Source organism: Perissodus microlepis, chromosome 20 (genome assembly GCF_051167445.1).
Source record: "Perissodus microlepis isolate ML-2025 ecotype Zambia chromosome 20, ASM5116744v1, whole genome shotgun sequence".
Taxonomy (NCBI): Eukaryota; Metazoa; Chordata; class Actinopteri; order Cichliformes; family Cichlidae; genus Perissodus; species Perissodus microlepis.
Window position 1 is genome coordinate 5,862,718 of NC_140480.1, and position 103,088 is coordinate 5,965,805.

The following is a 103,088-nucleotide window of genomic DNA, read 5'->3' on the forward strand; positions in this document are numbered from 1 at the left end:
CAAGCCTAGCTAGTCTCCATACACATTTGCAACTGTGTGGCAATACAAGATTAAACCTCCCTGTACTTATTCCACTCTCAGCACACCATATCTTATACACTTACAAGGCAGCATCTTTGTATTGCATTGTTGTCTACTTTTTAATGTTTCTGGGTATATTTTTGCAAAACACTATATAGACCCTACATAGATAAACATTTTAATCCCTGTTTCAACACCGAAAACTGTATAAAACTTTAATAGAAAACGAATACAGTAAATCAGAAGATGGGCATACATGTACATTCGTACTGCTTTGGAGGGTGATGGGTCTTTATATAGGCTATAATGGAGTGATCGCAGCATATATATATATATATATATATATATATATATATATATATATATATATATATATAAAGTTGCTCAAGGAGCTTTACAATGTCTAAAGCAGATGAAAAATGAAAATACATAAAAAATATGATCGAACTACAGAAAGACTGTGCAATCTCCTCCCATCCGCCTTGGCACAATAACCCAAATGGAAGCCTTTATGAAGCTCTGATGGAACCAGAGTGCGCTTTATAATGCACGTTCGTGCACACTACTACATTTCCAGCTAATCAGAAGCGCGCAGTTGCAGAAAGGAGAGCGGTTGCCAAGGCAGCCACCAATCTCCCCTCCCCCTTCTCCCTCCGTTCCTCTTTCCCGTTTATTATCGGCAGAGGTCGCATGGCAGAGGGAAGTCCAACCACTTCTGTACTGGAACCAATGCAAGAATATGCACCTCCATAACAAAGCCTGTATGGAGTCCTGAGAGCGGCGGGACAGGACAGGCTGCAGGTTTGCGGGCTGCTGTTCAGCTTTTAGAAATACCCAGTAAGACAGGATCTAAGTTGGATGTTTGCATTGTTTTGCCAGCACGTGTGTTATCAGTGAATTTGTACTCTCGCTTTTGAGTGAGTGACTGAGTGAGTGAGTGAGTGTTTCGCATCCCGGCGCGGGGCTCTGAGGAGGACTGCGCATCACTTAGAGTTGGTGCCGAAGTTCGGCCGCGAACGGATAGGAGGGAAGAGTGCGCCGAGTAAAACTCCCTCACTTCTTTTCGTCTCTCCCGCTTTGGCGCTGTGTTTGCCAGGACAATAGTACGTCAAAGACGCTGAAAGTGATTTCATGCCTTCAGTCTCGCACAGTCTGAGATGGACGTGAGATTTTATCCTGCGCCCCCGGCAAATGTGGGTTCATGCTCCCTACCGACTGATCCAAGTTGCCTGAGCTCGTTGGACTATTATCACACGAACAAGGTAAATAACTATTTGTGTAGTCTCGTGCACTGAAACGATGTCTCACCTGTCTGTCTGCACGTTCACGCAATAAAAATGCGTGTTTTGGAGGCGTTTTATACAGAGGCACCCACTTGCTCCGAACGCACCTGGGTCAGGGTGCACTGGTTTTAATCTAGTGCGGAGCAAGACTGTCACAATTTATATTACTTACTTTAGAGTTAAACCTGTAATCTTTTCTGTATTCCTGTTTGTTTGTTTTTTTAAATGTGCAGCACAACTTTTCTTTTTTCTTTTGCAAGCATGTTTATTATGTTGTTTTCTCGGTGAAACTGCAGTTGAATTTTGCGCAAAGCTAACATTAAGTGTCCCACCCGATGTGGAATACCAGGGACTGTATAGAATCCATACTGCCCCGCTCTGCTCTCTGAATCCAACATTATCTTCCCTCTCAATGATTTCTTATGGTTTACATGGTTTTTCCGCTGGGAGTTCAGCGATTAAATGGATCCGTGCCAGTAATGTACCGTTAATTACTTTGCAACGAGAAACCACAGTTTGGCTTGTACAAGTATCCCTCTTCTCTCCTTCAGTTTTGACACCCGCGCCTTTAGCCTTGTGAACTGCACTGACCCGAGTGAGGGAGCAGGTGGCATTTAAAACAACATTTTGAATATTTTGCTGTTTGACATTTTCCAAAACTACGAAGCAGATAAATAAATCAGCCCATGAAAGAAAGACCGAGCAGTGTAAAAACAACAACAAAAAAAAGACTAAACAAAAAAAACAAACAAATCCAGAAGCTGGAAAAACACTAGAACTCCAAATGTATTCAACTGAAAAGCTGCCATGAGAGATAAAAACACCACAAAGGAAGAAGAGATTACAGGTGACGTACTAATAAGTACCGCAAAGTGAACGTATGGCCCGTGGAAATACTAGCAAAACAATTTTTAAACTGCTTAATTTACAGCTTCCGCTAGTGTTAACAGCATCTCAGCCATCTGCAATCACTGAATAAGAGTTTGTTGTTTTCACTCACCGTGCTTGGAATATTACAAATCACCAGGCTCAGGATGCTGACCTGCTGCTGTATACTTCTTATAAGGCAACGGTGCTTTGGAGCTCTTTGGCTTTCTCAAATAAAACACAGCTTTCAGGTATGACAATGAGGGAAATCATGCAAAAGACAGTTGGGGATGTTTTACTTTCACTGTGTGGGCAATGGAAAATCTTTGTAACTGACAGGGACATTCCAGTAATCAAGTGTAGATACATAGATACAAAAAATAAACAAAAAAAGCACCACAGTTATCTTTGTTAAGGTTTGATCACACAACGCCCAAGTGTCAAAGATAGATAAAGCAAACTGGACTTGGTTTTCATAAGCGCCTCCCATTTGATCACAAATAAGGTCCATATAAAGCTTTTATCGATACACCTGTGACACAAAAACGGGCCCATATAACTGTCTCCTCTGCACAGGCTATCTTTTTTTGTAGGTCAAATGAATTGGGATCATCCACCATGCGGATAATCCTAAGAATATGCTGATATCCAGGCACTGCATGAATCTCGGAAACAAAGCCAGTAGATATTAAACGATATAAAGAGCTTTCGCAGAGGAGAAACCAACTATTGTCACTTAGACATAAAGTGTGGTGGCCCTCGAAAATACAAGTGTTCATTTGAATTATTGAAATCCCCCTCACTGCCTTTACTTGGGTTTCTTTCCACCAGGGGAGGAATAATTTGTTATCATCACATGTGTAACACTAACTACCTTCACTAGCAATGCAAATGAGGCAGGCCCCAGCAGGGATCATTTGGTGTCCTGTTGACACAGTGCACAAGGTCAAGTTCCTCAGTCAAAGCGACTGCGGCATAAAACAGACTTCAGATTTGTTGTGTAGGTACTTTATCTACAGATCACATCTGCCTGCTGCTAACCATCTCTGACAAAAATTGGTTGGCCAGTTTCAAATCCCATCCCGTGTCTCTTTCTTAAGCTACGCACAGAGCCAAAAAAAAGGCTAATCATAGCATTGAGGTCAATTGTTTTGAAGGGCTTACTTTGCATATTCACGCGGGTATTTTGGTTTGTAGTTGAATTTGTTGGTGGATTTGTTGGCTTTCAGTTTAGCTCAAATATATTCAGTTGGGATTATTATTATTGGAAAAGATTCAAAATAATTTGAATAAAAAGAAACATCAGATGCGATTTAGCATTATTTTTCTACGGCTGCTTTTTTTCCCTTTTTTTTTTAAAGCAATTTACAGTCTGAGAAAACATTTCTCCTTTTATCGCTGTGAAATTAATGGTGTTAATCTGAGTCACGCACGAGTTTAATTGGATAAAATGAGCATGTGTTTGTATTTTAGCTGTTTATTTGCAAACCTCTTTTTTTGTGTGCTGCTGTTGCTGCTGACTCAATTTGGATACTGTGTGCGGACACAAGCTGAGTTTGAGTAATTAGCAACTTTCTGTGACTTCCAGGGCACACGTGCTCCTGTCATGCTTTCGACCTTTGTGATGTTGCTCATTTGGAGCCGTCGTTGGTTTCATTCATGTTTCGGTGCATGTTCTAGGTCAGGTGTTTCTTAGTCTTTCTGTAACATCTTCCAGTATGACAGTGCATAAATCACCTCTGTTAAATTGGCAGTGTTATCCATAACCAACTAAAGCATTTTGCAGGTAGGAAAAGTTTTCCAAGGTTTTGGAGCAGTGGTTTGTCTTTAGTTATCCATTAAAAACCATGAATCATCTGCTAACCAAATCAGTTTGTGGTAAGGCTGTGTTTACTGATCCATTGTTCAGTGGAAAAAAAAGAGGGTATAAAAGCAAGAAAAATGAGAAGAAGGTACTTTAAGTGCAGATTGAGGTGATTCACAAAGGTCTATAAATAACCTTGGAGATATCTAGCTCAGTACTTTCAATACTCCCTTTATTTCACTGTGAGAGTCTGTGTTATTACTGGGGTGAACTCCCACAGCCAGGGAGAAATCACACAAAATAATACCATTACAAAAGCTTTGTGCTCTGATGGTGATATGAAACTGTACTGTGTTTTTAATGCTGTCAGCTTCCTGACAGACTGCATGGCACAGACATTACTCATATATGCTGTGCACAAATTTGCAGTGTAGTAAGCACCGAAAGTAAACAGATACATCTTGTCGTATACAACATGTCCAACTGTAATTGTACTGCGGCTATTCGTTTGTCCAGCACTTTTGGTTTGCTCTGTGAAATGGGAACACAGTGTCTGCTCCTTTATTTGAATACCTTAATCAAACATTGCTGACTGCTGCTGCTTCTGCTGCCGCTGCTGCTGCTGTAGCTGGAGTGAGATGCTGCCTACAATATAGCAATAGAGTGCAGAGATAGTAAGGCCTGTGTTTATACACTCAGGCCCCACCCAGCTCATATATCCTCCCAACAACTGATATCTGGTTAGATAGAGCAGAACTGAAGAGCAGGCTTTGTTAGTTGGTGGTCTCCCCTGCCTCAGATAAGCTGGGGAATGATGCGCTCCATTTGAATGCCTTATCTCAGTTTTATTTTTTATTATAGAACTACCTTGTCTCCTTGTCTGTGCTGTGCAAAGGTTTGATTACTTTGCATTAACATAGTCAGCGAGCTTCCATCAACTGATCATCCTCAACTGAAACAAGCTCTTGAATAAACACTGTTCATGAATTTACGGTTCATTTTGCCTCAATCTACTGGGGGCTATTTTTAATAACTTAAGTACTTAAAGATGGCTGACAAATTAGCCAGTGCCTGTAATGCTGGCTGTAGTGCCTGCTCATGTTGAGCAGTGTTTTCACTGTTGTAATAAACTCTGTGGTATGTGACAGAGAGGCAGAAAGGGAGAATCAAAGGATGAGCGTGAGTCAAATGGGTTGAAGTAATCAGTGGCCCAGTGTGGGGACACTGTGAGTGTGTGTGTGTGTGTGTGTGCCCGTGCATGCTAACTCGGGGCCATTCAAGCGTTTTGCTGACTACAGAATCACAATCACAATTGCTTTCATAGCCCTGTGCAGAGGAAGGCCATGCATACCACAGTAAGGGCCGGTGACACACAGCGAACAGGGGCAGAGCAAAAACAGCTACTAAATCATATTCTCCCTGCCCCGACACACAGAGGAGGTTTTAATAGGGATTCCAACCATCTGAAATCATTTCAATAAAACTGGAATTGGCTCTGACAATGGCTGAGTCACAGGACCCAGTGTATGGCACAGATATTTCTTGCCATATGATCTTTTTGTTTCATAAGCAACTTTTCTGGACAAGTCTTCTTCCCAAATAAACGCAAGATGCCTGCATTGGTTGTTTTCTGCTTTTTTTGCCAGCTGTGTTTTGGATGGATTTTGACAGATTAAGGAAATGAGACACACGATGATACACGGCTTTAAAATGCCGCGTATTTCTTGGTTTGGCCCTTAAAATGTAGTCGTTGTGTTTGATCTAGGTTATGAGTGTCACAGTATGATTGTGTGAGTGGTGAGGGTGGGGGTGGGGGGGTTCCCTGTGCTAATTATTGGCAATGGCAGCACTAAGCTACTTTCTCGTTGGTGGGCACCAGTGAATCCCCCTCAGCGTCTGTTACAATAATTAAGACCAGCCGCCCCGCTGCAGTGTGCTTACATTTGTCTGCCCGGGCCTTCCCACGGGGCAATGCGATGGCATTCTTATTCTTATTCTTATGGCAGAAGAAGGAGAAAGAAAAAGAAACAGAGCCAGCACCTGCTGCAGAGTAGGCCCCTGGGTGTTTAGTTAAATGTTGATTATGTTTGTTAATGGCTGAAAACACATTTAGAAGATGCGTACAGTGGGGGAGTGCTCTATTTGTCTATCTGTATTGGTAACAGAGTTCATTGTGGGTTTATATTTAATAAACTTGCAGCTGTTTCAGCTGGAAAAGCTACACTGAAAAAAATGTAAAGGAGTGCAAAAATGTGCCTTGAAATGATTAAAGAGTTACGTATTTAATCAGTTAAGTCGTGCATCCAGAAAACAATCCCTCTGTTCTCTGGTTGTGTGAAAAAGGACTTGTCTTCCTGCTTTTACATCACTGTAAATGTGACGTTGTGTAAATGTGGCTTTTTGACTTTGGCTGACTGTGGCGTGGGTCTCTCACTAATCACAGGGTTGGCAGTTCAATTTCCCGCTCCTCCTGTCTTTATATCTTTGTGTTTTGGGGCAAGACAGTTAAATCTTTGTTGTTCCCCGTGTTCTCGCCAATACGTAATTGGCTGAAATAATGAATTAATAGCTTGATTAACCACAATTTAAAGCTTGTGTGTATTTACTTAATCATTGCATGTAAGTGCACATGTAAATACTCTACATATTTACTGTGTGTATCTAATGTACAGATCTACAGTCTTGGATACATTTACTGTTAATATGTACGGTCATATAAACAAAATGTACATTATGTGATTTATGTATGTACTGTGCTGTATGTGCTGCATGTATGTGCTCTGCCTATGTATGCATGGAGGAGGCTGAAAGCTGGACAAACACTCTCAGTTGTCTCAGCTTCCTGAGGTATGTCCTGTGCAAACACCATAGGCCATGATATAAGTGCCTTGCCAGGGGTTTAAGGCTCTTTCCCTCCCTTGTTTTGACTCAGTATTCTTTACAAATATTACCAGCCTGGCATCAGTACCGTGATCTTATTGTGGTCTGAAGGGAGAGTGTCCAAAGTCAGATTACCTCAGATTATTATACATGCAGACTGAAATGATCAGAAACTCTCTAAAGTAAAGCTTGAATTTTGAGATATTTCGACCTCAATGCGGGGCTCATCTGCGTGGATTTATCTCACTCATGGGAGGAAAAATAATCTGTAAGAATGTTTGTTCTTCCAGGGTTGCCATTCACTAGCAGATCTTTGGCTTGCATAATTTGAGCGACTGTTGTCTTTCCTGAATTCACTGGCATGCAGTCATTTGGACTGTTAGAGGTTTCCACTTGAGGAAGACCGGGTTGATACACCCATGTGATCATGTCTTTACTTTCTTTCCTCTTTTCCCCCGACTGTGACTACTTCTTCTTGTCCCTTGTCTGTCAGAAGCATGTGTTTATTATGTGTGACATATTTAGCAGGCAGATATAATTGCCTGTGCAAGGCTGTAATCGTCTGCGTCCAATTCAGTAAGCAGACTGCGGGAGCCCATAGAGCCACCGAGGTAATCAAACTGTGGCTCATTCTTCCTCTTCGAGAGCTAATGATGAGCTCCACGATCGTTTACAATGGACAGAAAACGAAGCACAACAGAAAGTACAGAGGTAATAGTTTTTTAGTGGCTTTTTTTCAGCGCTTTTCGTTTAGGTAATGGGATGGGATTTTCCTAAAATAGAGAAAAAGGGAAAAGTTGCTATAGAGTGATGGAAAAAGAAATGGCTAGAGATAGACATTTAAGAAATAAGAGGGTAGGCAGATCAGAGGAAGCTTGTGGATTGTGAAAAGGGAGGGAAGGCTAAAGAAAGAGGCCCTGTCTTTGTGTTGTCGACCTATTTAGTCTCATGCTGGCCGTGAGCCATGCTGATGAGTGATGTCGCTAAGAAAAACAAACAGAGGATAGAAAAGTAGGATTTTGGAAATTATGACATATGGTCAGTGGTGTTGCTGCTATTGGGGACTGTCTGCATGTTCGCTAGGCTTCAGCAACCTCATAGCAGCTCAGCAAACTTGTTAACACACAGGAAAGGGAAACTTGAGCGGATCTTTTTATAGAATTGTTAATAACACAGTAGACAGTAGTGAAAAACCATAGCCTAAAGCAGCACTTACTGGCACAACCCACGTGAACCAAGTAAGAATATGTGTATGCATATGCCTGCATGCTTTTATGTACATTGCTGGTGGAACATGTAGTCAGGGTTTTTCACATGCAAGTAAAGAATTCAACATTTTGCCCAAAAGTAGCAGGGGTAGTGTACCTTGTACTTAAACTACATAAACTTAAGCTCATTTTGCACTGAATGCTAGCCAGTCAATGTTATCTTATCTTATTATCAGATCATTACTAGTGAAATACAAGCAGGGTCAGCACAGTGGTGCAGTGGTAAGCACTGTGGCCTCACAGCATGAAGGTGCTGGGTTTGAATACACTGTCCTGCTGCGGTCTTTCTGTTTCAAGTTTGCATATGCTCTCTGTACGTGCACGAGTTCTCTCCAGGTGTGTCGGCTTCCTCTCGCAGTCCAGAGAAATGCATGTTGGTGTAAATGTGAGTGTGCTAGCCGTGTGATAGACTGGTGACCCATACAGGGTGAACCCCACCTCTCTGTCTATGGCAGCTGGGAAAGGGATTTAAGTGTTGTTGGCTCAGAGGGTGTGCTAATTTTAACCACTTTATATATTCTTGGGTAGTTTGATGCCTAAGAGTATATAATTTTTTTTAACTCATAAAGCTACTTCCTTTAAAGTTAAAACGAAAAAGCCAGTTCACGTATTGAAAACCAAGTTTAAAGGCCTACAAGGGATGGTGTAATAGTTTTACACTAATGATGGGGAATTTGATGATTTAAATTGTGGGTCAACCTAAATGTTAATAAAAACCTCTTTGCCCTATGCTTTCCTTAATGAAATGCCTTTCCTCATTATTTTGTTTTGAAATTTTGTGAGTATTGTATTTTAGTGTCTTGCATCTAACACAATAAATAAGTGTTTTTCTTTGGGTCAAGGACCTTTTAGCTCTAATTGATTTCTTTTTTTAAACCCTGAGATATCACGTGCCTTGGTTGGGCTTTTGCACTTAAATATATTTATTGCTGCACTTAAAAAGCAACAAGTGCAGTGTGGTTACGAAATTTGCAAAGCGAGTGTCACAACAAGAAACAAGTGTTTGTGGCAGCGGGGCAGGAAAAGCAAGTGAAACTGAGAGATGGTCATGTTTTATTAAGCCTGATAATGCAGCCTAATCTGTGGCTTGGGTTACACATTGCTTTGTGGGTAATTAGAGATCATGTCGTATGCCTGGCCTGCTGAATAATTGCACTCCGCCCTAATCCCCTCCTATCCGCCTTTCACCCGGCACCTCGCTGCTTCTCTCCCTTCATTCTCTCCCTCACGCTCCTAAAATCCTGCATGCTTCCATAAGAGCTGCCGTCGTGTCAAGGAAATGCACAAATAAGCAAACATAGCAGCCATATTTCAGGTAGCTAGTCATCCGAAAGTTACCTTGCTGTAAGAGACTTGAAAATGTGCTTATGTGCTTAGAATTCAATAGGAGGAAGTCAACAGTAGAGCACTTTGTGGTTTGCTTTGTGGAACTTGTTAGATGAATGACTAATGCCTCCTGGCAAGTGCCCCAGGTTTACTATTACCAAAACAATGGCACTTGATACAGAGCACCGTAGCCCTGGTTTTCATGCAGACAGGAGCTGCTGTTTTCTTTTGAATCCTAAATGCAGAATGCCCATTCATGCAACATCCCTTGAACACAGAGACGCACACCAAGGAAATTCTCAACGGACACGGTGGCTTGTTGGAAAAAAATCCCACAAATTTCTTTTCACGTGTTGTCCCCAGTTTTCTCATTGTTAAAAACTCAGAAGTGTTTTCCCCCCACTATCTAGATCTATTGCCATTTGTAGAACTGAAACAGTGTTTTGATATGCGCACAGTTAAATAATTGCTGGTCTTACACAGAGCTTGACAGAGCCGTCATTAAACACTGTACATATTTCAGGTAGAAAGTCGCGGATTCTGTTATTGGTATAGATCAAAAGCATCTACTGCCCCCACCGTAGACTCAAGAAACCGTACAGGGGTAAAGACAGGAAGAACAGCAGCTTTAAACTATAAACTCTGAGATGAATTCATACAGTGTTTCCCCTGCAATTTTTTTACACGCCTTGTGGTTTGAGCTCAAAATCCCCATTACATTTAAGAATACATGAAAGTAACAAAATAAAACCCACTGTATAGAAACTAAATGCATTTATCGCCTCTGTATCTCAGACACTTCGCAAAACCTCATCCTACAGTATGCGCTCAATGAGTGACTAAAGAAAGTGTGCTAAAAACTTGTCAAATCTTTTCGCTGTGAGTAGAAATGACAGTATAATCACCCCCAAATAAGTCACAGTACTTTAGTAATGTGTGGTTACCCACATGTGTTGCATTCGAGTTATTAATATGCACAGCCACAATAGGAGGGCTCACTAATAATCATTTATCCAGGTCAGGCCAGTCCATTCACACACACACAGACGCTGGGGTGTCAAATACTGCTGTTTTGTCACAGCTTTCTGCATCTCACAGATATACACAAGGTGTTAGTGTTCTGATGCACCGGGTTACTTCCAGCTTTTCAAGACCCTTGGCATCACATTCAAGACACTGTTTAGGCTTAAGCTTAAATTTTCAAACACCAGGGTTAACGTTGCATATTTTAACTGAAACCACAGTCTCTTTGCAAAGCCCAAACAAGTACTTTTAATGCCTAAACCCTACCCGCGAGTGAAAGCAAAAGAAAAAAAATCTAGTAAAAACAAAGCGAAAGAACGCGTAAACGCAATTCGGAGAAACTGAGAAACCAACACTTTACAACAGGACTGCAATCTCCCTGCAGTCCAGTGTGTCAAGACACGTTAAAGGACACGTTATTCAATTCAATTTATATTGTGCCACAGCACGATAAAACCGTACCAATTAGATGACCCCCTTTGAGCGAGCATTTGGTGACACTGGGAATGAAAACCTCCCTTTTAACAGGAAGAAACCTCTGGCATTCGAGGGGAAGGAGACGGGACAAAAGACAAAGTCTGGAAGAGAGAAAGAGATTTACGATAACTAATGATTAAATGCAAAGTGATTTATAAACACAAAGTGAGTGAAAAGAGGTGAATGAAGAAGAAATGCTATTTAACTGTGAAACTAAGTAAACATGAGATACATTGAATCTAGACTTTTGAAGCCAGGGGTCAAACCAAAGCACGTTTGTGTCTGAAAGAACTTTGACCTCGACTTTAGACTCAGTTACAGGATCATTTAGATATTCCCTGACTATACAAACATCCATTTTAAATCGTTGTAATTTTCTAACCTGTGCTATGGGCGAAGTTAGAGATTGTATTGGTTTTCAGTCTTGCTGGAGTTTTAACGTCAATATACCCCGTGCTAGTGATAATTCTTTAATATTTTTAGTATCCTCCCACGAGCCTCAAAGCATCAGATTATTCTTCTGTTTGTCAGTATTATTTATTTAAAGGCTAACATGGTGTTTGATGCCTAAAGTGTGGGATTGTGATGCCAGTCTCACAGAATCATTTGATACATTTTGGATGAAACTGTTCACAAAGACTGCCAATATGGGCAATGATTAGGAATGGATAAGTTCCAAAATTAAGACACTTAAGGCCAAGTTGATACCAGGACCACACACAGATACATGCACGGGGTCAGATAGACTCGTACTTACTCACTTTTCTTCTGAAGCCCCACCATGTGCATGCTCGTGGACACACACACGCACGTTTCCCACATAGCTTCAAGGCATTTCATTTCCTCTCCTCCTGAGACAACATCACAATATAATGGGACATGGTGTCACATGACAAGAGCAAGTACATGTAGCGATCAAATCGCTCTTTCAGTCTCACTATAGCTTGAAGGGCAGAACGGTCAGTCGTTACATAAACTAGGGTTGGTTCAATTACAGAAAAATGTGCTTTGTGTCCTTGTCTTAAGGAGAGTGATGAAGCACATAAAAAAAATCCCAATTTATTGTTGATGTTCCTTCATGGCTTTGGAAAAATACCTCACTTTCTATATTCACATCCACAGAAACATACAGTATGGAGACACACGTACTTCATTTAGGTTTGCCTGCACTACTGAAGTGTCTGCATGGAAACACACCTGCACTGCTACCTTAAAGAGTGACCAGCTGATATTCAGTGTATAAGGAATATGTGCACAAATGGTAATTCCCGTCAGTGAGTAAAGCTTTCCATCCAGAGGAAAGGACAAACTAATACTCAAGAGTGAAATACCAAATGTCCTATATAAGGAAATGAGTGCCTAGAGAAATATAAACTCACCGACATTTGACCTTTTCCCTCCCTTATGAGGCATCCCAAGAAATAATCAAAGACTATCGGGGTTGTGCATTTTCTATGTAGTTTGTAATTTTTCAGTGCTTAACTCACATCATGTTAAACTAAAGTAAGTCTCAAATTGTAGCAAAACAAAAAAGTGTCTTTATTCCGTTAAGCTCACAATCATCTCTTCTGTCTCTGGATGATTGTCCTTTCTTTTTTCTCTCAGGTGTATAACAGAAGTTAATTCTTCACATATTCAACCTTGTTGTGGCTGACAGTTGCTCCAGGTATTCACTGTGTGCTGCCATCTCACAATTTTCAGACACACCGGTAATTAAGTCATCTTGAAGCCTTGAGAGTGCGACTATGGTGTACTGAGCTGAGACCAATCTGCCACTAATTGTCCCGAGTTTTAATTTCTAATGGAATAAAGGCCAGAGGGAATGACGCTTAACGAGACGCAGTTAATGTGTGCGCACGTGTGTGTGTGTGACTGTGCGCTGTTTACTGTAACTGCTATTGCTCTAGTAAATAGAGGAACAAGAGTGAGAAAAGCAAGATGTTTCCTTTTGATTTTGTTGTTTATTCTACATAGCCCTCAGGATATCACTGTCAGTTCTGTGCTTTTACGTTTGCATGTGAGGAATGCTAAATGTGACATTATTGAGTGTGCTTTCACAGCAGAGGCTAAGATAGCCGCACAAGTTGAGGAGCGCCCTTCTTAGTAGCTGTAACAGTGGAGACCCCTTTAAAAGTGAGAAATGCTTTCTTGCCTTGGCATTCAAGTTATTGCTCAGAAAGCATGGGTGTGCATTGGAACTGGAAAGGTTGTTTACATAGCCTTGGGAGTGTTTGTGTCATGATTTAGATTCCAGGCATTTCAACATCCAAATAAATCAGTTTAGCCTTCTGAGGACGAATAAACCTCCAAAAGAAGAAATGGGCCAGCTGTGTTTAAAACCTGTTAGGTGGGTTTATCTCTAAAGCAATCTTCTTTTCAGTTACAGGTGGAGGAAGTACCAGAACACTTGGTGATAAAGATATTCTATCTTTTATTTACAACTTAAGATTGCATTTACCACATTTCTATGTTTGTTCTATTTTAAATATGTTTCATATGGACGTTTATCCATTATATCCATGATTCTGATGACAGCACATGCCTCCAAATACAAAAACAGCCATCATGTCCTGTCAGATTTTACACAAGTGAAAAGTCTGTCACCAACAACATCCAAAAATATACATCAGATCTGGCCCGAGGATGCATGCCTACATGATTATTTCATTTTCAAACACTTTGGTGACTTCACAGTAATTTTTCTACCTTATCGCTTTTTAGTGGGGTTTGCTTTTGCAACTGACTCAAGGCCCTTCCTCTTATTGTTTCAATATGTCTGAGCATTGTTTGAATGAGGTCAAGCATTACCGATCTGGCCTGGGGCCAGCTTGACTTCAGCTGATTTAATTGAATCTACGACATGAGTCAAACTCAAACAAGCAGAGACTGCTTTGCCATGACAGCCTCATTACTCCACATTAAGAAGTCATTTCACAATCCATTGTGACTTTGGGCTTTGACAAATGGTGAAAAGGGATGAAATCAAATAAGTGAGTACATTTTGGAGGACTACTCTTGAAATGCTCTGGCTGGAAATACGCCAGTACTGTACATATATTAGGAGAGAGCGCCCCAAAAAAGAGTCTCTCTGCTGTTTTGTATAAGTTAATGTGAATGCCTTCTGGGTTAAAGTGTTCCCATGTTTGCCATCTGCAGTAATGGAATGACATTCAATGCCATTTTCCCTCTTAAATGGAATTTTTGTCAAAGCGTTATGAATTCAACCTGCCTTGTCACTCAAGCCGCAGACATTGCTGAGAGGGGAGAAAATATGCGAATGAAACCTTTCACTGCAGATTTTACTGTTAGCTGTGAGCAGACCAAATAATGACGCCTTTATCACGTCTACGGCACAACAAACAAAGAAAGCTTTCTTGTGACATACCAGAAGATATAATATCAGGCAGTATAATGACATACATTATGTATATAACGCATACACAACATTCATAGCATCTCTGCAGTGTACTACTTACATTTCTGCATTTCATCAGCTCGAGCCTCGACTAAATTTCTCAATTAAGCATGCATTCTTTGAGAGCAATTGGCAGCTTGGCTAAAGCTTGTAGGGGGGGGGAAAGAAAAAAAAAGAAAAACGTAGAGCAAGCTCAACATGCCAGGGCCTCCCTTCACAATAGGGAAGGAAATGTTGAGACTGCAAGGGCTGTGGAGTGGAGATATGGCAGTGTTTGCTTAGGGCTAGGTATCGGGCACAAAAACAAACATGGCTGCCCTTAATGAGTCTGTTTGCCTGCCAAAGGTAAAGACAGCTGTTGTCTCTTGCCACAATGGAACAGACCACAGTCCCACGGAGCACAGAGGAACACGCCACGTCCCCATAGTAACACTCACCTTATGTTTACTCAAAAGTCAACTTATGAAGTCTTCTTTACAGATAAATAGTGAGTAAAATGTAAATGATGAGCCCATATGGCACTTTCATGAGGTCTGGCTGTGAAATGGAATGGTCTATTAAGTCATTAGGGCGGCAAAAGCGAATTTGCTTGTGGGAGTGTGAAACGGCTGTGCAGAGAGTTTAGGCTCGTTATAGCTCACAGTAGTAACGAGTGAGAGTTGGGAAAGTGTGACTTTCATTGTTTAATAAAGCAGAGCACATGTTATTGGACTGTTGAAAAGAGCCATGCTTTTTTTTTTGCATCTGTCTTTCAGGACTAGAGAAAATCTCTCAAAAATCTCTTCTGGTGTCAAGTGGCTTCTCAAAAAGACGCTAATGCAGGGATATAGGCAAAGTGGGGCATACTGAAACCTCAAAAAGCACTTTTCTCCCCTGTGAAAAAAATTAATACATTCTCGCTGTACCTGTCTAACTAAATCAGCACCGACAGCTTGCTGTACTCCAGGGCTAATTTTAGAATTAAGAACATGAGTGAGATGACTGCACAAGCATTTTGTTAAGAAAAGAGAAGCCACTGTGAACATTAAAGTTCCAACCGTCAATTGCATCACAGCTTCTGTTGAACCAAAGCCCTTCCAGCCCCCCACCACCACCACTTTCCTGGCATTGTTTGCTGTGAATTTTTTAGTCGCTGATTGGACGGCAGCTTTTTCCATTGTTACGCTGGCCCCCTGACAAAACCAATGACAATATCATAGATAAATAAAAGTGTTCAATACTATATGGGTAAGTATGATAAATTGACTTTTTTTTAAGCTCAGCTAAGCTTGTTAGTCAACCTCAGGTACACATAACATTACAAGAACACAGGAAATAACTGAGAGGTAGCATGCCTAAAAATAGTCACGCAAAAGGGTAATAACATAATAAAAAATAATGAGAAATTATGTTGTAGCATTAATATTTATGTCTGTATGTGTCAATATTACACCTGAGTTCTAAAATATGACAAATGCATATGTCTTTCCGAAATTTCAAGCTTTAAAAAAACATTATGAATAGACTTTTGTCATTTAAGCAGGTTTAGATGAATTTCCATCTTAAGCAAGAGTTAACCTTGATGACTGGAAATCATATCCATGGTTTACATGTTCGCCATTTCCCAGAATGGTAGATTGCAGTTAATTACTCTACAATTATATTGTGGCCGCCAGATAACTGTCAATGACAGCTGAAAAGCACATTTCCCGTTTGACTGTTTCAAAGAAATGCAGCATAACTTAACCAAGGAAGTATTGTGACTAGGCTGAAAATGTACCTGACCACAAGTGGGTTGCTTCAAGTCCTGAGTAGTAACTATAAGTGACTGGCACTTTCTGTCCTACATATTTGCATGAATGCCCCACATTATTTGTGGCCTTTGGTGTTCTTTGCTTTGCAAGGCAATGCTATTGTATAGAACATGTAGTTTCAGAAGACCGTGGTGCTAGACATGTTATAGAACAGCTATAGTACCGTTTCCGGCATTTGGTCATGAGGGCAAAATGAATTCACAGACAGATGAGAAAATTTGAGAGCTTTTCTTCTACCAGCAACAAGTGCCAGAAATTACACTTAATTTTTATTTGGTTCTCCTTTTAAGGGGACTAAGGAAGCACTCAGAACTAAATGAATAATGAATGAAGTTCAAGAGTAAAAGAAATCCCACTGCTCTGCCTTACAGCTGCTATCAGTCTGTCAGCGGTGAATCGTTAAGACATATATTTTGCCGTTGCTTATTTTTCTGGAGCTCGTTTCAAGGTTTAGATCTGGGATATTTGGCTTTCTGGTTCTCTCCGTGGCTAAAGTCTCCCCCTGTTTGTTTGCAGTGGTGTTGTTCAATTAAACTGCAGGTTTTTTTTAAGAGATTTGGTTTTCAAGTGACTCCCCAGAGAGACAGCAAAGGAAATGGCTGAACACATCAGACACATTTGTCTTCTCTGCTTAGTTACTTTCTAGGGGGAAGATGGTGATACCTATTTCCTCTGTCTAATGTGTTTGCTTTACACCATATGCCAAGTGTCAACATCTAGCTTCTTGACAGTCATTTTTCATTTACAGCAACTAGCCAGGTTGAATAACCTAAGGCATTGCGCTGTTTTTGTGTTTCGCTTTTATCAGCCGCATGTTTTTAAGGTAGCAAACTTCTAACATGGTTAAGGTTAAATGTGGTCTAGTCAGAGATTATTGCTTAATAGCCTTGGCTGGTTGTTGATTGCGAATAAAAAGCCAATTATCATAATAGGATATGGGACATAATGACAGAATTAAATGAGTGTGACAGACACACAATAGGCCTGCTCTGTCATCGCCTTAGCCCAGCACGCTTATTAGAATTAATCTGGCCTGATTAAAAATGCAAATGGCTCAAAGTCATTGATGGAGTTTACATGTTGTTTATAACATTTAAATGATTTAATTACATGGAAAATGAAATGGTGGGATGTGCGGTTGATTTTTGTTCTTTCCTTCTTTTTTTTTTTTTTTTTGGTTGAATATTCTCTCATGCCAGGAAGAGAAGGTAATGATATTAGTGCTCTCTGTTTCTCTGTTTCTGTCTCCATCTCTGCCTTTCAGAAACTGCTGGTTTGGCTCATCGAACCAAGAAAAGCTGCTTTATTGTTATCACCGAAAACATTTTATCTTTGTCTTAGAAGCACCTACTGTGTTGTGTGGGCAGAGACCTTCAAAAATTTAAAGTGTTTCCTCCTACAATGCATCATTTTAAAAGACCACTATATGATTTATAGCCAAGAAGTGACACGCATTCTTTTGTTTCCTGATGCTATTTTTTTTTAATAAACAGCAGTGTAGATTAGCCACCTGAGATCTTCAAAGACAGATTTTAATAGTCTAAAGGTGCAATAACATGCTGTACAGCCTGTGGCGACTTGTTAATATACGTGGCATGCTTTGACATTTAAGTTTTGATTCCAGGAAGGTGTTTCCCCCAAATAATTATTTGTAACATAACATGTAAAGACAGGAAACATACTAATTTATCCCAAAACCTTAGGATAAACACCTCTGTTTCTGTACAGTAATATGGTATGTATTGATTGTGCAGTTATTTAAATTAATAGATTATTTATCTCATGAACAATTTTGAGTGTGATAGAAAATTGAATGAACATGATCGGGCAATATTGAAAATTTGACAATAAAACACAAAGAAAAGGCAAATCGATGCCTGAGCATCATAACCTTTCCCTGCAAGTTTTCTTGACTAGTCTGGATGAGTAACACTAATAAAAAAAAACAGATTTATACAGCAAAATCCAAACGTTAGGCACAGCAGAAGGTCAACAGCTTGTCCCTTGAAGTGGATCATCAGCTGCTGTTTGGAAATACTTTAGATTTGTTGCAAGTGATGTCAACCGAGAGCAAATGACATGCAGAGTCCATAGGTCTTTGTATGAACTGCAAAGCAACACATCTAACTCATTCAACTACCTGAAGTTACACCACAAACTGTATAATGAATGCGTGCAAGGCCAAGAAAAACAATGCGGTGGTTGCTAAGGTGAATCATCAAACGTGAGCTGAGATGTTCATAAAAGCCTGTACAGCACGTCAGGGTATCAATCCATTTCAGAAATACCAAATGACCACTAACCAATCGCATGTGGCCAGAAATAAATTCTCAGAGAGCAACAAAGGCTTTGAGAAAATGGTCAACTGAATGGATGAAAGATATGTTATCCACTCATGCAGTTATTTTCTTAAAGTGGCTTTAGAAGTTTTGCTCAGGTTCATCATGCAGATACACATGAAGGTGAATAAACAGGTTAACTTAGGCCTGACAAACACCTTATTTGTCTTTAAAGATTTATTTCTTAATTTAGCACAAGTAAAGGTGAAGGCGGTTCCCTGTTGATTTCTTGTTACGTTTTGGTGCAATTTTTTTTCTTCCAAGATGCATCGGATTTTGTTGCATAAGGATTTAAAAAGCAACGTGGCGTTTACATGACACAATAAAAACAGTTTTGTCAGTAGAAATCAGTGAATAACAAATAACCGTGATCTCAATATTGATAATCTTGCAGTCCGGCTGTCAGGGTGTACATGTTGGAGTGTAAGCAGCAAGCCTGACATCTACCTTCTTGCCAGTAAAGGTTTCAGAAGACAGTATTTTCAGACTGTGTGCAGTTTGCACACTACCAGTACAGGTTAATAGTTTAGCTTACTTGAAATATGCTTGGTGTTTTTGCACCTTTCACTTGTGGTTAAAAAAACAACAGAAAAACCCTGCTAGCATGGGTTGGACGTCTTGTAGGGGAAGGAAATTGACTTTTTCTTTGCTGGTTTGGTTTTTGTTTTCTTTTTCAGACAGGTTACCTGAAACCAGGGTTTTTGTTGTTAATGTTGTGTTTTTTGTGTGTTTTTTAAAAAATATATATATATATATTTATGCACTTGTCAGCCACAACATTAAAACCACCAACAGATGAAGTGAATACATTTTTTTTGTTGTGAAACACTGTGCCCTGGCATTCATGTGGATACTACTTTTGATCCGTACCACCCACCTAAAGTCAGGTTTTAACAGCACTGTTTAATCCTGACTTTAGACTTGGTTTAATCCCAGCCAAGGTGTCAGATCTCTCTTCCAATGGATCAAGCCTCCACAGAATGCATCAGAAAAAAGAGTTGCATCCAACCTCCAACCACCATGTCCATATGGGTTAGAGTTGCTCTGTGAGGGGGGATCCTCTGAAAGCAACTTTTTTTTCTGTTTGGATGCAAATCACCTAAACCACTAAAAAGGCACATGGTTTTAACGTTGTGGCTGATTTGTGTACACGCCTTTACTGAGGGTTTTATTAGGGTATTTATAGTCATATCAATTCACAGCTGTTATGGAAAAGTTTTACTTGATTCAGTGTGTTTTTCTTCCAATAATAAAATTTCTGTGAGTGGGAGAGAAGTTTTTTTTTTTTTTTAAATGTTATTCATATGAGGGGGCCACATGTTCAGTTTTGATGTTGATGGGTAGAGTTGTTTCCACAGCTCTGTTTCCCCACCGACCTTGCCAAATGTCATCAGCAATGCCATTATTGAATGCCTAATGTAGATGTCAACATTAAGCTGTAAGCAGATGTGAAATTGTGAATTGTAGCTTCTTTTTTTTTTTTTTCATTTAAAGACTTTCCATAAGAAGACATACAGATCTAAAACTTCGTGTTGACAGAACAGGATCAATTCCAACTGTATGTCCGAACATCAGCTCAGCGTGTTGAAATGGAAAGTATGCTATCGATCTGTGTGCATTAGAGCTCTACTGTAACACGAGCAGTGAGTGGCAGAACAAAAGAGGCACTGTGTGTGTCACACAAGAGGAGACGTGAAGTACAAAGAAGGCCGCTAACTTCAGGCTGTCTGTTGGCATTTCATTGTTTACCATCTTGAGTCTGACCGGTATATAACGTATATTTGTGTTTCGTGGAGGAAATTTAGTCGCTCACGTGCATCTGGATCTGATTTCCAATGGTTTGAAATTTAATTGCCTTGGAGAGAGAAAAGTTATTCAGGTGGGTGGTATCAAAATGCTTCAAAAAGCATGACATGATATGGGCTGACTTAAGAAAATACAGAAGAAAGCCAAAAAACGACTGCTGTGATAAAGGTCAGGCAGCGCAGTTTACATCCTGAAAATCACATTAACAAACACCTCCTACACGTTCACAGTTCGAAAAAGCTGCTCACTTAAATTCATTGCAACTTAAACGTTATTCACAGCATCAGTTATATTCTTTCAAAATGTTATCCCAAGGCACATTTGTTGTTGGTGTCAAAGTCATTGCAGCCTGCTTGTCTAACAGCATACTGAAACCACGTGCCCATATGGATAAGATCTACAGAAAACACAGATAACCTATATTAAATGAATGGGCCTTTCATTTCAGAATGCCCATCGTGATGCACTGTAAATTTTCCAGCTTAGTCTCGCTGTAACTGATGCTCCTGTGATCTGAGCTGTCACAAAGTTTACGTTTGACTTTTTGGTGATCTCCTTTAACATAATGCAGACACAAAACAGCTTCATTGACCTGGTTTCAATTAGTTAAAAATCAATTTAAAAAACAAACACCCAGTTTCTCATAGTCACTTGCCTCCAAAAACAATGGATCAACCCTGAAAGGCTGTTGCTGTAGCACTTTTCTCCTTGTGAGAGTAACACTGACCGTTGACCAACCACTGCTTATTCTGATGAGACCATATCAACCAAATAACTGATGGGTCGACTCTTGAGACTGAAATTTCCAACAGTTTAGACACTTTGTACACTGTAAATGTCTACAAATCACTGGATATTGTGTATTTTGGGACATGGCTGTAATCTCCATGAGCTGGTCTCACTCATAACTGGATTGTCTCATAAGGCTGGGAGCCATACATCCTGTGTTGATATTTCTCCTCTTGCAACTCTCCTAGGACCAGAACACAATTATTCCTTTGTGCCACGCAGTACAGTATATCACATGCTGCACATTTCTGCTAGAGGAAACACACAGTGTTGTGTTGTTGCATATGGCAATATGATAAATAGGCCCATGCTTTAGACTATGAGGATAGAAGGTCCTCATAGTCTGAGCACAAGTGATTGGATTATATTGTAAACAAAGTGGGCTATACATTGTGTGATATAAATATTTTAATCCTAATCCTGAGACCGAAGGATTTAAGTTCTCTAGTACTTCCAAGTCTGAGATCACGATCTTTAGCTGGAAAAGGGGAGTGCTCAATCCGGGTCAGGGAGGGAGGAGTTGCTTCTGCAAGTGGGGGAGTTTAAGTGTCTTTGAGTGAGAGGAGTGGACAAATGGATTGGTGGTCTGTTGTGGTAAATAGAGAGCTGAGTGTGAAGGCAAAGTTATTTATTTACTAGTCAATCTACAGGCGTAACATCGCCTATGTCCACGAGCTCTGGGTACAGACTAAAAAATGAGATTTCGGATACAAGCGTTAAAAATTAGGTTCCTCCAAAGGATAGCTGGGCACTCCCTTAGAGGCATTCGGGTGGGTCTCAACGCAGAAACACTACACCTTCACACTAAAAGTAGCCAGCTGAGGTAGTTCATTTTTCTGGCTAGGCTGCCTGCTTGATGCCTCCTAGGTGAGGGGTTTTAAAGGCTTTCCTACTGGGAGTAGGCCTAGGGCAGACCCAGGACACACTGGAGAGATTATATCTCTCGGCTGATTTGGCCTCGGTGTCCCCCCAGATGATGGAGGAGGACGAGGTAGGTCTGAACATCTTTGCCTAAACTGCTGCCTCCATGACCCAAACTCAGGTAAACGATAGAAAAATGAATGTATGGCAAACAAATTGAGGATAAAGACCAATATTCCTGGTTTAACTGAACAGTCTAGCACAGCACAGAGGCGATTTTTCAAAATGAATGAACTATAGGGTGTGAAAGAAAAAAGGCAGCAGTGCATTGGATGTGAAGACAAAGATCTGTGACCACATCTGAGAAGACAGAGAAACAGTCAGTGTCAGGGCCTTTTCAGTAACTGCACTGTTCAACTGTACCTACACACGATGACAGGAAACGTGGCGGTGACAAGGAAAACCCTGAGATGCCACATGGAGGGGTAAAAATAGGCCACTTGGCACGAGAGACGGTAAAAGAGGGGGAGGAGAAGAATCAGAAAGAGAGGAAAATTGGTGCACATTCTTCTTGTAGGGACTTTCTTCTGCAAGCCTGAGATAAGAAACTTAACTGTTGGCAAGTTGTTAGATCAATCTCATTTTTCGCTTGTTCCTTTTCAGAGAGAGAGAGGCAGAAAGAAAAAAAAGATTTTGTTTCCTCTAGTTAAACAACAAAGGAACATTGAGCAGTGCTCTGTTCTGACTTTACAGTCTACACCTCCTACACCTTCACTGTTCGAAAAGCTGCCCACTTAAACACATTACAGCCTCAAATATGTCATACATCTCACTTCTTAACAGTGTCAGTAATAGTCCTGCTAAATATTGACACAGGGAAAACCCACATTTCATGTTGGGTTCAACACTGCTTTTCGCACTCAGGTCGATGACAGGGTTAGTCTGCAGTGATTCAATTGACGCAAACATAGTTGCACACTGTTGTAGAGCTTGACACTGGAAGAAAATAGCGTTGCTTCGTGAATTTAAAGATCCTTTAAGGGTAAAGTGACTATAAAGTGTACGATTTTACAAGAGTTTTTAATAAGGTCACCCAACAGCCACTTTCATTGTCTTGAATCGGCCCATTCAGAACTCTATTATACGGTGCCGGCGACTTACAGATACACACAAGGTTGTCCTTTGGCTTCGGAGCAACGAACCCCTCAGGTTATGCTGGTACTGAGATCAGGCCACGCTTGTAAACGAGCCCTTGGCATAACATTTACATAGTCACTTTCAATGCAGAGGGTTGAAATTGCAAAAGTAAAAGTAAAACCCTGTCCTCCTAAACCTAAACTGCCCAAACCTAGCTGAGTAGTTTTTAGTGTTTAGTTAGAAATAGATGCAAAGTGGGAAAATAAAGCAAATCACTGAGTAAAAATAAAGTGAGCCTTTTGGGTGACTCTAACATCCTAGTGCAGATTTTATCACTCTTTAAAAGAGGACCCTTATCTCCCAGTGTCTAATATTTCCACTCCAAGGACACCTTGTGTTTATCTGTTCAGCATCTGACAGAGCAGCAGTATTTGACGGCATGGGATAAGAACCAATGATTTTATAAAATCAACTTAGCAAGCACAGCAGTCCTTTAAAATGTGTTACATTAAATAGTAGATTGGAGATGACACTTGCTTCAGATAAACAACAGCTAAACTACTCGTAGGGGTAAATTTCCATAGGTATACGGGCAGACTGAGGGACAGACACGAAAACTGGAAAAAATGTGTTCAAATTGAGTCATCTGTGCACAGTTCATCTGCAACCTTTGACCAGCAGACGTTGCCAAGTGCAGGTGTGTCTACATTTCTACGAGTGGTCGCAGTGTGTACATGTGTCAGCCGAGCCTGTTCTCACTAGGCCGCTGTCTCTGATCGAAGTCGTAAGACCCGGTCATTCAGAGTCCGCTCTTGGCCTAGAGGAATGAAAAAGGATATCTCCTCGTGGCTGCTCCTCCTCTGCATATCTGCTCATTCATCTGGACTGTTCATTAAAGGGTAATTACCTGTAATTAGTGAATTATGTCGCTTTAATGAAGATGTTGAAAGCTGCTGGAGCCAGAAGGGTTGGCCTTAATTCTGAGTGATGTTCAAGATTAGCAGCAGACAGGAATTCAATAGCGGCACGGAGATTAATGAAATGCTAGCATGTTCTTGGCTATGCCATAGGTAGCTTGTATTATGTTTATATTTCACATTAATTTTCAATTCCAGTGGCATCCACACCTGGCTCTAGAGGGCAAGTACATGTTGCAGACTAATAGGAACAATGATGATGAAGCTGTGTATCTTAGTACGTCTGTGTGTGGTGTCTATGAGAGCAACTGTAATGCTTTGCTCTAATGTGTGCTGTGCTGAGTGTGTGTGTGTGTGTGTGTCTGTGTGTGTGTGTGTGTTCCCTGGCGGCGTGGTGAGTGTTTAATCTGGCCCGGTGGCGTGCCGTTGGCCCGGCTAATCACAGTGTGTCTGTAGGAGTGCGCTGAGCCAGGGGAGCACGCCGTCGCTAACAGCGCCTGACAGACTCATTAGAGAGACCTGGCACTGAGCTCGCAAGGCGCACGCACTCACACACACACACACACACACACATTGAAACACTTTGAAACACACACAGTGGGAAAGGCACTCAGGCTCAACTGCACACACATCAGGCTAAATTCACACACTTACACACTTCTTTTTCTTTCTTTCTTTTTTTTGATGTTCTTACGCTCTCATTCATATAATTATCCATAGACAAGTGTGTGCTGTCTTTCTTTCACACACACACACACACACACACACACACACACACACACACACACACACACACACACACACACACACACACACACATTCTCAGTGCTCCACGTGTGAGACAAGGCAGGCAGTGACCCCTCGCAGTTGCAGCCCAAACACAAGCAAGAGCTGAGAGGGCATCTGGGAAAAGAGGAGGGAGGGGGAAATGGAGGGTGGGAAAAAAGCGAGAGGAGGCGGAGTAGCCGAGTGAAGAGCAGATAAGGGAAGGGTTGGATGCAGCAGCGTTTTCTGTCATTCATGAGGTTTAGAAAGGCAAGTAACATTTTCAGAGGCTAATTATCTGCAATCAGATTACATGCATCAAGTGAAAAGAATTTAGCGCTGTGTGAACATAGGCCACATTTATAGCTACTGTAGATCTCAGAAGGGTTAGATGTCTCGCCTCTCTTCTCTTCAGAGTGGGAAAGTTAAAGTAAAAAACATTAATTTTAAGACAGTGGGCAGAATGACATTTGGGGAAGTTTGACAAACTGCTTTGAAAAAAAATTACTCAAGACTTCCTTCCCTTGCGCGCACAGTGAGGTTAATTGTAGCTCAGCTGCAGCAGAGCCAAGTGGAAACATTAGGTTGAATAACAGGTGAATGCAAAACAGGTCAATACGTGGTCGAGTGTGGGCCTGCCAGCTGTTCCCTCCCTCCGCTCTGCCACTGCACATAGCGACACACATGCATTAACATGTTCATGGTTTGCGCATAAGAAATGATAGGGAGAAAAGATAAAAATGTAAACAAGCAAAAAAAAAAGTAATCGATGTTTCTGTATTTATCTTTCAAATGAAATCAAGTGAAGCAATTGGAGTAAAGTAAATAACACAAATGCAGAGTCGCTGCATTAAAAAGTCATAAAACTGGGATTTTTCTTATTAACAAATAACAAAAACAGACTAAACCCAACATGAATTCATTCTTCCAAGTCTTTGCTCAAAGTCAAATACAACTACGTCATCTCTGAGACTTGAAGTCCAAGCTACTGTGCGTGTGTGCCGTAATTTTCCACTGGTGGACCATTAGATAAATGCCGCTTTATTCCAGTGTTCGCTCTCTTCCTCTCCACTAAGTTCAGAAACCAAAAGTTGCTCCACATCGAATAAAACCGCGCAGTACGACCCCAACTTCCCCTTCAGTAAAAACAGGGATATAAAACATAATGTCAACACATTAATGAACTGTGAAAAATGTGCTTACATTTGGAGAAATGCTAAATCATACTTTTGACACCTGATAACTCTCTGAGAGGAATGTCCTTCACGAAAGCAGACCCTAGTGTGTAACAAAAAAACTCCTGCCTTCTGTCTCCCTCTCTCCTGCTTGTATGTGTCAGTTCCTCTCACTTTCTCAGTAGCTGTTATCCTTCACTTTCATACACTGACATCCTTGTCTGGATTTTTAATCTGGCCTAGTAACAGACACGAGTTTTGCTGACAGTCTTGTTTCACCTAAAAGCCAAATAAAACTGTCTTTAATTTTCTCTACCACTCTACCGTATAACAGAGCAAATCTTCTCTCTCTCTCTCACACGCGCATGCACACACACACACACAGAGTCTTCCTCAAGCACAAGGCTATGACATTGAGGGAATGTGATGTGATGTATTGTAGTGAATAATGTATTCTGCAAGGATTGTACAGAGCGCGTGGAGCAGATGGCAGCAGGTTGATCTCGATGTGTGTGTGAGTGTGTTTAATGATGGCAGCGTGTACATGTGTGATGTGTGTGTGTGTATGTGCGCACGTGTGTGTGTGTGCTCAAACAGAATGGGGGAGGAGGAAAAGGGAGGTAGGGAGGGAGAGTGGGGGTTGTTGCATATGTGTGTCTGTGTGAGCCTCCTTTGTGAGATAAAACATGCAAATGGTGGATTATTTTAATGCAGTTTTTTTCTAGAGCCTTGAGCCTTAATCCCTAAAGCAGTTGAAATGAAAATTGTATATGTTTTCTTTCAAACTCTCTCGCTCCCTCCTTTTTTTTTGGTGTTTTTTTTTGTTGTTTTTATACATTTTTTAAATTCCCTGATAGGAATTTACAACTACCAGCTGTCTAGGAACAGGATCCTTTGCACATTAATTTCTCTGGTGTAGTTACAGCCAGAGACTTACAGCTGGAGAGCATGGAATTGACTAAAGCTAGTCAGGCCTGACCTGATCTGTTACATAGTGGAAATAACATGGGTGTGATTTTTCTCCGATCGCGCGGTGATAAAAATGTTGAATGCAATAATAGAGCATAACACGGTTTGTCACTCCACGTGAACAGATATAAAGCATGTGCTTTTATAAACACTTGCTAACACTTACATATACGTACGCCATTGCAACTGGTGTTTTAGATGGTGTCTGCTAGCCTGCTTTTCTGCTATGTCGCTGCTAACAGCTAACATGCTTTTTTTTAGCATCACCCACACCACAGATGCAAAAACAGAGAAAAAGCCACGAACCTGGTTGTTGCAATTTCTCTGAAAATGTTTTTATCAATTAATCATTGCTATCCGGGGGAAGAGTTTTGCTGAAATATCAAAGCTGAATCAGAGCATACGAGACAGCAAGCAGAAAACAGCTTGACATTCTTGGCTCTTTAATTGCGGGGACAGTGAGCATAATTGAGTAAATGTATTTAAGTATTTGAGTGAGCTGATTCAGGCTCTCTGGGATGGTTGATATTGTACTTAGGAAGAATGTTGCCCAAGGCAATTCATTAGTGGTAAATAATTGAGAGGCTCGGATAGTGCTAAGGTGAAATGCCTGTTATTATTTCATGGAGTTTGTGTTCTTAGGGCTCTTCAGTTTAAGACTATTAAAAATGCACAAGCCTTCCCACAAATTACTCACTCGAAAGATTCACAATGAGTGCTAATGACTAACCATCCATCTTCCATTGTTTTCAAGCTCTGCGGAGCTGTGTCGCCGCATCATTATCAGTTCTATTTCTGCTTTTGCTAAAGTTCTTTCATTTCTTAGATGCTGTTTTGTTACTCTTGTGCTTTTCACTCATTTAGTTTCAGGTAATTAAGGCACATCAACTGCAGCAGGATGCACGCAGAGACATTTTGTCTCTATCCCTAAATGGTAGCATCCTATAACCAGTCAATAGATGGATGAAATTGAGCCATATGAACAGGCTATACACAGTTTAGGCAACTGCAGATTTGGAAAATAAACAAAATTGGCACAATTTCAGTGTTTTAGTGCACCTGCACCCATCTTTAGATGTGGTCGTGTGAATTTCACCTGTGCTCGTAGGAACTTGGTGTTCAGCTAAGTTTTTCTTTGCTGAAAGTTTTTCTGAAATGTTCCTTTGAAGCCGGCTGGTTTTTTTTTTGTTTTGTTTTTTTTACCCCTCTGTGTTATTTGTGTCTGTGCATACTTGAGCACCCAAGGACTCTTATCTGGTAAAAATTGTCACCTTTGCGTGTTGGTTTTCTGGTGATGCAACTTAAAGGCCACTGAGGTTTTATTTAACATATTATACACCCACACATCACCACGTGACAACCAAGAAATGGTTGAGAATCTGAAGGCCTAATCAGTTATTCACAGAAGTCTGAGCTCTTTGCAGTAAGAGAATGATATGTATAGCCTTTGGTTTGTGGTCTGGACACGAAATACAATTGTCCCTTAATAAATCGGCTGTTTTATCTATTTGTATTTTATAGTGTTTAGCAAGTTGGTAAAACCTGTGGTTGAATGTTTCTTTTAGCTATATGAGCAGCGTAACTTTTTATGGGTTATGAATGAAGAAATAAATGCTCTTGACACGCTGGTAGATACGTTCACAGCCAGGCGAGGATGAATCCTCATAATACCAGATATATGTGAGTCCCAGCGCTGCTAAATTTCTCCACTTTTTTTTTTTAAATTTCACATTATTTTGCATGTCAAAGTGGACCTGTTGCTTCACTTGCTGCCTCCATTCTGCTGTTGGCGTCCCTTCACCTATAGTATAGTACAGTACAAGTATGATCAAATGTAGGAATTTTAACAGCGACTTTTTGCCAGATATTTTTATGCCTCTGATTTCTGATGCGTAGCGAGTCTTGCATCTTGCCAGTTCTTGATTGCATTAGCTGAGGCCATATTTCTAATGTAAATTACATTAGCTCTCGTTCACAGTTGTTCATAACCCAGCTACAGCTGTGAGCTGTGTGCACTGTATGTGAAGAGAGTGTAAACTGCGCTCTTGCCACATTCCTTTGGTGCTCCAAAACTTGTCTCGCTGCCAGCTTTCACTCCTCACTGTCTTGCCGGGGTTTTTGTGTACATGCTTGTCAGCGTGTGAAAGAGAGCAGGGAGGTTGGCATGGGGAGGAGGCGTGTTCGAGGTGGAGGGTATGTCAGCTCATTAACCTCCATTCTTCCCGTAGCACAGCGCTGCATGTCACTGTGTAATTCTCATGTCGTTACTCCTCCCCCTCCACGCGTGCGCGCCGTACTAGAGGAAGAGCAGGGCAACCGGAGAAAGGAAGAAGGAGAGAAAGGTTCACGACAGAGGGCGGGAGGGCTTGACATGTTCCCTTTACAAATGCCCTGCTTGTACCTTGCAATCTAAAGCCCTGTCGTCTCCTTTCCTTCTCTGCTTTTGTCTTCTCTTTCTCTTCTTTTTTTCCTGTTCGCTGTCTCTCTCTTTCTCTCGCTCTCTCTAACCACAGGCCCGGTACAGTGTGGGTGAGCGAGGGGTTAGGCTCCACACTGCCCCCTCTCCGGCCATCAATCCATCTAGGAAAAGACTACCCACTGCTGTGGTGAGATAGCCAAGCCCCCTTATTTTTTCCCTAGCCGGTTGATTTGGAAAAGTGTACCTCAAGGTTCTATCCTGGGCCCTGGTCCGTTCTGGAGGCTTTATGCTGAGATGAAATTGCTCTCCGTATTTATGTCGAGCTCCCTATGAGAACCTTCACATACAGGGAGTGTAGAATTATTAGGCAAGTTGTATTTTTGAGGAATAATTTTATTATTGAACAACAACCATGTTCTCAATGAACCCAAAAAACTCATTAATATCAAAGCTGAATGTTTTTGGAAGTAGTTTTTAGTTTGTTTTTAGTTTTAGCTATTTTAGGGGGATATCTGTGTGTGCAGGTGACTATTACTGTGCACAATTATTAGGCAACTTAACAAAAAACAAATATATACCCATTTCAATTATTTATTTTTACCAGTGAAACCAATATAACATCTCCACATTCACAAATATACATTTCTGACATTCAAAAACAAAACAAAAACAAATCAGCGACCAATATAGCCACCTTTCTTTGCAAGGACACTCAAAAGCCTGCCATCCATGGATTCTGTCTGTGTTTTGATCTGTTCACCATCAACATTGCGTGCAGCAGCAACCACAGCCTCCCAGACACTGTTCAGAGAGGTGTACTGTTTTCCCTCCTTGTAAATCTCACATTTGATGATGGACCACAGGTTCTCAATGGGGTTCAGATCAGGTGAACAAGGAGGCCATGTCATTAGTTTTTCTTCTTTTATACCCTTTCTTGCCAGCCACGCTGTGGAGTACTTGGACGCGTGTGATGGAGCATTGTCCTGCATGAAAATCATGTTTTTCTTGAAGGATGCAGACTTCTTCCTGTACCACTGCTTGAAGAAGGTGTCTTCCAGAAACTGGCAGTAGGACTGGGAGTTGAGCTCGACTCCATCCTCAACCCGAAAAGGCCCCACAAGCTCATCTTTGATGATACCAGCCCAAACCAGTACTCCACCTCCACCTTGCTGGCGTCTGAGTCGGACTGGAGCTCTCTGCCCTTTACCAATCCAGCCACGGGCCCATCCATCTGGCCCATCAAGACTCACTCTCATTTCATCAGTCCATAAAACCTTAGAAAAATCAGTCTTGAGATATTTCTTGGCCCAGTCTTGACGTTTCAGCTTGTGTGTCTTGTTCAGTGGTGGTCGTCTTTCAGCCTTTCTTACCTTGGCCATGTCTCTGAGTATTGCACACCTTGTGCTTTTGGGCACTCCAGTGATGTTGCAGCTCTGAAATATGGCCAAACTGGTGGCAAGTGGCATCTTGGCAGCTGCACGCTTGACTTTTCTCAGTTCATGGGCAGTTATTTTGCGCTTTGGTTTTTCCACACGCTTCTTGCGACCCTGTTGACTATTTTGAATGAAACGCTTGATTGTTCGATGATCACGCTTCAGAAGCTTTGCAATTTTGAGACTGCTGCATCCCTCTGCAAGATATCTCACTATTTTTGACTTTTCTGAGCCTGTCAAGTCCTTCTTTTGACCCATTTTGCCAAAGGAAAGGACGTTGCCTAATAATTATGCACACCTGATATAGGGTGTTGATGTCATTAGACCACACCCCTTCTCATTACAGAGATGCACATCACCTAATATGCTTAATTGGTAGTAGGCTTTCGAGCCTATACAGCTTGGAGTAAGACAACATGCATGAAGAGGATGATGTGGACAAAATACTCATTTGCCTAATAATTCTGCACTCCCTGTATATATTTTATACACAAATGTGTGAGCACATATGTATCATTTATAGTGTCTCTATTCAAAGGCAACCATTTTACTGGAATCTATAAATCATGTCAGGAGTTTCTTAATTACGGTATGTGTGAAAACATGAAGAAGGTGCGAAATACGCCTCGGTAGTTGTTATGATCCAGTCACATGGTGATGTGTTATGTTATGATCAGGTCGCATCCAGAGAGACACATTAACTCTAAATAAAGTGCCTTTGACATGTTTAGAGTTTAACTTTACTTTTTATTTAAAGATCTCATGAGGCTCTTTATAACAAAAACTGTCTTTTTGACAGAATATACCAAAGTTCTTTCTAACAGACCTTGTTTTTTTTAATGCATAGCTTCATTTCATACGAAATGTTATCTGTTTACTTAACTCTGAGCTAATAAGTTGTTAGATATTGTTGCTGATAATCAATATTACTACCCTATCTAGTCAAGTCAACGTGTTGTGTGTTAACCTGTCTATGTTGCGTTGCTTGTGCTATTCTAATAGGTTGCTTGAAAGCGAACACAACACCACCTTATTGTCAGGTGTTCTCTTTGTTTATTTGTTTTTTGTGCTAAATGTTTAAATCTGTGGCAACCACCATGAAAATAGATTGGTGCCTTTCCTACGCTCGTAATGATTTATTTTAGTCACTGACTGAACAGTCAAACTTTAGACTTTTTTTTTCTCCCTGTGCTCTTTATACTTCATTCTGTGCAGAGGCAAGAGAACAGTAGATCGCAATGAGATAACCAATTATATGCTAGAGGAAACCAGACTTTTTTTTTCCTGCAGCAGTTATCTGATGTTGTGGTGAGCAGAAGCAAAGGGCTGGGGTAATGTGACATTCACTCTGCCCTTTATCTTCTCTCATCACTGTTTACCCCAGTCAGTTAAAAGTGGCTTGTGCTCTGCATCCTCTCCTGCTGCCAGAGAAACCTCACTGACAAAGACTCACCTAGTGACATGCACATACTGTACGGACACGCATACTGTGCACACACATGCACAAACGTGCAAATACACATTCACACCACCACAGACAGCGAATGTCAGGTAGTCTGGTGGGATAACTACTTTCCTCTCGTTGTTAAGTATAGCAGTACAGTACTATAGCACCTGCTAGCTGCTAGTTGCATGTGATGCTGTTGTGCTTGATGCTAGGAAGGTGTTTCCCAGGACTGGTTAGCCGACAGGCCGTTGAAGGCTACCACAGTAAGCTGAGGGAGGCCGTGTGGGTGGCACCTTGGTCTGACATTTGAATTCTTCTGTTATACCTCTGCACATGCGCTTGCACGTGGCTCGTTTCATGGCTGTGACCTCTTTTGCACTCTGATACATATACTGAACAGACAGACAGATACTAATCAAGGTTCATACAAGGGGTGGAAATCCTTGAAAAGGATAAATGTTTAACGTATTGTTTTAAGGTTATTTTTCTCAAAACTGGTTGGAACTGCAGTTGAACTGCTTGCATAAGAAATCTATGAATACTGACCGCGTACTTTTCTAGATAGACAAATCATATAAATAACTTGTGAGAGCCTAAATAATTTTGTCTTTCAGCTAAAATGAAGTCTGCTGGAGTTGGAACTGCCACTCCGAGTCTGAGCATGTTGTTGTCTTTTTCATGTTTACCCTCTGATGGAGCATTTAGTGGGACATGATAAGGTGCTGGAAGTCTTCTGTTTTAATGAGCCTTAGGTCGAAAAACAGCTACTACACATCATGGTTGAAATAAGGACCACATTTTTGAGTAGCTCCTGTAAAGTCTGCTAAAAAAAAATTTCTTTTGTTTGTTTGTTTTTTTACAGGAGAGACCGCTAGCTTCTTCAGCAACTGAAAAGGATAGCAAGCATTAGTTAGCCAGGTAGTTGACTTGCTAACTGCTTGACTTGTACACTCGTCGTCCCCCGACTGATAATACAGTTGTGGTTTACATACACTCATCATCAGGATGAACGTCCTGGTAATTTTTGGCTTTTAATGAGTTCTTGATTATTTCTAACTGTTCCTTTGATTGTACAGTACAGAATAATTGTGGACAGTATACATCTTTATTGACTATAAATTAGATTTTTTTTCTCAACCACAGAGGGTTAATGTATACATATAGCCCCCATACTATACGGCTAATTTTCCCAAGGCCCCAACCTCAACCCTGTTGAAGATTTAAATGAACTCTGCCAAGAAGAGCGGTCAAATTTCCAGTCGGAATTATGACAGAAGCTTGTTGATGTATACCAAAAGCATACGGTCGAGGTACAACTTGCTAAGGGACATTTGACCAAATATTAGTAGGGGTGTATATATGTATGTGAGCCTGCATGTATACTTTTGATCTTGTAGAATTAAGAGAAAATCTAAAATGAGTTTGAACTTGTGCATGTCATTAAAGATGTGTACTGTACAATCATACCATTCTAGAAAAAGAAGAGTTCAAAGACATCATTCAAAGCCCAAAATTGCCATGACACTCATGCTCACAATGAGTGTATGCAAACCACAACGGTGTACAAACAAACCATACGTTGACCATGACGTTGACACAGTACAAACATGCTTCCTCGAACAAGGTGGTCCTTTGAGCGAATGCTTGTGGGTTTGTTTATAAAGAAAATCAGTTGGCTTTTGAGCTACAAACTTGCACCAAAGGACATAGTAAACAATAATACTCATGTAGACTGGGAAGTGAATTGATGCTGAGTAGGTACTAAGACTCAGAAAGTGCCTGGACAGTTGATTAAAAGAAGGATGGATCCATGCTTTCATGATCACACCAAATTCTGTGCCAACCACCGCTGGAGGCAACAAACCAGGCAATATTTGTCTACTCTTCTATTGTCAAATGGTCCGTGCAAATTGTAGCTACAGTTTCCCATTCTTAGGTGACCGTGTGGTCTTCTGCTGCTGTAGACCATCTTTTCAAAGTTGAGTAGGTTTCTGAAATAATCAGACCATGCCATGTTCAAAGTCACTTAAATCACCTTTCATCCCAATTCTGATGCTCAGTTTGAACTTCAGCTGGTCATTTTGACCACATCTACATGTCTAAATGCTTTGAGTTGCTGCCGTGTGATCGGCTGATAGGATATTTGTGTTAATGAGCAGTTGAACAGGTGTAGTGGGTGAGTGTATGTAGCAACATTATCTCTATTTTGTTCTTCCTTGACTCCTGGAGGAATGTTTTTCTCTGAAAGAAAGCACCACAAATAAGAGGCGTGAGAGAGAATGAGCAAAAAACCAAAACAATAAGAAAAAAAAATGTTTTTCTGAGAACTGACACGTTCTCAGATAAGCGTGAACTAAAATGAAATTTTCCACTTAAAAGCAGTGACACACTCATGATGGATACCTTTTGGCCTGGACGGATCAGCTGCATAGGTTTAGATCTTGCTAATTCTGTGACACAGAAACTCTGCGGCTGGTGCACAGAAAGAGAGAGACGCAGAGGCTGGGGTGTTAGCACGAACGTATGGTAACGTAGGATATACCGAAGAGAAAGCTGAATCATGGTTAACCTCATTTCCCATACAGTAAGAATGAGTTAGCCTTCTCTAACAGTAAGCATAAGCTGAATAGCTGAATGCACGTAACATTTACCTATTTCTTTTTCTAACCTTAAAAAAAACTACTTTATAGTTTTGCTAACCCTACGAAACATTAAAATAAGCATTTGCAATGACCCTAATGAGATAACCAGATAAAATAAGCTTCTTGTATGTATAAAATGAGCAAAACATCTTAAAAATAGGAAATTCCCCAGTGCTTATGCTTAGCTCATTATGGGCTTTTTTAAGATACAACAGTGGAAATGCAAGCACGAGGTACTGTAAGCTTCTATTTGACACAGCACGGTTATCTTATGTTTGGTTTTGCCTTGTGTACCTGCATTTGGAACAAAAAAAAAGATCTTATCTGACTTTTGAAAACAGAAAACAGGAAAAAAAAAGCAGCAAAACATAAAATTTCATTACATTCTCAAAATCTGTCAACCTGATATTTCCATTAGAAGGTGTGAACTACATTATCATCGCCATTGAGATTTTTATCGTGCCGTAAACTCACCAAGTCACAGTGAACCCAAGTTCAGGGTGGAAACAAAACCTTATTTAGCATCAACCGACCTGTTTCCCCACCCACCTCCACCCCCACCCTACCCCACCCTCCCCACTCCCCCCACACCCCTTCCTCCCCACGCAGTCTCAATCTCCCTTCCCACCTCTCACCACCTTTGCTGCTAACTGTTATTTCTGTTTTGTGGTTGCTCCAGTACAACTGCAGAGTAGATGAATGGGAGCTTTGTGTGTGTCTGTGTGTGCGTGTGTGTGTGTTTGTACTGTGTTTCACTAGCACATGTTGTTTGACTAGTTATGAGTTGATGGATTGCTTAATCAGTAACAATAAAGCCAAATATTTCTTAAACGGCAGCCGTGGGAGAGGTAAGCAAACATGTCTTGTGATGCTTCTGAAACTCTCCTTTGAGGAATGCAACACTAGAACAATTCGTGCTCTCCAGTCCTATAAACAAATACTATGTAAGATGGCACCAAGCCAGATATAACTCCCAAAAAAATTCCATCAAAATCAGCTGAGATATACAAGAAGCTGCTCCGTGTGTTGTGTCAATATCTGACCATGCTCTGTGTGCTCCACTGACCAGAGCACAGTGTGTTCAGATAAACATAGCCTGAGCTTTGCATATGAAAATGAACCATGCAGGTGATAAAGGTGAGGGTACATAAGATGCGCGGCATTGTGGATGTGACCCTAGTGGTGCTGCAGCTCACTCTGCACATGCACGTGTGGGTGTAGTGTGTTTAGTGTGTGTGTCTGTGTGCGCAGGATCAAACTCTCACACCCAGGAAGAGGCCCTGTTTCCCTTATCTAACGACAACAGAGCATGTGTCGCCATGGCCACAGGCTGTGCTTTTTATGGGCTTTGTGTGTCTTTGTGTGTATGTGTGTGTGTGTGTGTGTGCCATGTTCATTGTTTGCCTATGTTCATTGTTTGCTTGGGGCGTGGCGCAACACCAGAATTGTTACTATAGTGTCTTTTCTCTTCGCTGTTTCTCTCTCCTCCTCCTATGTAACTCTGAAAATCTACAGCACTTTCTTTCTTTCTTTCTGTCTTTCTTTCCTCTGCATCTGTTTCCCTCTACTTTTTTAGTCTTTCTGTCTGTCATCCTTTGTGGCTTTGAACCAGCACTGACAAGTCGGGCAACATCAATTCCAGAGCCACATTGTCTCAGGTTCAGGTTCCTACGGCTTAATTGAACAGAGGACTGGTGAGAGAGAGGGAGAGAGAGAGAGAGGAAGCGAGAGAGAGGGGGAGAGGGATGTAAAAAAGAAATAAAGAGAAGAGGGGGAAGATGAGGAAGAAGGGTGCTCAAACAGGCATACATATTGCATGAGCCCTCACCACCATCACCACCACACCCCTTTCTTCACAGAATAGCTGTGTACTGTTCTGGGCTTATTAATTCCGCTCGGTGAGAGAATTATTTTTAGAGACTTGGTGTACTGGCAAAGGCTTTTAAAGTCACAAATATTACATATTCTGCTTATAGATTCTCTTTTATTAACTGAAAAAGTAAAAAAAAAAAAAAAGTTGTTTCGGGTTGTTCTTTAACATGATAATGTATGGGTTGGTTCTATATAGTTTTTCCTTTTTGAATGCTTTTACATACATTACAAAGGTCTGTAGGGTGTTGATTGCATAAACGTGCAAAGTTGCCGCTGATATCTGATTGTATCTGCGGCCACTGGCGTTGTGCTGTGATATTTAATAAGGTGGTAAACCCAAGTGGGCGTAATGTTCTATGATAATGCAGTTCTGCTGTCATAATGAAAGAAATAATAGGGAAATCTCTCATGTTTGTCTATACTGTATAATTGGTTTGTTGTTATCTATACATATACATATTTTAACAACATTAAAACTTTACAGCTGACATAGATCGTTCTAATGTTGTAAATCTATAAGTTTATTAAGTTTTGAGCAGTTTATTCTGTACCCATGGTTAGTAATGTATAATTTGATATAATGCATTGCATATGAAAGCTTAGTATGTCAGCTGAATGAGACATTTTCCCTTTAAAGTGTAGCTGGAAAAAGAGACAAGTAGCATAAAATTCCTCAAACTAATCATATCCCAGTATTTGTTTATTTATTTATATTCTGACCGGTGACACATGACCTATATATGTTGTTCATTTCTACTAGGTGGGCTAAATGTTTAGTAGTAAATAAAAGTTACATGCCAGATGTCACAGACACTGTGACGGGAGTTTCCTACTCTTTTTGACAAATGTACTGCCTCACACCATTTTCTGGAAGTGTCATTAACTTTCACTGGGAAGCCAGTTCAGATAATGCCATATGCTATTTAGCATATCCATGACATCACTGCACCGTATTTGCATTCTAGCTAGTTCAGCCAGCTGTTTGCGTCTCTCCTACTCTCTGTGCTGACATATACTGTATTTTCATACAGGCAAATTTCCAATAAAGCTCTTCTCATTTAAATATTTCTGCTTATGAGACAATGGAACAAGTGTGAAATAATGACAGGAAGGTGACCAATTAAGACTCCCTCGTTAACAGGCAGCCGATTCCAAGATGCACTTCTGCACTGCTGAAATCCTGAGTTTTATAACCTTGACATCCTCTGACAAAAATTACCATACACTTATGTTACAGATAATGCCAATTTGGATATATTTACATGCAAAGTGAGCACTTGAAAGAAAGTAAAATGGCTCAGCTGCGGTGCGGACGGCTGAATGTGCTACCGCCACTCAGCGAGCGCAAAGAGTTGTGCCTGCGGCAGAAAAGCAAGAGCTCGTGCTCATGGGGCAGCCCTGCAGCCCAGTAGTAACATAAATGTACTTATGTACTTTTCACAATTCCTGCAGCCCATAGAGACAGGCTTGTAATAAAATGCTTTATGAACCGAACTTGAAATAAACGCGGCCGCTAATATTAGCAGGCATGTGATTGTGTATTTGAGATAATTACGTCCAGTTATGTAAATTCGGCCAAATTGTCATGATGCTTTGTAGCTTTCGACATTTTTCATTAATACAAGGTGATTTGTCTCTCTAATCACTGAGCAGTTTGGGCGTTACACAGACACCCAGAGCAGTTGAACTCCACCCCACCCTCTTCACAAACAGATGTTTCCTAGAAGGCTCGTGTTGTCCGTCAATCAAACGCGATCCTCGGCGGACTCTGTAATTCTGCCTCCAATTCCGTCATCAGCTGTCTCAAAAATATACTCCCAAGATAAAAAGATCCCAGCATTGTATTGCCCCATTACCACTGTGTAAATATTACATGTTTTCCCTGGATATGCTAGTTAGCATTACTTCCACCTTGTGGCTTCATTATTTTTGAAACGCTCGATGATTGCACGGCATGACCTAGTTCTGGGACTCTGTCTCTCCGTCTCTCTCTGTCACTGTCTTTACTTTCTCACTTCTCTACCTAATTTACTCATTCTGTGTGTCTCTCTTTTTTTATGCCCTCTCTACAGCTCCACCTCATTTTCTTTTCACACTGAACCTGTCTACCTCCTTTTTTTTTGTCATTTATTCATTGTCTTTCTCCATTTACTGCCTCAGCATTGCCTTCATCCTTTCAGGCTGCCTCTGTTCTGCCTCTGCGTTACTCATCTTCCTTCTCTCCCATGTATGCATTCTTTATTTCTCAATTTGTCTCTCTTCCACAGCCTATTATTATTTTTCTCTGTTCTCACCCCCTCTCCTTCCCCCCTCTCTCGCTCTCTCTACCCCTCCCTTCTTCTCCATGTTTTTATTCCTCTCTACCAGCACCACGTGTGCCACGGAGGGAAACATCGCGAGCAGTGGTCCCTGCTGAACAATTACCATGCAAAGCAATCCAAATAGAGATGTTTGCCGAAAACAACATGTGTGTAATTACTGCTTAATGAGGCCCTTGTCTCAGGCAGAATGCCCAATTAGACTGCCGATGAGAAAGTGATGCCAAGGCCCGGTGAAGAAAGAGAGAAAAGATGGGGCAAAGAGGAGTAGGCAGGGAGACAGAGAAGTGGAAGTAAGGAGGTTGCAACATGGAGAAAAGGGTGTCGAGGATGAGAAACACGGGGGAAAAATGGAGCAAGGGGAACATGAGAAACTGTGAAAAAAGGAAGGATGTGGAAAGAAAGATGGAGAGACTGAGGGGAAAGGGGAAAGATGAAGAGAAAGGGGAATGAGAGAATTTCTGCGGTGTATATGTGGAGTAATGGCAGAGTTGATAGCATTGAGCCGAGGATAAATTGGCATATTAAGTGGGAGAGTGAGGAACTGCTAAGGAGAGCTATCAAAAGGAGCAAGAGGAAAGAGCTTTACATTGCAGTCTGTGGGCAGCCATGTTGAAGCACAAAATGGTTGACCTTTCTGGGCAGTTTGGTGAATATTGCATTATAGATGTAATTGGTGGAAATAAACATTATCTCACTTCATTTGTTCCTTCAGAGCAGGGCAGAAACAAACGCCGTCGAGGATTCGCTCTCGAAGAATTCACGTGGCAGAATTAGCTGTAATGAGAGCCGTGGCGGCGTTCGCGGGGTTGAAAATGCCATTGTTCGCAGTCGCTTTTTATCCGAGAGAATCTTATTCTGAAGAAGCTCTCGGAATGGCTTTATGTCACCAGTGATATCAAAGTGGATTTCAATGGAATGAAATTGCTCAGTTAGGCGATGACAAGAGGCTTTCATGTGCGGAGTGAAGAGTTTATTGCAGCTATGTCACCAAGGTCAACATTAGTTTGGCCCTCTCAGCGAGCGGCAGTGACTTCCCGCCGCAGTTCGGTCAGATGATAGACACCGGCATGCTTGATTAAGCAAATTAGCAGCTTTAGCGTGTGGCATTGAACAATTATCAGTTTTTTTTCCAGCTGCTGGTGCAGTGATGTTGGATTAATCATGTCAGGTGTGAACGAGGCTTAAATGCACCTCTTGTGTCAGTTTCATGTTTTCGTATGAATTTAATCATTAGAATAACCAAGTGAATCCTCACCAGGGTTTCCACAGTATGCATCGTTAGCCAAGCATTGCCCCGAGGCTGGAACTCATTCCCTCGTCCTTTCTCCTACAATAATGTACAGTAATTTCTCTTTCTCACCACTCACACGCTCATTTGCTTCGACTTTTTCCTGTCTACCAGCGCAGATATTAGATTTCCCCCTCAGGAATTCTGCCCATTTCCGTCCATTAGTCTACTTATTTGGTCACTGTTTTTGAGCAGGTATATGTTATGATCCATTTGCGTCCACTCATATCCAGTGCGTGTCTATTTTTCAAGGCTTTGGTCGCTTTCTTTGCCGACACAAAGCAGACCACCCGAAATGAAAAGGGCCTCCCATATCTTCACATCTGAGGAATTTGACATGGAGCGCTGTGTAGTTTGATCGTGTTTTTTCTCCTGTCTGTTCCCGAGTCGACTGCGCAGTCATATTGCAAAGAACGGCCTCCATCAACAAACAAAAAAAAGGGAGCTTTATTTGACACATTGAGTTTCTACGTGTACGTGTGTTCACGTGCAACACTACCCACTCCAGTCAAGGTTTTTTCTATTTGCCGCAAGTGCGCGGTGACAAACCTTGATGCCTTTGGAAGCCAAGAGCATTTCACAACGCTGCTCTTCTTAACGTGGTCACAGCTTCTCAGTCACCTTGGCAGCACACAGGTTCCGTTACCGAGCCGTTTGTGGCGGCTGAATCTAATTTCCGCTTGAGCTAAAAACAGAATCCGTCTGTGGTTTTTTTCTTTATCCGTAGCGCACTCATAGTTGACCTCGATGGGGAATTTAGCTCAGTAACATGCTAGACATGAAGGCTAGCATGTTGCATGAAACTCTGAAATGATGACCCAGTGTTGCTTCCCAGCATCCCCGTGGGTCAAAAGTAATTTGTTGTTATGTGAGTCCTAACCCCATGACAAGCAATGTTTTGGCACCTGCAGCAAGCGATCCTTCATTGCCTGATTAGCTCAAATCTAAAGACGCAGCATGCCCTCATTGTGCTACACACACACACACACACACACACACACACCAACACACATGTGCAAGCCTCTAAGCCACGCACACTTTACTACAGTAAGCACTCACAGATTCACCCACACTCATTCTCTTTCTCGCACACACACAGAACAGCCCAGAGGGAAAAGCCCATCTCTCGTCACTTTGCTCATGTAGCCTAATTACCGGCCCGCTGACGAAACAGTAATTACCCATGCTGCCATGCCACCACGAGGTTTAACCAAAGTGACAAAGTCATTAGTCTCACACTTCAGGCCACCCGTAAAGAGCTTTTCCTCTTTAGTACCTCTTTCACAGACCCACCACCCTTTTTTAAAAAAAAAAACCTCTTCTTGCATACAATGTTTATTTCTTTTTTTCTTTTTTCTGTTCACAGTTTGATGGTGACAACATGTACATGAATGACAATAACCAAGAGTTTCGGTCACCAAACCAGGTAAGATCGCCCACGTCTTTTCCTGTAAGCCCTGCAGACTTAAATAAATAAATGTCTGAGTAAGCTGATGTCACCCTTTAACAAGAAGAGTTTATGGATTGTTATGTTTGGGTGTAGACTGGAAAATGTGAAATGTACACATTTCTCAGTGAAGAAAAGTGGAAAATGGACAAACAAACCATGTGGTTAGCATTAGAGGAAAACACAAGTCAAAAGTGATGTGTCGCCTTTTTACCGCCACTGTTGTGGGCACATTTCCAAGTTATGCTTTTGTCTCTGTGGAAATTCTGAACATTAATAAAAAATGACTATGTCCACCAGTTTCTTTCTCATAGGCCTGCATCAGAAATGTTTCCATCATTTGATGTGACAGTCAGTGTGTTTCACAAGGTTTCAGATCAGATTTAAATATTAAATATATGATTGGAAGGTTTGATTCTTAATAACTTAAAAGTTAAATTTTTTTTATATCTATTTAACGTCAGATGGATTAATCCATAAGCCCTCACAGTTTCGGCAACATGTCAGCCCACTGAACCAGACAAAGCAGCAGTAATAGTTTACAATAACAAGCTAGTTGGATCTCTGGTCCCACTCTGGAGCATCATGGTCCCAGTCGCACATAGACTCAGCGAATAAGACAGGATCAGTGCTGAGTGCTCCCAGCTGGTAGATGGGAACACATGGCTGGACATATGGCAGAATTCAGAGCTCCAGGATTTGTTGATCCAGCAGCAAGGTCTTCATGTCCTGACAAAACACGATGAGGTGGAAGCTCCACATCAATTAGCGCTTTTCCAAATAAGTCAGGCCAAGGACAGCAGGATCCATACACACCTTCAATCACACACAGACATAGACACGCACACACTGTTTCATATAAACATACTCGTTTACTGTAAAAGGAAGTGACACGTTTTCTGACACAAAGTAATTCACAAGTTTTAAGCTCACGTGCAAGAAGCTGTGTAGTTTCAGTCGTGTGAAAATCGTGCACTTTCTAATATGGGCATAGCGCCGGTAACTGTGAAAGCACACTGAAATAATGCATTGCCCCCATAAGGATCAGCATAACCATCCCGACTATTAAACCACTATCCCAAGATTAAGGGTCAGTTCACCCACTTTGCAAAACATATCTTTTTGCCTATTCCTTTATGATGCAGAGAGGCATTTTCCCGGATTTTTAAAAAGAGGAAGGCGCAATGAGGTCTAACAATTGGGGCTCATGGGAAATCAGAAAACTCCATCAGAAATAAAAACCAACTTGTCTGCAAATATTTCAGGGGAGACCCGCCCCTTTTTGCCAATTTCATGATGCAGCATGCCCATGGACATGATTTAGGATTTCTCTGTTTAGACTTTGAGATGTAACATACATCCTGCTCCCAAAAACAAAGGTAATAAAAAACATAATTCAATGAGGAGAGATCATTAGAAGATATACAACTATCAAATTTGCCGATTAGACTTTGATGGCCCATCACAACAGAATGGAATCCAGTGTTAGAAACTCGGACAGGATCCCACCACAATCTAGCTGCTGCTGGTAAAGATACACATGATACACTGATTGGCTTGCTTGAGGTGGAGGACTGGGTGCACAAAAGAGTCCACATGGGATAATAAAAGATGAGCAGTGAGATTTATAGTACGCAGAGTGGAGACAGATTGATTTGAAGAAGGCGGGGGCGAAAAGATGATTGGACTAGAGCAGTGATGTCAGCATTGAGTTTTACAACACGGGAAAGGGGAAGCGATGTGAAGAATAGACTAGCAGCCAAACACCTGGGAAAACGGACAGATGAGTGAATGCACATCTTTCTTTGCCTAAATGTTCAAGATACATCTAAAACTTTTTCCTGGGTATTCCAGATAATCTAAGATTGATGCTTTAATCTGTTTTTCAAAGTTTTCTTTTAATTTTTTTAATCTTGTTTTGTAAATTGTGTAACTGACCCTTTAAAAGTTAATGTATTTATAACACCAACCCCTCCCAAAACATGCCTCTACTCTGACAGCCCTTTGAAGAAGTAAAGATCCGGCAAAATGCCCTCACTTTCTAAAAATGTGCTTAGTGTCACGATGTAACATTTAAATTGGGCCTTTTGATGAACAAGAACATATGTACGTGCTCTTAAACACACCCACATATATACCCATAAACCCGTACACACATGTTCTCATAAAAACCCCTCACACATGCATTCACACGCCATCATCCTATAGCCGTAAGATTGCCTTTCCTTTGATGTTGGGATTGAGTAACTATAGTGAGAGGTCGAGCAGGAGCTTTAGCAGCTTATTGTCTACTTACGGCGCACATCAGAGACCTCGACGTCCATCGTTGTTAGCTGCATTTCCAAATCTGCCCTAATTATGTCACTTATATGCATTTGCTTGTGCTAATTGGGATAAATGTCCAGCTTTGTAGTTTCCCAGCTGCAGCGGTCATATGTCAATCACCAACACCCACTCCAGGTCTGCAGTGTTGTGTCAACAAATACCTTCTTAGTGGATAAGGCAATTTGGGCTTTTCAAAACATGTCAGTTGCAGCTCTGTCGGTGCTGTCAAATAGACTCTTACACACCAGTTCTGAATAGCACTCTGAACACAGAGTTCACTGTTTGGTGCCTGATCCTTTAATAGAGAACATTAAACGTGAGATTTCAAAGAGGATGTGCACCTTTTGCTCAGGAGCTAATGGTTGCAAAGGGTTTTTAGCACATTTAATATACTATATTATGCTAACAAAAAAAAACAAAACAATAAAGGTGTGACCATTGTGTGAATTTTCTCTCTCCCTTGCACTCTCTTTTTTTTTTAAAACAACCACCCACTACTTAAATCCCGTATTAGTGTTAAATATTTGCTGCTTTTGTCACCTAATAGATAATATCTTTAGGTCTTGGATTGATGATCAAGTAATACAAGCACTAAAAACATGATACATTGAGCTTTTTTGGGGGCTATTTTCTTACTAATAACAAAAATAATCATAAAAATGAACCCCTGCTGAGAACTACCTGACTGGCATTTTTCAATAGGGAAGTTTTCTTTAGTCTGACTACATAAAAGCTTCCCTTAACAATTTTGCGAGGGCTGTCCAAATCATTATATCTTAGCTGAGTTGTGTAGTATTTTATTCGTATACTGAGATTTCAGAAGAGGTTAACCCATGTATTTCTTTAAAGCCATAACATTCAGGGAATGTGTCTGCATTTTCTTTTTGCAAAATTCGTTCTGACCGCTCGCTGTGTATACAAGTCAATCATTTCCCATTGACGCTTATGCATTAGCTGTGCGGCGGTTTGTTACATGTGGTTTTCTTTTGAAGTGAAATCAGGCAAATTAGAGGTTCAAGTATATATATGATAAATTTATATGATTTTCTGCGTCGGGTTGTAGTGGTGATTACTGTGTAATAAAGAAACCCAGATGAAATATATTCAGTATATTCGTAAACAATAATCACCAATCATAAGGAGTATATAACTTTTTAAAATGCTTTCCCTACTTTCTAAGATTAAACCAATCCCCAGCTGTGCGTGTAAAAAAAATACGGGCTTCCTGTTACTTCTTTTCTATTTATTCTGTGTGAATAGCACAGTAGAGACTGATATTCTTTGGTCTTGTCGACAATGCTCAGAAATACTCTACCCTCACAATTGGTAAAGCTTTTTGTGAAAGAAGCCCATAAGCTTTAATGCAGGTTTTAACACTGCCGTAAGATACCCAGCCAAGCCTTTACATGATGTGCGCCTGTGAAAAAGGTGCATGTAGCCAGAACAGAGACTCCTTTTTTTGCATGTCTGGGGTCTTCTACGGCGTACACACTGAGGTAACAGTCCAACACGGCCAGAAGATTGCATTACACATAACATCTCTGTGCTTTTTAAAAGTGAAAACCACAAATCAGAAACAGTTTTGATGGGGCAGCACAATGTACACCTGGACACAGTCCACTCAAGCAAGATGTTTTCAAGGCTTTAAATACTGTATGGTCTCTGTACAAAATATGCATGCATACTGCACACATGGGCAGTTTGATGGCATTAATATTTTCCACGTGGTTTTTCCTGTTGCGATTTCAGCTTATAAGCAAAAGTGTGGGTGGGTTATTATGTTTACTGGCTTTGCTTGTATCTGCCCACACACACACAAAGCTAAGTCAATAGTTTGTAGAAATAATGATTATGAAATATCTCAATTATCCCAATTAACTAAAACATGTTTGTGTAAGCAATAAAGAGTTTTAAATCACTTTCCTGACTCCAGACCTCCAGCGTACCATATGTCACATTTCTTCTTTTTTTTTTCTTTCAGTTAAACACACGGACGTCTAGTGTGCGCTTATTGACTGCTAACTCCCCAGCTATAAAAACAATGAGCCAATCAGCCAATTTTCTGACTGGGGTAAAAAAAAAAAGTGAATATTGTTTGCAGAAATTCCTAAATCAGCACTTTTTTTTTCCTTCCCAGAAATGTGAAAGTGTTGTTTTGAACAATAATTACTGCAACTTCTGTGTTAACTGAAAGTGACAAAAATATGACAATCTCTGCTGGAGGCAAAATAAACCCCAACTCAGAAAGAAAAACTGTTGAATTTCAGTCTTAATAATATAATGAAAATGGCAGCGTGCTAATATCAGCCTTGTATATGTAAAATAATGCTGGTTGCACTGTATATTTTTGCAGCACTGCAACAGCGGCATGGGAACAATCACAGCCAAACCAAAATGGCTTCCTTCACCCACGCCAACACAAATTCTAATTTTGTATAAAGAGAAGTGCTCGTGATTTGGATTCATATCAGCCCGATCAGTCTGCAGGATTTCACTGACTTTGCGTTCGTATATATTTCTCTAGATGTTTTGCACACCTCCCCTCGCCCTAAAGTGTAATAAGAGTCTGTGTGAAGAAGTCCATGTGTGTATATGTGCGTGCTGAAGATGAAGCCAAAAAACTGAAGATAAGGAAGGAAAATTTATTTAGAGAAATATTAGAGAAGGAAAAAATGAGCCAGTGGCATGGGGTTGAATGGGGGGGGACATACTTGTTGCATTGTATCCCATTGCAGAAGACAAAGCTTTGGGGCCGCTAGTCCTTGGAGAAGCAGCAAGTTTCAGCCTGTTTATGCCATTGCGTTTTTGGCTTCAAGGTGTCTCGCTGAGCTGCGCGTCTCTATTGATTTGGCTGACTTTAGGAGAACAGTGGCTGATGGTCGAGATCAGAATAGAAATCTAACTTGTTGGATGCAGACTTGCTCTGTTTTTCTCTTCATTCTTCTTTTTCAGGCTATAGTTCAGTCTGTTTATTTTTGTATATTTCTTAAGTCTGCCACTCCACCCAGCGCCTTTCTCCCGAAACTGTATTGCTTTCACACATGTGGATTTGACTAAGCTTCATATGCACAAAATAGTACGTCGGCAGTCGCTTTGGATTCACTTCAGTTCAGCTCTGTGAAAATTTGTTGGCTTTATGGTTTGGTCAATAAGGAATTTGTTAAAAAGTTATTATACATCGCATTTCAAACCACATATCTTTTGTACAGAAAATGTATTTTCTTTAAAAAATAAAAGCTTTGTCTACCTTAAAACTTAAGTTAAATGCTACATTTGTTTATTACTTGTAATGCAAAAGTCAATCAAATGAGTAAATTTACCTTAGCACAGAACGTAAGTTTAGTACATGAATAACTTTTTTTTAAAAAAAGAACCTTTTCACAGGACTCTATGCAATCCTATTGACGATCCTATTCACCCTTACTGCGTTCATCTAAAGTGAGAAGGTAAGTAGCAGCCAGATGTTGAAATCAACTGCACTTGATTAACTGATAATCAGCAAGCAATGCTGCAGTTATCATGTTAAACGCTAAAATTCAATACATTTGGAAAAAAACAGAACAAGTATTGCTTGTTTGGAAGGTTTGCCAGGAGAAAGCGTCTTGTCTGTAAAAAAAAACAAAAACGAAACCAACAAAAAAACATGACAGCATGGCTTAGATTTGCATCCAAACAAATTACGAGACTTATGGAACAACGCCCTTTTGGCAGAAGAGACCAAAGTGAAGGTGTTTGACCAGAGTTCACAGCTCCCCATTTGGCAAAAACCAAAGACACCATATTAGCACAAACACCTCACGCAAACTGTCAAGCATGGTGGTGGAGGGGTGATGATTTGGGCATGCTTTGCAGTCATTGGACTGGGGCATTTTACAGTTAATGTGTTAACCATGAATTGCTCTGTATACTAAATTATTTTCAAGTCAAATGTGAGGCCATCTGTCTGACAGCTGAGGCTTTGCTGAAACTGGGTCATACAATAGGACAATGATAGCAAGCACAGCAGCAATTCTGCAACAGAATGACTGAATAGAGAGAGTTGTGCATCAACTAACACCTGTAAACCTCAATAAAACTAAGATACGGTGTAAAGAAGAGTGGGCCAAAATTCCTCCACAAAGGTGTGACTGTGATAAAGTCTTACAGAAAACAATTAGTTCAAGTTATTGCTGCTAAACGTGTTCCTACAACCCACTGAATTGTGGGGTGTACCTAGTTTTTTACAGGACTATTTATAGTCCTGTTTAAAACCTTCTCTTTCATATTAGTGTATATGAGGTTTGGTGTCTGATATGTGGATTTTATTCTTGCGGATACATTTTAGCCTTACTCATAAAATGCACACTTGCACTTTTTGCTGTATTGCCAGCAGCTACATTCACATCAGGATCAGTGCTGACCAATAAAAGAAGTATTTGAAGTACCGTAAAAGGACAGACTGTGGGGAACGGTTAAAGTGGACATTTCTTCATTTTGATCAGGGAGAAGATGGAAATTCTCTGAGATAAATGTATAAAGGATGAATAGCAAAACCTCATCAAGTAGCAAAGGAAGGCTTTCTGAGTGAAATTAGTCCAAATGCATTGCTTGCTAGGAAGTATGCATATCGCTTCTCTGAGAGAGCTTAAAGGATTAACATTTTAGCAAATGTGCTCATTCACTTTCTTGGCTAGAGTCAGATGAGAAGATTGATACCGTTATAACTTCTGCTGAGTAAATGTGAAGCCAGACAGTAAGTCTAGCTTTTTCAAATGAAATCAAAAGCAGTCTGGCACATAACCCCTATAAACAACATTTAAAAAAAATAACTTTAATTATCACGTTAAATAAATGAACTATATCTTAACAATTAGTTAATTGAGCTTTGAGTCTGAGGTGCTGCCAGGTTTTATTTCCAGTATTCTCCCAGATTAAAAAAGGCTCTCTTAAAAACATCTAACATGATGATATTTTGTCAATCAGTCAGTCGAGCTCCAGATGTTGTTTGCTCCGTATAGATCCAGCGCTCCCTCGCTCTATTTTCTCTACCTCTATATTTCTCTCTCTCTCTCCTTCTTTCTCTCTGAGTCAGAGATACCTCAGTACACCCTGGCACCGAACACCCAATGTGGGCGATGCTGATGTGAAAAGGCACCGTTACTTAATAGTGACTCACAGTGCACCATTATACCCCCACCACCATGACTGCAAACTCTTCTCACTTCGCAACGCTCTATCTCCCCACCAAGCTTCCCCTTATACTTCAGTCTTTCTATCGTCCATCCTTGCGTTCTTCCCCAGCAAGATGAAAAACAGGGGGACATTTGAGACAGAGGATGAAAAAATAAAAATTGAGGTGTCTGAAAACGGCAACACGCATCTCACTTCTTCTTTAAAAGCTGCACAGAGCCGCTGGCAAGGTCGGCAGAACGAAGTAGAGATACATATTGCGCGGCGTGTATTTAAATTTCAAGAGAGCGTACAATTTCAGTATCCTGAATTCAGGCGGAAAACAGCTATGAACCAGCGCTGGGGCGTCGATATCTGAAAACAATGCTGGAGAAACATCAGAGGAACATCCTCACAACATCCACACCCATGCTAGGAGGGATTGTAAGATACAGTTGGAACCAGGAATTGTTAGTTCTTTATGTAGGTCAGTACATGTCAGCCAATAAGTCCAATTACCATTGCTCTCTGAAATAGAATGGGCAGTGACCTCTACTCTGCTGTCATAGGACTGAAATGGATGGAGGAATGCCTCGGATATAAGTGATATATATTTTCATTCAGAATAATAATAAAAAAAGATGAACAGAGTCTAGAGTAGATGACAGGATGACAAATGGTTCCAGAAAAGGAGTCCAAAGTGATGTGAGAAAGTCAACATTTTCATTGTTGGAATATGAAGAGTTTAATCTATCATCTTTTGATATCGGAGGCTTTAAAGCACGTCTAAACGATCCACTGTCACACTCTTTTTAGTGTACTCCCTCAAATAGTACAGTACATACCCCGCAGAAAGGCAGCACTCCCCGAAAACAGCAACTTATCAGCAGCAAGAGTGCACTCAATGATTCATACACTCTTTTAAGAGAACTTGAAACCTTGGCTCTATTTTGGTCCCGGCCTCTCTCCTCCTCTCTCTCAGTATATGCAGCACAACGGAGCACAGGGATTTAGTGGGACTAAGTAGTTTGATATTTCTATTGGTTTTCTGCATGTATTTCCACTCTCTCTTCCCTTTTCTCCTAGTGATCTTTCTCATCATATGGAGACCAAGGTCATGGCTGATTGAAATATAATAGAAGTGTAGACATCTGGCCTAATACTGTGGGAAGTTAAATCTATTTTAATGGCCCCTGCCGCAGTGGATTCTCTCTGATGCACTCTTGCGCTTCACTGACAGTAAATCACAATGTTCTCTTATTGCCCTGACTGGAATGAGGGCATAGAGAAAGAACAATGAGGGATCCACATCATTTGTTTTCACCCCTCCCTTGCTTTTTCCTCTCCTCTGTGCTCCTCCTCTTCTCCCCTCTCCACTCCGTTTGCGACTCATAAAGCAAGGGGCTTAAAGAGAGTGACATCATGAAAATAAAAATAAAGGGGATTATGGGCAAGCTATTGTGCCATATGTGATTACTGGGGCTTCCATGTTCCCTAGGGGAAGATGAGTGACTACAAGACAACATATTTTATTTATTTATACAATTCGCTCTAATGAATAAGAATAGGAAATGTGGCTGAGCCCACTGTATTGTGCCCTTTGTCAGGAAAAAAAAATGAAGAAAAAGAACTGCAGCCCTGGTCCAAACATTAAAGAATTTTCTGCTTCTCTCTGTTGCAGTACAAAGATCACCCTTCATCTTTAACTGAGTTGTTTTTTCCCTTAAATCGAACTGACATAAATGTGCAGCGCATGGCCCTTTTTCACACCTTTTCAAAATACTTCCTTTGCGGCCATGTTTTTAGAGTTCACGTACAATCTAGTACAGGTCCACCCACATCTGCAATGGAGAGTCAGGTCCTTTTTACCCACCTAAATGAGATCCATTTTGATGTGACATTTGAGAGAATTACCAGTGCATAGGGGAGCAGGGAGGAGGTTAGCTCACTCTTTAGCGATTGGTTGAAGCTTACCACAGCCCACCTGTCCTTTAGTGACGGACGCTACCTATGACCCTGAGCTACTATTGGACGCGGTGAAATAGCCCCCCACACACACACTTCACTTATCCCAGTTCTTTCTTTCTGTCAGTCAACCTGGTGGGTCTGCTATTCCATTCTCCTTCCATTGTACTTCGCTGTCTGCTTTTCTTGATACATCACCCAAATGGAGTTCCTTGGCGTTTAAAAGCCAGGTCAGATAGCCTCTGTAGACCCCGCAGACTGCCGCTGTAATGTTCACTTGTGTGGCACGCTTTAGCTCAAACACACATTGATGATGAGTTTGATTTCTGCCCTTTCTCAGTGCTGCAAGTTTCATCTTTGAAGGTGAATTTTAGAGATTTAGCATTGCCACCCGTCTATCTCGACCACACAGGGTGGACGTGAAAGCCGTTATATATGCATGGCCAGCTGTTGTTTGTCACCAAAACCGTGCTGCTCTGTCATTTTTAACAAAGAAGCATATGGCTGAATGACTTTCCATAGGACGCTTTATACTCATTCAAAGTTATTGAGTTTTGTAATGTATGTGTGTTCTGTTAAAAATAAAAATAAGGGAACACTTGCACAATTTTAACTTTTACTTTTGGTGTAATTTTGAATCCAAGTCTCAAAGTGTTGATGATTATGGTTTCCGCTGACCATTGTCAGTTAAGATCTTAAACTTGAGTATTTCATTCATCGAGTGTTTCCTTAATTGCAGTAAGTGGATAATATTAAAAGAAAGACAGCTAAAACGCTAATAGCAAAGTCCATCCAAGACAAGCCGCTCTTGGCTTTGGACAGTTCACCTCTTGTCAGCCATGACAGGCTCTCTGCGTACTGTGCAACATTTTCATTTTCCTGTATTTGATTAACATGTTATCGTTCCCGCAAGAGCCGTCTTCCACTAAACACCTACAAATGATTCCATTGCCGAGCTAATGACTTCATCTCCTCTTCTCAGCCATTTGGGTAAAGAAAACTTTAAGTTAAGCCAACTAACACATTTATGTTTAATGATAAGTTAATTACTGAAGATTGCTTGAAAAACTGGAACGGTGTTTGGCTGCGGAATTTTTAACCTGCAAGTTTACACATAAAAGTGAAATTTTCAGTGTTGAGATTGCCATGTATACTGGCATGTATACGAGTTTAACAGCATCTGCTGTGTGCATAAACTAAGCAAACACAAGTTTAACATGCTTTCAGGTCAAAACATTGCATAAGGCAGTGACTATTTTGCTGAAAAAAATAATTCATTACTGTTCTGCTAACTCTAAAGGGGGAAGCGCAATATCTTGAAACAGTCTGCAGCACAAGCAAGAATCAAATAAAATTTTAAAAAAAATACTTTGACCTTGAGAGCTGTTGAAGGGATCGATCTGTTTGATTATAGCTTTCCACTGAACCCCCTAAGCACTGTTGTTTCAGTATAAAAACTACCATTAGCTAACTAAAAGAGAAGTTAGCCGAATTCAAAGCATGAGTAGACTCACAAAAAAACCCTTTAGATGTATTCCCTTTGTACCGGTCATCTCCATCAGAACTCCATGCAAATTTGAGTTGTGCAGCTTGCAGCTATGGTGTTGCTGTCTGTGACAACTTGCAGTTATAAAGGCTATCTCTGAAGATATTACATGCATGGTTTGTTGTCTTCGCAAGTAATGGTGCAGCTCCTGAAATGAGCTAATAGAGGGTATCAGCCACACTTTAGAGAGAAAAGATTCATCTTAACCCGACCATCATTCACGGATTAGAACCTGAGGTCCAAAATGCCGTAGAGCAGGTTACAAAGACAAGCCATTTTCATATATTCATTACCTCTCCAACTTCAAAAGTCTGCTCCTGATCTCAGTAAATGTAATAAAGCACATTGTTTTCTAACGCTGATATGTATGAATCTACCATAGTGGAATATTTATTTAATATTTGCAACTGGCAACATTTTTTGTCCTATTAAAAATAGAAATGTTTAATATTATCTTGTATTAAATATTGAATTTAAGCAGCAAGTGTCCAGAAAAAGATAAGTAGAAGACAGATTTAATACTGGCATGCTAAACTGTATTGTTATGTTTAATTGGATCACGTATGTCTAAAGAAGAAAATGTGAGACTGAGGATGCTGTGCAAATTAATTACATTTTTTAAAAACTACATTACAAGATTGTTATAAATGCTGTGGATAAATGTTTAAGATCTGAACTCCTAATTACTTTGTTAATGTTACACTGGCAGCAATAATAAACACTCTAACAGGCTTCAGAATGTAGAGGACCATTCTGGTTCCTGAATTATTTTAGTAAGGGAAAAACACCCAGTTTTTTTCATAAATCGCACTCTGTTTATGAGAGTGTGCTGGACGACTGCTGTATTCCTAGTGAGTTTCTGTGGGTGTACCCATAACCATAGCAAACCTTTTCGAAGTCAGACCATAAAACCTACCATCAGTTAGGCTCGATGAGTTTTTTGCATTTTGTATTCTGGATAAGTTTCCTCCCAGATGAATGTAGAGGCCAGATTTATAACTAGTCCGGTACCCCTTTACATCAACAGATAGGTTTAACCTCCAACATTAGCGGTCTGGTGGTTTGTGTGAACAGAGTGGCCACGGATAGAGTCAAATGGCTGGCTTGAATTGTTGTTTCATTCTGCCTCTGTTCACTACATATATTATAAGAGTCTGGATCGACATGAATGGAAACTGCAACTCAACTGGTTGGAGAAGACATACAACCACAAGGCAGTAATTCTAGTTGTTTTCCAAAAAAAACAAGGAGTGGTTTAAGCATGATGATAGGTACTTAAGAGCCACAAGTCGCATCTGTGAACTTAGTTATAGAATGTGAAAAATAGGTGTTTTGATGTCAAGTCACAAGTGATGTACAAAAGAGATTTGGTACCATCATGTTTAACTCAAAGAATAAAGATAGATTAGAAAAGAACCAATAGAATCCAAAGTAATGTCCTTGTCTTCAAAAATGACAGATTTGCTGAAATTTCACCTCTACAGAGGAGGGTGAAGGTTAGAGAGAGAGAGATGGCTGAATCAACATTTGGTGTTTCTTTTTGACCTGTCTCTCTTTTATCCACTCCTCTCCTTGTCCTGAAAGACAGTATATTTATGAATTATTTATCCATGTTGGAAAATGTTAAACCTGTGATGTCCTTGTCCTGTGTCTTATCTCCAAGGGCATCATAAGAAGCTGTAAAGAAAAAAAAAACATTTAAAAAGCAATGGAAGGCACAGTCATAAAATAGCCTTGACAGAATTCAAATCTTGGTACAGGCGTACAGTATATATGACAACAGCAATGTTTCTTCTTACGAAGAAGAAATGTCCCAAATGCAAGATGTGTTTTTCACTGCAAAATTGTACCAATCCTGAGTTGTTTAAATCCCCTAAACCTCTGATCACAGTTTTAGAGATCGTATAGTAGCAGTATTAACTATTCAGCATCATTTTGGCTATTCAGTATCAGTATGGTGTCTGGCACATTACTCATCCTGATATGAACAATCATACAGTAGATATTTTTGTTACTGATGAGGTAAAGTGAATTGAATTTCTTTCGAAAAGTTAATTAATTGGCGATAGTTTAACCTCTATGCCTCTTATGTACCTTTTGAGGGGGGTTGAGGATGACAGCTACTCATTAATACCAAACAAGCCTCAAATTCCATCCTTACATGAAGATTGAGACTTTAATGATACATTGGCAGGGCTGGACAATAACAACAGTAAGCGCGTTAATGAAACTTTGTTTGGTTTTTGCACTTTTTGCATTAGAATGTAGCTACTGGTGCTTACTTTGGTGTTCATCCACCCATTTTCTTCTGCTTACCCAGCTCAGGGTCGTAGGTGGGGCTGGTGCCAGTCTCAACTCTCATTGACAGTCTGTCACAGGGTTTAGACACAAAGGTAGACGGCCATTAATACCCATGGACAATTTAGAATCACTGATCAACCAAACCCATGTTTTTGAACTGTGCATGAAAACCACCTGGAGAGAATCCAAGCTTAGTGGAAACTTGCAAACTCCAAAGAGAAAGGTCTCCTGGATTTGAACCCAGGACTTTCTTTCTGTGAGACAACAACGGTAATGACCACAGCACCATGCTGCTCTTTCTTAGATGTCACATCATGTCAGAACCTGTTCTCTAGTGACCTCTCCAGCCTTAGTTTTGTGCTTGGATGCTCAGACCATTGCCATCTTGCTGTATATGTACCCGTAAGTCACAACATTATTATCCTATATGGAGTACAAAATAGAGGCCAACTGATTTATTCGTGTGCTGCTATTAGCTATTTTGCAGATTATTGTATTTATAACAGCTGTTAAATTAAAAATTAAACATTATAATGAAGACACAGGAGAAACACCCTTCAACCATGTTATGGTTGGACAAACCATTGCATGTTGTTAAATGTAGAGGTACTCATATAGTGTTCCAGTCACATATTCATCCACACAGCACTTTTGTCTGTGCCTAATATCTTTCTAACATTTTCACACACGATGGATACATAAGGAGTAACTTGGGATTTGGTATCTTGCTCAAGGATACTTCGGCCTGCGAACCAGAGTTGAGGAATCGATCCACAAATCTTCCAACTTGTAGACTACTGTATATACAGCTGCCCCGAGTAGAGTTGGCCAGAGCACAAACAAGTAAATAAATAACTATGCGTAATAAATATTAGGGAAATCTGTTTATGTTTCGTTTATCAGAAAGAAAAAAAATATTGGCTGATGTATCAGAATATCGACTTTTTAAATCACCAAATATCGGTATCAGTATTAAAAATTCCATATGCATTAGGCTCTAGTGGAAGGTGCTAGAGTCATTTTAGAAGTGGGGCTACACTGGCAGTCTGACCCTGGGAGTTGAATTTGCACTGCTCAGCTTCATGAATGTTGAAAACCAAAAAACCAACGAGAACGCTCTCGGTCATGCCCTTTGCTTGATAGACCACCAAAGGGTTCGACTCTTCCACTAAAAACTGCTGTTTGATCTCTTGATGCAGTCCTGTTGTTCTCAAAGTTCTTCTTGAACGCTATACTTCAAAAGCCAAAAAAGAAAAGTTTATGCTCCACACTCTCCAATTTTTAATTAATCAAGAGCATTTTTTTAAGAAAGATCCAAGAATTTCAGTGAAATAAAGGTTAGCACAATAACAGAAACAGCTGTGACTCAGTGGGGTCTCATGAATCGGGCTTGTTTGCACATACCCTCACAACGTTGGGTCCTGAGCAGGCTGGATCAACACTTTGGGGATTGTTGTGCAGGGAGGGCTTTTACTCTGGGGTGCTGAGCTTAGGTGTGTTGTTTTTAATCGTCGAAGTGGGTGATAAATGTCACAGCAACATTCACATGAATGCCAAGACCCAAGGTTTCTTAGCAGAGCATTGCATTGAAACAAGACAGTCAGTGTCATTCACTTTACCTGTCTGTAGCTTTAATGCTGTCGCTGATCAGTGTGTAGTCAAGTCGGTTTTGTTTGTATTCTTAGCAAATTTAATCGGCAGCATTTGTCTGTTAACCGTAATAAAAAATGACAACAATAATAAATGTTAGACAAGGAACAGACATTTGCACAACTTTTATCATGGGAAAAGAAATTGTCAGCGATAATATTTCTAAGCAAGCGCCAAACAATGCGAGCGAGTGTTGTGAGAAAGAGAAAATAGCACATCATCCCCTGATGGTAAACATACTCCCTTTTATTATTATTATTTTCTCCCTAATGATAGTTCACATTATGAGACTTTTATCCTATCTTCAAGCACCAGTTCTGCTAGTGGGGACATTGTAGCTGTTCCTCAACATTTCTTGCCATTTGTTTGCTAAAAGTATTTGTTTGCAAGATGAATTGCTGCACTGGCAGGCGAGATGACAGCCTACACGAAGATGATATTGAATTGATTTCTGAAATGTTGCAGAACGGACTAGTTGATGTGTACCACGAGACATGAATAATAAAAATTCTATTAAAAAGCTCTTGAATGGCTGACAGTGGAATATTATTTGTGATGATTAATTTTCTTCAGTCATTATAAAGGGGAGTTGGCATCAGATTGCCTCTGACAAAATTGCTTTTCACTCCCTGGTGAATACCCTCTGTATGCTTTTTGAGAGCACAAAACCATATTTCTCAGTGCAATATTATGTCAAGATAGGCCCTGGAAAAGACATTTCTCATGTATCACCTTATTAGTTCCGTAAAATCTGTGCTGTTTTAACTGCTGGGGTCATTTGGTATATTCTGCATACATTTCACAATGACTCTGAGGTTTGACTAGTCCAGTTTTTTCCTTCCATTTCTAAAAATATGATTGGCATTATAATTACAAGCTTATAAAATAGCCTCTAAGTGACTGTCTGTCAGTGGCGTTTTTCAACGTAATGAATTTGATTAACTGTATCTTAAAGGCGTGCAGGCTGACAGTTTGTTTCTTCAAAGCTGTCAGGATTTCTGAATTATTCTGTGCAACATCTGTTGTCTAACTCTAATTAATTTGCGGCGTACATTTGCGTTGAATGATTTCTTTAACTTTTGCAAGTGCGACAAAAATTTGCATTTCTAATTAATTTTATTTTCAGCAAAACACACTGAATCGACTGCCGCAGTTCAGCGGTGTCTGGAAGTGTCTGCACAAACAACATGGAAACAACAGAAATCAGCAGGTGCATTTAAAAGCTAATTATGAAGCTTTTTATTTACTCAGGAGCATCTTTTGTTAGCTGCTTCCTTCCCCGGATGATTACTCAAGTTTGTTTTGCCATTCAAATGCTTTCTAATAGCACTGAAAGGGTTTTATTGATATTGTAACTAACTATGACACTGCTTTGACATGCAGGTACGTAAGCGCTCCGGGGCGGAAGGATCGCCCATAGACAAGACCTGTCCTTGCATTTTTCTTTGTGTTTGTTGATAGACTGTGTGCTAGGGGGAAAAAACTGAAGTCTTATTGCGACTTTGTTCCCAAAATAAGTAAACGATCCTGTCTTCCCCTTTCCTCTTCATGCTCTTCTAAAAAACAGATTGCTTTTCTTCTGCTTTTTCAGAGCTACTCCAGTCAGGGCAGAGGCGGCAGTGGTGGCGGAGGAGGAGGAGCTGGGGATGAAGACTACGAGATCCCCCCCATCACACCGCCGAACCACGCCGACCCTTCTTTGCTCCACCTCATGGAGCACGAGTCAGGTTACCCCTTTCACTCCCTGCCACACAATGGCTTGCTCAACACCTACTCCTACCCCGAGCTTCCCGCACTCATGATGTCCAACATGCTGGGTCAGGAAACTCACCTCCTGTCTGGGCCTATGCACTCGGTGAGTACATTTTTTTTTTTGTCCACCTTTTTAGCTGTGGCATTTTCTGCTCATGCAAGTCAAGCGCTGTGCCAGGCTATTAGTCTTCGTGGTCGGAGGATTGGAAGGTATCCAGCAAGTCAGCATAGAGAGCATTTCGTCTGAAGGTTTTACATGTTCTAGTCCTTTTAAGATTTTATGTGCTGCATCGAACAATATAAACGTATATAAACTGTAAGGCCACAAAATAACCAACTCTTCTGCGTGCTGATCATGTTTTTATGTAATGGGAAAGCATTCTTCTATTAGAGTCATAATTAACTTGGTTCGAGGCCAAGGAAGCAGCGCTGAAGTCTGAGCAAGGCCAAAGTCTAAGCATAAATACAGAGAGCTGCTGTTTCCTTAACACCGAGACCACTGCAGCAGAACTTCTTTAATATCTGCACAGCTGCGCAAGTCAAAGATTTCATTGCCTCGAAAATGAGCCAAGAAGGGATGGAGAAACTCATTGTGGCGCGTTTTCTTTCGTTACAATCAGCAAATCCAAAAAGGAGAGGGGTAAGGATGAGTGGGTGGGGGAGGAGGGAGGGGATCCCTTGTCAGCTACTTTTTTATTTCAAAAGGACGCCGAGGACCTCCATTCTTCCCCTCAGTTAAAGGGACTTTCTCCCGTGTTAAACATGCTTCAGACTGAACATGTAAACACCCCCGGCGAACACATTCAAATGCTTTAATCATAGGATCGAATCAAATGAATTATAGATGGCCCGCGTGGTGAATTATTCAGCGTTATATACTTTCATCTGACATAAATATTACTTTTTTTTTCTCCGTGGCCTCCGTCATGAATATTTATGCTTTAATGTGAGCATCCGTGGCATTTATCCCCCGTTAATCAGGTCTTATGTGATTTTCAGAATCAAACCGCATAAGATGCAGACTCTTATTTTTTTTCCGTGGGTGGTGGCTGAGGCCTCCATTAAAGCCAGTCTTCAGGATTAGGTCACAATCCACTGGCTACTTTGCTGAATGTGCTCGGGTGCAGGAGGAAGATGCCGCTGGCTCGAACGTCTGTCTGCTTTTTAGCGCAAGTGAACGCTCGAAACAAAGTGTTGATTATGCTTTTAACATGAGAGCGCATACCCTGCATCTAATGCGTGTGCACAGCACGTTTAAAGTTTATGTTATGTCCGTGTATGTATGTTCAATAAAGCATCCAACCCCCTTTTTTTTGGCCGGCAACAATTTCGAAGCAAACAAAGAGGGAGTACCTGCCTCTTAAACAGCTTTTGTTTCACCTTTGCAATTATTTATTTTCAAATAGCCCTTCAGGGTAATGTTCCATTTTCTTATTTCACACCCCCTTTTCTCATAAATGAACCGTCATTGTAATAAATCACCGCACAAACAGAGACTTGCACACACTGTGAAAGGTCCAGAGATTTATGTAACACATTCATGTTTCCCACTTCCACATTTTAGTACTACTCTAGCAGAGGCTGGCTAATAATAGCTGCTATTAATATTTCTTGTTGCCTAGCAACCCCAGCAAGTAATAGCTTACTCTGGAAAAATAGATGACCGATAAGGAAGAAGGAGGAGGGGTGGTGGTGGTGGTGGTGGTGGGGTTGGAATGGGAAGGGGGGGGATTCAATTCATTTATTATCTCCTGGGACAAGAGGAGCTTATTTCTGAGGCTGAGGAATAGGAAAGTAGGCTGTATATGAGAAATATTTTAACGCAATTGGAGATGACATTATTTTCATTTTGCTTCCATTAGGGATGTTTCATTTGATGTTTCCTCAGCAAAGTCAATTAACCTTAATTTCATACTGATAAAGGTATAATAGGGAAGATTGAATTTATGTCTGCTGCATGCTTAAAGAATAAAAAGGGTGGATAGAAATAAGCTCTCAGTGTAACCAGGGGCAGCAATGAAGAGACAAGCCTTTACCTTTGTTGTATTGTATTGACAAAAACCTTACAATAAACTCACAAAATTGAAGGAGATAACTGGGAAAAACCAAAACGCTAATCATTCAACAGCCTTCTTTCACCACCGCCGCCGAAGCAAATAAAAAGTCGACAGCATTACCTTAAGGATACGCTTCTCTTCAGTAACAGCTATCCTTCACTGCACATTTAAAACCTCCTACAAGTACAAGCTCAGCTGGAGCAACAGATACGCTTCATCTCGAGGGATGTTGTTGCTGTTTTTTGTACAACATTTAGCCTAAGGCTAAAGCTCTGTAAACTTCTCGCTGCTTTGGGATTCTCTTTTTCAGCTCACATCGATCCTACAGCAAACAGAGTTAAATCATTACAGGATTGAGAGCAGTGGATTGACCATCACAGTGCTGCATGGGCACATACAGTAATTTTGCATCAGTTTGTCCTTGTAGCTGTAGTCTATATTAATAATCTTGAGCTTTCTGACCGCGCAGAAGTCATTTCTCTTCAAAAGCCCTGTTTTTTTTTTTCCTTTAGTTAGACAAATTTCTTTTTTCCATCTAATTGTGATTCCACAGGAAGCTGAACTATTACAGTAGCTGGTGAATCAACGAGATGCGCAGTGGATGTAGGGAACAAAAAAAATCTGTCAAATAGATGCATTGAATGTTTCAGATTCACTGATGTATGTTTTTGTTTTGCTTTGGGGTTTTTTCCATTTTTATTTTCATCTGTCAAATCCAGCACTTAGTTGAGATCCAGAAGTTGATCCTTTTTGCTGCGGTTGCGTGTTGTTCATCATAGCAGTTCTCAACTGCCAGTTTTGACCCATTTCTTAGACTTAAAATTACACCTTTTACAGGAACTCCAACAAGAAGCAGCATCAACACTGCTGTTATAAAAGACAGAGCTGTCTATCAGCGAAGCTCCTACATTCTCAAAACTCCTCCTCACACCGCTGACCTAGTCTGTCAGCTTCTCTGAACCAAGCCAAGTCTTGGATGACTGGATACTGTGAAATGTAACATGCTGTCGTGCGAATGCTCATTGCTGAGGGAGAATCCCTGTCTCATCCTCAGCTGCCAGCATTTCTGCCATCCCGGCACTTGGTGGAGAGGTGGCACCCAGGGGTCTCGTGTTCAACAAGCGCCCTGATCATTCAGGTCTGGCTGATGGCACAGTGGCGCAGGGAAGAAGGAGGGGCTGGGGAGGCGGGGGGGTTGCAGGCAAGGTCAGTCTCTTTGAAAAAAATATAAAAAAATAAAAGCAAGAGGGACCCTCACTGGGAGGCGGTAATGAGAGGTCGAGGAGGAGTTTGTACAGCGGCCCCAACGTGGAGCCTTGAGGGGGTGGGGGGGGCACTGTGTTTAAATATTCAAACAGAGCAGGAAAACCCCTGCCACCAAAAAAAAAAAAACCAGTGGCCAATTTCACAAGTTTCTTACACATACGACTCCAGCCAGGAATTGTGTAGAGCTTTGATAAATATGTGGTTCTAGTTTAATATCTCTGGCACAGCAATGTGTGACTAACAGGCCAGTTTTAACCCTCTGCTGACAGGTTGATGTTGATATCACGGACAAGTTGTCAGTCGGAGTTGTTTTGGTTGGTTGGTCGGTTCGTTTTTGGTGGCTTGTGCATAGAAAACTACAGCAAGCTCAGCATTCACTTTCATATTTAGCAATCTTGATTGAACATAAGCATTAATTTAAAGATGCAGTGCATCCAATAAAAGGTCTTACTTTAGTGCAGTTGAAGGTGTCTTCACATCATAAGTAGATCGTGTTTGCACCCTGCTACTATTTGTGCAGCATGTGGGTGCTCGGTATATATGTGTGTGTTGACCATGTGCGTGTATATATAGATATATGTGCGTGTGTCTTTGTTTGCCTTTGTCTCCAGAAAAAGTAGAAGAGTACCGTAAGCTGCAAGGTTAGGTTGGCTTGGCTTAATTTGATTTTGTTTAATCTGGAGAAAGAAATTTACTTGCACCGCTTGGCATTTGTGACAAGGATGGCTACGGAAAGGCCACAACTGTTTTAGGGCGGTGACATAAAAATCGTATTGACAGCTGTGGTTATGGAGAGTGCATGGATGTCAGATGAAGCGATCGAGCTATCGAAGAGATCAAAGTGAGTTAAAATAAAGTGCACACGGTCATGTTTGAGATATTTAGGATATTCAGAGATGCTGAGTTTACAGAAAGTGTTCATAGTAGAATCTGTATGTTGAGTACTTAGGGTGAAGTGCAAGGTGTCTTTCCTTTGTCCGCTATTTAAGTAGATTTATCTAAAATATTTTCTCAATATTTGGAGTTGGGTTTGACATGACATGCTCAGTGAAGCTGGATTTTTTTTCCTTTTAAATTGAAACAACCATCTTTTTTCCATCGTAGGTTTTTTAAGACATATCTCATATGACCCGCTTGCTCTGCTGCCTTTCACTGGAATAGATATGACATCTTGGTGACGTTCCCAGATAAATCACTTTTGGAACAGTAGAAATATTTTCTGTTGCGGCTTTCTATTTCACAAAAAAAAAAAAAAAAAATTGAGAGAGGAAAAAAGAAAGAAAAAAAAGACAGATGCCCTTCAGTGCTACACTCCACAACAGGGGTGAACAATGTGTCTTGTAGCTGTCAAAAGAAATGACGGCAAGATAATTGGTGGGGCATTCCCGTTTCGTTTAAACCGAGACAAGTAGGCTTCAAAATAGAATCGGGCTTTTTAAAAAAGTAAAGCTTTGTTTTGCGCTGCTCATTATGCAAGGTTCAAAATGGAGTAATGAAGACGGGCATTAACGGATTGAGCTTTAAAAACAAATGCACATTCATTGGGGCTCATGAATATTCATGCCGCTAATTCAAATAACCTTAGGCAACTGTTACATCTAATGAATATTTAAAACAGCTTGGTCACAGAGATTTGAACACTGCATTATATCTGACTTTCTAGGATCATCGTGTACAAGAGTAAACAATTAGTAATGCCAAAAACAGATTCCAGCGGTGATGGAAATACGTCTGGGAAATAGTGTCCCGTGTTGTCACATTAGTTACAGGCCGTTGGCACTCCGAAGGCGAGCGCGATGCCATGCGACGGTGTGAAAAACTGTAAATAATCATAATAATTGGTGAAATGATTTGTTGATTAATCGGGGAGCATAATCAACAAAGTTATTAAGTGGAGCAATTTTGAAATCATAATCAGTTATCATGCAAAAATGCTGCAAATGTGAGATTGTGTTGATTTTCACCTGTTGTGCTTGGAAATTGAATAGGTTCAATGTATTATTCGGACACCGAACCGGTCATAAGATAAAAAAAAGTGATACGCTTATTTAGATATGTATGATAAAGAGAGAAAAGTCTTTGTTTTGGGGGGTTTAATCATCATAAAACAAATTAAAATGATCATAAACCTTTCGAGCTCGCTCAGTCAGGAAGGTAGAGTTAGCAGAGCGCGGGGAAAAAAGCTGCACCTGGCACAGTGGGCCCTCGGGCGACCCGAGGGTTGACTAAACATGTTTATGTTTACCGCCTGGCGCCCTTACATGTTACAAGTCAGAGAATCCCATGCTGGCCACTTAAAAGAGGGCCTTCCTATGAGGGGATCAGTGTGGTGACTCGTCCTCGCCACCACCGCGACGCTAATTAGGCCCACCGCAAAGCCAGCCTGTGGGGATAATGTCCCATTATTAGAGTCATTTGTTTCAATTAACCGCTCTGTGATTCTACAATAGCACTGCGCAGCCCAGCGCAAAGAAGCCATTACTCTCGCCCAGGGAACCAATGAGGTCTGGGACGAGAGTGTTTGTAAGAAGGTTACGGATACCTGCCGCTGCCAGCAGTCGTGCTGTCGTGCTCCGCATTTAGCCCAGTCTCTGATGAGTTGTTTGAGCCCTGGGAGAGTGGAAAAAACTCCTTATTCAAATCTTTTTCTAGAGCTTTTAAAGACTGTTTCTGACTATGCTGCTTCTGAAAACGTGTGATTTTTGCTTCTGTGCATTTGACTGAGAACTGATTGAAGATTTGTTGAAGGATTGTTGACTTAAGCATAAACCGCTGAAAACTATAGGCTGTTCACGTACCCCTTTACAAGCTGAGAGCTTTGTGGTTGACTGAATTACTATTCTGCTACTGTATACTTATGGTCTTTAAGTCATTTTTAGACTGCAATCAAGTTACTTTCAGAACACGAGGCTCTCTTTTTCTTTCCATTTCATGCATTACTCTTGTTAGTCTTGTTACTTTTGTAAATTCAAAGACTGCGTTCGTGCATTTTAATTCCACCAGTGGACAAAGAAGGCAGATTGCTTTGATAATTCCTGCTGCTTTAAATGGGAATTGTGAAATGACAATTAGTCTGGTGCCTTTGCGGCCAACAAAAAGCAAACCCTTGATAAAAGCTGTTTGTGCACTTGTATGGTGCCTGTTGTTGGTCACAGCTGGAGGCCACCACTTGCAGGGTGCAAAGAGAGATTATGAGAGAGATTATGACTGTGATTTCTAGCTGGTGTAAGAGGCACAACTTTGAGAAAGTCTGTTTGTATAAATGGCTTTGATAACCATCCAAGTGATTCTTCAAGCAGCTAAACCAGGTGAATTATGTCTACAAGAATTAACTCATTTCTTGTAACATCACTCTTTTCTTGTCATTTGCATAAGATATTTTCTTTTAATCAGCCAGACGCTTTTCTGAAAAAAACACCTAGGTGTTTTCGTGCATTTAACAGCACAAGTACAAAGACACTTATCAACTCCAAATGCTTCAAAATGCAATGTTTTAGAGCACTTTTCGGTCCTTTCAGCTCTAGATAATGGAAACTTCGATTGATACCAAGAGGTTGCTGCCCTGTGATGCCTCTGTTGCCAGGCTCTCTCATTGGCTTTCTCCCCCCGCTGCGCAGATGTTTACAAAGAGACATCACCAGCTCACATTAAAGGGTTCAAGTTGTCCCCTCAGGCTGTTGCTATGGAAATAACCCTGCTACGGTCGCTCATTCATGTTTGATTAATTGTTTTTTCCTTTCTGTGCTGTTGCCTCTACAAAGACCTCATCATGGGAACATATCATCTCGAAAACAAACAATAGGAGAAGATGAATATGTTCAAATCTGCTCTATTTGGACTTGCAGATGCACTCTCTTCCTGCTTTGACATTTTGTGGATGTGGTGATTAAAGTCGAGTAACTGCATTAGCATTGTATTAACACTGATAAAGCTCGCTTGTGAAGCCACGCAATCATACAGATATATTTTTTATTTCGTTCCCTAGACTTACCTGGACAGAAGATAAGCTTTTTTTTCTTTTGCCTTTTTCTCCTCTTAAATTGCACTGTGTAGCGCTGAGATACAGCAACCCACTGGGGCCAATTAGGATGCCAGCAGAGCCAGGAAGTGCATAGCAGATGCTTTTGCCACTATTTATTAAAATCCAATCTGCGGGGGCCCCTCCAACAGCTCGTTAAACTACCGTTAATCTAATTAGCTCTCACTTGCCACTGTTTTCACCACATTACCAAATACAAGGGCCTCGACTTTGCAATTTAGGCTGATTAAGTAGGTCCAGTGCTGTTAGGCAGAGCTTGTAGGGAGGAGCTTCTCAGAGCTGTCAGTCATTCTCCCGAGTCAGATAAATCAGGCAGCTTAGTTCAGCAATGGCTTTGGATTTAAAGTATCAGCAATAGGAATGTTAGTTGAAATCAAATCCACATTGCAGCCCAAAACTGTAGAAATACTCCATCATAATGAGCCTGTGTATTTGTAATGGCATGGTACCAAAACTGGATACAAATTCCATAATGACTTCTTTATGTATATATAGATATATGTATATATCTATATATCAGGTCTATACGATTCTGCTAACATCCTTTCATGTCTCCTAGATCAAGATCAGGAATGTGCACTTCCGGTTCATTATTGTTTAGGCCAGGCTGTATTTTTTATTTGATGAGTGCTGCTCTCTGGACGAGTGCCTGGTTCCACTCAGAGATCTTTGCAGCGGCTTTGACATGCAGTCCTGCTTATTGCTTACAGATGGGCAGTCTGACATAGAGCTGTAATTGCTTCCAGATGAGGAGGGCACTGCATATATTTTAAGACATATTTTAACCTATCAAGTCTTCATCCTGAGCTGGATGTGGGGAATACAGAGAAACCAGGCTAACACGACGTTTGGTAGCGTAAGATAAGAGGAATTTGTGTTAACCTGTATCCAAAGTTGACTATGACATGTTGTGAATCATTCAACCTGTGTGGAAAAAAAAAGTTTAACGATCATCTGGAATTTTGGATGCCAGTCCTGGTATTTACAGTCACTTTTAATTTAAAGAGGACTGAAGCGTTCAGATGTGTTTACATTCTCATGTTGCCTGCCAGCATTTTCTGAGACAACGGGCCTGACTGCATCATGTGCAGGTGCACTTTCAAATGCTAGCTGAAAATGATATCTAAATAATGACTAAGAGCATGTTATAAAATTTTTTAAAAAAAACTGCAAAATTACAGAAACTTAACAAAGACTTGCTTATGTTTTACGTACGTTTTACACAATTGCTGTTACAGATGTTTGGCACAATAGATTTTTGTACTTCTACAGCACCTATAAGAGCGCATTTTTGTCTTATTGCCCTGAGTTCCAGCTTGTGGTGAAAATTACAGGAAAAGAAATTATATATAGCATCTTGAAATCACATTATTCTCACTGCTGGTGCTTTAACTGTGACTATTTATCTATTTATTAACCCAGAAAGGCTTAAGTGTCTGCAACCGCCACACTAAGCTGTGCAGCTCTTCACTGAGCTACTGTGAAGAGGTCCGCGTTTGTTTTGCTGAAAGATGTATTCCACTGTAGTGCAATCTAAATATATTATTGAATTTCCTTCATTGTTTATTAAATTTAAGGCTGTGGTTATTAACAGTGGATCCTACAAGCACTTGTGTGTAATAGTGGTCGGTCATGGTAATGAACTCAATGAGAATTATCTACACATTCTACTCCCATCAGGTCTGTGAATCATATTTCAGGTGTTTTCCAAAACAAACAATCAAAGAAAAAACAATAAACACACATTTCCTACACAAAACCAAAAGCCAGACATTCAAGGTTAGCCAATAAAGAGCCAGATAGCAGTTGGTGAGGAGCCAAACTGAGAGGAAAACAAGGAAATGTTGGATTGAAATTCGTCAGATGGACATTAGAGCAACACCAGTAATGAAAAATGTTGCTGTGCCACATTTCCTGTAAGTGTGAAAGAGGAAAGCGGTTTGCTTCAGACTCGCTGTGTTTACAGCTTGTGTCCGCTGCCCCCATGTGATCAAAAAAAAGAAAAAAAATAGTTAGTGCAGGTTGAAGAACGAACCGTTGGGTTTAATCTGCTATTACTCTGCAATCACCACTTTGAACAACAGTCACAGACAGTTTACGCAAATTGCATCTGCAATCGCTTCATCATTTGCTCCTTCCCTGTGTATCAAAAACACAGCAGTTGATTGTACAATGAAAAGTGAATTGGGGATTGCAGCCATTTATATTTCATCGTTCTGCATCATCACTGAGAAGTGTAGAGCGTAAGTGTTGGAGAACCTTTAAAATGCGACAGAAAGTAGTGCGCGCATCAGGGATGTCGCATTTCTTTCCATTTTGGGAATTTGTGATGCAGATGAGTGAAGAAACAGTTACGTTCAGATTTCCAGTAAATAGCCACATCCTCAGTTTTGCTTCATCCGACACTTCTTGCCTCTTTCAAAGTGTACTTTATTCTGGAGATAACATTAAGGTGCTAATCTGTATCAGGAAAACAATGTTAGATGATTTGTTATTGAGACGTCGGCTTGTTAAATCTGCTTTTACAGTCCTCGGCCAAAGCTTATTTCACTACCGGCTTTCGATTGATGTTCTTAAACTGCAGATTTAAAAACCCTCTCACAGTCTGTTGCTCATTCTCCGGGCCACTGCACACTCACTGCAAAAAAAAAGCATGTAAAAATAGGTTTTTATCTTCTTCTTCTTCTTTGAGCTACTGTGTAGATCAAACTGTGTAACACACTCAAAACCAATAGTGTGTGTGTGCATCTATGAAACAAGGTGTGTAGATTTTGTAAGTGCATGGCATTCATTTTGATTTAACGCTGTGCCCAGTATTTGCTTTTGTGTAACAGTCATCATTGTATCACCTTAGAGTAGTTCCTGTTTGTTTTTATGGCCTTTCAAAGCTGATACATTATGCAGCACTCTCCACTTTGCTGTTCACTGTATATGATAATGACTATGATAAGAAGACTGTGATTGGAGAAAGACTTTTATACACTCTCATGCTATTATCGGATTTTATTGTCTAATTTTCATCTGTCTTAAGCTTTGTCAGTCACCGCGCGTGCACACAGTCCTCGTTGCGAGTCTTCTTCCTTCTATATCTTTCCACTCCTTCTGTTTTCTTTAGATCGACTCTTCTTTTTTGCATCTCACTTTCTTCACTATTCCCCAAATCCACCTCCACCCCTCTCTCTCTCTCTCTCTCTCTTTGCTGTTTTGATAGTGACGCAGTTACCAGGCTGTCAATTCTAATCTTGTCTTGCCAGTGCAGTGCTGTCCATTCAGAATCACAGCTACCCCTCCTTTTCCTTATCTCTCTCTCTTCACCTACCACCCCTTCCATCTCTCTCTCTTTCCATCACTATCTCTCTCTCTCTCTCTCTCTCCATCACTATCGCTCTCGCTCTCTCTCTCTCTCCATCACTATCTCTCTCGCTCTCAGACAACAGAAATGCTGATGGGATGAGCAAGCTAAGGCTGACTCTATAGTTCAATCTTTTCCTGGTAAACTAGAAAGCTGTGTTGGAAATAAATTTAGTCTCTGCTGCTGTGTACAGGACACGATGTTTTTTACCTAAGACATCCGTGTGCTGTTTCTGGTCGACCCCCTAATTGCAGTCTTTAAAAGCTTTTTTACCATCAGTGTATGTCTGCTCTGTGAATGTGCATTGTGTCCTCTTGCATGGAGAAAATTGGCAGGCAATTACTTAACTTTAAAAAATGTTATTAAACGCACTCATCAGCCAATCTGTTAGGTACACCCTGCAGGTTGAACTTCCCTTTGCCTTCAGAGCTAGCTTTATTCTTTATCCCAAGGGTGCTCTGTTGGATTGAAATCTGGTGACTGTGGTGGCCTCTTGAGTGCAGTGAATTCACTGTCATGATCAACAAACCAGTTTTGTGACATTGTCCATTATCCTGCTGGAAGCAGCCATCAGAAGATTGGTACACTGTGGTCATAAAGGGAAGAACATAGTCAGCAACAATACTTGACAGTGACATATAGGTGATGCTCAGCTGATATTAAGAGGCCCAGAGCATGCTGAGACAATATCCCTAACACCACCACCACCACCATACTGAACTGTTGATACAAGGCAGAAATTAAGACTCGTCAGTGTCTTCCAATCTTCTGCTGTCCAGGTTTGGTCTCGTCTGCTTCAAGATTCCATGTGTTGTGCTTTCAGAGATTCTGCATACCTTGGTTGCGAAGAGTGCTTGTTTTGAATTACTGTTGTTTTCCTATCAGCTTGAAGCAGTCTGGCCGTTCTCCTCCGACCTCTGACATCAACAAGGCATTTTCGCCCACCGGATATTTTTTTGGACTATTTACCGTGAACGTTAGAGATGGTTGTGTGGGAAAATCCCAGTAGATCAACAGTTTCTGAAATACTTAAATAAACCTGTCTGGTCTGGCCTGTCTGTAATGTGAATGCCGGATTTTATATGTAAATGCCAAAGACATCATGGTAAATTGTTACAGGTGGATTTGCTTTGGTGCTTTTTTCCACAGTTTGTTATTTACACGTTTTACATTTTTATGTAAAACATGTGAGTGATTTACTTTGCAAGCTACAATTAGAAGATAAGCCAAAGGAGACCTCTGCAATGCTGCAGTGAATTTAACTGTTGTGGCTGCACTGAATCCATCCAGCACTGTAAATGTGAATACTTATTAAACTAGGAGGCCTGTGTTTAAACTAAAGTTACAGCTTCAGATTATGAGGGGTTGAGTTTTCCCTCGAATTTCCCTTTGTGTTTCAAAATGATAAAAAATAAAAATGATGGCTAAATAAATCGGTATGTTAAGCTAGCTTTAGCACAATAACAGTGATGCAAGACAAGAAACAAATAACAGTCAGGTTAAAATCTGTCTGTTGTAAGCATATAATAAAAAGAGTTTCAAGTTTTGACATTTTGCATGGAGAGTCCATCTCGCAAGAGCACAAGATACCAGTCTTCTCAGTAACAGTATCAGAAAATAGACCAGAATGCACTGGAGCCACTAGATGTTGCATTATGAATAAGGGATGTGACTGTCTCTTTTTCTCAACTGACAACAACAGCTGTCATAATCATTACTGTTCACTGCACCTGCACGAGAGAACCCGGCAAAATAAGCTTGATATTGTGTAGTTGGCTGTGTGGTGGGTAAGTGTTTATCCAGCGTCGATAGTTTGTAGGGCCAGAAAGAAAAAACTATAGTGATGAATATGGCTGCGATCACTTTTTCACTTTCTCATTTGAAAGATATTTCGTTTTACAGAAGACTGTGTCGGTTAATGAGACTGGTCTTCTTAAATATAAAGTCAAAGCTGTGGAGTTTTCTCTTAATAGGTGTTCAGGGCTCGAGTGTGAGGAAACAGGCAGAGCGCATTAAAACAAAAAGATTATTTAGCAGGCAAAATGACAGGCCAGTGGGCCTAGTTTAATATTCTAATACAAAGTGTTTCTCTGTGGTACTTTGTTAAGGAAGAAAAAAGATCCGATGTTAAATTGCCTTTTTTGCAGAGAAGTTTACATTAAGTTGGTTTTTTTAATACAAATATATTTATATATAAAGGTAATCTCATAAATGAAGGAAACCACTTTCACAATTAGATTTAGATGAAACATGCTGAAGAAAGATGAGAACAAATTAATCATCTGAGGGGGTGATTTTTTTTCCTGCTTATTTTTCTGGGAGAAAATTATTAATACTGTGCAGAGTGAGCAGTTTTCACTTACTGTTGTCTCTTTAGAAGTATGTGAGCCATCTTTATTAATCTTTCAGAGTCACTGTCAGCTTTTTACTGTATATACTTGAGCTGAGAACATGAATCTCTGATTATAAGACGTGGAAATAAAGAAAGAAATGAAAGAATACGCCCTTTATTCTCCTGGTTGATTGCATTCTGCTGTGGGCTGTTGTGTGTCATCATTCTTTCCTCTGTATGAATACATGTGAATTTTCCTGGCGATTATTTAGGCTTCTTCTTCTTCTTTTTTATGTTTTGTCATTCCATTAGCTCTACCTTCAGTTTATTCTATTTTCACTTCAAAGGCTTGGGTGGAACAGATGTCGTTTCAAATGCCTGTCTTCTGCCTCATTGCCTAAAAGTGAGGGATGATTATTTTTTAATGAAACCGCACACACTCGCACGGGGGGAAAAAAAGAATATTACCTGTAAGCTGTGAAATAGACAAGCAATACTTTCACATCATCCTGAATGGGGAACATTCATTCATCTCACACCACAAAGGCCATTTTGAAGTTTTCCTTAGCTGCCAAATGTGCTCCTGGACCTTGAATTTTGATTAGTTAATTTCATGCTGTGTGGAATACAGTATGTTGTTTGGCAAATGCCTCGCTAAAAACAATGCAGTTTTCAAAGGCAGTCGTTTCTTGTTTTCCAATCGACGGTGAAAGGGGAAAACACGGCCTTTGCTTAATCTAGTGATAAGTATGCATTGGATGGAAATGAACGTCTTTAAATGTCCTAAAGTTGCTGTTCGATACTCACGCGGGGACAAATCTTTTTTCACGGTTTGCACCCACACTGAGCTTTACCACTGAATCCCCTGGATGAGTGGATTATGAAAGCAAACATTCAAAGATGGTTAGAAGTTTTTTTTTTAAATGCAACATGATTAAACAGGAACTTGGCCTTGGAGATGATGCGTGTTTGCCAAAATAGAGAAGAATTCGCTGTCACTTCCCTCAGAGCTCTTAACAACGTTTGAGTAACTCGGCGTAACCCGACAACCGCAACGAGTGCACATCAACATCTTTCATTTGACTTAATACCAATGTATATCATCATATATTCCCCATGTCATTATTTCTATGATATGGATGGAAATTAGATTGTTTTTTTTCTGCCTTTATAGCAACCAGGAAATCAGGTTAACTGATGTTTCACTGCTACTAATGGCAACATCAAGCCATCACTTTTTCTTCACCGTCTCTCTCTCCCTCTCTCTCCTGGCTCCCTCTCCCGTCTCCGTTCATCTCCGTAAAGAAGGCAATTTCCATATAGAATCACATCCAGCATCAGGTGACCTGGATTTGACTCCCAGTCAAAGCCCTGAATGGAAAATGAGAATGTATTCATGTGTATTGGATCAAGTACATCACACAGATGTGAACAGTTTTGCCTCCTGAAAATGTCGAGAGATTGCAGTGTATTATTGTTGACAAACTGGGTGTGTGGAAAATTCCCTCTCTGCTGGTTTCCTGAAAACATGCCATTATTTCTGCTACACTTGAAAGAAGCATTTTTTTTAAAAAAGGAGGAAAAAATGAAAATATAAAATATCTATTAATTCTGCAGCCATTAATTTAAGCAACTAGTGACATTTTGCAAACTTACTGGGAAACGTCCCTATAACCCAAACCTGCTTAAATTAAACTCCCAAACCTGGAACTAAGATTACTGTATTTATCACATAGCTGCATTTAAATCTAAAATCCTAAAGGCACCACAAACAAGGCAAGAGGTCAAGTTCAGTGAGTTTAGTGGAGGTGTAGTTGTCTGCCTTCCTCCACCTGTCAGTCAAAGTGAACACACCCTGAACTTTACACCTTAACGTTCACAAGGTTGAGTGGAACTGTAAATCCTCCCACTCAGCTAAGTGGCTAATTAGCTATAGAGACCAAAACCATCTTTTTACAGCTGTTTACCCCTCAGAGGTAAAAAGCTGATGTGGTGTTGTCGTCACACTATTAGGTAGGCTGGCATCCGGGTTGCCAGACAGGCAAAAGGTTCGACTTAATAGTTCAAGAAGGAAGTCACGTGGGATTTTCACATTTATATCAGTAGGTATCACTGGCAGTATTTTATTTATGCTGAAAAGTAAATAACACAGGAATCTAACCAGCAATTTTTATTCACATATCCAATTTGGGGTAACTTCAGCTGCCATAGGGTGAAAAGCAGGGTACACCCTGAGCAAGTCACCAGTCTGTTGCAGGGTTAACACAAAGAGACGCTCATATTCACAGCTATGGCCAATCTAGAATTGTTCATTAGCCTAACCCATGCCTACCTGGAAAGAAGACATGCAACCCCCACACAGAAAGGCCCCAGCTGGTCGGTGGATCCAAATCCAGGACCATGCTGTGAGGCAACAGTGCTGCTAAGCACCTGACTGTGCTTCCCACAAGAATCTGTGTAGATCAGTGTGGACACTAAAAGTACCGCCGTTTTTGGCACGTTTTGGTTGCTACTGAAATTTAGTCTAACTTTCTCTAAAATTGTGCAAAATTATATGTTTGTGCATAACCTACATATACTGTACATGATGCCCTGGAAAAACTAGAGTATCTTGTCCAACCAATGCATCGGGCACATAAAACTTCTTTCTGCGGTAGCTGATATTATGAAGTGATTTATGACGGTTTCCTTGTCTCTCTTTCTCCCCATCCATTTCTTCTGTCTTCAGATAAGCAGTGAGAAGCGACCCTCAGCAGAAATGATGAAGCCCAAACCCAAACCTCAAAAGAAGAAGAAGAAGAAGGACCCCAACGAGCCACAGAAACCCGTGTCCGCATACGCGCTCTTCTTCAGAGACACCCAAGCAGCCATCAAGGGCCAAAACCCAAATGCTACCTTCGGGGACGTGTCCAAGATCGTGGCCTCCATGTGGGACAGCCTAGGCGAAGAACAGAAGCAGGTAAAAACTATTTCGTGTAGGTGCGGAAGGTTTAAAACAACATGCTGTGCAAAAGTCTAGGCACCAAAATGAGCTTTCCAGATGGGAGCACGCACAGTGTGCAATGACGCAAACACGCGTACACATTTTGATTGCGGTCGCTCCAGTAGATGGCGCATGTGCTGCAGCAGAGGCAGGCAGCCTTTCGTTGGCATTATCTGCCGTGTAATTACCAGAACATTGCTGTGAGATACAGCTCACCTTAATGAGCTAGTTCTTCTCTTTCCAAAGATAATCCATCCGTTTATCCCCACTCCCCTGACTCTCATTAAAATAATTTTCTTTCTAAATTTAATTCTACCAAAGGGAAGGAAACAGAGGGAGGGGGAGTGTTCTCTGCAACAACAGCCATAAAACAGTCTGAGACTAACAAAGTAGGACATTTTATAGGCAGGAAATGGTCAGTATGGGAAAAATATAAACATGCCTGGGGAGATTTAAAGAGTCTAGGACTGATAATGTTATGCAGGAGGTAAATACACACATACTCACGCGCTCGCGCACCCCTGCAAAAGCAAGCAATCACATGTGAATGTGATTACTATCAAAGCCATCTATCTTAGCAGTGTAGTGTCCATAGAAAGTGAAAACGGCTTTTCCAGAAATAAAACAGAAAAAGTGAAACTCATCTTTGCCAAAAAAAAACCTCCCACAAAGCGCTAGGCCAAGGTAGTGTCCCGTTTCCTCTGTCCCACCTGCCTCCACAATATGTATCTTCATTGGCCCTCTGACAAGCTGGAATGTGTGAAGTTCTCATTTCCACTCTCTTTATTTATATCTCTCGCCTTCTATTTTGATCCTGCCTAGAATACAGAATTAGTGAGCTCCCTCCACTATCGACTCATCCTTGGATTGAGCTGAAGGGCATCTTGGCTATCCAGGAGGAGCAATCTATTGTTTTTTTTTCTCTATTCGACATGATCTCTAGTTTCAGTTCAGCAGTAATAGGTGGGAAGTAATACTGATGACAGATATAGACGGCCATCACTTTAGTTTTCGTGGGTTTTCACCTGCAAGAGAAATCGCAGTTGTTAGCTGTTAATTAAATCGTCTGTTTCATGGGATGAACAAAGTGTAATTTTAGGAAAGGATGTAAAAGAGTTCAGACAGGGCTCTGCAAAGCTCCTGTGTAGCTTCTAGGCTAGCTTAGTGCTTTACCAGTGTACATCAATCACATAAAAATATTTCAAATTCCTGCATTGTGGCTTGTTTTCAGAAAACTTTTAAGATTATTAAAGTTTCAGGTCCTTTGCTAAATGAATAGACATGTTTGTGCAAAACATTTAGAAAAGTATCATTTTGATATCAGTAAATGTGTTCATACCGGCTCCAGTACTGCAACAACAGTACAGTATATAAACACATTTTTTTCCTACTCAGAAGGATTTTTCTCTATCTTTTCTTTTTGTTTTGCATAATAGACATAATTTTGCCTCATTTTGCCTCATAGCCCTTATAGTTAATAGCACCATTTTCCATCATGGTGTTGCATCCTACACAGACACTCATCATTACATATATATATATATATATATATATATATATATATACATATACACATATATGTTGGCAGAAAATACCTGTACAACAGCACACACGCAGAAGTCCATGTGCGCTCACAAACTCACATTCTTCATGCAAACACACTTCAGTCTGTTGGAAAACACATGACATCAGAGGCTTGTACATCCCTCTAACAATATGAAAGGCAGTTTCAAACAAAACTCACATCGTAATGTGCCAAATGACAACAACCATTCTGGTTTATCACTAATGTACTGATAGTGTTATTGTGGAGCTAAAGGGACAGAGAGAGAGAAGTTCCAGTTCATTTCTCTAGGTGGATTGGAATGGAAATGATGTGTCGCTACAATAGAGAGAGACACATTGAGATGAGGGAGTATTAGCGCTGTGATGAGGAAATAGAGGTGTTCTGTACCATTGGCTCTGATGGAAAGGGAAACATTAAGCATCTTTTTATGTGTATGTGTGTGTATGTTTGTGTGTGGGTGCATGTTCATGTGCGCAGGATGTGTTTAAGAGAGTGTTAGAGTAGCCTTAAAAAAAAAGCCGTGTGTGTATGTGTTTATTGACAGATGTGTGTGTCTGTGTGTGTCTGCACGTTTATGAGCGAGTCAAACTCTGCTCTCACCTGAAGCCTCTTGTTTTGATTTTATTTCTTCACAGGGGTACAAGAGGAAAACCGAGGCGGCTAAGAAAGAGTACCTGAAAGCCTTGGCCGCGTACCGAGCCAGTCTGGTTTCCAAGGTAACGCTTATGACACACAGGCCCTGGCTAAGACTGATGATGGATTGGATGTAAAATACTTGCTAATGGGCTGGGAGGACCTTCTTTCGCATGAGCTGGTGGTGGTGAAAAAGAGTGTGGTTGGGGGGGGGGCATGTGATGGTAAAAGTACGGGCCCTATTTGGAACAATACTTGATTTCCATAGGGTGCACAGTGGAGGTAGGGGTTTGTAGTTAGTATGGTGATATAGGGTGAAGGGTTGGGGGAGGGGTCGGCCAGTCAAAGCACACATCCATAATGGCCATAATGTGTATGCGGCTTAGAGAAGACAATATAATAACTCTCTTATGCGCTATGTGGGCTATCAGATACTCTGTACTGTATGTATCTTTGGAAATAAGCAATCATTAATTTACCTGTGTCCTGCATTAGTTCCTCTTCTCGTCATCTAGAGCTGGAAGCACATCCAAATCAACAGAGGCATTTGTGGGCTTTGCTGCTATTCCCACCTCTGACACTTTCCCGCTAATTCAGATCTATGACATCCTTTTTGCCCCATGAATGATGCCGGTTTGTATAAACCAGCAACGCAGCACAGGGAATAACGAAAGGCAAGGAGGAGGGCTGCGAATTGCATTGTTTAGTGCCGTCTTGTATTAACAACACACAATGTAGTGTGGTGAAGATTCCTTTTGTCATTCCATTTGTTCTGCAGGCAAACAGTCTCATTTCTCTGCCTGGGGTCCTGCATATATGTATGTGTGTGTGCGTGGGTGTGTGTGTCCCACTCCTTTTCCCATCTATCTGTCAAGGTGTGTATTGATCATTACCTCGGCCCCTTGCTCTATTCATACAAATGGGCTCCATTACCTTCTAATCAACACTGATGGCTGGAGATGAGCAATCTGACAGCTCATCACAGGAGCCTGGAGAGGGTGGGGTGAAGATAGAGGTGGGGTGTTTTACGGGTGTTGCGCCTGCTCAGTGTGGTACTGTCCAGCCTGAGAAAGGTCAAATTCGGAGGGGTTTTTTGGTGAAGTTTAAGATTTTTTTTTTTGTTTTAAATCTGTACAATCTTTGCCCATCTGTCAGCTCCTCTACATGGGTGTAGAGGTGACAACTGTCACATGCTTAAAAGAAAAATCCAGCAGGGGTTTATTCTCATATTTTGCGCATTATGAATATTGATATAGATTATATTTTACGCACAGCCTGGAGTCTCGTAGAGATTTAGTAAACAAAGCCTCAGTCAATAAAGAAAGTAATTTGTGCAAGGGTGCAAGCTTTCCACAAATAATTCAGCAGTAAATGTAACGCTTTAGGAGATAGCCTGTTTAGGTTCTAATTAGATGAAAAAGCCTTTATTACATACCTACATGCTTAATAAGAAAGCTTGCTCAGCTTTGCATAAATACTAGATCAGGGGAAACAGCTGCATGGATCTGTTGATTTTTCTCATCGAAATTTTAGAAAGAAAGCAAAGAAGCAAAGATCTCAAACTATTGCTTAAAAAATTATTCTCTGTAAGTCCAACAAAAATGTATGATGGAAAATAGCAGGATATCCCTGTGACTGTGATAGGAAACAGATACGACCTGGTTTGCTTGCTGGCACTTTCCTGTAGCATAACAATGCGTGCAGTTTAAAAAAAATAAAACCTATTCAACAATACAGAGCATGACGGAAAAAAAAAGTTTCTCTTTAAAAGGAATGAGGGAGACGTGTTATTATCAGATGAATATTGGCTGATGAGTGCAGTGTCCTTAATGGGGCCTTTCTTGTCTTAATATGATGTATTTTCATCCACAGACATACAATGACCCTGAACCAAAAAGTGCCCAGCAGACCAGCCAGTCCTCCCACATGATGCCCCCCAAGCAGCCTCTGTACAGCGTGCCCCCTCAGCCCTCCTCACCGTACCTGGGCCCGCCGGGCTCCTTTCCCCTGTCAGACCTCCAGAGCTACGGCGGGCCACCCCGCCACACACTGGCGCAGACCCTCGGCCAGTCCCAGATGCTCCCACCCAGCATGAGTGCCTCTCCCCCAGCACCCTTCCAAATCAGCCCACCTCTGCATCCGCACGCTCAGCTCTCCCTGCATCAGAGCTCCCTGCTCAACCAGCCAATCCGAATGCAGCAGTCGCAACCAATCATCTCACACCAAATGGGGCTCCAGGCACCTCTGCATTCCCCTCCTCTCAGCCAACAGGTTGGTCTAGCTGTTATTAAAATCCACCATGCATGCTTCTTCTACAGATGATCAACAACACACATGCTAGCAGACATCATGAGCTACTTTCAGCTACTCGATCGTTTACACCGGGTCGCCACTCGAGTAGCTCTGCATGTTTCATTTGGCAGATATTTTCCACCAGATGCCCATTCCTTATATAACCCCAAAGGGATTTGTGTCTCCTCTAGACTCACTTCACATACAGATATACAAATATCATCACCTTTATTTACTTCCTAATTAGCTTCCATAGATATTCAGCGTCTAATGCTTCTCCTGTTGTGATTTAATATAAAATCAACAACAGTTACTCATCGGTTACTGCTGTTTTCTAAAGAGGAAAAACTTCCAGTAAAGCCTCGCTCTCTAATAAAGAGTTCTCAATTCCTCTTTTAATGCATAAAAGACCCATTTAGTCTCAATCAAACTGTTTTCTCCTTTCCCTCTGAGTCCATAATGTTTCCATTCCAGCAGCAGGGTGTCTTGCCAAACTAAGAAGGGTGATTTCGTCAATGCAATGGGGCCAAATGTGAATGCGTAACAACTCATATAGACCAGTGGCAACATTTAGCCTTATACAGTATCATGGCTCAGCAAACTCTGATGGCTGGCCATCATAAAGCTGAAGTCGTGTAACATCCTGTGCTCATCTCACCTCTCCTGCTATCTGCAGGGTTTCTCCCATATTCAAGCTGATTACCAGAACAGTGTTGGGGGCTCACAGTCTCCCGGGGCCCCCAATCCAGTGCACGGCCAGAACCCCGACTGGGATAGCGAGTACTGCAACAGGGACTGCGGACCCAACCATTGCAGGTGAGCTCTTTGCACCGCTTACAATATTATGCTGTTAGTATATTAGTTCTTTCCTTACGGGAATTACAGAGTCAGACACACACACACACAAAAAGCTCCGTCCCTCTGTGAGTGCAATCCAAGACATTTGATTGTTGAGAATACTAAGCAGCTGTCTGACAGTTACTCATTTTCCAAATGAGTTACTCTAAACCACTTCACTTTCACACTCAGAGACTCAGACAGTATTAATCATAAACTGCAATTTCCCTGCTAAAGCAAAGCATCTCCTTGAAATTGAAATGAGTAATGCAGCAGTAGAACAATGCTATTACCAAGCTTGGAAAAAAGTGTGACATCCAATTAAGTTTCCCCGTGTTTCGCTCGGCACACGTTGCCTTATTGAATCAAGATATCCGAGCAGGCACGAGAAGAATGTTTTGTCTCACACCTGAAACGCTGCATCGCTACTTTGAGAGGCAGCTGAGCTGGAAGTCGGCGTCTCCTGTATTTAGAGCTGATTCATCTGGATGTCAAACGGGATCACGCCTAGGTCAAATCATGTTTGACAGTCTTTGAAGTAATATTGGGTGTTTGCTTAAACCTTTACTCTCAGTGTCAAGTCATTGTAGTTTGTAGTTTTGGAGGGAGCTAAGTTGTCTCCAGTATGTCAGTAGAGATAACTGGAGAACAGACTTTGTGTTTGACATTTCAAGTAACAAGTGATCTTCAAATTTTGGCTTCACGCTTATTGATGTGCGCGCTTCATCGTCAGCTTTTATGTTTGTTCTGAAGCCGCTCTCTAATGCCAGTCCCTCCGTGACAAATGTTTAACAATCCTGCAGCATTTTCCCAGTGAAATATAGGATAACACCCCCGTATTCACACGTATATCCAGCCATACATTAACGCTGTTTTTCTTTCTTTCCTCAGCAGCAGCGGCATGGGAGCTCGAGACAAGCCTCTCTACCTCACTTGAAGTTGAAAGACCTCCAAATGTCAGACTCCAGGGAGCTTTCTAACATAACAACAACATCATCGATGTATCTGCTTCTACACCATTTTTTTTTCTCTTTTTCTCTCTCTCTCTTTTTTTTCCTGATGGATTTCGAAAATCCCAAAGACTGCTACAGTAACTTCACCTATTTGCCAAGCACTTAGATCGGCCAGAAGCCCGAGGCACTTCTCTTGCTTTTTTTTTTTTCCTTATCAGTGAACTTTCCATTTTTTGAGGGGGCAGTGAGTTTTAAGCTCATGCCAACATACTGGAAATGAAGACCAAAAAAAAAAAAGAAAAGAAAAAGAAAGAAAAAAAACATCTTCTCATTTTGTCTAGATTTTTTTCTTTAAAGATGATTCCACTCCTCTTTGCTCCATTACGCTGTTTGCCATGGACTGCCCTTGTTTTGGGGAGTTAAAATGCTCAAAGCATACTCCAAGTGTAGGGTCTTGGGTAGAAAAGCTAATGCAGGAAAATAGAATATAGTCACCCCATCGGGGTGGATGTTCTTCGGGACAGACTGAAACACCCGAAGTGAGTGAAAGCAAAGCGACATTTAAAATGAAGGTATAGTCACAAACGCATTTGTAAATCATCCTTGCCCTCAGTAGAGGACTTCATCCTTTCCTTTATTTATCACAGCGTGATTGTAAATATCACCAAAATGGATTCCTCTTATGTGTGTATTTAGCTGCAGTCCCTTGCCTTTTTCTTTTTTTCCAATAGTTTTTTTTTTCTGTGCAGGCGGATTCAGTGAGGGAATACACACACTAAAACTCGTGTTGAAACTGTGTTCACCAGTCTCAAATCTCTCCAAAATAAAGAGGGAAATGCAAAGACTGCAAAATGCTCAATTTCCTCCACAGCTGGCAGAGCTCCGGTAGAGAGTGTCGCACTCTCTTCACATGGCCTCAGGACGCTGCAGAACTGTAGAGGTCAAAGATTGAAACCTCTCCTTTTAGCTCCTCCTACTTACTAGGTCAGTAAAGACCACACCCTCCTCCCCTACACCTGTGACCCCGCCCAGCCACCCCTTAGTCCCAGCACCACTTGTACAGGTGAATAACAAAAAAAAAAAAAAAGTTGCTAAATGTGAAATGTTACTAAAGGTTAAAAAAGAAAAAAAAAACATAACAGTGGGTTTTAAAGTTTTTGACTAGTTTTATTAGGTGTTTTAGAATTGTGTTGAACTCATCTTTATCTTTTTTTTCTGTAAAGAAAAATAATTCTTTAAGATTTTCTTTTTTTTCACTGTAGCAGGATTTTGTTTCAGAGGATTGCTCGTCAGGACAGATATTTTAATTTTGTGTATAAACCTGCCAAACATACTTCTTTTAAAGTTTTAAAGCCAGTGATGAGAGAACCCATTATGTTTTTGTTAAATATCATATGGTCATTCTATTTAATTTGGTTGCAGGTTCCACATCTATTTATAAATGAAATGAAGTAAAATTTTGGCTTATTTTCATCAGGGTGCATTATTATTATCATTATTATTATTATTATTATTATTACTATTATTGATCAAACTACATGATTATTAGAATAATATTTTTTCAAAAACTGCTGTTGGTGCTAATGTACCAGCATTAGATTCTTTTTTCTTTTCTTTTTTGTGTCACAATTACTTCTTTTTGTTTTCTTTTGTCTGTAATAAAATGTTTAAAGTGAAAAACAAAACAAAAAAAGGTGTGCGTCTCTGCTTATTTTTGACTGCATGGCTGTCATTAAGTCTTAACAGATTCATTAGTGTTTTTGATGAGCTCTGCCTGATCGCTGCAGCAACCTGTAAACGCAACTTTGCATTCCCCCTGCATGTGTCTGGGGTTAATTAGGAGAATTACCTTTGATGTAGCAGGAGTTGATGTAGCTGCTGTCACATGGCTCATTAGGTGAAAAGTTAAGGCTTGATAGTGTAACTTCATTTAACGTGCTTTTAACCTTTTCGCTGTTTCTATTTTTTCTTCCCCACCCCATAAAATCCAGACTAGATCAATATAAAACACCAAGCAACATTTTTTTCCTGCCCCCTGGCCATGTTTTTTTTGCTAAATGGCGCCATGATGAAACTCAGAGTTGATGCAGCAGTACACGGCCTTTCAGAGAACTACCTGAGAAGAAGAACAAAATCTGCCTTTTAGTTATGAATTTCACAGTTGGATTAAAGGTAAAATAGAAATGGAATCTATCAGCCTTTCGCATCAGCGCTTTCTCTACCCTTTCTACTCCCCCTCTCCCTCTCTCTTTTGCCCTCTTGCTCTCTCTTTCCATCGTGGTGTTGGCGCAGTGCCCCCTAGAGCCGATTCACAAAACTATAACCTCGCAGTTTGTTAGTTCCCCTAAAGCGGGTGTCTATCATAGCGACCGGGGGCCAGAATGGGCCTGTCAGAGACTCCAATCTGATGCATTACACGGCTTTCGAAAATGTAAAGAACAAAAACATAAAAAATGTTTACAAGCTTATAGTTTCATAAGTTTTATGGCTTTTTCTACTGATAAAGCGCTCCCCCATGACAAGTCAGAGTAAACAAGTAATAGATATACAATGAAATAACAGAGTGCCTGTTTTTTTTCGCCCGATGCTATAGAAATGTTTGGTTTTTACGGTAGGTTTACTGTAAAAATCATGTTTAAAAAACGTCATTCTGTCAATTATTACAAATGTTCTGTTTTCTAACTATATGACAGTTTGTGCAATAAGCTAACAGAACATTTATTTCTTGCAGTTTAGGTCCAGAGCAACAGTTATTTCACATGCAGACAAACTGAGATGTACTGCTCAAACTGAGTTTCGTGTTCTTATATTAAAATGTCTCTGGGATTAAATGTGTAGTTAAGCTTCTTTACGCTAACAGACAGGAGAATTTCACTGGTCTGTCCCACTTATGATCAAAATGGGTTGTACCAAAATATAAAATGAGTTTGACATCCTTGCCCTAAACCCTCAAAATAGAAAGATACTTTAATTATAGTAAATCAGATTCCTAAAAGTGGGACGCTGATATGTTTTAACAGTGATAAAAGATATCAAAGGCTTCACTATCATTCCCTCTTCAGTTGTGCCCTTGAGCAACCCTCACCCATGGCTCATCTTCATCTGGAGCATGTTCGTCTTAGGAAAAATACTCTGCTAAAATACAGGTAAACTAGCATTTGTTAGACTAATTAATTTAATAATTTGTGAACGGAAACGTAGAGATTAGTAATATTAATAATAAGGTTTGACCAGTTTAAAAGGCAGATGTTCTAAGTTTAATATGTTTTGTTGTTTTATTGCGTGGGTGATTAACGTAGTTCGGCAGTTTCCTTTCAGTGATTCGCCATCATCTTTCTATTGATGGGCCTCTATCGCCACCTGCTGGTGAAATCTAGTGTTGGCTACACAGCCCTAATGTTGATGCCAAAAAGCAGATGAAAGTTTTTTTGTTTTTAGAAGCTGTAAAACGATGATCATATGTTATAACAAAAACATTTGCAATAGTCGGCTTTCTGTAATCTAAACTAATTGTATAATTTTATATACATTTTTTTTTTTTTTTAAAAATGATTTTACCCACACTGTCTTCAAGACAAAGAATACACTAACACCTCGACTTCACCACATCTTCTGAAAATGCTTTGAACCCTTTCCCCACCTCCATCTTCACTTAATATATCAAAATACTCTGTATTTGTAGACGTGACTTGCGCATTCATCGGCTCCTTGCCTGTCCAATCCCCCATCACTAATATTGTGTCCAGCAGCTCTGATAAGAGCTCCATCAGCAGCCATCGGGCCGTCTCATTTCCTCTTCAGACGGATATGAAGTCCCCTGACAGCACAGTGGGTCGGCAGCGTCATTGTCTGAGAGCCAACAAACAAGACAGGACAAACAAGAAGCAATGTGCATGTGACACAGAGCACTACCAAACATTTGATGGCTGAGATGATAACGCTATTTTGAGAAACATCCTTATTTGGACGTTAGGATGTCATGTTCAGAGAATCTTTGTTTTATCTGAAACCGGTGCCTGAAGAGGGGCTTCGGCCGGCCTTTTGTCGACCAGCTGCTGCATTTCTACAGGAACAAGCAATCAGATTTTAATCCTCTGACTCCTTTTGTTGGCCGTCTGCTTTACAAAAGCGCAAACAATCAAACTTTGAACAAAATAGTTTTATTTTTTACACGTACAGTACCTACTATGGTCACTCACAGACAACAGTTACAATAGGTACTCTCGATTATAGAATCAAAAATATGAGCTTCCTTTATTCTCAATTACATTTGCGTTATTGATTTTCACATATAGTAATACTTTACACACACAAACGCACACACACCGATGCAGCACGTTGTGCATAAAATAAAATATATGAGACCGCTTATCATCGTAAATGGAATCAGTGTGTTTTTAGACACACGTGTGTGTTCAGGGCTTTAATTTAAGTAGATTCATTAAGTAAGGGCCGCGTCTTCGAGGACTGTGTTGTTCATTGGTGTGCTTTCAGAGAGCTCACCTTTAAAGATGGCCACAGTGCCAACTTTGCAAGCATTTGCATTCAGCTATTCTCTTTTTAAATCTGTATGCAATCTGCATTAATAAAGAATCCATATTAAATACTTTAAGTGGGAGAAATATTGTTGCATGCTAATTGCAAATGTACTTACATGTTTGTATTTAAACTTCACATTTCCATTAACTTATGCAAATAAGATTAAAGAGGGTTCCTTTAAAAAAAGAAAAAGAAGAGCTGTTTGTGTCTCACCACGGAAAGTCTGATGTTACCAGTGAGAATGTCAAAGGTCATTTTTCTCACAGACTTTCTTTTGTTCTTGTCTGAAAGCTTCTGCTGCATTAATGTTAAAGGAATAGCAACCAGTATGAATTAGTATGTTTTTTCAGCACTTTCCCTTCACTGGAAAGGGGCCTGTGAAACCTGTACTGCCAGCACAGTGAGTAGGCTGACAATACGTACATCTGTAGTAGATTTGTAAGGAGACTGTCTCTCCATTGTGTGCAAAAGTAAGAAACCTTTCCCACTCCACATGATTCCAATCCCCCTTAACATTCCTCAGAAGCTCCTTCCTTCCCAGGCCTTCACTGGACCAGGAAATATGCTGGGAAAACCTCAAACCTCTCTCCAGGTACACTTCCTACAAAAATTACAAGCAAAGCCAGCATCTCTAAAGTTGCAACATTCATTTTGGTCATACAGTGACACAAAAAAAATAGAATATCAGCACTGGCACGGCTGGCACAGACATCAAATACGTTCAGTACAAACACTAAGGCTAACTACAAACACTACTACGATATCTGAGCATATCTACGCCGTCTCACAACAATGGCGCACAAACGGAGATGCTGGTATCGTTTTCATCAAGTATCGTCACACGTGGCGCCGATGAGGTTTAATATCAGAATGAAATGATACAAGAAACAGACCTGATTCACAGTGCAGCTCAAGCAGACATCACAGACACTCTTTCATCTCCCTTTAGCTTGTGCTTTACGACAGCGCTACAAGTTCATCTTACCAATAAATACAAAAAAAAATATCAAGTAAAATGTGAGAATGAATTACTATTAAACACAAACATTAGTACCATATGAGAAAATGAAGTAAGTGCTTTGTTAGACAACCTCTTCCTCTTCCAAATCTGACCTTAGTTATAAACTCTAAGTGACGTGATTATAGCAACTATAGCAAAATCCTTTATTTTAACACAATATAAACTATAAATATAAACCCTAAACTATAATATACTATGTCTAGTTTGGTTGTTAGTGGTATTAGACATATATTTTCCCGCCTAAGCTATTCATTTGTACACTTCAGGATGTCATAGGCCACTGCAGCTCCTGATTGTGTACTTGCAGTACACAAGTAATTATATGCCTGCAGCAGTCATACACTTACAGATGGCTTTCCATTAACTAACATGGAACATCAGAGCATGTTTGATCATTTAAGGAGATATGCTGAAATATTAAAATCAATTCATAATAAGGAGTGTAAAATGCCCGGTGATCTTCTTTGCAGAAAAGTTGCAGTATTCATAAAATATTCATAAAACAAATCCTCCATTTGTCAGGCCACTCTTGCGAATATTGAATATGTTCACAGTTACCTGCCTGGTCAGATAAAGTTAAAACAAAAAAAGTCCGATCACATGTGGATGAATGTAAACATTACAGGAATGTCCAGACAAAAATATTGACCCAGTCTTTCATCTTGCTCGGTTTGTCCAGCATTATTCAGCCGCCCCATGTTGCTCCTTCTCTTCAGGAACAGACATGAAGATCTTCTGACAGAACATGGTGAAGATTTCTGAGGAGAAACAACTCGTCACGTTAGCCACGTCTGTTTTCTCTTTGCTAGGCTACTACAGGTCAAATGTTGGATTTTTTTTTTTTTTTTTAAACACTGCGTCGGCCTTTTGCCTGAGTCCTCCGGAGCAACTATGTAAACAAAGGAAATGTACCGGTGCCCACAGCAGAACTTGAGCAGATAATCTCACAGGAATTTCACAACAAACCACCTTTGCCTCACTCTAAAAAAAACAAAAAAATCTCCAACTCACCCAGCATCTTCTTGACCACATGGGGTTTTTTCCACTTGTAGCCCAGTAGGTACGCTGGGACGCCTGTGAGAATAATGCCGCTGCCTAGCAGACACTCGAAGGGAGCTGCCCAAAAGGACACGACGATCATGAAGACGCAGCTCAACACAAAAGTAACGGGGATGAAGAGAGAAATCTGCAGAGAGAAAATATAAAATACATAACAGATGAAGATGTGTTTCGATTTATATTAGACGTGAGCAGATAAGATACAGTTTATAATTGTTGAGTGAAGATGTCTCACACACTGAAAAAGAAGAAAATATCATATTTGGACTTTGGAATAATGCAACTATAGCTAATGATAAGACTAATGTATAATGATTTTGATGACAATACTTCCCAAGTTCAGATTTTAGATCCTGTAACTTCTTCACTGATATCTGTTTTCTGCCACTTTGCTTCCATTAAACAACAATAGGAAACAAATAATTACTAAAGTTTTTATATTAAGACATTTTCAGTACCGATTAATTTACAGATCAGACAATAATGCAAAAAAATCAATCAAATCAATACAAATTCAAACTATAAGACTGTGTATGCAAGTTGAATGATGCCTGACTTCATCTAAAGATCTAATTTTGAAACAATGATATGTGCTATAGTTCATACTAAATACATTTGTACTCTTACTTAAGTATTTTTCTCATATTGGCTTACCCTTTTTCTTTAAGCGTCTCCAACAATTTGATCACAATGAAGAAATAATTATTGGCTAAAGAGCTCCATACTGTTATTAGATTCAGTTATCAGTTAAACTTCTTGAGCTGACGGTTTGTTTTTCTTTTTTCTGGGTTGAAACTGACATTTTTTATGAATGGTTTACATATAAATAGCTCTGTCTCTGTCTCTGTCTCTCTCTCTCTCTCTCTCTTTTAATATGTTTATAGATGATTTTATAAAATAACTGAGCTGAAAGCAGTGTGGGCCAAAGAGAAGATGAAAGACTCTGGTCAGCCAAGGTAATTTTCCCATGATGAAATAGAAACAAAGGATCATGTATTCCTCCAAATACCCCTCCCTCCTGTCTTGGAAAAACAGTATGTTTCCAGTTCCACCTAATAACAAGCGTAGCGATACAATGGTGCTTTCACTAAAAAAAAAATAGCAGATGCTTTATGAAACTAGAAGACATGTTGATGTTTTGCCAGACAAGGAAGGTAGGGCCAGGGTCACCTTTCAGCGAGACTCATATCCATCAAAATGGATCTTCTCTGCAACACGCACTGAGCAGCTACTTTAACCCCTAAGACGTTCACCTTAATGGGCCTTCTGAGGTCGGGTTTGGTAAAGCGCAGCCAGATCATGCCAGCGATGGCCATCCCAACACACATCCAGGTGAAGAAGCTGAAGAGATTGATGACAGAGAAGATGTCCTGGGAGATGGCATACATCATCGATAGGAAACACTAATACAATAAAAAAAGGAGTAAAGATTGCATTAGTTTGCTGGAAACATTAGATTATAGATAGTAGATGGATAATAGATTATAAACACAAACAAGGCTTCTGAATCCTCCTTAGTGATTTTCTTGAATAGAGCAGTTATTTAAGGCAGGTAGGTGTCACAGTACTGGGTCTGTGACCCAGGGTTTTGTGTTTGTTGGTTAATTTTTATTCTTTGATTATTGTTATTCATTGTTTTGGTTCTCTTTATTGTGTTCTGCTTGTGTTATATTCTTAGTTCCTAGGATTTAGGTTTCTGTTACTTTGCCTTTCCCGTGTTTCTCGTCTAGTCACTCGTCTCCATGTTCTCTCTGTCTCCCCAGTCAGTTATGTCTCTATGTTTCAGTGTCAAGCAATGTTCCCTCTAATTTTTCATGTGTCTGAGCGAACACACAAACTCCCTGAGCGGTCCCTTGGACCACTGTGAGCAACATTAGACGTGTGCACTGTGGTCACGCCAGCATCAAATCCATCCAAGTTACATGGTTTATTAAAATAATCAAATTACAGCAATTACATTTATGTTAGACTTCTTTTAATTAACTGCTTTAGCCCACTTACAATGAAAATTTAAAAAAAAATCTTGTGTAGTATGTTAACACTATTGGAAGTAAAAATAACTTAAAATCCAATTTTGAAAACACAACTTTCTATTTTTTTTTTTCTTTTTTCATAAAGCTCTGACTTGTATTATGAGTCTGAGTCTGTGGTCTGGGAGAGTCCTGTAACTCTCTGTCTGCAAAATACAGTATATAATGACCAATGTTGGGCAATTAATTATATATTTACTTCTTCAAAAAAATTATTGAGTTTTGCAAACAACAAAGTTTTTTGCAGCTGTTTACCTAAAAATGCAGCCAAGGCGTTTTTTTAAACAAACATTTCAAACTATTTACAGAACAATCAGCTATTCTGCATCAAATTTGATGCCTTACAAATTATTTGTGCCACTCCAAAAATAATTTCTGTCCACTACGAGATAAAGGAGAACAACAGCCTGATACCTGCAGGCCTGACAACAGGAGATGTATCACCCCTGTAACACCTGTAACATTCAGTAGTCGCCTCATTGTTCTGACACACACAACAAAACTATTGACTACACTACACACTAACTACACAAGATTTGCGCTAAACGTCGCAAATCTCTCACATCTCAAAACACTCCTAAAACTACCCCCCTTCCTAAACAACTGTTGCCATATCATTTTTTGATTGGTTGACATGGTACATTTTTCGACCAATAGGAAAGGGTGGGGGGTTTTTTGGTTTTGTTTTTGCTCACAGGTGGAGAGTGCTTTCAAGCGTTTTCCTTATAAAACGCCGTTTTTACCGTTTCTTCGGGCAGTAAATATAAACAACGATAGTATTCAGGAAGAAAACCAAACATTGCATATTTTTATCATAACTCTGATTTTACGTGGCCTATCAACACAATTTAAAAAAGTCCACACTTTTCCGTCTGTCCTGCTCACATCTCCAATGGTTGTACACGTTGTCATTAACGTGGCTTCGCTCCACATCAGCCACGCCGCTTTGCTAGCTAAAACACCGGTGTCGGCACACAAGGACGCTGTCATAGCCTGTCAAAGACGTTGATTAGCTGCGAATGTGAACCGCATCATTGGCTGGACTATGGGATAAGGTGGCATCGTTCTAATCCCATACGGGAGCAGCCAGTCACTTACTGACTAACACTGCAAAACTGAATTGTTAAAGTTTTAATTTTAATTTCAATTCAGGTTAGATTTTTTTTTGTGCGCAACGCAGATTTTCTGTGCGCAGAGACCGTGCCAGCAGTGCGCAATTGCGCACGCGCGCAGTTTAGAGAGAACATTGGTGTCAAGTCTACATCTTTGTGAATGTCTCTTGTTTCCTGTTTTATTTTGATAGTCTTATGTCCTGTGTTCAGCGTTTAAAGGTTTGCTTCCCCTTTATCGGTCATGTTTGATTAGTCCCAGCTGTGCTCTCCATTCCCGTGTTACTCTGTGGTGTATTTTAGCCCTGTGTTTTCCTTTGCCCTTTGTCGCAGCGTAGACCCTCACTGCTGTGTGTTTCTCTCACAGCTCTGTCTAAATCTCTAGTTCTTAGTTCCTGGTCTGTTTTCTTTTGGTCTAATTTAAGTTCTAGTTTCCCAGTGTTTTTCAGTTCTTAGTTCTCATGTTCAGGGTTTTGGTTTGTTTTTTGAAAGTTTATTTAATGGAGGTTTTTCCAACAATAAAGCTGCCATTTTCAGTTAACTTCCCATGGGTAGTTTGTGTGCTTTTTTGCTACTGCTCACCACAGCAGCAAATTTTAAACCAAACAATCAACATGTGATTGATGCAGACCTTAATTTGAGAGGACTGCATTAACTCTTTAAGAACTGGAGCCATTTTTAGACATAGTTCCAATTTCAAAGGCTCAAAATGAACTGAACAAGTTAATATCACTTTTAATGTAAGGGTTGATTTTAGTCAGTGTGTTAGTCACCTGAAGTTTAGAACACGTGGACATCACCAGACGTTGTGCTTTCTCCACTGAGATTCCCTACCAGTACTTCATTGCTGCATTCAGGTTTTTATTTAATAATGAAAAAACACGCTTTGTTGGGTTGACATTAGGTGACTGACTTGGCATTTGAAGTATATCCCATTTCTTTGCCTTGAGAAACTCTTGACATGGTTTTACAGTTTTTGGGTCATTATTCACTTGCACCATGAAGCGCTGTCTGATCAGTTTTGCAGCTTTGGCTGAATCTAAACAGAAAGTGTTCACAATTCACCCTGCTGTGTTTATCAGCACTCACATCATTAATAAACACCAGTGACTTAGTTCTCCTAGCAGCAATACATGCCAATACCATAACAGTGCCTCCACCTCCATGTTTGACAGATGATGTGGTATTCTTCACATCATGAGCTGTTTCTCTTTTTCTCCATACTTTTCTCTTCCCTTCACTCTGGTAGAAGCTTATCTTGGTTTCATTTGTCCCCCCCAAATTTTTTTCTCAGAACTGTGCAGTCTCTTTTAGATGTTTTCTGGTAATAATCTAATCTGACCTCCCTGTTCTTGAGTGTAACCAGTGGTTTGCACCTTTCTCTAAACCTTCTGTATTTGCTTTCTTGAAGCCGTCTTAATTGTAGACCCTAACAATAATGCATCTACCTCTTTGAGACTATTCTTGACTTGGTCAGATGTTGTGAAGTTGTTTTGATATTTAAAATGACAATAAAGAGCTAAATAAGAGCTCTAAAATAAAAATGCACCACTTGGAATCAACGACAGATACTAGATCTACTTAGTTTGTCATGAAGTAACATTCAAACTGCTTGTCAGCCAATTACTTTTGAGCCTCTGAAAATGAGGCACTGTGTATAAAAACTGTTGTAAAGTCTAATTCGCTGAATCAAAGCTGCAAGTCTGCACTTCAATCACATCTTGACTGTTTGATTTAAAATCTACTGTGGTGGTGCACAGAGGCAAGATCATAAAAAATGCACAAAAATCCAACAAATTATGGACTTAACTGTAACTCTTCACTGAAATAATTTTCTCTAACAAAAATAACTCTACAAATGCTTCACAAATGTTTTGTATCGTCAAAACAGATTTATATACACTTGTGTATAATACCTCAAGAATGGGGACACTTGGCAGATTTTAGCAATGATCATACATGATTTAACATACTAACCTAATCTTATTGGTAGCCAGCTGGTAAAATGTCACTGAAAGTATCAGGTTTCTTACTGTGAATATGAGGGATGGCACTGGTGTGAACAGGTCTGTGTGGACCAACCCCAGAGCAGCAGGGAGTTGACCCTCTCGAGCTCCAGCATAGAACAAACTAGAAGAGAAATTTCTTAAATCATTATTTATTCGAAAAATACGAAGACTTTAAACTATTAATACTAAATGTATAAAATGCTGTCTTATGTTTCATTGTACACATGCAAACACACACCGCGCTGAAGTAAAGAGTGATCCATTGACTGCACCAAAGCAGGATAGTCCCACAAAGACGGGAATGAGCCAGGACATCACACCAAGATGGTACTCCCCAAAACTCTGCAGAACAGAAAGAAAAAGCAGATGAGGAGAATTTGTGACCACAAACAACCAATATGCATGTCCCAGTTAAGGATGAAACACATTATATTAAAGAAAAGCAGTACACTCACCACAGCAACAGCCTCTGACTCAATCATGACTTGAGGAGAGATGGTGGTGAAGTAGGCCAGGTTGGTTAGAACATATACCACCGTGACTATAGGCATGGATATGATGATGGACAGGGGCAGGTTCCTATGGGGTGAAAGGTCAAAGGTCATTTGAGGAAAAAAACAACAGCGTGTAACACTGTATGTTCTGGTAATATCAGACTGTGTTATGAGATGTGACTGAATTCATGCAGGGTATGCAGTGAGGAACACAACTGCATAATTTTACTGGATTTTATAAATCATTATTATCACATGCTTTTATTTTTTTGTAAAATGTAATATTTTAGTTCATATTTAGTTCATAGTTCAGATTATGTCAGTATCGCTTGGATACTTTATCTCTGTGGACTTATCTGATGATAGACAAGCTCAGTCATGGATGAGAGCAACCATGCTCTTGGCAGATATTTACAAGACAGTCTGTGCCATCATCACCAAAACAACCGTCATTACATTTAAGTCACCTCTCTGGGTTGATCATCTCCTCCGTTACATAATTCAGGTAATTCCTGGGGGGGTGAATAGCAAAGAGGTCATAAATCTTTCAAGCAAAAACAAACAGAAGCTATAAATAATTCAATTTTATGACCCTCACCAGCCTCCAAAAGCAAAGAGACCGCTGTACAGAGCCAGGACAATATTCCCAACTCCCAGTTTGCTCCCTTCAAACGCCTTTTCTGGGGTCAGATATGGCACATCACCTGCTCACATACAGAAAGAAGAAGAAAACATTTGAAAGGGAAGCAATTCTCCCACTGCCAGGTGTAGCGCCTGGAGGAGTTATGTGCTTAGACATTGAATAGATTCTTTTTGTGCTGCCGACACATTTTGTCTCTTGTACCAGGCCGGCCTGTTGATGCCTGCCCTTTGACATGCTTGTCAATGTACCATGGTAATAACAGAAGCGAAACGCAATGTTGTGTCAGGACAATTCACTATTTATGCACAATATACAAAGGAGCATCTCCTCTGGGGTACAGAAACACGATCAGTTGACATTTAAATATGAGAAGAAAAATTTTCTCATAAGTAAACTTCAATCCATTTATACAATGCACTGCAGTCAATGAATCCAATGTGTGTGTGTGTGTGTGTGTGTGTGTGTGTGTGTGTGCGTGCGTGTGTGTGTGTGTGTGTGTGTGTGTGTGCGAGTGTGTGTGAGTGAGACAGAGAGAGAGAGCCTGGCGTTTTGGTGTCTCTCTCTCCCTCTACCTGTCGCTTTCAGATGGTAATGACCCTCCTTATTATTTTCCAACTCTGTTCTCTTGCTGGTCTGCTGAAAAAGTGTGACAACAGCCGGCAAGCTTCACTGCCTAGTTTCCATGGTAACAGAGTGTGGCGCACAAAGGTGGTAGGCGTGGCCTTGTGTAAGGAGGGGAGCAGCAGATGCAGCGTGGAGCAAGTGTGGCCACGCTGTCTTCCCGCGCTCTTGTATTGTGAATGGCACAGCTCGGACGGATTAACGTGCGTTGCTTTTACAGTCTTAGACGGCACACGTGAATCCACACGCTTAGGGCTATCATATAGAAAAATGTTACTACAATGCCATTATTTCAGGCAGTAAATTACTGTCTGTATAGTCACCTTATTTTCTGTACATTTTAATTTCATTGCAGTCTCATGTGTACGATCAAAACCATCCTGGCACGTTCTGATGCCCATGTTCATGTCTGCTCAGACTCAATCACATGGCTCTAGACAAACAAGCTCTGTGTTCAGACTCAGTAAGTGTGCTAACAAGCTGAAAGCAAAGCAGTCTGCTTCGTTAGGCTCATTAGCGCTCGTTAACAACTTGTTTACCATTGGAGATAAAAGAAGTAAACCTCACATTGATGTCGTGTAAAGACGAGAATCATAATAATTGATGCAACTATACAGTTTGCAAAAAGCCACATAATGCAATGGCATTTACTTTACAGGCATGCTGTTAGTTCCATAATTACTCCAACTAAAAATATTGAAAACAAGGGAGCTGTGTTTCCAACACAATGAAGGGAAGCTGCATGCTTATGAGCAGATCTGAAATGACAGGTTCAAAGTGAGGACACTTTTTTAGGATTTTTTACTGACTATTAAAGTAGGTTAAATATTGTTGAGGATTTAGATTTTATTACACTCACAAAACCTGTTTTTCCAGCTTTGACCTGAAGCTTATTTTACTTCTCTGTTAAAAATTAATAAGTCTTGTGATGAAGGCATAAGATTTGTTCTCAACAGCATGCAGTCATGCAGCTGACTTGGTTTGTTCTGGGGTATTTTGCCACTCACCTGTGGAAATCTGAATGAAGCCAAAGAGGATGATGATGATCAAGGCTATCAATTTGGAAGCGGTGAACAAGTCCTGGACCTTGGTTGCTGCTTTCACACTGATACAGTTTACAAATGTCAGGGAGGCTACAAGCAGCGGGGAGACACAAAACACACTACAATCAAGAATCTGGTGAATGACCAGCTGCAATGAAGTGTCTAAAATGTGTATTTGACCTAAGAAAGCCCACCAACATCATGTACTCACTAAGACACAGGCAGGCAATGAGCTTGGCTGCGCTGTCGGGCACGACGCAGTTGGGGTAGAGAGGTTTCAGAAGGTAGGTCGCAAACACCAGTGACACCACATACTGCGACGACGGCCGGATGATGAGCATCTCCACCCAGAGCTTCAGAAAGGCAGCCAGTTCGCCATATACCTCAAGGATGTAAGTGTAGTCTCCTCCTGACTTGACAATAGTTGTACCCAGCTCTGCGTAGCACAGAGCACCCATGGTGGATATCACTCCACAGGCGGACCAAACGATCAGAGAGAGCCCAGCGGAGCCGGTCTCTTTGACAACACCTGTGGGAGTGACGAAAATGCCCGAGCCGATGATGGTGCCGATAATCATCCCGACACCGTTGAAGAGGGTGATGCTGCGTTTGAGTTCAATCTTCTCCCCCTTGCCTGGCAGGCTGTTGGTGGAACCTGTGGCAGCAGGCGGAGAACCCACGGGGTCAGATGGAGATGCTGGCTGCTCCACAATGAGACCATCTTGCTCAGGCTCTGCTCCAGTCGCTGGTGGTGAGAGGACAGCAGAAGGGGAGACAGTCAAATTACAGAGTCTGGCTCATTTTCAGACAAATGAAAAGAATTTACAAGCTTTCTCACTGAGTTGTTTTAGGCACTGGTTACTTTGAAAAACTATGATTAATAAAAACAAACAAAAACTTGTGTTACTAAAGGAAGAATTCATATCATTTTTTAAAAATAGACATTTTTGTAAATCAGCACCTATGAGATTTTCATTCTGAACCTGCTGTCCTTATTAAACTCTTTCTATCCGAGTAAACACACACTGCATCTGATAGTTGTGTTTTCATACCCACGTTCCTAATATGTGCCATTTGTCCACACCTGTCACCTGCTACCATGAAAGCATCTCCTCAGCATCAACTCTACAATTCTACTCTTGCATCAGGCAATGTTGCATCAGAGCGCATGGTGGAATAATGCAGCGCTGCACCATGTGGCAGTTAGAGGAGCGTGAGCATGCACTGTACCTACCCCCCATCTTCTCCTTAGCGACGCTCTCTCGGCTGCCTCTCGATTTCAGCTCCGGCTCAGCCATCTTCCCTCTCAGTCTGAGACCCCTTGTCTTGTCTGCTTCCTCCTGCAGCCCTTTTTCGTCCTTTCTTTATGTCCTCTTCCTCTTTCTGTTGATTTACACTCTGTCTGTCTCTCTCTCCCGCACACACACACACACACACACACACACGCGCAGGTCTCTCTACTTCCTGATTCGTCCTCTCTCACTCACATGTGCCCACACTGCTTCCGTCACTCAGACTACAATTCATCTGTGCCTGATCCTCTCTGTCTCTCCCGCTCCCTCTCTCCCTCCCATCCTATATCAAGCACACAGCAGGGAGGAGCTGAACCTTTGTGATGCTGCTGCTGCTGTTGCTGCTGCTGCTGCGTGAGCCTACGCCTATTCCAGGGAATGATGGGATACCTAAGAGGGGGAAGTAGGTTGTGAGAAGGCACCATTTGGAAGGAATACCATGTGACGCTGTAATCTTTTTGTGTACTGCCTAATCCTGCAGTATACAGTATGCCTATGTGTGTCACTGGGTGCTTTCATGTCAGAGGCGATTAGAATAAATGCTGTAGAGCTGGTTTCCCGCCCTACTGGGGACCAAATGGAAAAAAACAAACTGTCTTTATTTTGCCTGAAAGGTGAGATCACAGAGAAAATGGAGATCCATTGGCCATTTTGAGTGCAGACAGTGTATAATAACAATGACGAAGCTCGTTTATGTTCCTGTATTCTTTTATGGGTTACAAGGTGTTTAAACTGGACCATACCCACCAAAAATTACAATATCATAATTACTCATAAATGCTAGACCAGGAGTGACTTTTACAATCAATTGGGGAAAGGATTTGGCCTGAAGTTATTGGTGCTTGTAGGGTATGCATGTTTTATCAGAAAGAAGAAGAAATTGGGATTCTAAAGTACATGTAAATAAAATTTAAGTGCAATGATTTGCATAATATTTAAACTCCATATTTAATTGGGAAGGTGTTATTTTGAATCGTTATATCAAAAAATACCCTTATGTTCAAAGTCATTGTAAGGCATATTTAAAATAATGTTTGTTAACATAAAATTGCTTCTCGTGGGTGCATGTAGCGCTGCTAAGCATCCCCCTTGCATTCATTTTTTGGCAATAATTCACAAAAAAGCTCTTTATAGTCAGTTATTGCCTAAATATTCAACCCCCTGAAATGAATATTTAGTGGGCCTTTGGCTGCCATCCTTGTTTTGACCTTATGTGGTTTCACTCAGACTCCATTCTTCTTCGCAACACTGCTCAAACTCCATCAGACTGAACAGAGATCTGCTGTGAACAACACATTTAAAGTTCAGTGACAAGTTCTCCGGCCTGAGGTCTGGCCTCAGACAAAAAGCTCTATGTTAGTTAAATCAGAGCTAACAACCTTCTTCTAGTTAACCTTGGAGCCTCCTGCATGCCTGTGGATAGACTCCAAGAGACAGAGATGTTTGCAGTGTGCTTGTATCTTCAGTGAATGAACCCTCGAGAATAAATGGCTTTAAAGAGAGTGAATATTTATGTAGTCACTTAGTTTTTGTTTAATAGTTTGAATTAATCCACATTACTTTGTAGAAGTAAAAAAAAAAATTTTAATATCAGGGACTTGTTTTTTTTTTGTTTTTTGTTTTTATTTTAAAGCTTTAAAATTGACCATGAATCCAATTATAAAAGCAATAAAAGAGTAAAAACATCTGAGGGGATGAATACTCTATATGCAATTGAATATCACCCAAAAAAAATTGAAGAATCCAGAGAAATATATCTATGCAAAGCTGAAAATCTAATACTGAATTGCTTGTCATATGATCCACATACACAAACTTAAAACTCTACTTTGATAAAATACATCTGATATCTGAGATATCGGAGACCAAGCTCATTTAAGATGGACATGAGTTTGGTAAAAAAAATATTCAGTGCCTTTTTCAGAGAAGTCCTTGCTTAATTCACCAGCATTTTGCATGCATCACCACAGCATAGCTCTACAGTGAAATACATACATAATAAAAATCCCAGGTTTGACATTTAATATTGTGCCCTTTTCTGCTTAAATATGGGAGTATTTCTCACAAGCTTTTCTTTTTCTAAAGTAGGTTGTAAATATCAAATCCTGCAACCTAAAGCCCCCCCAATACCTATATGCACAAAGTACCCCATACAATAAAACGTTTTACAATTATGTCTGATTAAATGGAAATAAATCCGACTCTCAGATTGATTTGCCTAATATATGCCTGGATTTATTGCATGAGCCCTGTGCTCGGCGCTAATGAGTTGCATGTCCAATATTTCACCGCAAGGTGGAGCCCTAAACACAATTCAAAACCTGAGATATATTTTTCTTCTTCTGAAGATGAACCTGGTCAAACTCACGGTGCTTAAACAGGATTTGTCTGTTTTTTAAAAGCTCAGGGAAACTTACTGAGGAACTTACAGGAACATCTTAACAATTTGTTTGATCAAATAAATAAATATGGCCAACACTACAAAATAAATAAAACAGAGAAATCCTTACACCCTAGACCTGGCATATTTGTTTTATAAGCTGTTCTTTAATTTTAAATGGTAGAAATGCTAAACAGGAGGGAATGTCTAAATGAACAGTAATTAGGAACCTTACCGTAAGGAAACTGCAGCCTTACCATTTTTCATTCATTTTTATAAGGACCTATTATTATATTGACTGCACCTGTTGCTCCAAACCGCAAAAGTATGTGACGTAAAGGTGGGCCCATATATTCACAGACATGCTTGGACGAAGTGAACTATAAAAGAAGCATTCGGAGAATGAGCCCCGTTCTGTTAAGGCGTTACTAGCAGCTCTCTTGCATAACTATCAACGCTGACAAATTCGACCTGCGATCACCGAGCTCAGTTCAGCAGAACATCTCAGCTCACTAGTGGTGGAGCGCAGATCGATCCTGGTTTCCAGGCCAGGGCACTTTCTGCCACGTGTCCGGGGACTTTCCCCTGGGCGAAGAGAGGAGAAACCAGGTTCTCTGTATGTAGCCCAGAGTGCAAGCCTTCTGAATGCCCGGATGTCATCAGCAGGAAGCGGCGCATAAATAGAGGGGCAGGCGGCACATGTTCAACATCGCGGTGTCTCAAAAAATATGAACAGCTGTATCAGTGTTAACAACTATTTTACAAAATGAGAGTGAATATGTCTGAGCTGTTCTGTCCCAGAAAGAGCGTCTCCTCCTGTTTGTAAGGAGTTCAATTTGAACGGATCAAAGCCGCGGGGCATCATGGGAAATGTTAAAGGCGCAGTAATAGGTAGATATTAAGGGGGGCAGAGGGGGTGGGGTTTTTTTATATGCCAACGCTGTACCCACGTCTAGTGTATCACTTTTAAATAATTCAGTAAACGCAGTAATGTCCCCGGGGGGCTAGAGGGACACTAACATCCCTTTTAGCTTTTCAGAAAATTCCATTATAATTGCTGTAAATTATTCAAAACACCACATCTAAGACAATGAACTCCACACAAACGCCGTGTGTTACGCACACATGCATAAATTCAGAGCTGACTTGATTTACTAATTTGTATTATGATAATTTAAGAAGAAATAATTTGCATTTTTATCCCTTGTTATTTTTCCCGTTTTCAGTGGAATTATCATTTATATTGGCGCACTGACAGTGTCTTTATAAATAGCAGTACGTTGTTTATAAAGGTATTTTAATGAGGCCAGGTCTAATATAGGTATCATTATGCTGTCTCTGAAGAAGCCATTTGATTCGTCTGCGGTGGTGTCTTTCCCAGCATGCCTTGTTTCCCAGCATGCCTCAGCACCATTTTTCCCATCGTTTCAATGGACAGGTCATTTCGGATGCAAAATTAGCGAATATAATTTATTCTTACAATAAAGCAACACTTTATGTCATACACGGCTTTTATTTAGGGAGGAGTCCTCGCACCGTAACAAAGCCTACCGTCAGATTCGTCCCTATATAAATAACATCTAGTGTTGCTTACGTCTTCCGGTGGGAGGAAGCTCATTGTAGAGGTCACGTGCAGAGTGCTCGTCACTCCTCCAGTTACCTCGGGGAAGGTCTGAGACAAGAGCCAATAGCTGCTCTTGCAGGGCATCACCTGATTCGGGTGAGCGAGTGAACAGAAATAGTGGTGCCGACGCGAGCACGTCTCACAGGAGAAGCCAGGTGGAGCAGTTTATCAGCTCCTCCGGTGGATGTGGTGCTCGCTGGCTTGGAATCACTCGCGGCTGGCGAATGAGTGCGATGTATGAGGTGGAGTACAGCTCCAGAACCCAATTCAGACTACTCTCCTTCCACCTTTTCTTCTCAACTCTTCTTTTATTCTGTTTCAAAGCTCTGAAACCCAAATAAGCCCCAGAGAGTAAGCATCCTGCGTGGCAAAAGCGTGTAAACGTGCTTTAAACTATTATCCAATCCAAAGTTAGGATCATTGCCCGCACGAAAACAGTATGAAGCACATCATATGTTTATGGCTGATAGATTTGCATTTGGTGTAGCTGGTCCAATAAATCCATTTTAGCAACTTTATTATAATATTACATTTACAGTATTTTCCCACTAAAAATATAAAGAGGAAAACTGAAATGTAAATGCCTCAGCAATATATTAAAAAACTAAAATTTCAAGTGACTTGTCAGTAACATTTATAAACACAGTGTGAACTTGTTTATCATTTTAGGAATATCCAGTGGATACAAACTAAACCTTTTGAGCAATATTAATTGCTTGTGTTCCTGCTGTTGTAAGAACATCAGAAGGTCTTAAGGGGCCAAACAGCTGTGAAAAATAATCATTATAATTCTTCCTTGTACTCTACAGTTCAGCCTAGTAGGTAATGCTTCATTAAGGCATTTAAAAACACACAGGCATGACTAACAATTCCATTAAAATCTCCTGGATTTATCTAAGACAAGTGATGTAATGTTACAAGCAGTGAATATTATCATTACCATATTACAGTAGACTGGAGTCCTGTCCATTGTGTACTCGCTTTTCCTGCTATCATAGGCTACAGTACCCACAACACTGATAGAGGAAGTGATTAAGAAAATGGTGGCGAATGAGCCTAAAGAGTGTCTTTTAACTTAACACGATGTTAAAAAAAAAACCAAAAAAAAAAAAACCATCATTCACAGAGCAAGAACATTTTGACTGTATGTGAAGAAGTCTGCAGAGCAGGACTTTTTTAGGGGCTGGTCTAGAAAGCTGCGTCTTAATTTGTAAGCTGTATTTCAGAGTTGCATTGATGCAACTGCATGCATGCAGCTGCATCAATATTTTCCCCAAAATCTTGCAGATCATTAAGTTGTTTGTTGGGAAATTTGTGTTGTTTTTTTCCTTGGAGCGCTCTCGTTGATGCCATTTTTGTCCAGTCTTTTTCTTATTGTTGAATCATGAACTCTGATCTTAACTGAAGCGAGGCCCACAGTTCTTCCATTGTTCTGGGTTCTTTTGTGGGCTCCTGGATGAGTTGTTGACACGCTCTTGGAGTCATTTTGGTAGGACGGTCACTCCGGGGAAGGGTCACCATTGTTCCAAGTTTCCTCCATTTGTTGATAACGGCTCTCGCTGTGGTTCACTGGAGTCCCAAAGCCTTTAAAATGGCTTTGTAACCTTTTCCAGACCGGCAGATCCATGGCTTTGTGTCTTATCTGTTTTTCAGTTTCATGAGCTCATTTCTCAGACATGTTCTGTCTAGGGGATTCATGATATAACAAGATTTTACTTTTTCACACAGGGCAGGCAGGTTTGGATAGCTTTCAACCCTTAATGAATGAAATCCTCATTTAGAAAGTGCATAATGTATTTACCTGGGTTATCTTTCTCTAATATAAAATTAATTTTGATGAAGCATGTAAGTGTGACAAATATGCAAAAATCGAAGAAAACTCATCTCTTTTTTTAATCAATGTAATATCCTCCTGTCTGTCTTACAGTTTGCTTTGTGTGATGGTCTACGAATCTGAGTCTATCATCTCTTTTTTATGTTGTTTTCCATGTTTTTCTTGGATTGCTTTCATTTATTTTTGTCTTTGCTATTTTTACAGCCCTTCATTGTTACTTTGTTCCTTCTGGCTTTCTTCTCACTTACAGCTATCTTCTATGTGTAATCTTATTTCACAGGCTGCTTCACTCTGGTCTGAATTATGCTTTTTTTAATCATTACATCTTTTTTCTCTCGCGTGCTGTCTTGTGCATTTTCTTCTACGTATCCTTTTGTTGTCCTCCAAGCATCCTGCCTACACTCCATCCTACACGTCCTATACTGCAGATACCTCTTTTTATTGTTGCTACTATATAAATTAGGAGAAGCATTAATAGCTTCATGGTGAATGCACTTTTAAATGACCCAAAGTGAAGCAGAACATCAGAACAATTGGGTCTTAAAAAAAATTGCCCCAAAGTTAAAAACAAAGTCACATGCAGTATAATGTAGATGTATGAATTTACA

The 103,088-nt window shown here is 40.5% G+C and overlaps 2 protein-coding genes and 2 non-coding genes across 6 annotated transcripts; 2 read left to right on the forward strand and 2 right to left on the reverse strand.

The window, feature by feature from the left end:
* The first annotated feature begins 613 nt into the window (after positions 1-613).
* On the forward strand, positions 614-82,411 carry LOC146363931 (TOX high mobility group box family member 2-like). 3 transcript variants are annotated; one of them, XM_084916094.1, is made up of 9 exons: positions 614-1,283; positions 29,429-29,521; positions 41,704-41,763; positions 58,311-58,574; positions 74,246-74,476; positions 76,703-76,783; positions 78,573-78,971; positions 79,669-79,808; positions 80,721-82,411. In XM_084916094.1, the coding sequence occupies exons 1-9, from the start codon at positions 1,179-1,181 to the stop codon at positions 80,764-80,766; spliced, it is 1,419 nt and encodes a 472-aa protein (XP_084772220.1). In that variant the 5' UTR covers positions 614-1,178; the 3' UTR covers positions 80,767-82,411. The 3 variants fall into 3 exon arrangements, with proteins under 3 accessions (XP_084772220.1, XP_084772221.1, XP_084772222.1); XM_084916095.1 differs by having other exon boundaries at positions 80,724-82,411; XM_084916096.1 differs by lacking the exon at positions 29,429-29,521 and having other exon boundaries at positions 615-1,283.
* A 2,515-nt stretch (positions 82,412-84,926) lies between these two features.
* Positions 84,927-96,989, reverse strand: LOC146363932 (large neutral amino acids transporter small subunit 1-like). The gene is made up of 11 exons (XM_084917097.1): positions 96,585-96,989; positions 95,562-96,095; positions 95,315-95,440; positions 93,642-93,747; positions 93,511-93,555; positions 93,005-93,128; positions 92,788-92,891; positions 92,574-92,670; positions 88,655-88,804; positions 87,354-87,528; positions 84,927-87,100 (listed from the first exon to the last, which is right to left on the reverse strand). Exons 1-11 carry the CDS (start codon positions 96,646-96,648, stop codon positions 87,024-87,026), a joined length of 1,602 nt encoding a protein of 533 aa, XP_084773223.1. The 5' UTR covers positions 96,649-96,989; the 3' UTR covers positions 84,927-87,023.
* Positions 96,990-99,412: 2,423 nt separating this feature from the next.
* LOC146363933 (RNase MRP) lies at positions 99,413-99,673 on the reverse strand. Its single transcript, XR_014799114.1, has one exon.
* A 951-nt stretch (positions 99,674-100,624) lies between these two features.
* LOC146363934 (Nuclear RNase P) lies at positions 100,625-100,933 on the forward strand. Its single transcript, XR_014799116.1, has one exon.
* Positions 100,934-103,088: the final 2,155 nt, after the last annotated feature.

Excerpts from the sequence above, each read along its gene's own strand:
- LOC146363932 (XM_084917097.1), bottom strand. The coding sequence starts at position 96,648 with ATGGCTGAGCCGGAGCTGAAATCGAGAGGCAGCCGAGAGAGCGTCGCT. Across the intron at positions 96,096-96,584 it reads CGCTAAGGAGAAGATGGGGG|CGACTGGAGCAGAGCCTGAG; the intron begins GTAGGTACAGTG and ends TCTCACCACCAG. Across the intron at positions 95,441-95,561 it reads CATTGCCTGCCTGTGTCTTA|CCTCCCTGACATTTGTAAAC; the intron begins GTGAGTACATGA and ends CGCTGCTTGTAG.
- LOC146363931 (XM_084916094.1), top strand. The coding sequence starts at position 1,179 with ATGGACGTGAGATTTTATCCTGCGCCCCCGGCAAATGTGGGTTCATGC. Across the intron at positions 29,522-41,703 it reads AAAGACTACCCACTGCTGTG|TTTGATGGTGACAACATGTA; the intron begins GTGAGATAGCCA and ends TTCTGTTCACAG. Across the intron at positions 41,764-58,310 it reads AGTTTCGGTCACCAAACCAG|AGCTACTCCAGTCAGGGCAG; the intron begins GTAAGATCGCCC and ends CTGCTTTTTCAG.